This window comes from Myxocyprinus asiaticus, chromosome 7 (assembly GCF_019703515.2).
Source record: "Myxocyprinus asiaticus isolate MX2 ecotype Aquarium Trade chromosome 7, UBuf_Myxa_2, whole genome shotgun sequence".
NCBI classification, from domain to species: domain Eukaryota; kingdom Metazoa; phylum Chordata; class Actinopteri; order Cypriniformes; family Catostomidae; genus Myxocyprinus; species Myxocyprinus asiaticus.
Genome location: NC_059350.1, coordinates 52,691,395 through 52,835,573, shown reverse-complemented (window position 1 = coordinate 52,835,573; position 144,179 = coordinate 52,691,395). Strand labels below are relative to the sequence as shown.

Here is a 144,179-nt window from a genome sequence, read left to right as displayed (position 1 = left end):
TTGAGTAACATCAATTATGTGTTATATAAATATATACTGTATTTTCTCAAGTTAAATAATATAACTTTTAATAATAGGTTCTGTTATAATAAAAACTGTTCTACATTGTTTTTTTTAACAGTATGTTATAGTTCTTTAGATTATAAGCCTATTTTCATTTTTTTTCTTAATCCAGAAATTTGATATACACTATATTGCCAAAAGTATTCGCTCACCCATCCAAATAATTGAATTCAGGTGTTCCAATCACTTCCATGGCCACAGGTGTATAAAATGAAGCACCTAGGCATGCAGACTGCTTCTACAAACATTTGTGAAAGAATGGGCCGCTCTCAGGAGCTCAGTGAATTCCAGTGTGGTACTGTGATAGGATGCCACCTGTACAACAAGTCCAGTCGTGAAATTTCCTCGCTACTAAATATTCCAAAGTCAACTGTCAGTGGTATTATAACAAAGTGGAAGCGATTGGGAATGACAGCAACTCGCCACGTAAAATGACAGAGTGGGGTCAGTGGATGCTGAGGCGCATAGTGCGCTGAGGTCGCCAACTTTCTGCAGAGTCAATCGCTACAGACCTCCAAAGTTCATGTGGCCTTCAGATTAGCTCAAGAACAGTGCGTAGAGAGCTTCATGGAATGGGTTTCCATGGCCGAGCAGCTGCATCCAAGCCATACATCACCAAGTGCAATGCAAAGCGTCGGATGCAGTGGTGTAAAGCACGCCGCCACTGGACTCTAGAGCAGTGGAGACGCGTTCTCTGGAGTGACGAATCACGCTTCTCCATCTGGCAATCTGATGGACGAGTCTGGGTTTGGCGGTTGCCAGGAGAACGGTACTTGTCTGACTGCATTGTGCCAACTGTGAAGTTTGGTGGAGGGGGGATTATGGTGTGGGGTTGTTTTTCAGGAGCTGGGCTTGGCCCCTTAGTTCCAGTGAAAGGAACTCTGAATGCTTCAGCATACCAAGAGATTTTGGACAATTCCATGCTCCCAACTTTGTGGGAACAGTTTGGGGATGGCCCCTTCCTGTTCCAACATGACTGCGCACCAGTGCACAAAGCAAGGTCCATAAAGACATGGATGAGCTAGACTGGCCTGCACAGAGTCCTGACCTCAACCCGATAGAGCACTTTTGGGATGAATTAGAGCGAAGACTGCGAGCCAGGCCTTCTCGTCCAACATCAGTGTCTGACCTCACAAATGCGCTTCTGGACGAATGGTCAAAAATTCCCATAAACACACTCCTAAACCTTGTGGAAAGCCTTCCCAGAAGTGTTGAAGCTGTTATAGCTGCAAAGGGTGGGCCGACGTCATATTAAACCCTATGGATTAAGAATGGGATGTCACTTAAGTTCATATGCGTCTAAAGACAGATGAGCGAATACTTTTGGCAGTATAGTGTATATCATTTATATGTCTTGTACTTGCAGAGAAATTCATTCATCATCATGATGCTCCTCTTTCCTGTGCTGGTGCTTCGGCAAGAGTTGTGCGAGACTTTCAGAACACTTGTGATATTTTTTTTGCAGGCAAACAACCACCAACAGTATTTTCTGGAGATCAGTACAAAAAGATCTGCCAAACTCTAAATGGCGATGTTCATTACGCTACACTTTATGACACTGAAAACAAGATTCCAGTGTCCTCGGCTTATACATTTGAGGGGAAAAAGAACTGCAAAAGAAAAAAATGGTACATTGAACCTCATGCAAGTCCAATAGAACTCTGTTCAAATAAATGTACGTTTTAATAGAAACACTTTATTTTATTTTTGGATAACAGTTAAAGGTTTTATTTTGTGGAAAGAAAAACCAAAATAATAAAAGGACCACAAAGACGACTAGTCAGTGTAACATTTTAATTTAAAGGGAAAACTGAAAAATCTTAGGATTCTGCTAAAAGTTCTCAAAGATATTAAGTTAAATAATTGAAGTTGAATTCAAACTCAGAACGTCGTCTTCATGTGGCTGCATGATTACTGGAGTTTAGAGTTCTTATGGCAGTGGAGTTCTTGAGAGAAATGGTTAAGACATTTTTAAAAGGGAAACATAGAAATAAAACCCTTATGCAACGTGTGAGAGGGGTCTGCAGTTAGTTTTGTTGTACAATCGGATGCATGGCTTGGTAATGTTCAGGGCTCCTGTAACAGGATCACTCTATTATGCCATCAATTGTGCTGTTTTTCAGTTGTCTATAAAAAACCTTCCCAAATATATTAACTATTACTCAATTATAACGTAACTATAACCAGGGTTGTGTTAAAGTATTCCGCTACAGATGACAGAATACATGATATAAAATGTGATTTGTAATGTATTACGTTGGATTACTCAAGGTCAGTAATGTAATCTAAATACTTTGGATTACTTTGTCAGCACTGGCAGATGTTTGACTATAAACAAGTAAATAAAGAAATACACTTCAATGTAAAAATACATTCTCTGAAAAAAGTCTAAATATCTTATGCAGTTTTACTACTCAAGTAAACGTGTCTTGTTTTAAGGATTTTTAGATATTTTTACAGGATAACAACATTTAAATTCTCATTACGAATAAATGTTTTGCAGTAAATCTTTGCCCTAAAATCAAAGATCTTACTAGAGAAAAAATTATGCTCCAATGTGCATTTTCGTCATAGAATTCATTATAAAATATAATCGCGTCTGATAACAGATGCATGTAAAGGCAAGAAATAGCATTTTAGCTTAGCATAAAGCTAAATGTTCACATGACAATTTACAGAAGGCTTACTATTTTTGCTTCTCCAAGCGTCAAAACCCCACAGAGTGAACACAAAGACATCCTTTTATGATCGTATGTGGATTCTGTTTATAGAATAAGGCAGAAAATATGTTATTTGTAGCTTTCTTTATAATGTTAAAGGCTACATTGGTTAGCATTTCTTGTAAAAATACCCTAAATCCATACAAAACATTGACAAGGCATGTAAACGTGTGTTTATTGGATTTATGTTTCATCTGTCAAAGCGTTTCTAACTGGATTTTGTTAAGCTGTAGAAACAAGATACTGTATAGTTACTCTATTAAGCTTGTATGAATGAAACAAATCATAAGATGGTGTTTCACCACTGTTCAAAAGCTGCTCCTATATGAATAAATGTTTTCCATCTGAAAGGACTAAATATTAAATGAAACAAATGACAATAAAATGCAAAGTAATCTCTTCAGTAATCAAAATACTTTTTGAATGTAACTGTATTCTAATTACCAATGATTTAAACTGTAACTGTAGTGGAATACAGTTACTTATATTTTGTATTTTAAATACGTAATCCTGTTACATGTATTCCGTTACTCCCCAACCCTGAATATAACTATTGTATATTATTAGCATGCATTTATTTATCTGATAATGCAAACTGTTATCAAACTCTTCTTTTTCATTTTGCAGCTTGATGATGAACATGCTGGACCAGACATGAAAAGGGACAAAACTTGTACATTTTCTGAAAATCAAGCTGTAAATGATGACTATGACATCGCTGTGAAAATTGGCTTCCACAGGGGTCACTTGGCACCAGTCTCCCAGGCAAACAAACTCACAGTCCTGTGTCTTTGCCACCTTCACTCTCACTAATGCTGCACCACCATACAGATCTTTTAACCAAGGTAAATGGAGGGTAGTAGAAAACAATATGGTGTCCGCTCTGGAAAACCATTGTCTAAGAAATACTGCTTACATTGTGACAATAGAGTAAATGTGCCTAGTCATTTTTGGACTACATACTGTTGTAAAAGCAAAAATAATGATTTAATCTCAGGAGGAGTTATTGGAGAAAATGTGAACAGTAGTCCTACTCCTCTGAAAATGTCTGTGAAAGGTTTAGAGATACGTTTGGCAGAACTTTATAAAAAAGGCTTCAGTTTGTTTAGTGCAAATTGCAGAGAAGCTCACTATGTCCCAGTGACTCGCTATAATTCAGCTGGAAAAAGAGAGCGGGGGGAAATAATAAGGTCCCTGTTTTTGTTCAGAAAAAGAAACATTTCAAATTAAACCTTTATTGAGGTATTGTATTTAGAAATTTGATTGGAATCTTAATCGTATTATTGTCTTCATTATTGTTGTTTAGAGTATTGCCGAAATGATTAGAATGACAGTCCCATGCAATCATTAAAAAAGTCCAGCATGAGACTTTTTGTTCCTTATTTTTTTAAACTGGAAACCTTTGTTCACATATGTAAATGAATCCATGTCTTTCTTTTTTCCTCTGACTGTTGTACATTCAATTAAAAATTATTTGAACTTATTTAAAATGTACAGTCCTTTATTTATACACAAGCTGACGCAGTAGTTGTGAAACAGACAGATATACAAATATTTTCCCATGTTAGTCGGATCACTACAACACTATATCTGATGTCATCTTTTGTGTTTTGTAATCTTTGTAATTATTATTTTTGAGCATTTCATATTCTGTCATTCAGAACATGTTGAAACTGTCTACAGCTTCTAGTTTAGGACATTCATCATTTCATAACTTTCTGTCAGAAGATCCTTTGTCTAGTTTTTACGTTAAGTATAAATTGCGTGTAATGTCAGTTCATTCTCTTCTCTCGTTTTCTTTTCTTCATTATTTAACAACAGATAAGTCTAGAAGAACCAATCACTTTTCGCCGTTCTGGAACTTCCACCAGACTACACTCAAAAAAATTATTTTTGCTGCTTGTTCAATTAACTTAATAATAAAAACAAAAAAGCCACACAATTCTAGAATATGTCACAACTTGATTTCATTGCATTCTATCGATTTACATTTGTAAAATGGATATACTTGTTAGTGTTTAATGTTTTGTTATGTTGAGATTTAGAAGAGTTTCTGTTATGTTGGAGTTTGCCAGGGATTACCAATTAGCTAACGATGAGGACAGGTAGATATCGCACATTAAATTAATCAGTGTTGTGGAGTAGCTAACTACATGTAGCGACGCTACTAATTTAACTACATTTTTCAGTAGCTTTACAGTAGCTCAGCTGCTTTTAAAACAGAGTAGCTTAACAGTAGCAAACTACTTTTTCCAGCAAGTAGCGGTGTAGCGTGACCAAACGCTACATCATGTTGGTCAGATTATAACTAATAGCCTTCCTTATTGCGTAGAAGCCAAACTGGCAAAACGTCCGACGATCTGGCAGCATATTTCTGTCTGCTGATCAGAATCAGGCGGCGTCGTCTTCTTTTGTAATGGCAGATCACAAACAAAAATAGTGAATTACCATCATCTACTGAGAGCTTATTACAGCTCACTTGGATCAGAAGAGATTGTTTGATGGTTATGTAAAGTGAGCAACCACAGTTTGTTTACCTTTACAAGACGTACAGGGGCAGGTCAGTCTGAAAATGATGAAAGAACACCATTTTATTCTTCTATGAAACAAAGAATATTTCAGACACTTTGTTCTTAATAGATCACACAACAGCATAATTACCTTTACTATATTAAATAATAATAAATAATTCAAAAAGTTATAATTGCCTTTTGAGGGATTTTGTTTCTGTTGTAAATATGTTTATTTCGCTTATCATCTGTGCGTTATTGGGAGCAGCGAGTGAATTATTATTATAATATTTATAAATATACAGTATATATTATTATAATAATTACTATCATGCAGAACTATTTGATTTCTCCAATTCTTAGCATTTAATTAACTATTATTTTCATGTAAAATAAATAAAACGATTGGTAAAAGAAATCATTTATGGCATGAATTATTATGCAACAATCTAGGATGACCATCCGTCCACTTTTTTTGGACCTGAACAAAGTGAACAAATATTTGTAGAGCAACCTCTGTATGTGACCTGTAAAGCTGGCACTTGCATGTCAATGGCAAAAAAGTCAGAAAATACAATGAGCATGAACCCAGGCGAGGGGAGAAACAAGCCTCGAGTCTTTATTCACATATTATCCACAATAAATATTATGTGGCAAGAACAAAAAATGCCAGCTCAAGGAGAGTTTGTCATAAAAATGTGATCTTTAGGGAAGCAGGCTACACCTGGCCACAGCAGGACGGAAAAGTGTGAAGTATAGTAAAAAAAAAGATTTTTTAATGGCGTCTGATCTTTTTTATTTTTATTTTATACTGTTGTATTTTATTTTATGGCCATTAATAACTGTATTAATGTTACTATTCATTAAATGTATTAAATACATTTAATATATTTAATTAAACACATTAAATGTATTTAATTAATACATTAATTAATAAATGTCATTAGTGTAAAATATTATTGGTTTGATAGTAACATAAAAAAAAATATTGCCTCATTAAGTAGCTTCAATGCAGCTAGCTACTTTTTGATAGTAACTTGTAGTGTAGCTAACTACTTTTTCAAAAGAGTAGCTTGACTGTAGCTTAACTACTTAAAATTATGAGTAACTTATAGCTTGTCAAACAACAGTCAAAGTAGCTTCCCCAACACTGAAATTAATTGCTCACTTTGTTGAGCAAATGCTGTGCTAACCATAGCATAGTTACTAAACTACACTCTGTAGTGCTTCCAACTTGTATGCATTTACTGTAGCATGCTAAAATTCACTTACACTAGTTAGTGCATAAAGAAAAAAAATAGATTTAATTGAGTTACACTGACACATCTCATTTTGTTGGGTTTACCCAATTCAACTAGTTCTTTCTACACAAAGAGTTTGTGTTGAAATTACATAGTAATTTAAAGTTAATAAAACTAATTTTAAAACAATAAATCAAGTGTAACTGTAAATTAGCACCCCCTCTATCCAAAACCGCACACTCCAAAGACACGCGCACAAACACAAAAACACTAGAGGCTATTTTGTTGGAGCAAATGGAGGGGGGAGAGTCTCCCTGAGCATTGCTCTATCAGGCCCTGAGTGTTTCGCAGGAGCTGGACACTGTACCTTTACATATACAAGCATATGTGAATGTGAATGTACACAATGATTGACAGGAAGAAAGTCTTCTGATTGGCTAAACAAACAATCTGACCGTGGCGCATGGACATCTTACTTACTTATGCATTAGACATCCGGGAATTTGCACGTGATGAACTCGTATGAGTTTATGCGAACAACATCGTGCGAGATCATACGAAATAGCCAACTCGTAAATTATGTATGACTTTTCATTAGATCGGGTTGGTAATTTTGAGATTGCCCAGCTCCTATCTACTTGCTCCCTGCTGAGTTAATGGCTATGAGAACTGGAAAAGCAGATCAAACATGACAGAAAAATCGTTTTGTCGCAGGGCCGGACTCTCGCGGTCTCAAGAAGTGACCAGTGAGCTTCTTTTACTGAAAAACTGACAAGACGTCATGCTGTTTTAATCAGCGATTGCACTCACAGCCTCATATCTTCACAAACACCGACTGTAATAGTTATTCTGGCTCTAAGCGTTTATCTGGAGTTCTACTACACTATAAGTACTAATAAAATCAGAATGCGGAGGCAGAATTGTCTGTTTTTATGGAAAATAAATCCTTTACTCAAGCGTTCTAGGGCAAGCCTCGAGGGGATAAATGCACAATCACATATATTCACAAGATAAAGCAACTCCATGAATCGCATCCTAAATCACCCTGTTACAGTTGTTATGTTCACACGGTACTCCTGTTTTTATTTCGGCGGGCTCCACGTGACTGAATCAGAGAAAAAGAGTCGTAATGTCTGTCACCCCTCCACCATTCTGAATCAGCAAGTGTCATACCTCCGACGGAAGAGTGCAAAATCCCCGCAAAACAGTTGGTTAGTGTGAAACCCTCGACCAAAAGACTAGTATGACTAGTGACTAGTGTGATGCCAACTTTATGCACCCCCAGTGCTCGAAGAGTGCCAGTGTTTCTGACTCCCTAGTATGGTTATGTTTTGAGGTATGTGAAGGGGTGGCCTTTAGGGATAGGGACCAATCAGATAGCGGGGAGTAAGAATCTGGCAGGATTCAGATTTCAGCAGAGTACTATCACCCGGACAGAGAAATGCTCAATAAGGATCCAAATGAAGCCAAGAAATGTCGGTATAAAGGAAATTTAAGCTTATATGACATGACAGGATTTATAACATACATTTTCTTTTCTTTAAGAACACATTTTTAATAAATGAGGAAGTTACACTTTCAAGATTACAGTCTTTGGGAAGTGAAACAAACGTCTAGGAAAGTTTTATATATATATATATGGAAGACCGGGGCAAGTTATCACACAGAAAAGTTGTCACAAGGGCTGTATCTCAGGAATGACCAGACTTGGAGTCAAAATTCCAGATGTCCAAATGTGAAGTTTTGTTTTAGCAAAAGGTTTAAATGTGTTTTTAGGACGTATGTATTTTTCATGAAAGTGGGCCATGGTTTCACGTGTTTTAAATAAATCTATACAACTGAGTATGTCTTTTAAAGGAATGTTTCAGGTTTAATACAAGTTGAGCTTAATTGACAGCATCTGTGGCATAATTTTGATTATCACAGAAAGTGTTTTCAACTTATCCCTCATTTATTTAAAAACTGCAGTTACAGTAAGTCACTTACAATAAAAGTGAATAGGGCCAGTTCATAAACGTTAATATACACACTGTTACAAAAGTATTGCCACAGGATGTAAACATTATATGTGTTACCATGACTCCAGTGTGATAAAATCTCTGTTCTACATGATTTTAGTGTGATAAAATCAGGGGTGCAAAGTAACTGAGTAAAAATACTTAAGTATTATTTTTTGGGATTTGTACTTGACTCGAGTGCACTTAAAACGGAGTACTTTTACTTAATTACATTTACAAAGAAAAAATAGAACTTTATAGCCTACTCCTTACAATTTTATTTAAACTTGAAAAGTACTCACTATATTTTTGCAGATCATTTTATTTCACCTCACTGGACTGAAGCCACCTTTTCACTGCATCTGACAAACGACCAGTCATCTCACGTGGATTGTCGCACAGTGGCTGAGTGGTTTCAGCTTCGGATACGTTGAAATATTAGTGCATCTAGACCGTATGTGACTGCCCGAATGAATGTGATGTATTTATTTTAAAACTATGAGCATGAAGTGAGAAACACCGATGATTTTTGTTTTAAACGCCTGCTACATCTAAAGATTGGACAGTTATGTAGTCAGAAAATCTTTCTCTATGTCTCAAGGGGCTGGGTGCTCTGACATCGCAATTCAAGTGAATTTGTTAAAGGAAAATTGTGATGATAATTTTATTTATAATTTACATTTTTAAATGGTTGATATATAATTTATTTCAATTCTGATGAGTTTTACACACATTGAGCATGATGTAGGACTTTTGGGTGACTGTGTAAAAAGCTGTATAACAGATACATGAGCAATTTCCATGTTTGGTGGTAAAATATGAAATGTCTCAACAACTCTACCCACACAAACACATACATGTACACACATACACATACATAAGTACAGTGGACTAGGTTTTACTCTATGTAGCCTAGCTATATTTGTTGTTCGAAATGAGGCATACTGAAAAAAAAGAAAAGTTGCAGGTTCAAACACACTAAAAGTGGTCCTAAAAGTAATACTTGTGTTAAATGCATAAAAAGCCATAGTAAAAACATATGGGTCACAGAGGTCCCACATTGCATTGTAGTGATACTATATATATATATATATATATATAAATCAGTTCACATGGTCAAAGACACCGTGACTGAGGAACACCTGAAATGGCAGATCAAAAGCAAAATATCTTAAGTTAATTTTGCATTATAGGCAAGGGTTTCTTTCCTGTTGTTTAAACATTTATTCTCTTTCATTTCTGGATACAAACTTCCATCAACATTAATCCCTTTCAGTTTCAGAATTTGTTATCTGACATACTGTATATAAAATATGATACACACTGTAAATTAAAATGGCCATAGATCATCATTACAGAGTTTTTATGCATCTAGTTTGTATTTTCAAGAGTCCTGCTGAAGTACCATGTCTTTGTAGTTAAGTTAGAGCAGCACCAATACATTTTTTAAGAAAATTGAATGATAAAACATAGGGACACTAAACAGTTTTTAGTTGCTCTATGTAATTAAAATTTTAGTCACTAAAATGAAGTATTTGATAAAGCACATTTCACTAAATGACAAGTATACTGTTTATATTTATGTAAGTAAGGGAGGGCTTAATAGGTCAAATCAAATCAAATCAAATCACTTTATTGTCACACAGCCATATACACAAGTGCAATGGTGTGTGAAATTCTTGGGTGCAGTTCCGATCAACATAGCAGTCGTGACAGTGATGAGACATAAACCAATTTACAATAACATCAAATTAACACAACACAATTTAAACGTCTGATATACACATAATTACACTCAACAATATACAAATAATAACATACACTGTACAGTATACAATACGCACTATATAGATACACATTATTCAATAAAAAAAAAAAAAAAAATATATAAAAAAAGTATATATAGTATATATATATAATGTACAGTATTGTACTGTATTGACATTCAGGCTGTCGGTTGATAGTCAGCTGTTAAGAGAGAATATAATATAATAATAATATAATTTATGACAGTCCGGTGTGAGATATAAGAGTAAGAGTAATAAAGTGCAGTGCTGATGTATTTTGATCGTGGGAGATCAAAAGTTCAAAAGTCTGATTGCTTGGGGGAAGAAGCTATCATGGAGTCGGCTGGTGCGGGTCCTGATGCTGCGATACCGCCTGCCTGATGGTAGCAGTGAGAACAGCCCATGGCTCGGGTGGCTGGAGTCTCTGATGATCCTCCAAGCTTTTTTCACACACCGCCTGGTATATATGTCCTGGAGGGAGGGAAGCTCACCTCCGATGATGTGTCTGGCAGTTCGCACCACCCTTTGCAGTGCTTTGCGGTTGTGGGCGGTGCTATTGCCGTACCAGGCGGAGATGCAGCCAGTCAGGATGCTCTCTACAGTGCAGGTGTAGAACCATGTGAGGATGTGGCGGTTCATTCCAAACTTCCTCAGCCGTCTCAGGAAGAAGAGGCACTGATGAGCCTTCTTCACAACGACTTCAGTGTGGATGGACCATGTGAGTTCCTCAGTGATGTGGACACCCAGGAACTTGAAGCTGCTGACTCTCTCCACTGGTGCTCCATTGATGGTGATGGGACTGTGTTCTCAGTGGAAAGGACTAGGTGAGCACAAGCTGCTGGTAAACAGTTCTCAGCCTACAGGTTTAAAGGGAAAATGGACTGTACAAGACTAAACCAATGGAACAATGAACCTCAGGTAAAATAAGTACTTTCAGTATATATTCCAAATGTACTTGATTTAAAGTTTAATATATTTTAATTTTAGTTAATTTTTTGTTTTTTTAAGGGATGAATTTTTTTTTATGAATTTAGAGAAAGAGTTGAAAAAACATTACGGTAATGGGGTTAGGACAAAGTTGTTTCGTACAAAGTGCAGAAATGCTCGCCATGTCCCAGTGACTTCCATAGCTAAAGAATGAACACTGGTCCACAGGCTGGATTGTTAAATAATAATAATAATAATAATAATAATAATAATAATAATAATAATAATAATAAAACATTAAATATTGTACAACTGTTGAGAAATTGCAAACATTTCATAGGGAATCTTTATCAAATTATTTTCTTTATTTTTATTAATATTTTCTAAATTATTAGAATGTCAATTGCCTGCAATCAGTCTGTCTGATTTCAGTCTGATTTTAAAAAAAAAATGGTAACCTTTAATACTTAAAAAGTGGAAACCTTTGATGTATAATTATGAATGTATAAATATATCTATGAATAAATATTTTTTGCTCTGATTGCACATTCAATAAAATAAAATTCAAACGAATCTAAAGTTTGTGATCTTATATTTATACTCAAAAATGCCTATAACATTTTAAAGAGAATTTGTGTAGTAGTTAGGAAACCTCAAAGTGGGATGCAAACTGCTGGACATTTCAGAAGATAGATATATAATATTCTCCCATGTTAGTCAGATCACTACAACACCATATACATCTGTCTTTTTTTAGCATTTAGTAGCTTTGTATGCATTATATTTGAGCATTTCATATTTTGTCTTAATGCATTTTGAAACTGTCTATAGCTCTCTATTCAAGCCTTGAATCATTTTAAAGATTTTTGCTATCCTTTTCCCCACCACCAGAGGTCCCTCCTTGCTTGAGTATTAGGATTGATACTCATGGTTCTCCTTTGAAGAATTTTTAATTCAACCCTGCTGAAAAAACCAGAATGGATGATGATCACCAACTTAAGTTGTGTTCTGGGTGCTGGTCCCCCAGTATGGGATGCTGGTGTCCTGGTGTCCCCAACAGGCATTAAGACTGGCTTAACCAGCTTCATCAAAAAGACCATGTAGTCAACCATCTTCACCAGCTAGGTTTTGCTGGTGAAAAGCATGTCTATGCTGCTTCACCATCTAGAAACCAGCCTAGACCAGCATTGGAATTGCATGCTGGTTAAGCTGGTCTTTTTAGTAGAGAAGTGGTCTTTCTTTGGTGTTACTTAGTAAAACTATGGTTGGCGTGTAAGATGTAAGAGGTAAGGTTAAATCTCTGTGTAGCATTCTTTAACTGCACTCACTAGCGTCATTTATTTGCCCGAGCTCTGTGCCTTGTTTTAGCGTTCTTTTACTAAAAGGAATTAAGCGAATGAGCTAATGGCGAAAAGACGGCAACATTTTTCAGCTTTTGGACACAGCCCATGTAGTTCTTGCTGCAAGAGTGGTTGTCAGCGTCTTCTACAGCCCCCATCTTTGGTTGCTCCTTAATGGTGACAAGAAGGCATCATGTTTTTACGATTAAAAAACGGATACACAAGATTAATTAATAAGCATGGGTCGTTGTTTTGCAAGTTTGAGTCAAGTCTCAAATCCGGTCTGTATAGTCGGGATGGAAAAGATTTGAGAGTCAAGTCAGCACGTGCCATGGGCTTTGAGACTGGGCAAGCATCAAAGATTTTTATTGCACATTATTAAAAACTGTGCCCAAAACACACCATACAGGTGAACTTAATGTCTCGGAAATGTTGTAGATGTAAATTGTTGTCACGGAAACAAGGAAGGAGCTTCTGATTGGTTTACTCATTTTGGCAAGCATGCTTACCTTGGCCATTTGTAGTAGTGGGCATGTTTCAATTAAAAGGTGCACTCAGTAACTTTTGTTTGTGTCATCTTGGACTTACAGTGACACCTAGTGGTGTGGATGCAGCATCATTCAAAATCAATAGTTTTCAGTTGCAGATGCTATTATAGAAATTCACTATTCACAGTCATCAGCCATGATTAATTTAATCCAAGAGTGAAAGTGTCCAATAACAAGAAGTTTCCTGAGATTAAGTGAGTAGTATTCAGCTGGTCATGTGATTTTAAAATGGCAGCCCCCATGAGGGTGCCCCTCCCCCATGTAGAATTAAACAGCTTTTATAAGGTTACTGATACGTCTAGAGTCCTCATCCCATGTGAGTGCTCCTGATTTTATACATATGTTTCAAAATGACAGTTTATTTCTTTAGGAGTAAAACTTTTTTAATGGGGAAAAAATTACTGCGTGCTTCTTTAAATGAACGTACAGTGTTGAATGAAAGGGCAGAAAACAATGGAATCAGCGAAAGCATAACTTAAAGTGCTTATACTTGAGGGTGGCGTCAAAGCGAATAAATGAATTACTGTCTATGCTGCTAAACTGAGATGAAAGATGACAAATTTGAATGAAAACAGTAGTTTATATTAACAATTTTATTTAAATATTTCATAGTGTCATTTTTCTTTTCACCCTTCTGTTAGGTAAGCACTGCTTACCTTGCTTATATGGACGGCCCGTCCCTGGTTTGTGGTGTGTGTTATATTTATAGTATATTGTCTACTGAATGCTAGACAGGGATGTAATTAATTCCTCACCATTATACTTACTTTGTTTATATTTATGTGGACGTTCATGTTTTTATTTTTATTTTATAAAACTACAGTGTATCTCAATAAATGCATCTGCATTAGAGACCAACAAGCTGTCAACAAATGGCTACCAGGCTACTCTGGTTACCACAAAAGTCAACAGTTTAGCATGCAAATGTACAAAGATTTGCTGATGCCACCTTCACTTTCACCAATGCTGCTTCTCAAGCTATACTGCTGTTTCTTAAAACACACTTTACAAATACTAAAAGGATAGTTCACCCAAAAATGAAAATGATTTCATAATTTACTCATCCTCGTGCATGCCATCCCATATGTATATAAATGGTGGCCAGAACTTCAAAGGTCCAAAAAGCACAAAAAGGCAGCCTTTATGTGCTTTTTGGACCTTCAAAGTTCTGGACATCATTCACTTGTATTGTATGGACCTGCAGAGCTGAGATATTCTTCTAAAAATCTTTGCTTGTGTTCAGCAGAAGATAGAAAGTCATACACATCTGGGATGGCATGAGGGTGAGTAAATTATGAGAGAATTTTCATCATAGCAGACTAGTGCTATTCGGTAAAGTACTGATTCAAATACTTGTCTCGCATAGCCAGACCTTCGACCTTTGACTAAATGGCAAAAGGTCTTGTTCAGCAGATAGCACCAAAAGCCTCAGCAGAGAAAACTAGACAGCTTCCCAAACTTCCTGTGCTATTTGTGAACTATGTGGTCAGCTTTTTGCAGACCTTGACAAATTTTCAAGACAGCGAATTTCTGTAAAGTCTATGAGAAAAATGAGAAAATTATAGATGAGAAGGACTAAGTGAAAATTAGCTGCTGGTGAAGATTGGCTCATACAGTATCTCAGTAAAGCTCAGAGTCATAGGTAACATGGAAATTTGGTTTTGTTCACAGTAGAACTTGACTACATGCATATTTATTTTCACATGTTGGTATTGTTTGTTTTATGATGGAACCTACACTCCATGATAATGTTATTTAAGTTTAAAATAATTTGGCTAGCCCTGTGTTATATCTTCAAGTTTGAAATATTTGCTTTTGTTCATCCAGTAACATGCTGTAGATGTACAGTATCTTTACTAAATTACAATTTCATGTTATTTATACTTACTCTTATACTTGCAGAGAACTCCTTAATCATGAAGATCCTACTTTCTGTACTGATACTGTTGGTCTTCTCTGGTGGTTCAACTAAAGTTGTGTATAAAAGATATTGTTTAATATTGTTTCCTGTGTGTTTGATTTGTTTAACATTTGTTGGTCATTATGTAATGTCCATCCTTTCATTTGTGTAATTCCATATGACTTTACTGTTATTTTAAAATCCGATAGTAATAATAAAGAATTAGTACGTGATATGGTAGAATTAGTAGGATACGTTTGACTAGTAGTGTAGTTTAAAATTCTATATTATTATTATTATTAATAATAATAACCTATTTTAATTAGGGCTATTTATGAAATATTTCTTACACATACATGTATTTTTATATTTGTATTTAATATTATTGTTATTAAATATTTTATTAATCATTCAAATATTTTTCATCTTTATGATTATAATAATGTGTTTATTTTTGTATGTGTGTGTATATATACACTATATTGCCAAAAGTATTCGCTCACCCATCCAAATAATTGAATTCAGGTGTTCCAATCACTTCCATGGCCACAGGTGTATAAAATGAAGCACCTAGGCATGCAGACTGCTTCTACAAACATTTGTGAAAGAATGGGCCGCTCTCAGGAGCTCAGTGAATTCCAGCGTGGTACTGTGATAGGATGCCACCTGTGCAACAAGTCCAGTCGTGAAATTTACTCTCTACTAAATATTCCACAGTCAACTGTCAGTGGTATTATAACAAAGTGGAAGTGATTGGGAATGACAGCAACTCAGCCACGAAGTGGTAGGCCACGTAAAATGACAGAGCGGGGTCAGCGGATGCTGAGGCGCACAGTGCGCAGAGGTCGCCAACTTTCTGCAGAGTCAATCGCTACAGACCTCCAAAGTTCATGTGGCCTTCAGATTAGCTCAAGAACAGTGCGTAGAGAGCTTCATGGAATGGGTTTCCATGGCCGAGCAGCTGCATCCAAGCCATACATCACCAAGTGCAATGCAAAGCGTCGGATGCAGTGGTGTAAAGCACGCCGCCACTGGACTCTAGAGCAGTGGAGACACGTTCTCTGGAGTGACGAATCACGCTTCTCCATCTGGCAATCTGATGGACGAGTCTGGGTTTGGCGGTTGCCAGGAGAACGGTACTTGTCTGACTGCATTGTGCCAACTGTGAAGTTTGGTGGAGGGGGGATTATGGTGTGGGGTTGTTTTTCAGGAGCTGGGCTTGGCCCCTTAGTTCCAGTGAAAGGAACTCTGAATGCTTCAGCATACCAAGAGATTTTGGACAATTCCATGCTCCCAACTTTGTGGGAACAGTTTGGGGATGGCCCCTTCCTGTTCCAACATGACTGCGCACCAGTGCACAAAGCAAGGTCCATAAAGACATGGATGAGCTAGACTGGCCTGCACAGAGTCCTGACCTCAACCCGATAGAGCACTTTTGGGATGAATTAGAGCGAAGACTGCGAGCCAGGCCTTCTCGTCCAACATCAGTGTCTGACCTCACAAATGCGCTTCTGGACGAATGGTCAAAAATTCCCATAAACACACTCCTAAACCTTGTGGAAAGCCTTCCCAGAATAGTTGAAGCTGTTATAGCTGCAAAGGGTGGGCCGACGTCATATTAAACCCTATGGATTAAGAATGGGATGTCACTTAAATTCATATGCGTCTAAAGGCAGATGAGCGAATACTTTTGGCAATATAGTGTATGTGTATATATATATATATATATATATATATATATATATATATATATATAGTTATTTCTGCTATCATGCTGTACTCAAGCTCACTTTTGTATTTAATATTGCGGCATGATGATAAGAATGCAGTACCAGGCATGGGTAATGATACTAATCATCTTTCAAACCACCAAGCTGTCAACAGACACTACCAGGACTCTGGCTACAACAAAGGTCACTTGGCACCTGTCTAACATGCAAAATCACAGAGATGTACTAAATCCACCTTCACTTTCACCAATGCTGCACCTCAATATGGATCTTTTAACAGTGGTCAATGGAGGAAAGTAAAAAGGATGGTGGCAGGCAATCTGACCAGGGATTGTCCAAATCACCCAAAACAGGTTTATGTTGTGACAGGAGTGGAACCAAGTGATAACCCAGCTAAACAAATTACGTGGCCATTACGTAACTGCAATGTCATTTGATGACAAAACTTTCCTTGTGACAACCGGAAAAGTGAAATTCCTATATTCGTAGCCACAACGTATCTTTGGATGGTGCCAGTCCGTCATGATGACATTGTGGCAACATCGAGGTTCAGTAGTTGTTTGTTGGTTACCAGTTGGTAATTTCTGATTTTAATGATTATTCTATGGGTGGACATGCAGTAATCTAACCTAATTTATGTCCCCATTTCCCCAACATTAATTTAAAGGCTATTTAAACAGTTGTGTGTGTGAATAACGAATGCAGGCTCAAAGTTAATATACTTCATTTATTTTGACAGAGAATAGAGAAAAAAATGCAACAATACAAGAAACTGATTGCCAGAGAATTGCAACAAAATTTACATACATAAAAGCATATACTTCCGTTATAAACATTTGGCATATCGTTAGCGGACATTTCAGGCGATTAAAGCTGCCAAATAATCACAGATGCAAAAATATGATCAGAACTTTAACTAGAAGGTAATGATGTTACTTAACCAATCTGATGTGGTTGTTGAACTTTGACCCGGAGGTGCCGCTGCTGTCTTCTGCTATTTGGGTTTGGTCCGGTTGCCGTGGCAACTCCATTGCTAACAGTATTATATGATGGTAAAAAAAAAAAAGGAACCTTTACACACACAATATTTTTAATAAAAGTTGTTTATCGTGCTGAGTGACTCCAGCCAGGTCTCCTAAGCAACCAAATTGGCCCGGTTGCTAGGGAAGGTGGAGTCACATGGGATAACCTCCTAGTGATGCTATAATGTGGTTTGTTCTCGGTGGGGCGCGTGGTGAATTGAGCGTGGTTGCCGCGGTGGATGGCGTGAAGCCTCCACACCGCTATGTCTCCGTGGTAACGCGCTCAGCAAGCCACTGATAGGATGCGCGAGTTGACGATCTCAGACGCGGAGGCAACTGAGATAATACAGAAATAAACGTCCTCCGCCACCCGGACTACGCGACCACGAGGACTTAAAAGCACACTGGGAATTGGGCATTCCAAATTGGGAGAAAAAAAAAAAAAAGTTTTTATTTGTTGTGAAGTAATAAGTGTTTTACCTCAGAAAACCGAACTCTCCTGACAGACGAGGCAGAAGTAAAAAAGGACCACAGAAATACGCGTTGTCCTGTTTATCTGCTGTCAGACGAGATTATGCCAGGCTTTGTGTAAATATAGAAATATTCTAGTGTTATTTTCATTACTTATAATAAAAAGTGTCTTACCTCATAAAAACAGACGGTCCTGTCAGGCACATTTCTGTTGTGCGCGTGCTCAGTTCAGATGATGTGCGTGCATGAGTTCAGGTGGAGGCGTGTGCTGTTATATTACAGTATGTATTATGTCTTTACCATCCATCACCAGGATTGTGAGTGTTACTTTTGAAATGTATTCCACTACAGATTACAGAATACATGCTGTAAAATGTAATTTGTAATGTATTCTGTTAGATTACTCAAGGTCAGTAACGTATTCTAAATACTTTGGATTACTTCTTCAGCACTGGTAGATTTTTTCACTTGTTTTAACTATAAAAACTCTGCCAGTACAGTAAGACAAAATACACATGTTAAAAATACATTCTCTGAAAAACCGAAATATCTTATGCAGAGTTGTTTCTAAAACAAGATAAATCAAACTGATCTTATTTTAAGGATTTTTAGATATTTTTACAGGAAAACAATACAAAAATTATCAAGAATATGATTTTTGCCCTAATATCAAAGGTCTTACTAGAAAAAAGAAATTATGATCCAACGTGAATTTTCATGATATAAAAATATGATCGTGCTGGTAACATGTGCATGTAAAATGGCTAGAAATAGCATTTTAGCTTAGCGTAAAGCTGACAATTTACACAAGGTTTATTTCTATTTCTTCTGCTCCAAACTTACTTCAAACTTACTTCTCTGTCTGCTCGTATGAATGTAACACATCATAAGAAAGTGTTTCACCGCTGTTCAAATGCACTTTGGATCGCATCATTTATATGTATAAATGTTTTCCATCTGAAAGGACGAAATATTAAATGAAACAAATGACAATAAAATGCAAAGTAATCTCTTCAGTAATCTAAATACTTTTTGAATGTAACTGTATTCTAATTACCAATGATTTAAATTGTAACTGTAGTGGAATACAGTTACTTATATTTTGTATTTTAAATACGTAATCCTGTTACATGTATTCCGTTACTCCCCAACACTGTCCATCACTATATTAAAAGATACATTTTTTATGCGTATCATGTTAAATATGTTTTAACTTTGCGAAAAGCAACAACTTTTATCTTCAAAGAGATTTTCTTTTTCTATGTTGCAACTGGAGGCGTTTTATATATTTAAATAGCAAACTCTAGTCATCATACACATTGTACAATTGGTTTCAGTTTGTTATTGTGTAATATTTAAGCACTTGATTTATGCTCATTTTGTGGATGTCTCCCAACAGATCTTCAAATCACAGTTTGTTCTTTACTTGAATTTGACATGCAGGCCCTTATATTGCGCAGAGGATTCAGAATATTTAATGTACAAACAGATACAAAAGCAAATGATGCATGAAATCCTAATTACTATGTAAACATTTTGTTTTGTAATGAAACATTTTCTAAGATTTCATGTCCACTCAATCATCCAAATAAATTGTACACAACTCGAATGATAGCAATTATTAAACTGCTACAACACAAATCTGTCATAGAAATGCAATTTTCCTGAGTTGGGGACTCGTTTGCTTGTTTGTTTGTTTGTTTATTTTTGTCAAATATGAGAATGTAAAAAAGTGGAATTGGAATTGGAAGGTGAAGTGGTAGCTAATTATATTACAGACCTATGACGTTGCAGTTACGTTGCCAATAAATCACAGAATTGCCCAAATATTACGAATACATTACGTAACTGGGGCATGAGTAGGACGTAAGGACGTTGTGAATTAGTAATATAATGGTTTTGAAATTATGGGCCCATGACGTTGCAGTTAAGTCAGTAAATTACCAGAATATTACGTATATATTACGTAACTGGATAATTCTGGGTAAGATTATGTAACACTCCTGCTCTACCCAGGACTCGAACCGACATCTCCGGCATGGGAGGCGGGTGCGCTAATAAGCAGGCGCAAGGCTCTAGCGTCAGTCTCTCGTGCGCCTCTTGAGGTCAGGAGGTTTACACACATTGCACAGCTATCTATCAGCTGGCCACCGCTACACTTGCAACATTAGGAGGATGTTAAGACGACGTTGCAGTTACATTGCCTTATAGTAAATCATGAAATGACCTAAAAGGTCATTACTAATTAATAAATTACGTAACGGTTACGTCCTGTGTTAGCAGGGAAGTAAATAAAGAACAGAGTGAATGTGCCTAGTCATTTGTTTGGGACTGCATACTGTTGTTTAGACAACAATAACAAATGTTCAATCTCAAGAGGATTTCTGGGAGAAAATAATTTTGCAAATGAAATTAATGTGACTACTCAGAACATGCAGTTGGGAAAACCAAAAGTTAAATCATTTCAAATTGTTTGGATGAAAGTACATAGATTTGAAAGAAAAACAACAACAACAACTTCAGCTGTCATTGCTTAAGCTTTTAAAACTTTGCAGGAATGTAGATTGACGAAAATGGCTTTATAAAACATCATATAGGATACTTTTTCATATATGAGTAGACTATATATAAACTATTCAAATTACAATTCTCTTCTGGGTGATAATGAAAATCCATGAAGAACTCCAATCTAATCATTAAAAATGTCATTAGCCTCTAATATGTTCATTATTGCTTTGCTACGGCAAACCTGTAATTATCTAACACGCTACTCAATACGCGGCCATCGAGCGATCTTTTGCGGCCCTCGTTATGATACAGTGGTGTGAAAAAGTGTTTGCCCCCTTCCTGATTTCTTATTTTTTTGCATGTTTGTCACACTTAAATGTTTCAGATCATCAAACAAGTTTAAATATTAGTCAAAGATAACACAAGTAAACACAAAATGCAGTTTTTAAATGAAGGTTGTTATTATTAAGGGAAAACAAAATCCAAACCTACATAGCCCTGTGTGAAAAAGTGTTTGCCCCACCTGTTAAAACATAACTGTGGCTTATCACACCTGAGTTCAATTTCTCTAGCCACACCCAGGCCTGATTACTGCCACACCTGTTCTCAATTAAGAAATCACTTAAATAGGACCTGCCTGACAAAGTGAAGTAGACCAAAAGATCTTCAAAAGCTAGACATCATGCCGAGATCCAAAGAAATTCAGGAACAAATGAGAAAGAAAGTAATTGAGATCTATCAGTCTGGAAAAGGTTATAAAGCCATTTCTAAAGCTTTGGGACTCCAGAGAACCACAGTGAGAGCCATTATCCACAAATGGCGAAAACACGGAACAGTGGTGAACCTTCCCAGGAGTGGCCGGCCGACCAAAATTACCCCAAGAGCGCAGCGACGACTCATCCAAGAGGTCACAAAAGACCCCACAACAACATCCAAAGAACTGCAGGCCTCACTTGCCTCAGTTAAGGTCAGTGTTCATGACTCCACCATAAGAAAGAGACTGGGTAAAAATGGCCCGCATGGCAGAGTTCCAAGATGAAAACCACTGCTGAGCAAAAAGAACATTAAGGCTCGTCTCATTTTTGCCAGAAAACATCTTGATGATCCCCAAGACTTTTGGGAAAATACTCTGTGGACTGACGAGACAAAAGTTGAACTTTTTGGAAGGTGTGTGTCCCATTACATCTGGCGTAAAAGTAACACAGCATTTCAGAAAAAGAACATCATACCAACAGTAAAATATGGTGGTGGTAGTGTGATGGTCTGGGGCTGTTTTGCTGCTTCAGGACCTGGAAGACTTGCTGTGATAAATGGAATCATGAATTCTGCTGTCTACCAAAAAATCCTGAAGGAGAATGTCCGGCCATCTGTTCGTGACCTCAAGCTGAAGCGAACTTGGGTTCTGCAGCAGGACAATGATCCAAAACACACCAGCAAGTCCACCTCTGAATGGCTGAAGAAAAACAAAATGAAGACTTTGGAGTGGCCTAGTCAAAGTCCTGACCTGAATCCTATTGAGATGCTGTGGCATGACCTTAAAAAGGCAGTTCATGCTCGAAAACCCTCCAATGTGGCTGAATTACAACAATTCTGCAAAGATGAGTGGGCCAGAATTCCTCCACAGCGCTGTAAAAGACTCATTGCAAGTTATCGCAAATGCTTGATTGCAGTTGTTGCTGCTAAGGGTGGCCCAACCAGTTATTAGGTTTAGGGGGCAATCACTTTTTCACACAGGGCCATGTAGGTTTGGATTTTGTTTTCCCTTAATAATAACAACCTTCATTTAAAAACTGCATTTTGTGTTTACTTGTGTTATCTTTGACTAATATTTAAACTTGTTTGATGATCTGAAACATTTAAGTGTGACAAACATGCAAAAAAATAAGAAATCAGGAAGGGGGCAAACACTTTTTCACACCACTGTATCTGTATCCAGACTGGCCATCGGGAGAACCGGGACTTTTCAGGGTGGGCCGGCCGCGAAACGGGGCCAAACGAGCGGTGATAAGCTGAAACAGGCCGCCGCGTTATGCCGAACGTGCCGCGATATCCAGAAAAGGACAGCGACATAAAAAGCTGTGAATTTAGTGCCCATTTTCCATGGTTGATTATTACATTACTGTACTACTTATTTGTAGGCTACTACTTGCTGTTCCCCGTGTTAGGTCTGAGCAGGGTAAAAAAGGCTTTAAGTTAAATGCTCCAAAATGTTATGTTATCTGTCATTTGTGTCAGTGCTGCCTTCTTGACCAGGTCACTCTTGTAAAAGAGATTTTATCTCAATGAGTTTTTATCCTAGTTAAATAAAGGTTACTACTTCTTCTACTACATCTCTGGTGTATGTGATGTTGAACACTCATGGTGTTTGTTTGTTGACAATCACAGTAACAACAGAACTTAAATTGATCTGTTACACCCCATATGTTTAAAATAATTACTAAAAGGAATAGTTCACCCAAAAATGAAATTTCTCTCATCATTTCCTTGCCCTCATGCCATCCCAGATGTGTATGACTTTCTTTCTTCTGCTCAACACAAATGAAGATTTTTACAAGAATATTTCAGCTCTGTAGGTCCATACAATGCAAGTGAATGGTGACCAGAACTTTGAAGCTCCAGAAAGTACATAAAGGCAGCATAAAAGTAATCCATACAACTCCAGTGGTTAAATCCATGTCTTCAGAAGCAATTTGATAGGTGTTGGTAAGACGCATATCTCCACTTTCACTTTCCTAAGAGTTCTACTTCTTTTGTTTTTTTCTTTTTTTCCTTTTTTTTCTTTTCTTTTTTTAAATTCGCATTCTTGTGCATATCACCACCTTCTGGGCAAAGTGGGAAATGTATAGTAAAAAGGACTTAAATATTGATCTGTTTCTCACCCACATCTATCACATCACTTCTGAAGATATAGATTTAGCCACTGGAGTCTTATGGATTATTTTTAGCTGCCTTTATGTGCTTTTGTTTAATGTGTCAGATATTATTATAACTGTCTGCAAGAGACAGTTGCAGCACCTGCAGCTGCTCCTCCCCGCCACCAGAGGTCAACCTCACGTGAACATTAAGAGTAGTTTTCATTCACGGAACATACCTGTTCTCTTTTAATTATATATTTTTACAATTAAAGTTTAAAATCTTCTACGGACAGTTACTGATAAAGTGTTCACTATTCAAAATCTAACTTTCAGTGATGATGACATAATATTCTCTTATGACATAGTATTTGCATATTGAATTGTGACTGATATTTCCCTTTTTATACGTATCATTAATCTCTATGGCTTCTTCTGTCATTTCAAAATGTGCAACATGTCTAGGAAGCTTTGCTATGTTATTTCAGACTTTTATGTTAATAATACAGAACAGAGCATTTTATGTATCCTACTGTTTTGCATTTCCTGGAGTAATATACTTTCAATTTGTGAGATAGATTCAGCAAAGCTGGCAAGGTTCTATAGATTTTGTATTAGATATTTTAGTCAGATATTTGTTTCCCCTTATGAGACCTTTGTCCTTCTACATTACTGTGCTTTATCCTCAGGATAGCCTACTTTGTTAGGAAATGTCTGGATGAAGGGGTGATTTTTGAGTATCGCTACTTTGTACTCTAGAACTTCTAGGTTAAGTATATAGAAACTCAAACTGAATTGAGAGGAATTTCTAAAGTGCCACATGTTTACAGTTTTTGAAGAAAATGTGCATATTTATGGCTTACTAGTAATTTGCTCTGGACATTAAGCTGGGATAACAAGTTACACACTTCAGCTTTAATGCAGAGTTTGCTACACTGCTTTAATGAAAATGTAATATATATATATATATATATATATATATATATATATATATATATATATATATATATATATATATATATACTGTATATGTAGGCCTATATAAAATATTTTTATATGGTGTATTTTTTTAATACACATAATGTTACTGAACAGTTAAAACTGCCCCATTTAGCAACAATTATGTCCAATTCATGGCTTAGTCTATTTATATTCATCCACCATACCCTACCTCTTCTGCCATACATTCCCTTGCATCTGTATATAACAGATTTGTATTTGTCTATATATATATATATATATATATATATGTTGGATTGTGATGTCAGACCCCAAAATTTGTTATCACTGAAAAGCCTAGGGTGTTCATATACCTGTAACACTTTACAATAAGTTTCTATTTGTTATCATTAGTAAATGCATTAATTATCATGAACTAACATTGAACAATACATTTTCATAATATTTTTTAATCATTGTTAATGTTATGTTAACATTAACGGAATTAAAAAAAAATTTATTAGTATATCTTGTAATTGACATTAATCAATATTAGTAAGTGCTGTAAAAGTATTGTTCATTTTTGGTTCATGATACCTAACGCATTTACTAATGATACCAAATGGAAAAAATGAGGAGGATATTCAAATCTGGCACTTCTGATAAATGCACAAATTTATATGGAAGCACCCTTGTATGTGACCAGTATTATTTCATTTTTACTATTTTTATTTTTTAAATATGTCAGTAATGTAGAATAAATATTCTATTTAAAATTATGCATTTGTATGATTTAAACTGTTTGATTTCAGACAAATCAAACAATAGATTCCAAGTAAAAAAGATACATCAGTATTCCAGTATTTGGAATAAAAACGCTCATTTAGCCTATAGTTTATGAATAATGAAGATGTTGGAAATGTACGTCAAATTCATGGAATTATTATTTAATATTTTCCACTTCAAAACGTTTTTCTTCAAAACAAATACAATAGTTTTTACCCCAAAATTCGAAATGAATTATGTGTCCACAAATCCCCCATTAACATACAGACACAAAACCTTTTAATATCTAACATAATATAAATTCACAGATCACTACACTTGTTTCCTCATGGATCTATTTATCTGACACATAAATTGTTGATGTAAATTATTTATTTATATAATAAATAAAACCAGTTCATTAAAATGTTGCCACATAAAGCTCTTTTTTTTTTAAAGTTACCAGACATTTTTACAGTGTATTTACCAATGACAAATTACTTAAAAAAAGGAAGATAGAACCGACTTATGTGATGCATTTTTTACAGTATTATTGCTCAACGACTTATTGCAAAATGGATTTGCTTGAAAGTAGTTCATATAAAGAGGGGATCTGAGTAAGTGGACCATGGTGAAGAAGGACAGAGTGACCACTAAAAGACACAAACACAGTGTGATTGTTGCAGGTAAGATGCATATTTTATACTGCCATACAACAACACTTGCTTATTATTACCTGTATGAATAAAGTATGGAATGAGAATTATATACGTTGCAACTAAGTAGGATATTTGTATATATTCTGTCATGTCTCATACTTTCACACCTTTTCATACTGTGCGGCCCATTACACTGTATGAAACTTTTAAAATATAAATGTGAGCATGTATGAATTATATCTATGTATTATAGAAACAATGTACTGTAGGTAAAAAATGTGTAAAGTATTAAGTAATATTTTGCCTTCTGTGTATGTTTATAGTTATTTAAACACATTTTTGTTTGGTTACTGTTTGACAAATCATAAAAAAACTGTTTTCATATTAATATTTGAGACTTTTGAAATATTCAGAGAAATATTGAGCCCGAGTCTCCATTATACTGTATTTTGTTCATGTGGATAATAATAGCTGTTTTGCAATTATATAGTCATTTTAATTTCTTGTGCATGTTTTAAATAATTTCAAATGTTAAATAATTTTTTATCTGACTTATATGTGCAATATCTTTTTATTACACACTTGTTACCAAGAATGAATCTTAATTGGAATCGGTTCTTGTACTTGCAGTAAATTCATCATCTCACAATCCACTTCATCATGATGCTGCTTCACCCTGTGCTGATACTGTCGTTTATCTCGGGTGGCTTGACTAAAGTTGTGACTGATTTTCAGAAGGCATGTGGTCAATTTTTTGCTAATGGAAATTCACCAACAATACTTTTTGGACCACAGTACAAACAGATCTGCCAATCTTTCAAAGGTCAATTTCACTATGCCACACTTTATGACACTGAGAACAAGATTCCTGTGTACTCAGCCTACAAGTTTGAAAGGAACAGGTGCCCTAGAAAAGAAAAGAAATGGTGCATTGAACCTCAAGTAAGAATATAACTCTCTATTTGTCTGAATTGCTTGTTAAATAGTTCTCAAACATATTGTAAATATTAACTGAATCATTTGTGTATTATAAATAATGTTTAAAAGAATAGTACAATGTTTTGCTGTGAAATTCTGTGAAACTCTTGTTGTGAAATTTTCTTGAGATATTTATTTAAATTTCTCATTTTCTCACTAATATTGCAGCTTGATGATGAAACAAAAGGACAAAACATGGCATTGGAGAGTGAGGGACAATATGGATGCAACCAAGCTCTCAAAAGCGATTACAAGAACTCTGGCTACCATAGAGGACACCTGGCACCAGTCTGTCATGCAAATTCAGAGGAATTTGTTGCTGCCACCTTCACCCTTACCAATGCTGCCCCACAACAGTGCTCTTTTAACCAGGGTCAGTGGAGGAAAACAGAAAAGAAGGTGGCAGAAATTTTGACTTCAGAGTGTCCAGCACCATACAAAGCCTATATCGTTACAGGGGCGGTGCCAGGGGATAGAAAAATAAATGGTAGAGTGACTGTGCCAAGGGTATTTTGGACTGCTTACTGTTGCATTGACAAATCTGGCCAATGTAAAAGCTGGAGAGGATTTATTGGGGACAATTGTAATTTTCCTTTAGTGAATATGACACTAGGTCAAATCGAGGAGGAGTTGACTCATCAATATCGTATGCCTTTCAAGTTGTTTAACAAGCATTAGGATCATTTTCCTTACACCATACAAAAAATGTCAAAGTCTAAGCAGAAAAAAAGAGGCTTATTGAGTGTAAAAGAAGCTAATTGAGTTTTCACAGATGACCTTGAATATTTAGTTATATTAGTTAAGTATCTGGTCTTAAAGCTTATGTGTGTCCTGTGTTTTTTATTTTATGATGTGTGTAATACATATATACAGTATGTACAGTACTGTGCAAAAGTTGTAGGCGCTTGTGAAAAATGTTGCATAGTGATATATGTCTTCAAAAATAATGACATAAATAGTTTTCATTTATCAATTAACATCATACAAAGTCCAGTAAACATAAAAAAGCTAAATTAATATTCGGTGTGACCACCTTTGCCTTTAAAACAGCACCAATTCTCCTAGATACACCTGGACACAGTTTTTCTTGGTTGTTGGCAGATAGGATGTTCCAAACTTACTGGAGAATTCGCCACAGTTCTTCTATCTATTTCGGCTGTCTCAGACTGACTAGATGTTCAGTGGGGGGCTTTCTGGGGGCCATGGTCTGTTGCAGGGCTCCCTGTTCTTCTATTCTAATCTTTTCTATTTGCAAAAGTAATGTTTGTGAGTATAAAATGTATTTTTCCTATTGACACACTAAAGCTGAAGATATAAATAACCATCTTAATACAAATGTTTTTGTGAAACATCTTAAGTGCCTAAAACGTTTGCAAACTGTATATATTTTCCTATCCCAGCTTAATATGAAGAGACGACTATAAGTATACTATTCATTGAATGATTTACATGAAAAGTGTAAACACTGTGGCTCTGTGGTGCTGCCAAAACAGATGGAAAAGAGATGGAAAATGCAACCTCTGAATCACGCTCATCATTGATTATGTGAACGTGATTAATTCCTGTGGGATGAGAACCCATATACTGCGTATATCATGGAAAATGTTTCTGAATTATTTTCTGTGGTAATTGACAGCATGCAACAGTTTTATCGAATATTACTCCAGTGAAATGTGTCTTTGGAAGAGCTCCATTTTTTTTAGAGAGGTTCTGAATGTTTTCTAGTTTTTAGCTTGTCATGTACAGTATTAGAAGAAATAAATAAAGCTGCTTATAATGGTTGTAATTGTGAGTTTCTTTGTTCTGAGTTAGTACAATCCTTGAACTGATTGGGTAGCACTTTATAGTAGGGTTCAATTTGTGAACATTAGTTATCAACATTAGTTAACATTAACTAACAATGAACAATACTTTTACAGCATTTACTAATCTTGGTTAATGTTAATTACAACATAAATACATTTTTAAAATCAAATGTTGTATTTATTAATATTAGTTAATGCCCTATGAATGAACATAAACTAACAACAAACAATTGTATTTTTATTAACTATCATAAACAAAGATTAATTAATGCTGTAAAAATATATTGTTCATAGTTAGTTCATGATACCTAATGCATTAACTGAATTGGGATTGTGGGTAAAACTAATTCTCTTGTAAATGTATGGATTGTATTTTATTGGATTGAACTGGTCTCTTAAACTGCAACCACATATGTCAGGTATGTGTAAACTCAATAAGAGTCTCAAAAAATGTCAGAAAATGGCAACTTAATATTTAAATGGCAAGTGCAGTTTTTATTTGTTATTTTTTGTTGTTGTTGTTGTTGTTGTTGCCACTTTTATTAACAGAGGCAGTACAGAAGATATGAAATGATGGGCAGAGGAGGGGGAGAGGATCGGAAATGACACGAGTTGGACTTTAATGTACATCTCACACACAAGCGCCAAAGCACAAGTGTTGTGCGCATGATTGCAAGTTTCATGTGAACGGCGTTTTCTTGCGTTGTCAGAGTTTTTCGAATATACTTATTTTTGAATAAGCTAATACGTTTATTGGTGTGCCTGTAAACATGCTCAATGAGAACTTCTGAGGAACTTCTGAAGAACTGCATTTTAAAGTATTTAGCACAGTTTAAGAGTTTTGTGGCATCAAATATTAAAAGTAGAGCTGTCGCATTTATCGTTTATAGAGCTTGGGAAACTACGCCCCTACGCATTGCATTCTGGGTAGTTGCCGCCATGTTTTAGGACACGCTGATCAGTTATAAGATATTAGTACACAGCGATAATAAACAGAAAAACCAAAAAACAATAATGGACCGAACGAAGATCAATCGCACTCCATTTGAAATACGGTTTCCATGGCGGTCGTGAGTGCGATTATGGCAGTTAATTACACAACAAGCATTCACCATTGTTAGGTATTTTTATCTGTACAATACAAACTATACCGTCTATTTCCAATACAACACAGTATCCACCATAGCTTCCGTGTCCTAAAGTCCCAACATGCATTGCGTTGCTGACGTCACGTTCCCAGAAGCTATACAGCATAAACACTGGTGTGAAGGGCGGAAGCTTTGTAATGTGTCCGCCCGGAGTCATTACACTGATGCACACGCCACAGCACCAGAGCCCTTCTACCAAATTAGCATACAAGCGTAACATACGCGGCGGCCTCATAGACATTATATGGACAGAACTGTCTTAACACGCTAGAGTTGACCGTTACGCCCTCTACTTTGATAGAGCCAGTTAGGTTAAATAAAATAATCTCTGACAGGACTTCCCTGTCAGTGATAAAATGTTAAAAGGAGCTCTTAGCGCTATTTGATGTACAAAACAAGACCAGATGGGACTTATGACAGAAATCAAGTATTTTTCAGCATTATTAAGGCTCAAAGTGAGTTCAAAGTGGCGCTTGATGCTGGTGTTGCAGCCCTGACAGTGGATGTTGAGAGTTTAAGAGATTTAATGTCCATTGCAATGAAAATGTAACCTATGTGGGGACTAGATCTTTCAATTAGTCAAACTCCCACTTAGACTTCGGGAAACGTTTAATGTTACTTGAATTGGTGCTATTGTAGTACGTTTCTATGTTTATATTGTGGAAGGCTTTGTTTGTAAAATGTTAATAAAGCGATAAATTGATACATATTGTTTTGTTTTCTTCCTAAGATGGAAATAAATACATTTTGACAAGAAAAGAGGTGTATAGTCAAATTTAAGCACTTTTGAAAAAATGCGATTAATCGCGAATAGCTGCAAAAATTATGCGATTAATCGCTATTAAAATTTGTAATCGACTGACAGCACAGTTTAAAAGATATTCAGAGTTTTGTTAGTAGCAAGTAAGCAAGATAACCTTGAGCACACCTGTAATATCCAAGAAGGTATAGCTGCAGGCTAAAGATGTCCAAATTGGGGCGGAATCTCCAAAAGTGGGTGGGGTTACTCCAGAGGTGGCGGGGTTAGTCCAAAAGGGGGCGTCACCTCCACACATGGTTAGGGAAAGGGATAAGTTAGGGGCTCCCTATATCTTTGCTGGCCGTTTTTTTCTCTTTTTTTTTGTCTTTTTGGAGCTCTGCCTGCAGCTATATCCTTCTCGTAATATCTGCTTTGCTCTCAGGGTTACACTTTAAGATTTACCTGTCCCTAAATATCACATAAAACAATGAATATCAGTGAAGTGTCTAAGTGGTTGGTTCTTAGCCACAGTAAGCTTTGAAGTGGAGTAGACTTCTGCCAATAGTGAAACTATCCCTTAACCAACCTTTGTTGAAATATGCAAAGTGGGGGTCGTAAATTAAAACACAGTCACTGCAACTCACAGTCTTGTTTTCCATCGTGCTGGTATGCACACTTCACGACTGATCGCAGACTGGGTGTATCAACTACACAACCATTCATCCCTGACTGGCCATGTGTACATTGATATTAAGATGAGTTTTGGGTGATCCGATTACAAGTCTACAAGCAAAACACATCACCGTTAAATCTGGTCTCTTTTGACCACTTGTGTTCGGATTTCGAGGGGAGAGTCTCTGATTTCATGAGGACATACGTCAATCATTACGTCTATGTATTATTGAATGATAATAATGCATAAAAACTTAAAAGCAGAAAAAGAAAGCACTAAAAACCGACGCACAGGTTGTCTTAATTATTAGCAAATATGACATTTAGAGAAGAATTCTTTGAGTTATTGTAGTGCAGTACCCGTAACTGACCTTCTAATATGCATGCTTCTCATATCTGTGACCCTGCATGTTGATATCAGACACACTGAAACATTTCATGAATTTCTTGTGCATGTACATGTATACGGTATTCCAATCGAATGTTTATTTCACTTTAAATCCGCACGTAAATGGCAAAGATTAAACTATTGTTTTATTAGGTGGTGCTCCGCTGTGGCACTATGAGCCCAATGTCTAAATGTGTTTAAAGTCAACAAATCTCAACAGTTTGGACCTGTTGCAGCAGACTGATCTCACAGTGAAATCAGAAACAGTAGGTTGACTTTTCTTTAGCTGAAATTGGTTTGGTCTGAAATGTGAAACACTACCCCCAGTGGCCAAAGCGGTAAGCGTAGTGCTCCATTTTCCAGGTGAAATGTCCATGGAGAGGCACCAAAAGCGGGTTGTTTTCAGCTGTGCAGACGAAGACGAATGCATGTCTTATAAACTGTACACTCCGGTTGTGCCACAGGGGAAGGTAAACATTCTGGAGCTGACGCAAAAATGACTGATAGGAGATGATGCTTGTCGGTGAGTCGGCATAATGCAGCTGATCCTAAGATACTGGAACTCTCGGAAACAACATGCCGACTTCCGTGCGATCATGTTGGTTACAGCTTTCTTTAGCGTTGTCCTTTTTCAAACGAATCGCACAAAACTCATCTTAAAATTACAATAATGAAATTCATTCACAAACTCGCGCACAGTTTACTGATGATCACGTCAACAAACATGAAAAAAAGGCTTTCGCCTATTTTTGCACTGATTTGCATGAAAGAAAAACAAAAACAGCTGAAAATAAAAAAAGAGTGGCTATGGAGACATGGGTGATGTTTTATTTTATTTTCTGATAATTTCTCCTGCTTCCCTATACATTGCTTTTTTCTTGCGTTCTCTCTATATTTAATTGACTGTGGCTCATTGTCGGTCTCTCGCTCGTACACACACCTGACGACAAGACATCTAGATATCAAGCTGGTTTGAAATCTGTTATACCGTCTGCGACTAGTCGAGCCGTGTCGCAGATGCGTGCACACCAGGGTCCGAAATTAACAAGGGCTTAGGGCAAAAATTATAAAAATGCCCTCAAAATTAAAAATGTATCTGCAACATCTGATATATTTCTTAATATTCTACTTTAGGCCTAGGTATACATATTATAGCAAGACATATTTACTTAAATAGAGAGTTTATGTTAATAAATAGATTAAATTGATGAGTTTGACATTTTTTGTATAATTAGAAAAGTCATGCCTAAAGGTAAAAAATGCCCCTGAAAATTAAATTAAGAGGGAAAATATTGTCCCTTAATGGAAAAAATTAATTTCTGACACTGACGCACACTTCACGACTGTTGGTCGTGAGATCTCAGACTTCTCGTCGCAGACCAGTCGACAACTCAAAACATCAATGGAGACGAGCTTGTGTCATGTAGTGTGCACTAGGCTTAAGGCTCATAGCTCACTGAGCACTTTATTCCCTGCTATTTTGAGTAGTTTTTGATGTACACTATATTGCCAAAAGTATTCGCTCACCCATCCAAATAATTGAATTCAGGTGTTCCACTTCCATGGCCACAGGTGTATAAAATGAAGCACCTAGGCATGCAGACTGCTTCTACAAACATTTGTGAAAGAATGGGCCGCTCTCAGGAGCTCAGTGAATTCCAGCGTGGTACTGTGATAGGATGCCACCTGTGCAACAAGTCCAGTCGTGAAATTTCCTCGCTACTAAATATTCCACAGTCAACTGTCAGTGGTATTATAACAAAGTGGAAGCGATTGGGAATGACAGCAACTCGGCCACGAAGTGGTAGGCCACGTAAAATGACAGAGCGGGGTCAGCGTATGCTGAGGCGCATAGTGCACAGAGGTCGCCAACTTTCTGCAGAGTCAATCGCTACAGACCTCCAAAGTTCATGTGGCCTTCAGATTAGCTCAAGAACAGTGCGTAGAGAGCTTCATGGAATGGGTTTCCATGGCCGAGCAGCTGCATCCAAGCCATACATCACCAAGTGCAATGCAAAGCGTGGGATGCAGTGGTGTAAAGCACGCCGCCACTGGACTCTAGAGCAGTGGAGACGCGTTCTCTGGAGTGACGAATCACGCTTCTCCATCTGGCAATCTGATGGACGAGTCTGGGTTTGGCGGTTGCCAGGAGAACAGTACTTGTCTGACTGCATTGTGCCAACTGTGAAGTTTGGTGGAGGGGGATTATGGTGTGGGGTTGTTTTTCAGGAGCTGGGCTTGGCCCCTTAGTTCCAGTGAAAGGAACTCTGAATGCTTCAGCATACCAAGAGATTTTGGACAATTCCATGCTCCCAACTTTGTGGGAACAGTTTGGGGATGGCCCCTTCCTGTTCCAACATGACTGCACACCAGTGCACAAAGCAAGGTCCATAAAGACATGGATGAGCGAGTTTGGTGTGGAAGAACTTGACTGGCCTGCACAGAGTCCTGACCTCAACCCGATAGAGCACCTTTGGGATGAATTAGCGTGAAGACTGCGAGCCAGGCCTTCTCGTCCAACATCAGTGTCTGACCTCACAAATGCGCTTCTGGACGAATGGTCAAAAATTCCCATAAACACACTCCTAAACCTTGTGGAAAGCCTTCCCAGAAGAGTTGAAGCTGTTATAGCTGCAAAGGGTGGGCCGACGTCATATTAAACCCTATGGATTAAGAATGGGATGTCACTTAAGTTCATATGCGTCTAAAGGCAGATGAGCGAATACTTTTGGCAATATAGTGTATATCCATTGCAATAAACATTATTTATTACCAACTCAAAACGAATAACCAAATAACTGTTCATGAACACTTGCAGCTGACCAAATATTACATATGGTCACCATGCTCATCCCTAGAAAAGAAAAGTCAAAACAGGAAAGAAAACTGTGACAGAGGTTTCATGGGATCTTTAAACAGCAAGAAAGACCATGCTGATAAACCAGCAAGACAAGCACCAAACTAGCATAAACCAGCCTGGACCAGCATGGAAATTCTGGTCTGCTGGTATTTTTCCGAACATAATTGTCAACTAAATATTTGTGCAAGAGTGTATGAGAGAACACTCAGTGTCCAGGCATATAGCTCTGTAATGTGAGTGTGCTGTTGAGTTTGAGAGTGTGAGTAGAGTGTGCCTGTGAGGTCAGACTATACGTTGAGTAGGACACTGCAGACCCGAGCATCAGTCCAGCCATGTAAGATACAGTCATGGTGTTCCCTGTAAAAAACAGAGAACTGTTTGCCCATGGGAAAGAAAAATCACAAACCAGATATCTTTAATATCTCAGTTGTTTCTCATAGACAGCGTTGAGGATAAATGTAAAATTTAGACTTTTTCTTAAAGGGACACTTCTCCCAAAAATGAATATTCTCTCATCATTTATCAACCTCATACCAACCCAGATGTGTATGACTTTCTTTCTTCTGCTGAACACAAAGATTTCTAGAAAAATATCAGCTCTTTAGCTCAATACATTGCAAGTGAATGGTGGCCAGAACTTTGAAGGTCCAAAAATTACATAAAGGCAGCATAAAAGTAAACCCATGTCTTCAGAAGTGATAGGTGAGTGGGTGTAGGTGAGAGACAGATCAACATTTAAGTCCTTTTTTACTATAAATCTCCACTTTCACATTCTTTTTCTTTTGTTTTTGGCACATTTTTTGTGCATATCACCACCTACTGAGCTGCAAGGAGAATTTATAGTTAAAAAGGACTTAAATATTAATCTGTTTCTCACCCACACCTATCATATTGCTTCTGAAGTTATGAATTTACCACTGTTTTATTGTAGTAACATTTCGGGAGAAGCGATCTATCTACTGGAGCCTGCAGTTGCGTGTAAGTGTGTGTTTATTTCATTGTTTCACTTTGTTTTAGAGTAGTATTCATCGCTAAACTTGTGCTGTTTGTTTACTGTGTTGTACTGTGTTGAACTCGCATCGCTTAAGCGTGTGTGTGTGTGTGTGTGTGTGTGTGCGCTACATTGTTTTGACTTGTCCTAGGGTATTCACTGCTAGGTTTAGAGTTGTTTTTTTTACTGTGTGTTAAGCATTGTTTTTAGTGTGTCTCTTAACAGTGCTTCACTTGTTTTAGAGTATTATTTATTGATAAGTTTAGTGTTATTTGTTTACGGTGTACTGAAGTTGGGTTTGTTCCTGCATTTGTCATCTTGCGTGATCCTTAGTTTCGGTTACCCACGTGACTAACTTTGTTGTGCTAAGCAGCATTAAGGCGTGTACAGCTTTTTCTCACTTAACGATGTGATAGCAGCATGTATATATTTGACGTGAATGCTGATGTGGAAGCGGCAGCAGAAGTGGCAGCCCTCGTGAGAAGCCCTACTTGTGTAAAACCAGCAAGTCTACCTGTGCAGGTCCACCGAGCAAGAACACTGACAAGGTGCCTCCCACCTTAATACTTAAGGATCTTTTTAAAATGTTTGACTATTTTCCTTATACATTCCCATATGTCTACACCACGCATAACATATGCCCTCAAGCACATCCCTGTTATCTGTTGCAGACAGTTTACATGATTCAGACATAGGACACATAACCTACGGCAACTTTGCACATCATTTTCGGTCGGACTCTGGAACTGCCAGTAAGCTGTGAGCAAAGCTGACTTCATTCCAGCCTTCACCACACAGTCCGCCCTCAGCATCCTCACACTGACAGAAACATGGATATGTCCAGAGTATACAGCAACACCCTCTGCTCTCTCAAACAACTCTCTCACGCCCCTCGACATACTGGTAGGGGTGGGGGAACAGGTTTGCTCATTCCAAACAACTTTATATTTTCACCACACTCACTCCTCAATAACAATACTTCTTTGAATTCCATACTCTTACTACAATGCAACCCACAAAAATCCATGTTGTTGTCATCTATCACCCTCCAGGTCAGCTGGTAAACTTTACTGAGGAGCTGAATGTCCTACTATCCTCCTTCCCTGAAGATGGCAGGCCACTTGTGGTTCCTGGAGATTTTAACATACACCAAGACAAGTCCCAGGCCATTAAACTTCATACTCTTCTGGCCTCGTTTGACTTGGAAAAACTAAGCGCTACAGCAACTCACAGATCGGGCAACCAGCTGGACCTCTTTTTTACATGTAACTGTACCACCACTAATATTCTTGTTACTCAAGATCATGTCTCTGATCACAACTTTGTTCAATTCAACATGACTCTCTATATTAAAACAGACTCCACCTTTGGTTTCCTTTCGCCGTAACCTCCATTCAATTTCACCCACCTGCCTTTCCACTGCTGTCTCTACATCTCTTCCCTCTCAAAACGTATTTTCCACCCTGGATATAAACACTGCCACAGACACACTAAGCTCTACTTTAACAACCTGTCTAGACAGCATCTGTCCTCTCTCTTCTAGACCAGCACGTATGACACCGCCCAGCCCCTGGCTCTCTGACATTCTTCTTGAACATCGGCCTGACCTCAGGGCGCCTGAAAGGAGATGGCGGTGCTAAAGATCCAGCAGATCTGAGTAAGTATCAGCCTCTGCTTGCATCTTTTTCAGATAACGTTAAATCTGCAAAAACTTCCTATTATCAGAACAAGATCAACACCACCACAAACAGCTTGTTTAGAACATTCAACACACTCCTCTGTCCTCCCCCTCCACTACCTGACACCTCACTGACAGCAGACGTCTTCGCCACATTTTTTACCAATAAGGTTACAGTTAATAATAAATTCTCAGCACCACACCCTCTCAAACACCCACCTCCTGTATGCAGCTCTTCTATCTCTGTGCTCTCTCTTCTGACTGACACTGACGTCTCTAAACTCCTCCTCTCCAACCACCCCACCACCTGTCCCCTTGACCCCATTCCTTCCCACCTTCTCCAAGCCATCTCTCCATCCATCCTGCCTGCACTCACACACATAATTAACACATCTCTACTTACAGGTATTTTTCCCATTACATTTAAGCAGGCTCAAGTAACCCAGCTGCTTAAAAAACCTGCACTTAACCCCAAACAAGTAGAACTCTACAGACCAGTCTCTCTCATCCCATTAATTGCGAAAACACTTGAAAGGGCAGTTTTCAATCAGAGCTCTGCCTATCTCTCGCAGAACAAGCTGCTGGATGACGATCAGTCAGGCTTCAAAGTTGGACACTCCACTGAGACTGCCCTGCTGTCTGTCACTGAGTCGCTGACACAGGCGAGAACTCGATCCAGATCATCCGTCCTGATACTGCTGGACCTTTCTGCAGCCTTTGACACAGTCAACCATCAGATTTTACTGTCCACCTTCTCTAATCGGGGCATCAAAGGAACTGTGCTTGGATGTTTTTTTTTTTTATGATTAACATTTTTATTGATTCCTACATCGAACACAGAAAAGCAAAACATAAATACACAGAATCAACATTTAATTCCCACTACCACCCCTCCCCATCCCCAACCCCACCCTCAACAAACACCCCTGTGGTCACACATGAGCACATACACACAAAGAAAAATAAATAAATAAATAATATAATATAATATAATAATCACATACTGTATATACGTATATATATATAAAATTAATCCACAGTATATGTGAATGGTGCTTTTAAAATTGAGTGTGAAAAATTGCAGACGGCAGCCCAAAAATGAGTTTAAGGGGTTAAAATTATATGTATATCTCTTTCATGATCTAATTGAAAAGTGTTCAGAATTGTCAGTTTTCATAAACAAATAGGAGAAATATAAAAAAATGTATACAATACAAATAGATGTATTTTACTACTGGGCAGAACAATAAACCTTCAGGCAATGGTTGTCCATGTTGAAAACCTTTTTTTTGAATAAACCAACATATCAACTTGAAGAACCAGCATTGCAGAACTTTTTAACTGTGAAGAACCATACAGAAAACAGAGGAACCCTATACAGTGACAAATTTAATGTCATAAGAAGAGGGGTTGTGCTGCAAAGAACCATTGAAGAACCTATGGTTGAACATACGGTTTTAGGTCACTGTGATATACAGGATGAACAGCTATTTTCTCCCTGAAGTTCCCCTGCTTTGTCCTCTGAGGTGTCGTCTTTAGAACGTACACTATCAGGGAAAAAAACGTTGGTTCATTAAACCAATACTTCCCCAGATGTTTCAGAGAAATCTGGCTTTAAATTGTTGCACTCAGATTTCTCAATCAAGCCAATGTAAGAGTATTTTCTGCATTTGTTGGCAACATTTTCGACAACAGTCATCAACTAACTGGTAGGAAATGCATGGGTAACTTCTCAAACTCTGAAGTGTCTGTATTTATTTTTTGACCTTGTCTCACATTGAATTTGTTAATCATTTGTCAAAATGGTAAAATATGTATGAGTTAGCTTGTTTAAATCATTTTAAATTGGCATCTCTTCAAGTTTCTGCAATGTACTGTATTGTTTTACATACGCCTTACTCTCAACCCTAATTCCAACCCTAAACTTAACACAAATCTTAAACCTATCAGGATTTGAATTTTGGATCTGTCGAAATACTAATTTAAACCTCAGAAGCATTTTCTGGTGACTGTTATCTGAACAAGCTCATGTATGTAATATGTTCGTATGTAAACAGTAAACAAAATAGGTCTAGCGTGATATGGCTCTACTGGGATAGTTCACCTAAAAAGACAAAATATCATATATTCCATTCTTGAATATATACATCTAAAGATGCCTATTTTTTTTTTAATTGAAGGAATGTCATAATAGCAATAGACTATGAATTCATATTGAAAAATTACATTCATTTAGTTGGTTATGAAAAGATGTTTGAAATATAAATCGAATGCATGGATTAAAAAAAAAAGCTTTTTATTTATTTTTTACCACACAAATCCAAATGAATTATGTGTCCTTCATTAACATATACTGTAGAAACAAAACCTTTAATAAATAATCTTCCCCCATCCTCCCCTACCACATATCATATTTTCAAAACAGAGCTTTCCAAAAATGTCTTTAGTTATGGGGCTTGCAAAGGCACGATAACATTGATTTCTATGTCTTATGGTCAGTTTGTTGACTGTAATTTGACGACGGTTCAACAAAGTTGGTCACGTTCTGTGGAACAGCTGAGACATACATTCCTTAGAAAAAAGGAAGATAGAACCAACAAATGTGATGCATGTTTTTCTGTATTATTGCTCAATTAGTTCGAGTTACTGAAAAAGCATTATGCTTGAACGTACACTGTAAAAAAAATTTTTAATGGTAAAAAGACTAGCAGCAATGTTTCCAGACAGATACCGTCAAATTACAGTAAATAACAGTATCACAAAATTACATGCAGTAGACTGTAATAATACAGAGCAGATTTTACAGTCAAAATTAATTAAATTACAGCATATTATTGTTGATAAATGTTCATTAATTAGTGAAAAATCAGATTATGTCAAAATACATTAAGAACCACTACCTTTCAGGTTAAACTCTGTAAATTTAGGACTTTTATTAATTACTTTAAGAAACTACCCAGTCTATCTACAGTAATTTCCTATTAAAATATAGTTGTTTTTTTTTAATGTATAATAACTAAGAAATAATGTATAAAAATGCAGTAAGTACATAAAACCAAAGACAAATGTCTGCACATTTACAGTATTAATCAGTCATTTTACAGAACAATTATATTTTAAAAAGTTGATTGGACAGTGGAAAAACAAGCATACATCAAAAATAGCTACATTTAAGGCCAATCTCTAAATTTAGGGTATTTAGTAGTTACTTTATGCAACTGCCCTGTCTACCTACAGTTATGTCCTGTAAGATTTTCTGTTTCTCCAAGTAAAAAACGACAACACAATGTATAAACAGAATATGTACTTGTAATTTATGGCATTAAACAGTCATTTTAGTGAATTGCGAACAAATTTATTGTTAAAAATGTTCATTTGACAGTGGAAAAACAAGCTTAGTATGTCAGAACACATGAAAATATCTACATTAAAAGGCAGTCTCTGGGTATTCAGTAATTATTTTATACAGCTGTCTGATAAAGTGTTTTACCGCCAAAATATAGTTTTTTTATGTGAAAAAAACAACAACAACAACAACAAAAAACTAGGAAATAAGTAGAAATACTTAAAGGAATAGTTCAATAGTTTGAACCCTCTTTCTCTACTGCATGCATATGCTACAGTCTTTTTGAAAACGAAATGCTTTTCGAAATATGACACTTACAGTATAATCATACTGGTGTCAGTACATTATTTGTTATTTGTGCTATTTGGATAGGAACTATTTTTTCTCAGCCGGTGTAAGCTCCAGGAGAGCCAGAAGAATCCCAAAATAACTGCTGACAGAAAGCTTTTTTTCTTCTTCTTTCTTCAAGATAACATACTGACACTAGTATGATTACACTGCGAGTGTCCTGTCTTGCAAAACAAGGTTTATCATTGTTTTCAAAGAAGCATATGCCCAAGCAGGAGGGGTACGGATGGAGAACGGAGCTAGCGAAGTTCTGGTTTTTACTAATAGCGATCATGACCGAAAACATGTCATTTGGGCCCAGAGTTCAAAATACCAAACTATTCCTTTCATAAGAAGCTCCATTCAAAGAGACATTTCTGTATATATACACAATCAGACATTTTAAGGATTTAACCAGTTTTTACACATTCGTTGTTTAAATATAGGTTTAAATATGTACAAATGTCAATAATTATTGCAAAATACATCCCCACGTAATTCATACTGACTGCAATTCTCTATTTACACTATTCAGCTTTCATTTTGAAAATGTCAAAATGCTCAAGAACTCAAAGTACATCACAAGTTGTTTTTGAAAGCAAATCTCTTCACATTTACAGTGTTCAGCTAACATTTAAGGGGTTTACATCAGCAATCCACAGTCTTTTCACATTAAAATGCAAGTATACAAGTTTTACAAGTGTATAAAAAAATCTATATTAAAATTATAGTGCAGTTGACTACTTCAAAGAATAATTTTCTGTATTATTTTAGTACATGCTTAACCACACTTCACATATGTCGGGGGGGGGGTGTTATTTTAATTTATTTCATGGCATTGCGGTGAGGTACTTTAAAAGGATAAGGCCAGTGTACAAACTCCATTTCCAGAAAAGTTGGGATATTTTGTCAAATGCAATAAAAACAAGAATCTGTGATTTTTTTTAATTCTCTTGAGCCTTTATTTAACTGATAAAAGTACAAAGAAATGACTTTTTAAGTTTTGGCTGACCAACTTGATTATTTTGTAAATATAAGCAAATTTTGAATTTGATGCCTGCAACACACTCAAAAAAAAAACTTGGGACAGGGGCAAAATAAGAGTGAAAAGTTTATAGAATATTCAAGTTACACCATTTCGAAACATTCCACAATAAGCAGGTGAATTGGTAACAGGTGAGGGTATCATGATCGGGTATAAAAGGAGCATCCACCTTTGCAAGCAAAGATGGGTCATGGCTCACCACTTTGTGCCAAACTTCGTGAGAGAATTGTCAAACAGTTCAAAAATAAAATTTCTCAATGCAAGATTACAAAGAATTTAGGTCTTTCACCATCTACATAATATTGTGAAAAGATTCAAGGAATCCAGAGAAATCTCAGTCCGTGTAGGGCAAGGCCGGAAACCACAGTTGAATGTGTGTGACCTTCGAGCCCTCAGACGGCATTGCATGATGTCATGCTACTGTGTTAAATATAGCCACATGGACTCGGGAGTACTTCAGAAAACTCTATTACTTAAGGAGAAAGCCATAAATCAATTCTCTGCCAAAATGCCACTGAGTTCTCTGGGCCCAAGCTCATCTCAGGTGGTCCGAAAGACAGTGGAAATGTGTGCTGTGGTCAGATGAGTCCAGGTTTCAGCTTGTTTTTGGGGAAAATGGACGTCAAGATCTCAGTGCCAAAGACGAAAGGTCTGAATCTGTCTCCTATTGAAAATGTATGGCGCATCATGAAGAGGAGAATCAGACAACGATGACCACGGACTGTTGAGCAGCTGAAGTCTCGTATCAAGCAAGAATGGACCAAAATTCCACTTGCAAATCTTCAACGATTTGTATCCTTAGCTCCCAAACGATTAAACAGTGTAATTAAAAGGAAAGGTGATGTAACACAGTGGTAAACATGCCTCTGTCCCAACATTTTTTGCGTGTGTTGCAGGCATCAAATACATTTTTTTTAAAAATGTATATTTACAAAATACAATTAAGCTGTTCAGTGAAAAGAAATCTTTTCTTTGTACTTTTGTCAGTTAAATAAAGGTTCAAGAGAATGATCAAATCACAGATTCTTGTTTTTATTGCATTTATTACATTAGTTAATGCAGCATGAACTAACATGAACTAACAATTAACAATTGTATTTTTATTAACTAACATTAGCAAAGATTAATAAATTGTGTAACAAATATATTGTTAATTGTTAGTTCATGATACCTAATGCATTAACTAATGTTAACGAATGGAACCTTATTGTAAAGTGTTACCGTTTATACTTATTGTCACCATGGCCTATGAAAAGAGCAAAACCTACAGTGCATTTCAACTATGGCACATATAGCCACCAACAGAAACGCCTTATACTATGTAACTAATTGAACACCATTGTATTCCAAAAACCTGTGAAAAAAAGTCACAGACCTATATTTTTTCTTTGATCAGCTTAATTAATCATTACACTTTTCGGGGAAACAACTTCATTAAGTGTCATCGTAACGATAAATTATGCAGACCAAAGCAAAATTACAAGTTTGTGACTTGTTTTAATTTTAGAATACCATGGAGTTCAGCTAGTTACATGATATGAAGTATTTCTGGCGGTGGCAAGATGGACCATAGTTGTTATTAATAGAAAAGCAATGCAGTTTTTGCTCTTTTCACAGGCCATGTTTACAATAAGTAAAATACAAAATTACATTGGCTTTATCCTTTAAAGTGATATTGAATCTTTGTGGAACTTTGTGTTGTACTGTCCATGCTGTAAGTCCAACAAATGTATCTTCTCCAGCAGCTGCTCTTGTGCTCCACAAGTAGGTAGCGTTGAATAGTCCTCCATACACATTCATTGCGTGCAGGATTGTGAGTGTTACTTTTGAAATGTATTCCACTGCAGATTACAGAATACATGCTGTAAAATGTAATTTGTAACATATTCTATTAGATTACTCAAGGTCAGTAACGTATTCTAAATACTTTGGATTACTTCTTCAGCACTGGTAGATTTTTTTCACTTGTTTTGACTATAAAAACTCTGCCAGTACAGTAAGACAAAATACACATGTTAAAAATACATTCTCTGAATGTATATTCAACCCTGAATATGGGCATGTACACTATATTGCCAAAAGTATTCGCTCATCTGCCTTTAGACGCATATGAACTTAAATGACATCCCATTCTTAATCCATAGGGTTTAATATGACGTCGGCCCACCCTTTGCAGCTATAACAGCTTCAACTCTTCTAGGAAGGCTTTCCACAAGGTTTAGGAGTGTGTTTATGGGAATTTTTGACCATTCTTCCAGAAGCGCATTTGTGAGGTCAGACACTGATGTTGGACGAGAAGGCCTGGCTCGCAGTCTTCGCTCTAATTCATCCCAAAGGTGCTCTATCGGGTTGAGGTCAGGACTCTGTGCAGGCCAGTCAAGTTCTTCCACACCAAACTCGCTCATCCATGTCTTTATGGACCTTGCTTTGTGCACTGGTGTGCAGTCATGTTGGAACAGGAAGGGGCCATCCCCAAACTGTTCCCACAAAGTTGGGAGCATGGAATTGTCCAAAATCTCTTGGTATGCTGAAGCATTCAGAGTTCCTTTCACTGGAACTAAGGGGCCAAGCCCAGCTCCTGAAAAACAACCTCACACCATAATCCCCCCCTCCACCAAACTTCACAGTTGGCACAATGCAGTCAGACAAGTACCGTTCTCCTGGCAACCACCAAACCCAGACTCATCCATCAGATTGCCAGATGGAGAAGCGTGATTCGTCACTCCAGAGAACGCGTCTCCACTGCTCTAGAGTCCAGTGGCGGCGTGCTTTACACCACTGCATCCGACGCTTTGCATTGCACTTGGTGATGTATGGCTTGGATGCAGCTGCTCGGCCATGGAAACCCATTCCATGAAGCTCTCTACGCACTGTTCTTGAGCTAATCTGAAGGCCACATGAACTTTGGAGGTCTGTAGCGATTGACTCTGCAGAAAGTTGGCGACCTCTGCGCACTATGCGCCTCAGCATCCGCTGACCCCACTCTGTCATTTTACGTGGCCTACCACTTCGTGGCTGAGTTGCTGTCATTCCCAATCGCTTCCACTTTGTTATAATACCACTGACAGTTGACTGTGGAATATTTAGTAGCGAGGAAATTTCACGACTGGACTTGTTGCACAGGTGGCATCCTATCACAGTACCACACTGGAATTCACTGAGCTCCTGAGAGCGGCCCATTCTTTCACAAATGTTTGTAGAAGCAGTCTGCATGCCTAGGTTCTTCATTTTATACACCTGTGGCCATGGAAGTGATTGGAACACCTGAATTCAATTATTTGGATGGGTGAGCGAATACTTTTGGCAATATAGTGTATGTATTATATCTATTATATCTATGTATTATAGAAAAACTGTATGTAAAAATGTGTAAAGTATTAAGTAACATTTTGCTTTCTGTGTTTATAGCAGAAAAAAAACATTTATACAACATTTTTGTTTGGTTACTGGTTGGCAGAACATCCAAAACCTATATGTTTTCATATTAATCTTTTAGACTTTTGAAATATTCAGAGAAATATTGAGTCAGAGTCTCCACTATATTGTATACATGTTGTAAATTAATTTAAATGTTAAATACTTTTGTTGATTGATTTATATATGCAATTTCTTGTTATTACATACTTGTTACTAAGAATGGTTCTTGTACTTGCAGTAAATTCATCATCTCACAATCCACTTCATCATGATGCTGCTTCACCCTGTGCTGATACTGTCGTTTATCTCGGGTGGCTTGACTAAAGTTGTGACTGATTTTCAGAAGGCATGTGGTCAATTTTTTGCTAATGGAAATTCACCAACAATACTTTTTGGACCACAGTACAAACAGATCTGCCAATCTTTCAAAGGTCAATTTCACTATGCCACACTTTATGACACTGAGAACAAGATTCCTGTGTACTCAGCCTACAAGTTTGAAAGGAACAGGTGCCCTAGAAAAGTGCATTGAACCTCAAGTAAGAATATAACTCTCTATTATTGTTTATTTAGTTCAAGCATATTGTAATAAGCCTAAAAAAAAAAGAAGAATATATATATATATTAACTGAATAATTTGTGTATTGTAAATAATAATTTAAAAGAATGGTACTATCATGACTTACTGTGAAATTCTGTGAAACCTGCATTATACATTTTTTTTTTTTTTTCACTCAATAAAATATTGCAGCTTGATGATAAAAAAAGAAGACAGGGCATTGGAGAGTGAGGGACAATATGGATGCAACCAAGCTCTCAACAGCAATTACAAGAACTCTGGCTACCATAGAGGACACCTGGCACCAGTCTGTCATGCAAATTCAGAGGAATTTGTTGCTGCCACCTTCACCCTTACCAATGCTGCCCCACAACAGTGCTCTTTTAACCAGGGTCAGTGGAGGAAAACAGAAAAGAAGGTGGCAGAAATTTTGACTTCAGAGTGTCCAGCACCATACAAAGCCTATATCGTTACAGGGGCGGTGCCAGGGGATAGAAAAATAAATGGTAGAGTGACTGTGCCAAGGGTATTTTGGACTGCTTACTGTTGCATTGACAAATCTGGCCAATGTAAAAGCTCGAGAGGATTTATTGGGGACAACTGTAATTTTCCTTTAGTGAATATGACACTAGGTCAAATCGAGGAGGAGTTGACTCATCAATATCGTATACCTTTCAAGTTGTTTAACAAGCATTAGGATCATTTTCCTTACACCATACAAAAAATGTCAAAGTCTAAGCAGAAAAAAAGAGGCTTATTGAGTGTAAAAGAAGCTAATTGAGTTTTCACAGATAACCTTGAATATTTAGTTATATTAGTTAAGAATCTGGTCTTAAAGCTTGTGTCATTTTGTTATTTTATGATGTGTGTATTATATACAGTATACAGTATATATATTCTATCCCAGCTTTTATGAAGAGACTATAAGCAAACCATTCATAGAATGATTTACCTGAAAATAAGTCAAAAGGAAATTGGTCTGTGCTTACTGAAATGTGAATTACTGCCCCCAGTGGTCGAAGCTGGAAGTGTTGTTGAACGTATGAGCACGCGAGTGTGAAATGTCCACATAGAGCCGCCAAAAGTGAGCTCTAATTAGGGTTACCAACTTTCTTCCAGCCAAATACGGGACATTCCAGCTTTAAATACGGAACACTTTTTCTTTTTTTCCAGTGGGGCTCCAGCATGAGACGCTGTGCAAACGTTAAAGAGGTCCACCTAAAGCTTGTTTACATAGAAAACAATTTAAAAACAGGGTGGGCGGACACAAAAACGCATTCGTGTGAACAACCCCTAATACGCTTAAAATGCAAACCGCTTTAATACAACGTCCAGGAAAAAACACATTTCTGTCAAACTTTACTTTTTATAAGCACAACTTTTTGCCAAAAGAATGAAGCTGCAGTCAATAAAGAAAGACAATATTATTCTGTCAAGCATTTTCTTCCCCATAATTAACTTAATCCTTTTCCATATGACTAATGTGGCAAAAACAGTATTTTTTTATCACTAAAAAATATTTTGTCTCAATACAATTCTTAGTAGTAACCATGCATTATAATGGATTTTTATGGGAGAGAAAATGCTTAATATGAAATAGTTTATTTCTCCTTGAATTACAGTGTCATTGTTTTGGCAGTAAATAGTGTTTATCACAAGGGAAATGTAAAAAAAAAGAATCTATCTTCCAGAACAAGCACTGAAATATGCAATGTAATGTAATGTCATGAATTACTGGTGTTATCATGCACTCGAATGCTATATGTTTGACCAAATTCTCCTGCTTCTGACTGAAAACACGACAGAAGACATGTGCTGATTTTCATTGATCTTTTCCACAGCTGCTTCTGTCAAGTGTGGGATCCGTGTAACGTTTAACAGCCTTCAGGTCCATTTCCCTGATTTGTGAAACATTCTCGGCAGTTTGGGTGTGAGACACTAAAATACGAGACAAACGGATGGATTTCATACGGAACGCATCTTTGTTCCCTCAAATAAGAGACGATTCCATATTATATGGGACGGTTGGCAACCCTAGTTCAAATGCAAGTTGTAATACAGTCAACAGGAATTCATATTTTATTAACTCTACCCCCTAACCAAGTGGTTCCCAACCCTGTTCCTGGAAGCCCCCCAATCCTGCACATTTTGTATATACAGTTGTGCTCAAAACTTTGAAATTGTGAAATTTTGGCACTGGTTTTGAAAATATGACTAATCATGCAAAAAAAAAAAAAAAATTATTTAAGGATAGTGATCATATGAAGCCATTTATTATCACATAGTTGTTTGGCTCCTTTTTAAATCATAATGGTAACAGAAATCACCCAAATGGCCCTGATCAAAAGTTTACATACCCTTGAATGTTTGGTCTTGTTACAGACACACAAGGTGACACACACAGGTTTAAATGGCAATTAAAGGTTAATTTCCAACACCTGTGGCTTTTTAAATTGCAATTAGTGCCTGTGTATAAATAGTCAATGAGTTTGTTAGCTCTCACATGGATGCACTGAGCAGGCTAGATACTGAGCCTTGGGGAGCAGAAAAGAACTGTCAAAAGACCTGCGTAACAAGGTAATGGGCCTTTATAAAGATGGAAAAGGATATAAAAAGATATCCAAAGCCTTGAAAATGCCAGTCAGTACTGTTCAATCACTTATTAAGAAGTGGAAAATTCAGGGATCTCTTGATACCAAGCCAAGGTCAGGTAGACCAAGAAAGATTTCAGCCACAACTGCCAGAAGAATTGTTCAGGATACAAAGAAAAACCCACAGGTAACCTCAGGAGAAATACAGGCTGCTCTGGAAAAAGACGGTGTGGTTGTTTCAAGGAGCACAAAACTTGCTGACCCCTCTCCAAACATAGCACTTATGGTTGTGACCATAAAACTCTATTTTGGTCTCGTCACTCCAAATTACTGTGTGCCAGAAGCTTTGAGGCGTGTCAAGGTGTTGTCGGGCATATTGTAACCGGGCTTTTTTGTGGCATTGGCGCAGTAAAGGCTTCTTTCTGGCAACTCGACCATGCAGCTCATTTTTGTTCAAGTATCGTCGTGTTGTGGATCACAAAGTAACTTTTAAAATGTTACTATTTCTTTCAAATGCATCATATGGTGTAGTTTATACATCATGAGCCAATATAAAGTCAACCACTAAATTGACTATTTTCTTCATACATCACAGTACAATAAATTGTGTTCTTAAAAACAATTGCACTAACTGGGAGAAATGTAATTAGAAATAAATAATAAGATAAGGTCCCATCCAAAGGGAACACTAAACACCATAATGGTGACTTCAAACAAAACACAATTTTCCCATAATGCAGTGCGATATTCAAATTGATTTTTTCACAGTAATTTGTTGTGTTGGAAAGAAAATGACATAGCCTGCATTGATTTTACAGTAAAATATTGAAAACAGTATTTTATTGTAAGAAATTACAGTGTGTGAAATTAAAAAAAAATTTACAGTGTGGAAATAGTGAAACTACCCCTTTCCAAACCTTTTTTTTTTTTTAAATACTTCTAGGAAATTAAAACAGATGGAAGTGGTGACTAAATTAAAACACAACACCAACACGACAACATCACCCAATTGTAAATTAGAGTCATGACAGGGACTATGGTATGTGTCATACTATCTTAAATCACACATGACAGGTGGCTGTAAATTTAAAGGAATATTCCGGTTTCAATGCAAGTTAAGCTCAACAGCATCAACAGCATTTGTGACATAATATTGATTACAAAAAAAATAATAATTTTGACTCGTCCCTCCTTTGCTTAAAAAAAAAATGCAAAAATCGAGGTAACCTTTTCTGTGTAAAGTTATAGCCAATTTTACAACTTCGTTGCCGTGACGATGTAATGTCAACAAAACCTAAAACGACTGTATAAATGACGATCTAAACAACTTTACAGCTCAAATAATACATGAGTTTTAGCAGAAGAATTAATGTTAGTCCTTTTATAAAATTATAAGCTTCACATTTCTGCCTTTAAACCCTCCAAAAATTGGCCCCGTACACTTCCATTGTAAGTGCCTCACTGGAACCTCCATTTTTGCTCTTTTTAAAGAAAAGGAGGGATGAGTGCCACAAATACTGCTGATTGACCTTAACTTGTATTGAACCCAGAATATTACTTTAAATTTGACAGGCACAGTCATAAATCAATTTGACTGATGGTTCAATGGTTTTCCAGATAGTCATATGCTACTCAAATTAATTATTTGAGCCAACATCCCTTCTGAAGAAATCAGCTGGTCACCATCATATGTTGTGAATGTAGAAAATCATGGTTCACAGCTGTGTCATAAAGGCTTTTGGATATGTTCCGCCCAAACTTTCTGTTTCAATAGGAAAAAGTAGCAATGTGCACGGATAGTCGTTACTTGGTTAACCATTCGACATGCCTCTGTTCGAAATACTAAAATCACAATTTGGTTATTCTATACGTGTAACAGAGTTCTGCAACCCGGATTTCGGTTGGGTTCGGTAAGTATAGGACGAGTTAGGGGCTGTTCACACGTGTTTATGCGTCTGTGCTGTTTTTCAATTGTTTTTCTATGTAAACAAGCGTATGATTGATGTCTTTGACCATTGCGCCACATCTTGCTGTTTTTTTTTTCAGCATCTCATGCAGGACCGGCAAATTTTTTAGACAGTGTTTAAGTTAAAAAGAACTTAATATAAACACATTTATAATCCTTATAAAACACATCTTGAGACACCTGCATTCTGTTTCACTGTTTCACATGTTTTTCACTGTGTCTTGTAGCTAGCACAGGTTTCACAAAGACTCAACGTTCTGAAGAAGTTCAAACTTCAAGAGGACTTCGTGTGACTGTTACACTGTTCACACATGATTCACCCGGCAATGTTTCAGCGCTTGATAAATGGTAAACCAGTGCAGTGTTTCCCCAAGGATTTTTTTCAGCAGCGGTGCTGTTGTGCGCACGTTCACAAGCCCACAATACCGGACCCATATTAATGCGTGTTGGTCAAAGAATAGATTAAAACAGGGGTGTCAAACTCAATTTCAGCCAGGGCCACATCAAGGTTTATATGTGCCCTCAAAGGGCCCTTTGAAAATGTGGTACCAGCACCTGCTTTGGTAGCACCCACACAAATAATATTATATGTTATGTGCATTGAAATGCACATTTGACAGTTCAGCATTGATTTTGAGGTTGGGATGCAGATGAAAATTATTATATTAACAACAGAAACATCTGTGGAGAAAAATTAACACCTAATTTTTATATGGCTAAATTGAAATATTCTGACAGTGTGACCAAGTTGAGTCTTCTTTACAGATTCCTTTCATCAGGGTCCTACTAACTAAACTACAGTCACATCTTTGAATTTAAGAAGGCAAACAAAACAACTTACATTTTCCTATAATCAGAGAGCATTACAAGAAAACAGATGGAAAACTGATAGCTTGGTCCATAATTATGACAATGCACCATAGTTCTTTCATAGTATCCATAGTTTAAGAATGATATTTGTAATAGTTCATGGCATAGGTAAAACCACACATGGCTCCACACTACTGTGATTAGTAACTATGGTTTCTATATGAAGAACTATGGCATTTTTGTAATGAAAAAACAGCAGTCTAAATACATTTAGAAAAGTTTTCAGGGGAAGGCTCATTAATATTCATGAGGAAAGCGCTAATTGATTGTTCAGTGAAATGTTGCGATCCCCTGTCATCCTACGTTTCAGAAATGAGCTTATGGGCCACATGAAATGAAGAGAGTTTGACATGTGTTGTTATGCGGTGACGTCACTGTGAGTAAGTGCGTGTATTTGTGTGTGTGGTGGGGTCCCTTTCGAAGTGTAGAAAGCACACAGCTGACTGGGGCTGGCACGCGTTATGTTGCATCAAGAATATTAAATGAACCATGTGAAATCCCAACAGTGGCGCTCATAATTCAGCAGAGGTGCAGTGCCGCTGCAAAATGCATAAAGGGGAAACACTGCAGTGTTTTTTCTCCTTTGTTCTGGCATGCATACTTACAATAATTCAACAAGTGTAATGCTAAACCATTTAAATATGAAAGCATACCGAAGAGACTTCTAAATTGCAGCAGTATAACTCTACTCTCATGACAATACTAGCGTTCGCTGTCTCACAGAAATGTGACCCTGTAAACCACATATTAGGTTTGGCGCATAAAATACGTATTTTCCATTGGTTAAGAATATTATGTTACAGTCACTGATAGTTACATTTTGTTTTACTTTAATTTGATCATTTAAAGATCTTTGTATTGTGTTATTTAAACTTATAGCTCACTGTGAGTATTTTTTGACACATAGCCTATCTATTGCAATCAATATTCTTTATTTCGGACACACAACAAATGAATGAATAACCGTTTATGAACCCTTGCAGTTATCAAAATACTACAAATGGTAATCATGCACATCCCTGGGAAATATGTCAAAACAGGAAAGAAGATTTCATGGGGACTTTAAACAGCAATACTTCCTTGTCAACCAGTTACACCAGAAAGACCATGCTGGTCCACGAGCAAGATGAGCACCAAACTAGCATAAACCAGCCTGGACCAGCATGGAAATTCTGGTCTGCTGGTATTTTTCCGAACATAATTGTCAACTAAATATTTGTGCAAGAGTGTATGAGAGAACACTCAGTGTCCAGGCATATAGCTCTGTAATGTGAGTGTGCTGTTGAGTTTGAGAGTGTGAGTAGAGTGTGCCTGTGAGGTCAGACTATACGTTGAGTAGGACACTGCAGACCCGAGCATCAGTCCAGCCATGTAAGATACAGTCATGGTGTTCCCTGTAAAAAACAGAGAACTGTTTGCCCATGGGAAAGAAAAATCACAAACCAGTTATCTTTAATATCTCAGTTGTTTCTCACTAGACAGCATTGAGGATAAATGTAAAGTTGAGACTTTTGCTTAAAGGGATACTTCTCCCAAAAATGAACATTCTCTTTGATTTACTCACCCTCATCTCAACCCAGATGTGTATGACTTTCTTTTTTCTGCTGAACACAAATAAAGGTTTTTAGAAGAAAATCTCAGCGCTATAGGTCCATACAATGCAAGCGAATGGTGGCCATAATTTTGAAGGATCAAAAAACACATAAAGACATAAAAGTAATCCATAAAACGTCTCTGTTTACGTATGTAACCTCGGAACAAGACATTGCTATGGGGAAAGGTACTTTCCTCCAGCACCTGGTTGAAACCCTTGTAGAATAATGCCAATTTTTGATTGGCAATGTTGCTTGAGCCCCCCCCATTCAGGTGCAAACTTGGCATATATAAGCGGGCGCTCAATCACCATTACTTCAGATTTTGCTGACTGAGGGACAGAGGGCATTCCTCTTACCTCGTGAGAGGTAAAAACACTTAATCATAGATATGTATAAAGAGTCATGACCTGCAGGCCGATGACTTGAATAACATATTTTAAGTGTGTATATATATATATATATCTATATATATATACATACATATATGTAGGCTATATTTATGTATATATGAATAAATTGTCACAGTTCTGGTAAGCCCAAAGGTTTGTTTTGTTTGATTTGTCATTTTCTCTCCCTCATGTTTCGCAGGTGCACTCGACTGGCATGATCGGCGTTTCCATGGGAACGTTCATTGTTCTCAGGGCGGCCCCGATCATGCCACTGATTGGGCTTGTCGAGCAACACCTGTTCCAACCTGATTGCACTCCCTACATATGCCCTCATGTTTCTCTGTTTCTTTGCCAGATTATTTTGCTAAATTGAATACTAACCTCGCTCTCCTTGTCTAGCTGGTCCTGTCTTGTCACTCTGTTGGTTTGCCCGCATTGTTTGGGTTGTGGTTTGCCTTCCAATCTTCGCTGAGTTCAGCCTGGCAATCCACAAAGGAATTCCACTCTATGCCCGCATGTCAGGGTGTGGCGGAATGATCCGCCCCTCCGGCTCGTCATTGTCCCCCCACCTCTTAGGGCCGCCCTTCAGCCAGGCTCATGACAGGAGTTGGGCAGGAGAACGAGAAGAGTTGCATAATTAATAAGCCTCGTTCTGACAGCGGAGAATGAAGCACACCTAATGTGAATAATGCTTCATCACCGCTGTCTTTAAAGCGCAGAGCACACCTCTTCTCGGAGTGCCGGGTTCAAATCTTCATGTGTGCATACACTGGCATCCTCGCATGCCCAGGACCAGAGCTGGGAGGGTTCGGACGAGTTGATGCTCCGCCGGACCCGCTCCTCGGACCCCCGGACAGATAAAATGAGTCACTGGGGGAGAACTGCACATGTCGCGGCACAAGGGCTAGAGGCCGGGCCGCCTTCCCAACTCACCTGCCGCGGGCCTGGGAAGACAGGCCGCCAAGGACGCCGCCGCCCCTCGCGGCCGACAGACCCAGCTCATGCCTGGGCCATTCCATGGACACTACCCTGCCCTTCATGGATCCCCGTCTCACCGCGAGGATGCCAGATTCCCCCTTTATGATGAACACTATTCCCCTTGGATACTTTATTATCCCCCTTTATGGACTTATTATTTTTATTATTATTTCCAATAAATGCCTCTCCGAGGCTTGACGCCAAACCCACTGTGTCTGTCTCTTGCTCACCCTGCCACATGGGGATCTACACTTCTGCTGTTGCTCGCACTGTCCACTGGACATCTCTCTCATCACCAAGCTTCTACGGAGGATTCTGCCAAGCTCCTCCTGACTTCCAAAACACACACACTCCACTGACGAACACAGTACTCTCTACTCTGCATGGTGGTGCATTACGAACTTTATTCATAAATATTTTTGGGACTGTTACCTCTGCTCCTGGGTCATTCTGTCCAGCACCAACACATTACAGAATAATATGGCCACAACATGGACCTAGTGGAGGATTCCACTCTTCACTCCGCCCTTTCTCAGCAGGGGGTTCTGCTGGGACATCAGCAATACCAGATCGCTGCCGCTAACCAGGCTTTGGAGGTGATGGCCTCACGTCTCGCCAATCTCACCTCCTATGTGCAACAGCTCCACCCATCTCTGACTCCTGAATCTCCGTGGGAGATTTCCTCACCAGCCCCCAAGACGCCTGTGTATTCTGGATGTTTTGAAGCCCACATTCTGTATTCTACCCTGTATTCAGGTGAGGCTGAATCCTGCAGTGCATTTATCACACAGCGTTCCCTGTTCTTTACGTTGCAACCCTCTTCGTTTGCCTCGGACACCATGAAGGTGGCTTGTGTCATTACAATCCTCACTGGTAGGGCTGGTGAATGGGGCACTGCTATGTGGGACAACCGACATCCCTGCTGCACTTCATTTCAGACATTTATTTTGGAGCTCCGCCGAGTGTTTGATCGCTTGGCTCAAGGTCAGTAGGTGGCGAGGATTTTGTCTGGACTCTCCCAAGGAGATCGATGGGTTGCGGATTATGCAATCGAGTTTCGCACTCTTGCTGCTTCTTGTGAATGGAATGATCATGCTATGAACGATCACTTTCTGCACGGGCTTTCTGATGACATTTTGGATGAGATTTATTCATTGATTTTACCTCCATGCTTCGACGATTTGGTGGATTTGGCTATTCGAGTCAATCAACGCCTCGCTCTATGTCACCATCACCGTCGACGCTGCTTTCCACCTGCTATGATGGTAGATCATCCTGCCGCTCTGCCTCGCCAGCCTACTCGCCTGAACCTCGACCTGATCATGAAACCAAGCAAATCACCAGGACTCAAGTCTCCCATAGGGAGAAACAGCGGCGCCTCATTAATGGTGTCTGTATTGTGCTACACGGGGTCACCTTGCTGCCGCCTGTCCATCAAAATATGAAAGACAGAGCAAGAGCGGGCCGGATGAGAGGTGGTGCTGCTTCTTTTTGGCAAAAAATGTCTCATAGCCTAAGACTGCTTCTGAACAGCTAAGAATCGCTCTGAAAAGCCCTCCACGACATTGCTGAAGAGACCCTCAGTTGATACTGGAGTGTCAAGGAGAGCGGCTTTTTTGCGTCACGCATATCCATGAGTGTGAGCCATATATGGCGATCCAGGACCACCAAATTACACATTGCCTTCCCGATGACGTGTGTGGTAGCCTTCGTAGCTCACAGCGCCAAGTCTGTCACGGTGCAAAGCTCCTTTAATGCTACTGGATCAGGACCTTGCACATCTAAATCCTTGAGGAGCTTGGCTTGGAAGACTTGGAGCACCACCATGCTATGGAGCGCAAATTCAGCTTGGCCCACCTCTATAAATGCCTTTCCAGCCAGTGCGGACGTCAGTCAACATGGTTAGGATGGATGTGTGGGGTGGGATTTACATCTCATGGCAGAGTTCAGGCAAAGATGGGCCACGACCACCTGTTCCACAGGGGGATGCTTGGAATACCCTTTTCCATCCACGTAATCCACAGAGGTGAGGACGGCCGTCACTCCAACCTGGGTGCGTGAAGAGTAGGGTGCATGCCAGGTCTTTGTGAGCTCTTTATGGAGCTCCGGAAAGAATGGAGCATGTCTTCGGCTGCAGTCTGCTGACGGTAGCCGGACTGCAAGAACCATTCGTCCAAGCAGGATTTCTCCGGCTCTTTGGAAGGAGACCACTCTAATCCGAGCTCTTCGGCCACCTTCGCGAGGATGCGAAGAAGCTCCTTATCGGTGACTTGCACGAGGTATTCCTCTAAATCACCTCATCTCCACCTCATGGCCCCGCCGTACCTCCTCATGTGGTCCCTTGGGACTTAATACAGAAGAGGTGGGTGGGAGGGCACATGAGGCTGAATCGTTCCTCAGAACGAGGGCGATCCTGGAGCACAGCGTCTTGAGACTCATGCCCTCACAGTGAAGGCAGTCTGTCTCAATGTCAGCAGCCTCAGTGTGGGCATGGCCCAGGCAGCAAACGCAGCTCTCATGTTGGTCTGACGGTGGGATGTGCCGCTCACACAGAGAACACTTGCGGAACGACATCTTGAAAAAGACGTGAACACGCAAGCAGCTCTTTTATGAGGTATAATACAGTTATAATATAGCAATAAAGCAATAAAGAATACAGTAAACTCCTGCCGGAGCACTGGGAAGCGGGTAGGTGTCACACTGAAGCGGCACGATGTTCAATGGCGAACCTCTGAAGCATAGTAACCCGTCAATGGCTAAGTAGAGAAAATTTCACTGGAACACACAGGGGATCAAGAATCTCCTCACTGCAGGTGTTAAAGCACAGGTGACAAGTCGTCCTGACGGCATCCCGCAGAGAAGAGTAGTCCGCTGAATCTGTACCTTCGACGGCGACGGTTTCCTAAATTAAGTCGAATAGTCTTGTCGTGAAGGAAGAAAAATCTGAAGTAATGGTGATTGAGCGCCCGCTTATATAAGCCAAGTTTGCGCCTGATGGGGCGGGGCTGAAACACCATTGCCAATCGGAAGAGGGTTTCAACCAGGTCCTGGAGGAAAGTACCTTTCCCCATAGCAATGTCGAAGTGAACTCCAGTGGTTAAATCCAGTGGATTAATCTGTTTCTCACCCACACCTATCTTATTGCTTCTGAAGTTATGGATTTAACCACTGGATTACTTTTATGTGACCTTTATATGCTTTTTGGACCTTCAAAGTTCTGGCCACCATTCACTTGCATTGTATGGACCTACAGAGCTGAAATATTCTTCTAAAAATCTCCATTTGTGTTCTGCAGAAGAAAGAAAGTTTTACACATCTGGGATGGCATGAGGGTGAGTAAATGATACGAAAATTTTTGGTTAACTATTTCTAGCTTATTAAATACTTAACAGCTGAGCGTAACTAGGAATATTTACAAAATACAGTAAACTATAAATATATACTATTCAATCAAAGAAATGTTTGTGACTTCTTAAGGTTTACTTTTTAAGGCATTTTAATATGAATTTCCCAGGTATGGAAATGAACATTTTGAAATCCCTTAATATTTCCAGGTTTTCCATGATCACAGGACCCCTATTAATTTGTGTTTGATTGCCATACTCACCCGCTACTTCTCGCTGTTGCAGTTGCACTTTGCCAGCTGCCTGTATCATTGGCACTGAGCCCAGGTATCCATTACTGACGCCCAGCAGCAAAGACAGGCAGCAGGGCCAGATGGGGTGAATCAGCAGGGGGTGTTGCACAGGTGACACACACATCACAAACAAGGGCAGGAAGAGAACACGCAAACAGGAGCACACCAGCAGTTGCACACCACCACACTCATAAGGACAAGCTGCCAAGATCTATAGATAGAGAGAGAAAGAGCTTTGATACAATTAGACTATTATTATTTTTGTAATAATTTTACAGATCATTTAAAATAAAAAGAGGGGATGGGAAGGTCACAATTTTTCTATTTATCTGACCAATTGCAATTTGTTTTCTGTCTGTGAAATAATCTGAAAAATATCATTTTTGGATGGACACAAATTTTGATCACTAAGTTAACAGATATTATCTTCTGTTTTCTTCACAACTGTTATTTTGAAATTGTTTTTCACTTTAATATTGTGGTATCATCCATTTCAGATTTACCTACCCTTAAATGGCACATTAAAAACAAAATTCATTGTGCTTGGTCACTTTACATAGAGATTAAAAAATATTTTTATTTCACCTTGCCCACAAAGTCTGCTATGTTGAACAGAGCCATGGTGAGAATAGGCAGCCACTCGCCCAGTGTATCGTTATGTAACTCTGACTCCAAACCAGGAAACAGGCACATTGTAACAAAATATGTAATTGAGATTGACAGCATATAGGGCCAGATCAATCTGGCAACAGCACACCTCCGACCCAGCAGCTCTGGAAAACATACCTTATCTTAGAAAACGTCAGTATTTAACAGATGTTAAAGTAGAGAAGTATGAAATCAATAAAACAACTAAGGAAAGCTGAAATCAATTAAGTGTAAAATTTTACATCTAATCTTGGAGCTAAAAATACACAAGTCTCAGGATAACAACAATTAATTGATGTAGGATTTCAATGTTAAAAAGATAAGAGGATTTTGTAATTTGTATATACAACAGAAATAGGTCTCAAGTTTTTAGCAGTTCCAATTAAAAAGTATAACTCACCCTTGACACTGATCCATGTCCTTCTGGTGTCTGGTTTAGGGACATCAAATCTGACATATATTCCATCTCCACTGGAACTGGTACTCAGATTAACTGCATCAGCCTCATCAACTGCGCTTAATGCCATTCCATCCTAATTTGTAGAATTGAGTCAAAGACAATTTCATCGTTGAGCATATCATCCTTAAACAATGATTGTGTTTCAAAACCTAATGAGCTATCTTCCTGACTACTGCTCGCATGGGCACTTTGTCTAACACAGTCTTTTTTGTTTGACACTATTATGGGTTTTTCTTCTTCATTATGGGTCTGTGTGATGCTTTGGCCAAAATGAGCACAATTTCAATCATTTCTAATTGGAAAATTGGGATGACACGTCAATGTCTATGGTGGTTAAGGCCCTGTCTGTGATACCCCAAAAGATTAAGTAGAGTGCTCACTAGGTTTTGAGACAAAGCTTATTTTATTACATATTTTAATAACAAAATTACAGATAAAGTGTATCCATAGACACATATAACCTATCGATAACTATCAAAAGGCAGTAAGTGCTTTCCTCAGAATCCGAAATGAAACTTTTTGCGCAACACAACTCACAAAATGCCCTCGAAAAGTCCCCCAAATTAAAATATTAATCAACATTTCTATATTTCTTTGACTTTTTACCTCTTCTTCTGCACTGCTGTCATAATATATCTGATAGTCGCTGTGCTTTTGGGTTGAAACATGATTAATCTGTCCTTTGAACCAGGTGTGGCGAGCTCGGTCGGTGTGATAACGGACAAAGTGGGTTCGCCGCACCACCACATGTAACAGAAAACAGAGCGTCTCTATTGAGATAGAGAACAGGAAGAAGATGATGGTGTTGCTCTTCTCGTTCTCCACCAACAGCTTTGTAAAAATACGACTCAGAGAGACGATAACTCCTGCAGTGCCTGAAACAACCACAATCAAAAACAATATCAAATGCAATACAAACAAACATGAACATAATATGATTAGAAAATGGGTGAATCTGACTAAACTTATCAAGTGCATGACTGGGTCATATCTCACCCCAAATAAAATACATATATATATATTAGAAATGGTTGAAGAAATGTGCTTATTCATCATAAAAATAATTATAATTGTCCTAAAAAAGGCTTTATTTCCTTTATACAATAATAAATATTATTGTAAATAATAAATACATTTCTTCAACCATTTCTAATTATAGTAATGTAAAATAATATTATTTGCATTATTATAATGCAAAAAGATATATTATTTATATTATTTTTTTGGAGGATGATTACCAGACATGTTTTAATGAGAGACACCCATTTATTGTGAAAAAATAAGCAAAATGGGAGGAGTTTTATAATATATTATAATATAATATAATATAATATAATATAATTATTATTGCTTTGATGGTGCGGATTAAGGTTTGGCTCACTCTCTCCAGTCATCATGCCCTGTGTGTACTTCTTGGGCAGCATCCCTGTGTAACCATAGAAACTGGACTGCTGCACTGCACAGGTCAAAAGGAAAATCAGCACAGTTTCGATCGCTAAAACTCAATGTGTCAGAATAGAGGCATGTATGTTTGTTTGTACAGTATATATATACCTGTGCATCCAAATGCAACAATGGCAACTGCGACCAGAGTAAGAGCATAGGACTGCTGAGTGTCAAACAGCTCCAACCAAATGTCACAAACGCTCACAAACACCAGAGGTCCCAATGCGAAGAGATATCCTACATACAGTACAGTACACATCAAACAGAGCACCCAATGTAAAAATAACTTACAAACAAACATCCACATTCACACACAAGTGTACTCAACTTTAAAAGACAACTATAAAGATTTTACATTGTTTGGTTTTCAAATGTTTTTGTGCAGTCTCACCTACACAGATGCGAGTGTGTAAGCTCACTCTCTCTACTAGTATGTTGTTCACAATGACAGCACCAAGAGCCACCAATATATATGTCAAACTCATGTCGAACACAATGGAGGTGCCTGAAAATAGAAGAGAGGCGTATTAAAAACAATACCTTTTGAGAAGTATGCCTAGATCTCAAACACCATGTGCACAAATTGATTATGTTGTTTCTGTGATAATGATGTGCATAAGGTTGTCTGCATCACACCTGTGAATTTGCGGTGGAGGTAGTCCACATCTGTGATAAAGCTATTGTATGGCAGTAGGAAGCCGACACCAGCCAATAACATGGCAAAGTAGATGCCATGATGCCGGTCATCAGGAACAGATTCCTCAGAGCCTGAAATTAAGACAAGAACTGAATTACTGTAATACCACTGTGGGTCTCTGAAATAGAATAGCAGAGCAGCTTGAGATACACAAGCTTCTAACTCTAATTTATAAGACTCACTGAGGTCTATAATTGTGTTCATCAATCAGGTATGGGTCTGAATGATAAAGTTTATGGTGGTTATGGCCCTGATTAACACATGAAATCTGTGCTGTGAGTATTTCTAACTCACCATGAGCACGGTGAGGTTTTGTTGTCTCTGTCCTCTCTTCCTCTGACTGCTGGCTGAAGCTGAAATTGGTGATCACAGCCCTCTCTCTCCCCTGCCGATTCCTGCTCCACTCCTCGGAGTACATGCTTGGATGGGGAAACATCAGAATTCACACTAGGTTACATGAGAAATTCAAACTGTCATAAGGCAGACAAGGGCATTACTTTTTCTTTCTTTTTTGTTTTCCAAAAAAGATGGGACCACACCTTCACTTTTGGGAACTGACTTGACTTTTACAGTCGTTTTTGTGATTCCATTTATCCAAATGGTCCCAAGGTTAGTGGATATATGAAGTCAGTTACACTTACTATAACAACCAAAAAGTGTCCTAAACAGTTTTTATTTTAAAGTTTTATATTAGGTATAATAGGTATAATTGATAGGATAGGATAGGACATAGATTAAGATACAGTGCCTTATTGATCCCCTAGGGCAGATTGAGGCATTAGTAAACATAAATCACAGTTAAAGAAAAAATATAGGTCCTAGTGGAAATCAATAGGAAATAAAACACAATGCAATTAAAAATATAGTGCGATAAATTACTCAGATAAATGCTTGTAGGCTAGTTGTGCATTAATATCATATGCTTGAGATTGTACCTATTGTTTGATCACAAAACACACTGCAATTTTTCTATAAAATAAATGCCTCTTTTAGGACTATTTTGTTATTTTTATTACGGATAAGCACATTTTCTCCACCATTTCTCATTATTGTAATGTAAAAAAAAATAATTAAATTTTTAAAAAAAAAATTTATTCATATTATTTTGATGCAAAAGATATATTATTTATATTGTTAAGTATTTATATGGTAATTTATACATTATTATTTTTAAAAAGTAATAGCATAAATGTACTTTTTTACTAAAATACAGTAAAACCTCTATAGTACATTGAGAATCTAATGAGAATCACCATTGAGAATAATTTACAAAAAAACTAAACAAAACAAAAAAAAAAAAAAACATGAAAACGTAAAATGTGATGCATTTCAGTAATAAGAATACATTTAAATTAATCTCTTGAAAATGAATGCCACCATGCAAATGCAAAAATCTTAATGGTCCAAAAACAGGATCTAATCACTTTATGCAAAATAACTGATTTTGGGGAGAATGATTACCAGAGACGTTTTAATGAGGTTCACCCATTTATTGTGATAATAAGCTAAATGGGAGGGGTTTTCAGTTGAACCAGTGATAACAAAGGTCCCAAGGTTATTTTAGTTGATGTATGGATTCAGTTCCCCTCAAATTCACACAGGTGTCCCAGCAAAGTAACCACAGTTGTAGTTCATCACATTACCTATGACATGTTCCACTAACTATAATAACCAAAGTGTGTCCAAATAGTTTTTTTTTTTTTTTTACTTAAGTTTTATATTTTGAACAGTATACAGGATAAGATAGGACAGGATATAGTAGGGTACAACGGAGGTAACGGCACCTAAACCGCAACAAAAACTATCACAGTACTTTCCTTAACACTTGTTCATGAGATTATTGAGTGAAATGTCTAAAGTTTGATTGTGAGGTCATTTGATCTAATATTTAATAATTTTTTAAATGATACAAATTGATCTAGCTAATGAGAATCCCTGAAATTATCACATTTATTTTAGACAAAATACTTATTTGTCATTTTCAGTTTTGTTCAAGGTGATTAAATCAAAAGTTTTGTAATAACTGTCCTATAAGTGATAGTATTTGGCTTTAAAAGCTCCCCCTGTTGAAGGGGCAAAAGGCCCCCATAAAATGTACTGTTTTACTTAAGTGGGGGCAAATTAATTTGTTATGAAGAATGTTCAAAGTGTGCTCACGTTGACGGATCCAATCACAGTGAAGATTAATTTGTTTATAAAATACTTAATAAGTTATAAAATGCTATATATGATTGAAATTAACAGAAAATGGTTAACCCTTTTCTGAAGTGGTTATTTTTAAAAAGTATTACCCTAATTTGTTTTCAAAAAAAGCAACTTAATGTCTCAAAAGTATTTGCCTAAGTTGAACAATTTTGCCCTATAACTATTGTCCCAATATTTACACAATACCTCCCTGGGGGCCTTTTACACTGTGTGTGTGGCACTTTTTCTTTCAAATGAATTTTATTCAAAACAACCAGTTTTTATGGATTTCTTTTCACCCAAATGATGTTGCTCCATAAATATTGAATATAAAGACATTTGTTTTTTTCAATCTTGATACACTTTATGACCAGAAAAAAAGCACATTTTGCCTTTGGCACTGTTCTACCCTACTTTATTGTTCTCCTGGGGCAAATTGAGGCATTAGTACACATAAATCACAGCTAACAAAAAAGTATAGGTCCTAGGAGAATCAATAGAAAATAAAACACAAGGTAATAACAAAATATAGTGAGGGAAATCCCATGCAATAATTTACTCAGATAAATGCTCCTAGACTAGTTAACATATGCTTGAGATTGTATCTATTGTTTTATTGCAATACACTCTGCTATTTTTCTATTGTTATCTAATGCAATGACATTCATACATTTTCAAGAGCCAGAATACATTTTGGGATCACTGTATGTTTATGTCTGCAGTTAGAAGGGAGAAAAAAAATCAATCAAGATGTTATATGCAACCAAGCATTGCAGTGGCTCCATTTACAACAGCACTCTGAGCAAGAGCGCGTTTTTCTCGTCTCTCGTGTACCAGTTGCATTATTACAACCTCGTCTGTTTTGAGTTTGAAAGCAAGATATGAAACACACTGATGCTTTTCCAATTTGATGGCGCGCGACCACCAGCGAAAAACGCGAGGTTCCACATATGCACAGGGTCACCTGAAAGATCCACCGAGCTATTTTTAGGACTATCGAGCCGTGCGATTATTAACCACGAAGACGACAAATACTGATGAAATATTGTAGGCATTTAGAAAGGATGCAATTACTTGCCTTGATATTTCTCTATGGAGTCCTAAAAGCTGTCACGCTCTCAAAATTGCGTACGGCTTTAATTGACATCTGTGAGTGTTGCGCATGCATAACAGGTCTCTTGCCTACCTTACCTCGTGACGTGCTAATGTCATTCACTGGAATAGTCTTTAACAACGATCCATTGTCTTGGTCTCGTTTCAGTGTTATCTGAGGATGCTCAATATCCGCTTCTTCACTCTCCCGGCTCCCGCCCTCATGCGCAAGTCACCGTAATTGATAAAGGCAGACCGGGGCTACTTGTCACACTTTTTACTCTAGTGAATATTTCTCAGGGTAGGTTTGTTTTTTGAAGGTCCATTTCTGCATAGACAAATACATTAAAGTCTTGACTACAAAAAGCTATTGAACATTTACACCATTATTGCCCTGGGGAAAAAAAAAAGATAGCAAACGTTAAAAGCAAAGCATGTTGCACACACCGTGTGGGGCACGTTGTCACAACAGGAACCTGGAAACATGACATACCTAAAAAAAAAATAAAAAAAATACATCTGTTCCTAAAATGAACTACAGGTTATTTCACGAGTTCACGAGTGTGGTGTAATATTGATTCCCACAAAAATGTATTTTGACTTGCCCCTGCTTTTCTTTAAAAATAAGACAATAAGTTACAATAAGTCAGTTCCAATGGAAGTGAATAGGGCCAATTTTTAAACGTTAAAGTACTCACTGTTTCAAAAGTATAGCCACAAAAATACAACTATCTTTTACGTTACAAGACGTAAACAATATGCGTGTTAACATGATTTTAATGTTAAAATTTACTAACCTTTTCTGTGTAAAGTTCTAGCCAATTTAACAACTTTGTTGCCATGACGTTGTAATGCTGTAAACCCTAAATCGACCGTACACATGGTGATTTAAACAACTTTACAGCTCAAATAATATAAGTAATATACGTTTTAACAGAAGAATTAATGTAAGTGCTTTTATAAATTTATAAGCATCACATTTCTGCCTCAGTTAAACCTTCCAAAACCTGGCCCCATGGACCCTTTTCACACATTCATAAAGCAGACATGGTCATAGTTGGGTAAAAGCAATATGGCTGCTGACAATGTATGCATTTTCACAGTCCTTAAAAGTTTTGACTGCATTTACGTTTGCAGACATTAACCGCATCGTCCATCAATTTATCCGTCGCCATAAATTGCAATAATTCAAAAAAGAGAGCACAGTTAACAAATCTGTGAGTTGTACTTGGTGAAACTAATACCTGATAAGGGGCGACGCAGGATGTGAAGGAGTGGAGAGACCCATGTCCCACTCCATCCAGCTTCTAACCCTGTCAAACACACACTCTCGTGTCGGTTGTGATGTGTAATCGTTCCAATGAAACCGTGACGGTACAGCTCAGATTACAAAGCGTTTGACAATTTTGACATCTTGAAAATACTGTCCACACACGAAAGTACTTCCTCGTTTAAGTTATTGTCTTCGCATTTAATTGCCTGAACCCACCGAACCCGTACAAAGTTCAGCATCTTTTGGAAATTCACGGAAACACATTTAGAATTTGTGCAAATAGGAACACTGTAGTGGCACTGGCTATTGCTATTCTTCCCGATTGCTGACATAGTTTACCCAACTATGACGACTTTCGCTTCGGGAACGCGGAAGTGTGAAAGATGTCCATTGACTTTCATTGTAAGTGCCTCACTATAACTTCGATTTTTGCTACTTTTTTTGTAAAGAAAAGGAGGGACGAGTCTAAATTATTTTATGTGGTAATCAACATTATGCCACAAATGCTGTCGATTGAGCTTAACTTCTGTTGAACTTCTATTTCTTTAGGGTAAGTGGATTTAGCGTGCTGTCCCTAATGGAGGGGCTTGAGCACAGGATTGGGCTTGAGCTCTGAGATCACCCGCATCCGGACTATTTGACTAAAGGAAGAACTAGAAATTCAATTTTAATAATAATTGGTATAGGCAGGGCCGTAGTTAATGCGTGAAAGGCGATAACGTTTCTAGAGGCCCACAGGTCCATGGCGGGCCAAAACCTATTTTAAACCGTATTTTTTAATATGAAAATGGCCTAGACCAATATACAGTCAGGGGGCCCTGAATTCCTTGCTACAGCCCTGGGTATAGGTGTTATAAAAAATAAAGGTGGAGGGATTCCAGAAGAATTTTCACCGGTGTGAGGGAAGCAGCATGCCTAGGTGAACAAGCTACTCCCGAACTTCATGTAATATCTTTTCAGCACAATGTAAAAATAATAATAATAAATTCATGAGACAGCAAAATGCAAAGGTAACTTGCAATATCATCAAATCGTTATATTAGCTGACATTAATTTGAATAATAAAAACATATACACAAAATTGCTTCATAATCTAGTTGACTCTTAATGTAACCTAGTGTGGTTTTATTTTGTTTCACTACAGCTTTTACAAAAATATGATGACATTGCATTTTTCATTTGGAGCACAGAATTACCCCTATTATGTAGGAAGTCATGACCACTCACATTAAATTGAAAACTCCAGTCATATCAGTAACCTTATAAAAGCTATTTTATTCTACAAGGAGAGGGTCCGCACATGGGGGCAGCCATGTTAGAATCACAAGACCAGCCAAATACTCGCTTAATCTCAGTAACCGTCCTGTTATTTGACACTTTCACTCATTGATTAAAGTAATCATGGCTGACTGTGAATACTACATTTCTACAATGGCATCTGAAACTGAAACTATTGATTTTAATGATGCTGCATCCAAACCACTAGGTGTCAGTGTAAATCCAAGATGACACAAAGACAAAAATTACTAAGTGCACCTTTAAGACCGTTTTGGACTATTTGTTTGACACAAATGCACAAAACCCCTGCTAGAGATTTTTTATTTTTTTATTTTTTATAATTGGACTTTTGATTTCAAACCTTATGCATCAGTTATCGGAATAAAATCTTTGTAACAGCTTCCTAATGTGACAATTAGCCTCAATTAAAATTCACAGATAATTAATCCAATGAGAGGTTTGATTTTAGGTGATACAAACTGTGCTCATCAAGAATAGAAATAAACTATACTGATAAGAGCATGGACTCGAATTTATTTCATTGAACACCAAAGCTATGCATCAGTTAGCAATGGATAATATGGTTTGTAGTGCATTGATGGATCTATAATCAATATATTAATGATAAATGTTTCTGTATGTGTGTGTGTGCCTGAAGATATGTGGAATGTGGAAAACTTGTTTTTGCTAGATAGGGGAGTGCGACAACCTTCACAGAACAGAGTGTTCTGTGTGTGTGTGTGTGTGTGTGTGTGTGTGTGTGTGTGTGTGTGTGTGTGTGCGTCCAAGCAGATATATCTCATGACTTGGGTGTGTGCGTCCAAGCAGTTTGTGTGACCACGGCCATGACCTAGTTAGGGGAGTATAAGTACAGCTGTTATTTTGCAGCTCTTTTCTTCTTCTTTTTCTTCTTCATTTTTGTATACCAGTTTGATGCTTGAGCTCTAATAAAAGCAACTCCTTTGGAGCCCTTTCATCCTCAGCCTCCTGTTGTCTTATTTTTGGCTTAAGAGAGAAACATCACTCTGCTCCAACAGCATCTAAAAATCAGGAGTGATCACTTAGATATAAAATTGGATAAAAAAAAAAAAAAAGATCTATGCTTTTCAATTACATAACAAAATTCCATCAAAATGAATTGTGTAATTTTTAAAGAAATTACATTATTAAAACTTAAAATATTTAGTTATTTTATTTGGTTAAAGATTACTCAGTTTAATTTGATGGAATTTTGTCATGAAATTGAAATGCCTAAATCCTAAAATTGAGTGTTCCTACCACACAAAATAGTTATCTTCTATTTTTAACGTTTTTCTTTTGTTATTTGAAGTTCAGATAACAGTTTTCAAATACAGATGGTTTGCTTCCAGGAAGAAAGACCTGAGGAGATTTTGGAAGAGCTGAAATACTGAACCCTTAAATGATCTATTACTCTCAATTAGGTTATACGATAAAACTGCATGTTCAGCAGTTTTCTATAGAGTTCAAAAGTAATGTTCAAAAGAGGCGGAATAAAACCCAAAATTAACCCTTGTGCATCAATAAAAAAAAAAGTTACTCAGAGGTCCTTTAGGACAAAAATATACACATCAAAAAACTGCTATAATAATATTATATATTATTATTATTTTCCGCTTTCAATTAGTTAATTGTTTTAACCAACATCAGTCCTGATCATAACTACCAAATATTCATAAATTTTCACGGTTTTAACCCTTTAAATACCAGTTTGTTTATATAATGCCACTGTTGTTTTTTCTTTAAAACAAAACAAAACAAAAAAAAAAAACACAAAAAATGAATTATTTTCCACTAAATGCTAAGGGGAATTTTATTTATTTATTTATTTATTTATTTATTTATTTTAGGGGGGAGGGATTATCACAGTCTGGAATATGTCAATGATTAGTAACAACTTTGATTTTGATGCATTATTATTTTTTGTGCAGTGTCAGATTAAAAAAAAAAAAAAAAAACACACTCAGGACCTTAGAGGACAAAAATGTCTGCATCAAAAAAACTGCCATAAAAATAATATATATTAATACTATTTTCCACTTTCACTGACTTTTTAACCAACATCAGTCCTGATCATAACTACCAAATATTCATTCATTTACAGGATTTTAACCCTTTAAATGCCAGTTTAAACACATGATGCCACTGCTGTTTTTTACACACACACATACACACACACACACACACACACACGCATTTCTCAATACACACATACAAAACACACTCTGACATCCATACCAAAACACCCACACAATTTTAGCTGCACCATTTATTCAGTTGTCCTGCAGTGCTCTATAATACAGCAAACAGAAAATAGGAAAAAAGCATGTATTTGCTCCATAGGCTAAACATGAGAATAATGGCACAATCTGATTGAAAATATATTTTTAAAAAAAAATGTTAAAGCCAGGGCTCCGGAATGAAAGCATAATATCATAGAATTCATGATTTTATGCTTTAAAGGCACTGGAATCAAATATTGCAGTTTTAATGGGTTTCAGTGGGGATATTCTTGTTCTGAAGGTCCTGAGTGTAACTAAAAAAAAATAAACATCCCTTTTTCAGGACACTGTATTTTAAAGATAATTTTGTAAAAATCCAAATATCTTTATTGTAAAGGGTTTAATGGAATGTTGTCCATGCTTGTTTTCCATGCTTGTTCAATGAACTATAAACAATTAATGAACATGCACCTGTGGAACGGTCGTTAAGACACTAACAGCTTCCAGACGGTAGGCAATTATGGTCACAGTTATAAAAACATAGGACACTAAAGAGACCTTTCTACTGACTCTGAAAAACACCAAAAGAAAGATGCCCAGTGTCCCTGCTCATCTGCGTGAACGTGTCTTAGGCATGCTGCATGGAGGCATGAGGACTGCAGATGTGGCCAGGGCAATAAATTGCAATATCCGTACTGTGAGACACCAAAGACAGCGCTACAGGGAGACAGGAAGGACAGCTGATCATCCTCGCAGTGGCAGACCATGTGTAACAGCACCTGCACAGGATCGGTACATCCGAATATCACACCTGCGGGACAGGTACAGTATGGCAACAACAACTGCCCGAGTTACACCAGGAACAATCCCTCCATCAGTGCTCAGACTGTCCGCAATAGGCTGAGAGAGGCTGGACTGAGGGCTTGTAGGCCTGTTGTAAGGCAGGTCCTTACCAGACATCACCGGCAACAACGTCGCCTATGGGCACAAACCCACCTTCACTGGACCAGACAGGACTGGCAAAAAGTGCTCTTCACTGATGAGTCGCGGTTTTGTCTCACCAGGGGTGATGGTCGGACTCGCGTTTTTCATTGAAGGAATGAGCGTTACATGAGGCCTGTACTCTGGAGCGGGATCGATTTGGAGGTGGAGGGTCCATCATGGTCTGGGGCGGTGTGTCACAGCATCGTCGGACTGAGCTTGTTGTCATTACGGGCAATCTTAATTCTGTGCGTTACAGGGAAGACATCAGCCATACTGCTCGTTCTATGTGTGATATCCTGCAAGACAGGAATGTCAGTGTTCTGCCATGGCCAGCGAAGAGCCCGGATCTCAAACCCATTGAGCACGTCTGGGACCTGTTGGATCAGAGGGTGAGGGCTAGGGCCATTCCCCCCAGAAATATCCGGGAACTTGCAAGTGCCTTGGTGGAAGAGTGGGGTAACATCTCACAGCAAGAACTGGCAAATCTGGTGCAGTCCATGAGGAGGAGATGCACTGCAGTACTTAATGCAGCTGGTGGTCACAACAGTTACTGACTGTTACTTTTGATTTTGACCCCCTCTTTGTTCAGGGACACATTACTCCATTTCTGTTAGTCACATGTCTGTGAAACTTGTTCAGTTTATGTCTTAGTTGTTGAATCGTTTTATGTTCATACAATTATTTACACATGTTAAGTTTGCTGAAAATAAAAGCAGTTGAAAGTGAGAGGACGTTTCTTTTTTTGCTGAGTTTATTTTGTGTACACGGTGTATAATAGGAACTGAGGTTGAATTATCAAAATTCCCCCAAAAATACACACCTTTGCAAAAGTTATGCCATTGGCATTAACACAGCCAAAATGATCGAAAAAATGAAAAAGACAAAAATGTCCTGAAGGTCGCACAAGGGTTAAAACATAAAATTGCAAAGACATTATCTTTACTGCATAAAAAAAAAAAATGTGTGTTGTGCATGTTTTCTCTGAAATTCTCTGTCTTACTCCTACATGTTTTGTGAAAATGCAAAAGACACAGTTTAGGCATATATACACAGAGAGAGATTACAAAAGAGTCTCCATGGAAACATTGCATAGGATATCTAGATGCTGAGGAAAGAAAAACCTTAATCCTTGTTCTTCTCTGCAGTGTATGTGGGTGGGTGCACTCAGCAGTCTCAGGGGCAACACATACATTCCTGCAATGCAGTCTATCATGGGAGATGAAGACAGAAATATATTCTGACACACACACAAGTCGCTACATCTAAACAGCTCAGTTGCTATTACTTTAATCACATTATGAAATACACTTACATAAGAGGCAGGACCAGGCACAGAAGTGAAATGAAATGTCATGAATAACCATTCAACACGCTGCAGCAAAGTAGGTCCGTGTGTGTATGTTTACACATGCGTACCTTCCTCCTTCTGGTTTAAAGGCAGAAATATAAAGCTTATAGTTTTAAATATGTATATCTTTATCAAACATATACTGTAACTCTAACAAACTTCAGCGGCGAACAGATCAGCCGAATGTAAATAAGTTAAGTTAAACTGAGGTAAGATACAAGCAGACATTTTCAGCGATATTTATTACAACACTGAAGTGTTCGTTCACAGTTACTTTCACATATGGTAGTGTTTTCATTAAAAAAGCACTTTTTTTTAAAAGGTCACTTTCCTGAGAGCACGCATTCTCTGTCTCTCCCTCTCTCTATCACACACACGCAGCGGGCACGCAGAAAATGAGGGAGACAAGCAAATATTAATTAAACTGATATGGTAAGTTTAAATGGCAAATGCACTCAGAATGTATGACGTGTATCTATGTGTGACTACAGAGAGTACTTCAATAGGAACACAGGCAAATCCCAAGCATTTTATGCGACTTAGAATTACCGGTCTGACTTTTTTAAGAAACTCTAAAACAAGCAGATATTACAGATTTTCCTACTTACATTACAACTTGTGGAGAGTTTTGCCACATCCCTTGATGATCGTTGTGCTGCACACCGAGACAAGTGAATGCTCTGACATCGCGATCACTTATATCATCTCCTTCATAACAAATGTAATCCATAACAAGCAAATTAAACATTAATCATGATTTCACTAGAGGCTGAAATGCGACTGCCCTATCCAGAGGTCGGAGGAGGTGAAACAGCGGCTTTATCAGCTGTCAGTCATGACAGTTTGGGCACACCAAGATGGCCGCTCCAACACTTCCGGTGGCTTTACCTCCTGCTGGCAGTTTACCATTGCTTCAGCGATCCAGTTCTATATACTGTATATAGCTGCATGCACGCCATGTCGTAATTATCGTAATTATGAGTTGGCAACTCAGAAATTCTATTCGGGGCTGTTCACGCCCTGGGAACTCTGAATTATGCGTTTCTATGGCAATACAACAAGTAATAGTCGTTATACAAATGCCTTATTAATAAACTTTTTAATAAAGTTTATTTAGCAGAACATTAGGCATTAGATGTTTATCCAACTCTGTCCTAGCGGTCAGGTGGTACAAGTCAGAGCTCTCAGAAAATTCAGAGTTTACAAGTAGTAATTATGAGTTCTACAAGGATGTGACCGTTTTTTACAAGTCGGAATCTTGTAATTACGGTAATTACAACATGGAGTGAAAGCAGCATAAATCAGTGCTTTTGAAACACTTTTGGTTTTTTTCTCCCCAATTTGGAATGCCCAATTCCCAATGCGCTCTAAGTCCTCGCGGTGGCGTAGTGACTCGCCTCAATCCGGGTGGCGGAGTACGAATCTCAGTTGCCTCCGTGTCTGAGACCGGCAAACCTGCGCATCTTATCACGTGGCTTGTTGAGTGCGTTACCACGGAGACATAGCACGTGTGGAGGCTTCATGCTATTCCCCACAGCATCCATGCACAACTCACCACGCGCCCCACCAAGAGCGAACCACATTATAGCTACCACGAGGAGGTTACCCCATGTGACTCTACCCTCCCTAGCAACTGGGCCAATTTGGTTGCTTAGGAGACCTAACTGGAGTCACTCAGCACACCCTGGATTCAAACTCATGACTCCAGGGGTGGTAGTCAGCATCTTTACTTGCTGAGCTACCCAGGCCCCGAAACAGTTTTGTTTACTGATTGACCCCATTCACTTCCATTATATGTGCCTTACAGTAACCACAATTAATGTTTTTTTTTTTTTTAAATAATGGGCATTTCAAAATTATTTTGTGTGGTAAATATTCAACATTATGTCACAAATGCACAAATTAAATGAGCTTAACTTGTATTGAACCCAGAATATTCCTTTAATATTTGTTTTCTGAACAGGCCTCACAAAGTTCTTTATGTCAGAAACAAAACTAAGCAGCAGCAAGAACAATTATTGGACTAAAAGTGTGTGTGTGTGTGTGTGTGTGTGTGTGTGTGTGTGTGTGTGTGTGTGTGTGTGTGTGTGTGTGTATACATATATATATATATATATATATATATATATATATATATATATATATTATATTTTTATTTTTTTTTATGTGTATATAACTAAATATATGTAAAACAGAATTAAAAGAATGAAGGGGGGGGGGGAGGGTACAAAGGAATAGTGCATTTTTGTTTAGAATATGTTTTAGCGATTTATAAAACACCACCAATTCCTCTTGGAATGACAAGTAGGAAAAAATTAAAATAATCTAAATTTATATATCGAATATTATCCTAAACCTCTGACATTCTCAACAAAAATTTCAATAGTGATCACTTGATGGCAGTAACATATTGGTGACATGTCTGCAGCCTTAGCAGAGGAAGAACACACAGAAGTCTTACTAATCGACCCCGTGCATAATAATAATTTATTTTCTTGGATCAAATTGAGAGTTGCTTAAATACGAGTTACGTTGACATTCTAACTAAGTTTAATTATCAAATGTTCACAACAATACTACACGGAACACAATAAATAAAGTGTTCGATTATCTCCATCTCTATTAATAATGTCTAGTTAAATTTCCGGTATTTACATCATGGCGACTCCCTGTACGCATGTGAGGAAATGAGAGGAGGATTGTGTAGCAGATTTTTTTTTTTTATGTTTAGAAAGTGTGATTAATGTGCAAAGTGGATTTTAATTAAAGGTCGATGTTCAAAATGTTGCGTCATGCTCTTCTGAAGGGTTTTTTGGCACGAAACGTCAGTGTCATTGTTGTGAAATGCGTCGCAGCTTCATCAAATGTGCGCAAGCCAGCTGCTGTCTGTCCTACAGAACGAGTATATGAAGGACCTATGAGATTCTTCTGTGATTCGGTGCCTTTGAGACCACAGAAATGGGCTGAGAGCAATAATGCCAGTACAAACCCCTCTGATAATGTGCCTGGAGAAGAAGTCAGTGATGTTTTTGGCGATTATTCCCGAAATTATTCATCCAGACGAACCTTCCGCAAAACATCCCCGGAGCAGATGGATCTGAAATACACCGATGCGGATGAGAATGACGCTGTTGTGGAGAAATTCAAGTCCAAAACGGGTCGAAGAAATACATCATATTGGTATTTCCTCCAGTGCAAAAAGCTAATTAAATCGGGTAAAGTAAGTTGACTTAAAGCAGTCTTTCAAGTAACACAGAGTCTATGCAAAAAATAAAAAATTAAATAAAAAGGTCTGTGGCGGTATACAGTGATTGTATTATTAGATGGTAATGCTTTTATACATATCAATGTTCAAATAACCTTGTATTTACTCGGTATTCTTAGAAACTAAGGTACAAAGGTATATATATATATATATATATACACTATATTGCCAAAAGTATTCGCTCACCCATCCAAATAATTGAATTCAGGTGTTCCAATCACTTCCATGGCCACAGGTGTATAAAATGAAGCACCTAGGCAAGCAGACTGCTTCTACAAACATTTGTGAAAGAATGGGCCGCTCTCAGGAGCTCAGTGAACTCCAGCGTGGTACTGTGATAGGATGCCACCTGTGCAACAAGTCCAGTCGTGAAATTTCCTCGCTACTAAATATTCCACAGTCAACTGTCAGTGGTATTATAACAAAGTGGAAGCGATTGGGAATGACAGCAACTCAGCCACGAAGTGGTAGGCCACGTAAAATGACAGAGCGGGGTCAGCGGATGCTGAGGCGCATAGTGCGCAGAGGTCGCCAACTTTCTGCAGAGTCAGTCGCTACAGACCTCCAAAGTTCATGTGGCCTTCAGATTAGCTCAAGAACAGTGCGTAGAGAGCTTCATGGAATGGGTTTCCATGGCCGAGCAGCTGCATCCAAGCCATACATCACCAAGTGCAATGCAAAGCGTCGGATGCAGTGGTGTAAAGCACGCCACCACTGGACTCTAGAGCAGTGGAGACGTGTTCTCTGGAGTGATGAATCACGCTTCTCCATCTGGCAATCTGATGGACGAGTCTGGGTTTGGTGGTTGCCAGGAGAACGGTACTTGTCTGACTGCATTGTGCCAACTGTGAAGTTTGGTGGAGGGGGGATTATGGTGTGGGGTTGTTTTTCAGGAGCTGGGCTTGGCCCCTTGGTTCCAGTGAAAGGAACTCTGAATGCTTCAGCATACCAAGAGATTTTGGACAATTCTATGCTCCCAACTTTGTGGGAACAGTTTGGGGATGGCCCCTTCCTGTTCCAACATGACTGCGCACCAGTGCACAAAGCAAGGTCCATAAAGACATGGATGAGCGAGTTTGGTGTGGAAGAACTTGACTGGCCTGCACAGAGTCCTGACCTCAACCCGATAGAGCACCTTTGGGATGAATTAGAGCGAAGACTGCGAGCCAGGCCTTCTCGTCCAACATCAGTGTCTGACCTCACAAATGCGCTTCTGGAAGAATGGTCAAAAATTCCCATAAACACACTCCTAAACCTTGTGGAAAGCCTTCCCAGAAGAGTTGAAGCTGTTATAGCTGCAAAGGGTGGGCCGACGTCATATTAAACCCTATGGATTAAGAATGGGATGTCACGTAAGTTCATATGCGTCTAAAGGCAGATGAGCGAATACTTTTGCCAATATAGTGTATGTCCCAAAAGCCAAAGTATTTCTATCTTACATGCCCAAAAACAGTGTATTAACATGGTACCAACAAAAGCATGGAAGTACAGTGGACTTTTTGGTTATTTTTTGTCACTGAAAAGCTATTCCATGTTTTGGGGGACACTACTGTTGTTTGAGTCCCTTACAGTACCTTTTAATACCTTGATATACGAGTATGGTAATCAAACATTGGCATGGTATTACCATCTGAGACCATGGTCCCGCCACAGTACGTATTTGTAAGAGTAAGGAGAACGTTTGGACCAATTACAGGCTGAATTTCTCTGTTTGTCTTTATTACATATAAACCCACCCAGACTTCTGTGGTTATTTCTCATTTTTTTCTTTTTAGCTCGCTGAGGCATTAGCTCTGTTTGAACGTGGTATGCTTAAAGGAGAACGGTTACAGCCTGAGGAGTTTAATTACACCGTGCTCATCGGTGGATGTGGACGCGTAGGATACCTTAAGAAAGCCTTCCAGCTGTACAATAATGTAAGATGGCAATACCTCAAATTATGATGCTTTTTGATTAAAACCTTAAAGTTTAGTGCATTTTAATTGTTCGTATAGTTAATGCTAATTGGCCTTGTTTTAATGTTGTAACCAGATGAAGAAGCGAGGGATAGAGCCATCTGATGCTACATACACCGCACTGTTCAATGCTTGTGCAGAGTCGCCGTGGAAACAAGCAGGGCTGGAACAGGCATTGAAACTCAAGCAAGAGATGCTCAAGAAGAACATCCCTGTCAGTGCCATTACCCAGCATGCCTTGCTCAAAACAATCGCACATGCTGGAGAACTGAAGTCCTGCTTTCAAATTCTGCGGGTATGAATTAATATCCATAAACCCAGTGCTGTTATCCATACAAGCCACTGATGCAATGTATTTTTAGTATTTAATCACTAACACCACTGTAATTTCATTTGGATTGTGTATTTGAATAGGACATGCTTCAAAGTGGACAACCCATCACACAAGAGACATTTCAGTATCTGCTGATTAGCTGTGTGAAAGACAAGCTGCAGGGCTTCAGACTGGCTTTACAGGTATGTACACGCAGCCACTGATTTACATTAGATACATGTACAAATTGTTCTGGTTCACTTCCATTGTTTCAATGATTGAACAACTCACTCATAACATAAGAGCTCATTTGTTTCCACCTACTGGAGTAAATATGCATTGTCCAGAAATGGTCACTGAATGAATCAGGGAAAGAAATCAAAATGAACAATGAATTCAAACCCCTACATCTGTTTAAAAATCCACAAACACAGAGAAGCAAAGAGATACAAATAGTGAAGCGTATTATTAATGTTATTATATTAGTACCGTAGTACAATATATTAACAAACAGATATATATGGAAACAAACAGTACAAACCACAAACACATTTTCAGTTCTTAAGTTATTCGTTTTCATTTGTTCTTCAGGTGTGGCATCAGATGCTTAGAATTGGAATAAAACCTGACACCCAGAATTACAATATACTCCTGCGTGCAGCACGAGATTGTGGGATAGGTGATCCTGAGCTGGCGTCTGCATTACTCCTGAGGGGTACGGAAGAGGAGACCCCAAAACTCAAGAGTGGAAGGATAAGCCGCAGGATGAAAGTCAAAGCGGAGAGCTCAAATCTTCAGCCCTTAGATATGGATGCATTTGAGAAAGAGCTATTTGTAGACACCCATACTCGTAAAGCTCGCATCCTAAACACGCACACAATGAGCAATGGACATGCCGAAGAAAGTGATTTGATTACTCAGAAGGAAAAAGATCAAAGCAGAATACACACATCTCAAGATGCAACCCAAATTCTGTCTGTATCATCGAGTTCAAAACAGAAGGATATAAGTGGCTCTCTGACCTTTCAATCACAGATGTCAACACAAAGTAGCAGTCTCCCAAACCTTCTGGACCCTTCGACTTGCCACTCAGGTGTGGTTGCCTTGGCCCCTGTGAATAGTGCCTCTGATAGACTTGCGTTAATTGGAAACCTTGAAGGCTTTTTGGAGAAGATGGCCAGTGATGGATTGGAGCCCACCATTAAAACTATCACGCTGTTGGCTGATGTCATGGAACCTGGAAGCCAGTCAGTGCAGAGTTTGATTAGTGTGGCCAAAAAGAGTGGCGTCAAGTTGGATGTGACTTTTTTTAACATCCTAATCAGAAGGATAGCCAAAATTGGGGACTTGGATGGTGCTAAGGTTAGAAAAGCATCTAATCAGCTGTTCAGAAAGTACTACTAACACTAAAGTAATTAACTAATTGACCCTTTGGTAAACTCTAGTGATAGACCAATATATCAGCCAGGCTGATTAATCGGCCGATATTTGGCCATTTTACAGTTTATTGGCATCAGCCGATAATCGTGTTTGCTTGGCCGATTTAAGAGATAGCTCACCCGAAAATGAAAATCCTCTCTTGATTTACTTACCCTCATGCCATCCCAGATGTGTATGACTTTCTTTCTTCTGTAGAATACAAATGAAGTTTTTTTTTTTTTTTTTTTTTTTTTTTTGAATATCTCAGTGCTGTAAGTCCATACAAAGTGAATAGTGACCAAACTTTGAAGTTCCAAAAAGCACATTATGGCATCATAAAAGTAATCCATAAGACACCAGTGGTTTAATCAATGTGTTCTGAAGCGATCCAGTTGGTTTTTGGTGAGAACAGACCAAAATGTAACTCAATTTTCACTGTAAATTTTGACATCAGCAGTCTCCTTGGCAATCAAGATTTCAAGCTCAATTACACTTCTTAGCACCAGCTATCGCTCTGTGCATTTGTCAAGCGCTAGCAAGTGTAATAAAGCTTGAAATCATGATCGTGCCTGGATTAGTTTATGCTGCCTTCATGTGCTTTTTGGAGCTTCAGAGTTTTAAACCCCATTATGGACTTGCATTGTATGGACCTACAGAGCTGAGATTTTCTTCTGAAAAATCTTTGTTTTTGTTCTGCAGAAGAAAGAAAGTCATACACATCTGAGATGGCATGAGAATCAGTAAATGTTGACAAAAATTGACATTTTTGGGTGAACTATTCCTTCAATATACCAAGAAGACAATGTTGGTGTCCTTACTGATGTTATACATGTTCATTTGGGAATATGAGGGCTGACAAAATGTAATCCACAGTGTGCGATACTTAAGATTTATTTAAAGATTTGGAAATGGGAACATTGTTTTTTTTTTACAGTATTGTATGATACTATATAGTAAAATTCTGTTTAAAACTATCCAAACACCTTCGACTTTCATAGACTGACTTTACAGAAGAACAAAAGCTTGTATGATAGATAATATGGCCGACAATAACAGGTGAAGTTTTTAAGGCGGGGCTTAGCAAAGGGTCAGTTAGCAAACATTACATCAATATTGAAATTTTTCAGAGTATATAATTCAATATTGAGCCATTTGTGCAATAATAGTGTATTTCCTTCAAAAATGACTATATTGCTTTGAAAAAAAATAAAAATTTTCTCACTCTTTAGGCTGTAAAAGCCCTGATTGTCAGTAGAGGCTTGGTTGCAAATACACAGACATTCTGTAGCGTTGCACTGGCTTGCCGCAAACAGAAAGATGGACTACAACTGCTTTCTGACATGGAGGTCTGAAAATAACTTTCATTCTTTATCCATACTTTCTAATGGTGTTTTCAATAGCACAAATGGTGTGGGAACCCTTAGTACAAGCAATAGTAAAATGCATGCTAAAAAGGTTGAAGAACTCCATTACAACTTTATATCATTTTCCCTCTTTAAATGTCTTTTGTTGTTTGAATGTGCTGTTTTATATAATACACACTTATTTGTATTGATTTTGTGCAGTCATGTGGCCTTGTACCGAACGCTCATGTGTACAGTGCCCTGATCAGTCAGGCAGTGAAGCGTTTGGACTATGCTTATCTGCATGAGCTTCTCCGTCACATGCACAAACTGCAGGTGCCACCCAATGATGTCATCATCAGACAGCTGGAGTTTGCAGCTCAGTACCCAACCTCCTATGACAAGGTTAGAAGCTGAGTGGGACCGCGTCTAATGCATGTCTACGTTTTAATTATAAAAAATGTACAAAAACAATTTGGAAACATTTTTAAACCAAAGTCATGCGAGCCTGTGCATTACTGTGATTTTGCCCAGCTGTCAGTAATGAATTATAGAGCCTAAACCACCTCAACCACCATGGTACTATCGCTGTAATGCAAATATAAAATGGTGGCAACAGCAATTTGATAAAAGACACTATTGTTCAATAAATATTTACATTTGCCAAGTAATATGGTTCATTAGCCAAACTGTAGGATGTTTATGGTTGCCACATTAATATGCAATTCAATTGATGTGCATAAAACACACCTATTATGCAACGCCTTTGAACATGGCTTTGATGCTGTCCATTTTATAGTAATCATTCATGAGCTATCATTTATCATATTAATAAAGCAAACTTAAGCTATAAATGTAGCCAGCTCAGCGCTCATGAATATGCATTATATCTTTCTCTCTCCAGTTAAAGTCACAGAACACATACCTGGAGAAGATTGATGGTTTCCGTGGTTTTTACAAACAATGGCTGGAGTTCATGCCTGGTCAAGAAACACCACATCCCTGGGACAAATATCAGCCCTCAGATCCGCAAACTGAAGAAGATGAGATCTCACAAAATCAAGTTTCTGAATAAATCCAATTCCAGAAATGTGTTTTACTAATAAATGAGTGTCTCTAAGTTTCCTGAACTTAAGTTGAAATGAATAAGGCTAATCTGAGGCTGGTTGTGCATACGTCAAGTAAGAACTGTACAAATGATTTCTATATATTTTGTGTGTGTGTGTGTGTGTGTGTGTTGATTGAATTGTTTTTAAAGAAAAAGTACAAAATCAGTAATCTGTCACATACACTGCCATTTGCACTTGGCCATACAATGGTTCAAAGTTCTATTCGGGATGGTTTCCCCAACCTTGAGAGGCAAATAACTTTAACTTGACCCTTAATCACTGTTCGGGTCATTTTTGACCCGAATCATTTTTGTTTTTGTAATAAAAATGCTTTCCCTCATCTGAGTGTTACAAGGCTTGGGGACTTTTCCTGCAATTGCCATATGAAACTCCCAAAGAAAAAAAAGAATTTGGACTTGATTCGATGAGTCTAAGTGGTTGTAAAAAGAAGCGCAACACTCGTCGAGTTTGGGTCAAATTTTACCTGCCAGAGGAAATGAATGGGTGAGACTATAACACAGAGCAATTATTTTTTATTTGTCAAATAAAATCAATAAATCTGCCACACAAGTTTGTTTGACTATATTATTGAGGACATCTCATAGACATCCATTAATTTCATATCAGGCTAATAATATTTTCTATTTCCTAACGCAACCCCTAAACTTAACCATCACACAAACCTGTGCACATCGCTAGATTTGAAGATCAACATTATCTGACCTATTTAGGAGCCCATTTTTATTTTTTACTAGGGGATGGCCCTCACAAGTGTAGACAAATCTGTCCACACATACCAAAACTGCCACACAGGTCTGGGGGGGGGTGGGGTTAATGTATATAATTGATTCCGTATTTATGTTGTGATTGTCTGTCTTGTGGATGGAATCAATAAAAACTCATCAAAAACAAAACAAAAATCTGATACTTCAACACAAGTGGTTTAAAAAAAAAATCTAAAATTTGACAAATAATTGTTTTTTTAAATGTCTAAATATAAATACAATGCATAATTTGTGATAATATCAGAAATTAAGTTTGATGAATGAAGCGCTGAGGCCATCTTTTGGTTATAATTGCAATTTCATGTAATTTTTATTTTATTCCAGCAGATGGCCCAATGTTTAAGATACAGTATTTTGTCTGTTTTTTTATTTTCTCAACTTAATTTTTTTTTATTTCTTTTATATATATATATATATATATATATATATATATATATATATATATATATATATATATATATATGAATAAGTGAAGATAACATAAAATGTGCTTATTTTATATGATAATGGAGAGAATGGAGTAAGTTAGTAATTTAGAGGTAAATAAGTAAAAAAAAAAAAAAATAAATAAAATAAAAAAAACCACAAAATTCCATAAAATAAAATTGTACTTTAATGAAGTTAGAATTATTACATTTCTCCTAAAAAAATAAAATAAAAAATAAATAAAAAGAAAGAAAAAGAAAAACGAAAGGTGATTTGATATTCAGTATTTGATTTTTATATTTTGGGTATATCTCTAATTACCAGCTCACCATTTCCAGTCTTTTCATGTCACTGATAATGTTTTGTCTTCTGTAAGAGGAGAAAAGATGATGCTATAATGAGAAATATTTAAGTAAGCTAATGATTAAATTAAGTAATCAGTTACAGTAAAGTATCTACTCAGACATCTTAATAGATTTGATGTTATAGGAAATAAATATTCCAGTTACACAATAGGTCTACGAGTCTTTCTGAATCAATTCAAGGATGTGGAAAATTTGCTGTTAATTTGATTAATACAAATGTATAAAAGTATAAAAGGAGTGCACAGTACAACTGACTTGAAAAGTAAAAGGTGACAGAACCTCACTGCAGATACTTTCTATGATACCATACACATTATTTCTTAAACATTAAATTAAAGACAAGATATATATATATATATATATATATATATATATATATATATATATATATATATATATATATATGTATTAAATCAAACTAATGGTAGACGTTTACAGAGAAAAATTATTTTTATTTTATTTTATTTTATTTTTGATAAATAAATAAATGACAATTTTTTTTTTTTTTTTTATTCAAACAAATGGTAGACATTTGCTTCATATTATTTTAATTATTTACGTGTTTTAGTCTAAATGACGAGGCGGTGATTTCTGATTTTGTCAGAGTCACGTGATCCAAACGAAGGCGCCAATCTTGAACGCGCGCAGCCACTATCTGACGGAAGCGTTTCGAAAAAACATGCAAGTTTAGACTTATAAACAAATAGACAATATTACATTTTTAAGCTTGTACGACACGGACACACATGTTACATGGTTTAGTCTTTTATTGAAGGTTGTTTCTTCTGTGATGTTTTGTAGGATGGATCAAAATATACCGATAATTGTTTTGAGTGATGAAGATGAGGATGATGAAAACTTGACGCACAACGATTCTTCTGTGCTAATTGTTGAAAATGAGAAAAACAGAACAGGTAACCTGTTTTACATCACAAATACTTTAATGTGACACTAGCAATACAGTGAAATAACATTGACAAAAAGTACCATGGTAATACCATGTTTTTTGGGCATGTATCGTGGTTACACCACTTTTTGTTTTGGACATGCACTAAGGTAATACCATGTTTCTGGACATGCACTAAGGTAATACCATGTTTCTGGACATGCAGTATGGTGATACCATGTTTTTGGACATGCAGTATGGTGATACCATGTTTTTGGACATGCACTACAGTAATACCAGGTTTTTGGACATGCACTACAGTAATACCATGTTTTTGGACATGCACTACAGTAATACCATGTTTTTGGACATGCACTACAGTAATACCATGTTTTTGGACATGCACTAAGGTAATACCATGTTTTTGGACATGCAGTATGGTGATACCGTGTTTTTGGTCATGCAGTATGGTGATACCATGTTTTTGGACATGCACTAAGGTAATACCATGTTTTTGGACATGTAGTATGGTGATACCGTGTTTTTGGTCATGCAGTATGGTGATCCCATGTTTTTTGACATGTACTATGGTAATACCATGTTTTTTGGCATGTGCTATGATAATACCACGTTTTTTGGGCATATATCGTGGTTACACCACTTTTTGTTTTGGACATGCAGTATGGTGATACCATGTTTTTGGACATGCACTAAGGTGATACCATGTTTTTGGACATGCACTAAGGTGATACCATGTTTTTTTGACATGTACTATAGTAATACCATGTTTTTTGGTATGTGCTATGATAATACAATGTTTTTGGACATGTACTATAGTAATACCATGTTTTTTGGTATGTGCTATGATAATACCATGTTTTTGGACATGCACTATGGTGATACCATGTTTTTTGTCATGTACTATGGTAATATTATAGTTTTTGGACATGTACTATAGTAATACCATGTTTTTTGGGCATATATCGTGGTTACACCACTTTTTATTTTGGACATGCACTAAGGTAATACCATGTTTTTTGGCATATACTATGGTAATACCATCGTTTTTGGCATGTACTATGGTGATACCATGTTCTTTGGCATGTACTATGGTAATACCATCGTTTTTGGCATGTACTATGGTGATACCATGTTTTTTGGCATGTACTATGGTAATACCATGTTCTTTGGGCATGCATCGTGGTTACACCACATTTTTTTTTTTTCATTGTCACGTACTATAGTTTTTGGACATGCACTATGGAAATGTCATGTTTTTTGGCATGCACTATGGTGATACCTTGTTTTTTGGCATGCACTATGGTAATGTCATGTTTTTTGGCATGTACTATGGTAATACCATGTTCTTTGGGCATGCATCGTGGTTACACCACGTTTTTTTTTTTTTTTTTTTTTCATTGTCACGTACTATAGTTTTTGGACATGCACTATGGTAATGTCATGTTTTTTGGCATGCACTATGGTGATATCTTGTTTTTTGGCATGCACTATGGTGATACCATGGTTTTTGCACATGCAACATGGTGATACCATATTGTTGTTATTATTTTAAGTACCTTGGAGTACCATGTAAATACCATGATAAATGCAGATGGTAATCATTCTGTGACACAGTATATAAGCACTATTGAATTACCACGCAATATTATCATTCTACCATGGTACCACCAGAATACGTTTTGTAAGGAAATAATACAATAAAATATTTACGAGACATAATAATTTGTATGTGACACTATTAAACGAAAAGGTAGCTGTATAATAAATAAGAAGAATTAAGTTGTCATTGGTCTGTTTCTCTTTTGTTTCTGTTCATCTCAGAAATATCGAAGCATATTGAGGAACTGGATGAGGACCTGGCTATAACATACTCCCAAAATGCAACAGTGCTTCCACATGCGAGATATGACTGCTCACTGCCATTCAGGTCAGTAAAACAATGATGACATCATGTGTAGGACTTGTGCTGGGGTTGTCAGTACTTCCCAGATAGCAAAATAGCTTTTGGCTGAATTTGGCAAAAAATTTAGTCAGTCATCTCTCTCTCTCTCTCTCTCTCTCTCTCTCTCTCTCTCTCTGTATGTGCGTTGCTCGTTCCAGCCGTGTAGAACAAGACGTCTCGGGACCCTTACAAGAGAATGCAGTGCACTGTGATCAATGTTTTTGCTATATCTGTGACAAACTGGCCTCCATGGTGAGTTAACACTAACTTTGAACACAAATCAAGTTTATATCACATTGAGATCTAGGTTGCATGTTGAGTGGTTGCATCTCTCAAAGAAAAATGTTTTGCGTGAAAAAATGCGAAAGCTTTTTTTTGGGGTCAGTTATTTTTTTTTTTCTTCCCATGACATTATTTTCATTGGATTTGTTTGTGTTTGTGTTAAAAAGTGTGAGTTCTGGACCATCCCTGGTATTTGCCACTGTAATGCCCACAAGCACAGTGTCTACTGGAAGGCTCTTCGTGATAAAAGCCTCATGGGATATCTGCATGAGCTTAACTTCACCTTCGACCCACTGGATATGGATTCGGACCTAAGACGTGCCGGTGTGTTCTCTCTCGCTTGATTTAATTCTGGGTTTTATTTTATTCTCAGCACATGTAAGAGCACCTGTGCCAGCCTAAATCTTCCAAATGTGTGTGTGGTGTGATAGAGACTTCTCTGCAGAAATTTGCTGGTAGTCTGGCAATAAAGTATGCATCGTTTTTGATGGGGTTTGAGAATCCATTCCATACTACGAGCTGTCAGTGCAGCTGCCATTGTACCAATAACAGCACTTCACAGAGACACAACACAGGATGTAAAGGATGCCATAAACATCACATGAAGATGCTGGAATATGAGTGAGTGGACCCTTTATATTATTTAAAAAACGTATGTTTTATATTTTACATAAAGTCTGATTTGATTACAATTCTTTACTGAATAATACGATGCATCTTGAAATCTTGATAACTGAGGTAAAGTTCATAACAGTGATTGAAAATTGTTCAAGAATTTTATTTTTGTTAGAAAATGAACACAAAATGCATGTAAAAAAGGCTTACTGGAGCCCATCTTTAGAAAGCGCCATTAGTTATAAGCAGTAGTTAAATTCTGCAATCGATGCATTGAATTTTTAAATGCACAATGCTAAAATTGTTTCTTTTTCTTTTTTTTGTAGTTACACTGCTGTGAGTAACCATATTGAAATGTTTTTGCATGAAGCAATGAAGGAGAATCCAAAGGCCTGTATCGTTATGCTATTAGGGGCCATCAAGCTTTTCATCACTCACACTGCTCCTGGGTAATATACGCATATACACTATTACACATATCCTTGTCATCTAGCAGTATTTTAATTTATACGAATGCCAGTGAAATCACAATTGTCTATCAAATTAAAAACAAATATGCCATTGAATGTATTCCTTTAATTAAAGTGGGGATGCACCCATATAAAAACTAGGGATGCACCGATCCGATACTGAAGCTTTTAGACGGATCGAGTATCAGTTGACAAGCCCGATCCAAATCCAATACTGTGTGTTAGTCATGTTTGTTACTGTCAAGCTCAAATATGACATAAAAGAACCATAAAAACACCATTAAAGCAGTTCATATGACTCGTGCATTTTATTCAAAGCCACTTGAAGACGTGCAATTAGCTCTGTGATTCACAAAAGGCTGTGTTTAATAAGTAAATATATAGTATGCGCAGCGCCAGCGCGTTAGTGAATGGTGCAGCTCTGTTGACACAAACTCACGCACAGGCTGGTGATGCACTCGCGGCTATTTTTAGCCTTCACAGTGGTGTGCAATATTTGAGCGCTACCCAAGGACAACATCTCAGATGTAGATGCTCAATAGTTCGGTTCACTTATAATATGCATTTAGAACGGCACCGGAGCTGCATTTTACCAGAATTTGAATAAGAAGTGAATTAAACTACTGTGCACTTGTCTACAAACACACATACAGGACTTCCTGGAGAGTTCAGAATGTCAAAATAAAAGCGTGAGGGTGTAAAAAGTGTACGATTTAAATATATTACTGTTGTATTTAAAATTAAAAGTCAATAATATTAATAACAATTTATTATTATTGTCATCATTAGTATTTGTTTACAATATTTAAGTTGAATGGGTTTTCTACTGAAGACTTGAAGACTGGAATTACTTTTAATTTTGCTGCTACATTATCCAGTATACTAGTTAATAATAAAGTGTTTCTTAATAAGCGATACATTTATATTGAAATAATGTGCAGTTAGAGGTTTGTGTTTCTTTACATATTAAAGAGTAGTTCCACACAATAATGTAAAGATATTCTAAACCGATTATGCAAAAAAAACAACACTGGTATCGGCTTGGGATCGGTATCGGCCGATACTGAGATTTCTGATATCGGAATCAGATCGGAAGAGAAAAAGTGGTATCAGTGCATCCCTAACAAAAACGTCTTCTGTTTATTTTTCGTGAAGTTATAAGCATACCAACATAAATGTCAAAGACATATACTTAGCTATTGTTCGCTATATTTTTGTTTGTGAGTAATACAAATAGGCTGGTTGTATTTTACTCTTTGAGAGCTTTCACACAACACATGACACATGGCTATATGATGAGTTTGATGTTTTTACTGATTGCAATAATATGTACATTGCAATTATTATTTTTATAAATTATAAAAACGGAATACTTCTGTTTTGTCTGCACATTTCAAAGCACTTGTTCAGTTTTAGTCACAATGCCTACATGCATTGTAAAGTAGAGCTTCTAAGCTTTCAAATGATGCATATTTTGTGTTGGTCAAGACTGTAGTTATACATTTTGACAACAACAAAAAATCCTCATAGGCCCATCCAATCTTAAATGGTTGACTCAATAATTAACATACTTAACGCGCATAAACTGAATTCTGAATAGCCTCCTGTAAGGTTCACGATAAACTGGTAATATTAAAAAATATATATATAATCCTCTTATAAATTATAATGAAGCCTGTTCCATTTTCTTTCACACACAGCACAAGTTGTAGGCTAATTGTCTATATTTTTCTGCCCGCTTTTGACAGATAATAATCAACCCTGATTATCGGCTTGTTTTAAAACAATCAGCCGATGTCAGATAATTGCTTTTATTAGCTGGTGCATCTTTAATTTAAAGTTAAATATGACTATAGTGATGTATTATTATAACAAAATGCTATAGAATTAAAATATTATTCAGTAAGTTTTTCAAGTTATTCAAGTTAACAGTTTGTGAACAAATTGTTGTTTAATATAAACGACATAGACAGCTGAAGGTCTTTTATGCTGCATTTACACTGCAAAGCCTGTGCGTTGATCCGATGTTTTGACACAAAAATGATTTCTGTCTGGCCTCTTTGCATTCTCTTAAGACATAATGGACTGTTTAGATTCAATTAGAATTAGTTTTTTGGCCAAATTCAAATCTGACCATTCATGCTTGCAGCCACTTAATACCACAAAGGTTTGAAAGCTGCTGCCTGTCAGACCAACAGTGCGAGGGTACCGAATTAAGTCTACTCGGTACTACTGTTACTGTAGAAAGACAGTAATATAAATAGAATATTAATATATATAGTATCAACTTGGTACAGAGTACCAGTACTTTTCACATCACTAATAAATGGTGTCAAATCTCCTTTGCAGAAATGCCCATGCTGCTGTAGCTGTATCTAGTTCTGTGACATTGCTCCTTTGGAGGTAATTTAAATTGATATATATTGATTTTTGGAGTGTGACTTGTATTTTGTTGTTTTCTTATAAACCATGTGTTTGTATGTTTATCTTCCAGAGTTATGACAAAGGTTTGGACGCTTTTAGTTGACTTTGATTTTTCCACCTCTTTCACAAAGCAGCTACAGTCTTTCTTTCAGCGGCTACCTTTGCCTTCCAACTGCACATTTTCAAAGAGGTAACAACACGCACATACACGTACTTTCACTTATGGTTGGAAAAGAAGTCTTATTTACCTCTGTCTGCTTTTTAAAAATTGCTAGACTAGTACATTAACTGGCACTTTAAAGGAATAGTTAGGGTGAGTAAATGATGACAAAAATTTCCTTTTTGGAAATCAGGCTTGCATGCTTGTTGGTTTATCATTGAGTGTTTGGTATTATTTTTTTTTAAACGGGCATCACGTGTACTTGTTGGCCTAGTACTCTAATTGTAAATTGTCAGTGATATTAAATTAGTGGTGTTTTTTCAGCAGTCTGAACGTTCTGCGTTGGGATGATCCCTTGCTCTCTGCAGTGATAAAAGGTCAGAATGTCAGTGGAGAAAGGCATGTCAGAGGTCGAAGGCTTGAAATCTTGCACGAATCTCTGAAAGTGATTCAAGCGCGAGTGTGTAAACTTCAAAAACAAAACAAGTAAGCCCTCTTTCTTAATGTAATTCAAATTTGTAATGTTACATTTGCTGCTATTTATCAAGAATTGTCTACATTTACTTGTATTTACATTGGTATGTTTTGTAAATATAGGTCATATACGTAGGCCTGCATGGAATCTGCATTTGCACAAATTCACAGCAAAATAAAAATGGTCATTTACTGAATTATGTTGTTCCAAGTTGTTTTCTCTATGGGGAAGACATTTCTGAAGAATCGTTACGCTCTTGCCTTACAGTGACAGATCATAGTGCGAGAGGCTGTCGAGCTAAATAAAATAAAAATAAATGAATAAAAAGTAGTCCGTATGACTAGTGTGCTATATTTCAGGGCCCGTATTCACAAAAAGTCTTAAGGCTAAAAGTAGCTCCTAATGTGGAAATTTAGGAGCAACTCTTAAAAATTAGGGGTGCTTCACTCCCAATTTTAGGACTCGTAAATTATTCATCTAAGAGTAATTCATGAAGCATTTTCACGCTCAAAGTAGCTCCTAAACCCACGACAGCTTAGAAGTCCTCCTGAGGTCTTCTAACTCCCTAAGAGTGACTCACAAATGATCCGAAGCATGACTGCTGTCATCAATCCACATACAAAACAATATATTAGAATATTATTATGACATTGACCGTTTAAAAAGGTATTGCCTGAATCACAATTGAGTCTATGTATTTTAATAATATAATATTATAATGTTGATATTGACCTTTAAAAAAGGTATTGCCTGAATCACGATGGTGTTTTTATTATTGTGAACTTAGAGATGCAGTTACTTCTCCCAAAAACTGAAACAACCCAATTACACCAGAGATAAAGGTTTTGACAACTCTGCGCTCCCTGCCCACAGGCAAATTGAAACCAGGTGGTGCGAATAAATTGGGAATTTCTGTCATTCGTCAGCAGAATAATCTATGCCCTCTCCAGACTGCATATCATCTGACAGTTCATAGCATATTTTTTCCTGTGGATGCACACTCGCTGCACTCGAAAATAAAGGGGGTATTCACGGGGAATCACGTCAATCGCGGGGTTACCCGGTGTTTTGATGCTGTTGACGTGATGCACGCTCGTTTCATTACATCAACACAGGATGAAGAAATGTTCATCAACCCAAAAAATATCTATCTGTGTGTGTGTGTGTGTGTGTGTGTGTGTGTGTGTGTGTGTGTGTGTGTGTATATATATATATATATATATATATATATATATATATATATACACACACACACACATTACTGTGCAAAAGTTTTAGGCACATAAGATGTTTCACAAAAGCATTTGTCTTAAGATGGTTATTTATATCTTCAGCTTTAGTGTGTCTATAGGAAATATAAATGTTAGACTCCCAAACATTTCTTTTGCAAATAGAAAAGATTAGAATAGAAGAACAGGGAACCCTGCTACAGATGTCATGACCCCCAGAAAGCCCCCCACTGAACATCGTGTCAGTCTGAGATTACATAAAGAGACAGAAGCAATTGAGACAGACTAAATAGATCGAAGAACTGTGGTGAATTCTCCAAGAAGCTTGAAACATCCTATCTGCCAACAACCAAGAAAAACTGTGTCCAGGTGTACCTAGGAGAATTGGTGCTGTATTAAAGGCAAAGGTGCTCACACTGAATATTGATTTTACCTTTATGTTTACTGGACTTTGTATGACATTAAGTGATAAATGAAAACTATTTATGCCATTATTTTTGAAGACATCCTCACTCTAGGTCCTCGTGGTGGCGTAGTGACTCGCCTCAATCCGGGTGGTGGAGGAAGAATCTCAGTTGCCTCCGCGTCTGAGACCGTCAATCCGCACATCACGTGGCTTGTTGAGCACGTTACCGCGGAGACATAGCGCGTGTGCGGCATCCACGCACAACTCATCACACGTCCCACCGAGAGCAATAACCACATTATAGCAACCACGAGGAGGTTACCCCCATGTGACTCTACCCTCCCTAGCAACCAGGCCAATTTGGTTGCTTAGGAGACCTGGCTGGAGTCACTCAGCACACCCTGTATTCGAACTCGTGACTCCAGGGGTGGTAGTCAGCGTCAATACTCGCTGGGCTACCCAGACCCCCACGCCTTACTCTTATTTTAAGATTTTCTCACTAAAAGTTGCTCTTAGCATTTTTGTGAATAGGTTTTAAGCAACAACTCTTAGCTAGGAACTCTTTGGAGAACTCCTAGTGGTAAGATAAAAATCTTTGTGAATACGGGTCCAGGTTTTCTGAAGAACAGACATTTTTTAATCTGGATGCTAGAAACAAGCTTTGTGGGATGGCAAAATTAAATGTATTAAATGTATTTATTGTTTTCACACAGAAACCAATTGTATGACTATCAGAAGACTTAGGAATATGGTGCACAATTCGACTTCTTTTCTGATACTTTTATTGTGCTTTAAAACTTGATGAACTCTAAACTTTTATGAGCTGCATAAAGATTCTTTAAAATCCTCTTTTTGTGTTCTATGTATGGATTTGTGACACAAGGGTGAGTAATTGATGACAGAATATTTTGTGTTTATTAGGTACCGTGAGATGGCTCGCTATCTCAAAGTTGTTAAAAGCACCAACAATCCCACGTGAGTGTCAGCTGCTTATGAACAGGCATTTATGTGTTCTGTAAATAGAGATTGACTGGTATTGTGTCCTTTTTTTTTTTCTGACGTTACAGATTATTTTTAAGTGTCCGATTGCCAATATGCGTAACATTTCTTTTTTCTTTTTGACTCAATAAATAATCTTTACATAGACTACAACGATAAAAACAGAATATGCATTATGAATATTTTAATAATAATAATAATAACGATAAAAAAATACCAATATTGTTGTTGACAAATGAAATAAATTACGACAAAGTGGAATGTTTCCAAATAGATTTGAAACAATTTTTGTTTATCTAGAGACCTTAGTTTAACCAGAAACCAGTTAAGTTTATGAATATTGTTAAAACCTATTGGTTTTTATCTGTCTTATGTAACATTAGTGATAGAAAGACCCAATATTAATGGACTAAAAACCAGTTAAGTAGAAAAGTGTGACTGTGACTAATGCATATTGGTCAAACCATGGATTATCAGTTTATCTCTACATATACACACTGCATATTGTTATTCCTTTTTATGGTATAATCTGTCAAATCATTTTTGTGTGGAATTTAGGATTCAGAGAATGAGAGACTTGGTTCCCCTTTATCTGTGCAAGGTACAATGGAATAAAGCCATTCATTTATCATATATTCTGATTTTCAGACATTTTGTTTGAAATGATTGTGACTGTGTAAATGCCCTTTCTTAAATACATTTTTGATGTGTTTGTGTGTAGGTTGGAGAATACAGTGGTGCAGTTCACACCATGTTATCCCCAATGCATGGTGCATCTTGCCCCGCCTCCAGACTGACGCCTCAACAGTTCAGAGCTTACCTCAGAATACTCGCATCAGGCCACGCCCCTGACATTCAACATCAAGAATCTGATTCAGGAATTGGCCAAATGATTGCGTCTGATCCTTTACTGTCCACTGTGTGGACACCCAGTGAAGGTAGAGAACTGACTGATGCAATTTTATTTCCACTTTAAAATATCATCATTGTGCCCTTGAGCAAAGGCACCTACAGGAGTAGCTTACTCGGCCTCATGTTGTTCCAAAACCCTATTAATCTCTGTGGAACACAAATTAAGATATTTTGAAGAATCTCCAAGATGCTATTTCACATACAGTGACTAGGGGCTATCAAGCTCCAAAAAAAGGACTAAAGTGCACCATAAAAGTAGACCACTATGATTCATATGCTATATTCTTAGTCTTTTGGAGCCATACAAGGTTTGTGTGAGGAACAGAATGAAATTTCAATATAGCATACAAGTCACTTTTTATTGTGTTTGGAGTTTGAAAGCCCCTGATCCAGCCCTCTACTTTGCTAGTAAATCACTCATATATGCGACTGAGCACTGAGATCCTTTCACTGCATGCTGGGTCTCATGAGCGCACACTCTTAAGGAAATGTAACTTATTTGGCTGCAGTGTGTCCCGAGTTGTCGTGGATCACGGTATCACCATCGCTTTAGTAGAGCCATGATATGCCATACTTTCTGTATATTAACATTGAAACTCTGATTTTCCTTAAACTTTTCCACTAACTGTTTACGCAACATTCACGTTTTCCAGCATCTGTTGGAAGGTAAGAAAGTGTTGTAAAACTCGAAAGCTTGTAGGTTTGAATTTGAGAACTTGTACAATAAATATTTTTACATGCAAGTCAATACACATTATGCGCGTAAAGTTTGCTTTGACTCGTTCCGAGTAATGGTCCTTATTCAGGAAACTTTCGTGTGCGATTATTGAGCATTCAAAATCCAATCACATTTTAATGCCCAAAATAAGGACATTTTTAGTGAATATACTGTATAAATGCCATGAATGGAGCGTTTGTGTGTCGTTATTCAGGAAACTTTTGTAAATATGTGAGTAAATTCAGTAAAGGAATTTGCGCTGAAAATGGACCTTCCTGAAAACTTTCCGCTAGGGCTTGACGATTAATAAAATTTTATTTTCAATTACGATTTTGGCTTCCAACGATTATGAAAACAAGATAATCAAGATAAAATGATTATTGTACCACATTCCATTTCTCAATGAAACACCCCGGCGTTATATCTTTTTTTTTTTTTTTTTCTCTCAATTTGGAATGCCCAATTCCCAATGCGCTCTAAGTCCTGGTGGTCGCATGGTGATTCGCCTCAGTCCGTGTGGCGGAGGACGAATCCCAGTTGCCTCCACGTCTGAGACAGTCAACCCGCGCATCTTATCACGTGGCTTGTTGAGCGCGTTGCCATGGAGACATAGCGTGTGTGGAGGCTTCACGCCATCCACCGCGGCATCCGCGCTCAGCTCACCATGCGCCCCACCGAGAACAAACCACATTATAGCGACCACGAGGTGGTTACCCCATGTGACTCTACCCTCCCTAGCAACCGGGCCAATTTGGTTGCTTAGGAGACCTGGCTGGAGTCACTCAGCACGCCCTGGGATTTGAACTAGCGAACTCCAGGGGTGGTAGCCAGCGTATTTTACCACTGAGCTACCCAGGTCCCCCGGCGTTATATCTTTAAATCATCCTTTATAAAAGTTCAAATATTAAGGAAGCAGGTGAAAATAAACTCCAAAACAGGCATTTCTCTGTGCGGTCAGTACCGCGTCTATGAGTTGTGTGAAGTGACCGGGGAAGAGATTGAGGGCGTTTTCACACCTAGTTCGTTTGAGCACTCCAAGCGCTCTCAGAGCGGTATAACGTGTATATGTGAGCAACCCAAGTGGTCTCGGACCATCCTAAAAGGACCCAAAAGCGAATTGTACTTAGACCACCTCAGGAGGTGGTCTGAGTACGATTCATTTGTGGGTCCTTTTGGGGTTCGATTGATTTGTGCGATGTGAAAGCGAAGAGGTACCAGTCCTCTTTGCATTTTATGATATAAGTTGTCATGCATGCATAGCTGCATTACATACTTAATATTCCAGTCACAATTTACTGTCCACATATGGGAATTTTAAGTGAATATTGATATACCATGATTACATAACGTGTTTTTGTGTCTCATATTCTGTTCTTGTTGTATTATTTGAGCACCTAAAATGAATGGACCGGCCGCATTCAAAGCAGAGCAGCGCGTTAAAATGAACCGCTTTAAAGTGCTCTGATGGGCATACCATCTACGGAGGTTCGCGCCAAACTCCCACAAAAATACAAGCGAGGATTTTTATAGTTTTACTTTAATTTTATTTGCGCAATGCCAAATGTTCTTGGCTCATACATGTAAATGACACGCAGGAGACGCTTGCTTGCTCCATTACTCTCGAGATGATAGATAAAGAAACATATTTTCAAATGCACATAGAATTTCAAATGTTTTACTTCATTCGAAATTAAGGCTTGTAGGATTTATCGGAGAGCCTTCACATAATGTAAGAGAGTGAAGAATTTAGGACAGAAATACAGTATACATTATTACTATTGCATAATGTAATATAATTGCCGGTGTTGTCTGGGTTTCATAAATGATCTAACATATAAAATATACATTTTTATGTGATTCTATCTCTGTGCAATAATTTTTAATGATAAATAAAATATTTTTAAATTTATATATCCCCATTTTATTATATGATTTCAAGTTAATCAATAAATTACTACTTAAGGTGTAGACCTATCTGTCATAAGCAGACGTACACCTTAAGAAGTATGACAATTGCTTATCATAATAATCGCAGTTATTAAATAAATTCAGTGCACACAGACTGAAGTAGTTTAAGTCTTTGGTTCTTTTAATTGTGATGATTTTGGCTCACATTTAACAAAAACCCACCAATTCACTATCTCAAAAAATTAGAATATGGTGACATGCCAATCAGCTAATCAACTCAAAACACCTGCAAAGGTTTCCTGAGCCTTCAAAATGGTCTCTCAGTTTGGTTCACTAGGCTACACAATCATGGGGAAGACTGCTGATCTGACAGTTGTCCAGAAGACAATCATTGACACCCTTCACAAGGAGGGTAAGCCACAAACATTCATTGCCAAAGAAGCTGGTTGTTCACAGAGTGCTGTATCCAAGCATGTTAACAGAAAGTTGAGTGGAAGGAAAAAATGTGGAAGAAAAAGATGCCCAACCAACCGAGAGAACCGCAGCCTTATGAGAATTGTCAAGCAAAATCGATTCAAGAATTTGGGTGAACTTCACAAGGAATGGACTGAGGCTGGGGTCAAGGCATCAAGAGCCACCACACACAGACATGTCAAGGAATTTGGCTACAGTTGTCGTATTCCTCTTGTTAAGCCACTCCTGAACCACAGACAACGTCAGAGGCGTCTTACCTGGGCTAAGGAGAAGAAGAACTGGACTGTTGCCCAGTGGTCCAAAGTCCTCTTTTCAGATGAGAGCAAGTTTTGTATTTCATTTGGAAACCAAGGTCCTAGAGTCTGGAGGAAGGGTGGAGAAGCTCATAGCCCAAGTTGCTTGAAATCCAGTGTTAAGTTTCCACAGTCTGTGATGATTTGGGGTGCAATGTCATCTGCTGGTGTTGGTCCATTGTGTTTTTTGAAAACCAAAGTCACTTACACACGATTTACACTTGGTCAGTAGCAGGTGTAAAAAAAATTTCAAACGGAGTGTTTGTAGAGGGTTGTGATCACTATATGCTTTTATGGTATTTCATGCGCAGTGGCGGGTACCTTTGCTCATGTACCCGCCACTGTGGCGGCCGACCTGTAGATGTCTCGGAGTGACATATGACAAGAAATGCTGTTAGACACAAAGACACACCTTTAAAGAAACACACTTGATTATGTTTTGAAGAACAGATGAAAGAAAAGCCGATGATGCGTGTCTGATTCGCTGTTTGTTCAGAAGTTCAGTGGCTGCAAATGAGCGCAGCGCAAGCGCTTCTCACGGAACACACGTATGCATAGAGTTCTTTCTGTGTTTCAGTCGTCTGAAACAGTTTGCAAGAATATTGTTGTCTATTAAAACACTGCAAATGATCTCAGACCATCTCAGAAGGTGCTCTGAGTTTAGTTCGTTTAATTTCCACGGAGCAGTTCGTGTTTTACATGCATTGTGAACGCAGCTCTTCAGGTTTACTTTATTTTGACATTGCTTGATTCCAAATATTTGTGGCCCTATATGTTACCATACATAGCAAATTACATACTTCCGAAATGGTGCTTGAAAAGAAGTTTCTCGTCTGTGCTTGTCAACTCTTTAGTCTCCATTTGTGTGTTGCAAAATTATATATACAGTATATTTGTGTGTGTGTCTGAAAAATCAAAGTGGCTGGTAAAATTGGGCATTCACCAACCACTGTAGGCAAAAAAAAAAAAAAAAAGTTAATTTCATACCCTGCTGGTTTGGAACAACATGAGTGTGAGTAAAAGAAGACATAATTTAAAATTAAGGAACTATTCTATTAACCCCAATGTTTAATGTTAAGTATTGATTTTGTGCCTTCACAAAAGGTCCATTTTTGCTCAAGATGCTGGAGGTACTGAAGTTTGCACTGAGGGTTCTGGACTGTAACAGCATTGTTTTTGCAGATGTAAGTACAATCAGTAGTACATTACTATTTTATTGAACTTAATATTGCATGCTTAAATGCTGAGTTGACCACCAATGTCAGTTTGTCTTGCTTAAAACAGACTTATACTCCAAAATGTTCTTCTTTTTTTGTGCCACACCTGCTAGTGGTGGCTTACTTGAGTGAATTTACTGTCCATAAATACAAATCCATATTTCATGTTCATTTTTCTACTTATTTTGTAAGAAAATGACCAATTCAGGGAATAGCCCTTACTTCTTTGACTGCAGTAAGTATTCACAAAGTTTCCAAAATAGATTAGCAAGGTGAAGCCAAAGTCCCTTCAAGGCAAAGTCAGTTCATTTTAACACTGAAATTAAGAAAAATAGCTTTGGGGGGGGCCTGGGTAGCTCAGTAAGTAAAGACGCTGATTACCACAAGTTCAAATCCAGGGTGTGCTGAGTGACTCCAGTCAGGCTTCCTAAGCAACCAATTGGCCTGGTTGCTAGGGTGGTAGTCACGTGGGGTTAACCTCCTCGTGGTCGCTATAATGTGGTTCTCGCTCTCGGTGGGGCGCGTGGTGAGTTGTGTGTGGATGCCGCGGAGAATAGCGTGAAGCCTCCACACACGCTAGGTCTCCGCGGTAACGCCCTCAACAAGCCACATGATAGGATGCGCGGATTGACAGTCTCTGACGTGGAGGCAACTTAGATTCATCCTCCGCCACCTGGATTTAGGTGAGCCACTACGCCACCACGAGGACATAGAGCACATTAGGAATTTGGCATTCCAAATTGGGGAGGAAAAAAAGGAAAAATAGCTTTAGTTGTTATAGTGTGGAATTTGTAGTTTTCTGCAGTTTTCACTGCTATGTGCTGTGACACATGGGTTTAACTTAACTATGCTCAGATTCAAAGTTGTAGAGACCAGATTTGGGTCATTGGGGCAGTATAGCTGTAAACTACTTCAACGGGGAAGACCACAAATCTCCAAAATTGTCAAGAATACGTTTCAATAATGTGTCATAACTACAAATTCTGACAACGTTTTCTGCACCAATAAGGTATAAATTTGGCTGCTTGGCTCAAAAAAATTTCTCAGGAAATCAAAAAGATTAAGAAACTGATACTGTTGCTCTTTGCCTACATTTTCATGTTTTTATTTTTTTATTTCTTTATTTCTCTGAGTGCGTTAACATTCCTAGAATATTCACTTCAGGTTTGGTGTGTTTGTATGTGTTTGTTGTAGTCGGAGAGCTGGGTGTATCTGCTCCGTGTTATCAGCTGCAGTTATGTTGCTCCAGATGGGCTCATTGTTGGTGCATTCTATACTGAGCCTAATGTCAACTTTCAAACGGTGAGGTGCATGTGCGTGTCTGTCTGTCTGTCTGTTTGGAGAGCGTTTGAAAACTTGATGGTTGTGTGTTTATGTCCAGGTGACCAGAGTTGTTGCCAATTCAATTCTTGATGAGCTGAAAACTTCCAGCCATTTACACATCCCCAGAACATTTGAGAATGTGAGTTTCAATAAATTAACTCTTTGCAAAGTATTTGGCCATTTTGGAATTTTTTTAAAGTTATAATTCAGATCTTGGGCCATGTCCACACTACCACTTTTCTTTTAAAATGCATTGATTTTGCTACGTTTATGCCTCTCATCCACACTAGAATGTTGTTTTCCTTCACCAAAAACAGGAGCATTTTGAAATGCTCTCCATTATCGCATAACTTAGAAAATGATAACTTTAGGAAACATTAAACTGAGTTACAGATTAGTGTGGATGTGGCCTTAGATTAGTGGTTGATCAACATCTGTATTTAAAGACTGATGCCAATATAGAGCAGGGTGACAGATGGCTAATTTAATGTCTGTATAATTCTAAAATATTATCAGTTGAGAGGTACTTGCATTTAATAATTTATTTTTACACAATTTACTCAATTTCAGATCAAGTATTTGAAAACAGCCTTCTGAATAGGGCTGAGCAACATGGCCAAAAAAAAAAGCAACTTTTTTTCAACCTTTTGAAATTATTCGATATATATTGTATATCTTTTTTTTTTTTTTCTCCCCAATTTGGAATTCCCAATGTGCTCGAAGTCCTCATGGTGGCATAATAACTTGCCTCAATTTGGATGGTGGAGGATGAACCTCAGTTGCCTCCGTGTCAGAGACCGTCATTCCGCACATCTTATCACGTGGCTTGTTGAGCGTGTTACCACGGAGACGTAGCACGTGTGGAGGCTTCACGCTATTCTCCGTGGCATCCACGCACAACTCACCACACGCCCCACCGAGAGCGAGAACCACATTATAGCGACCACGAGGAGGTTACCTCATGTGACTCCACCCTCCCTAGCAACCAGGCCAATTTGGTTGCTTAGGAGACCTGGCTGGAGTCACTCAGCACACCCTGGATTCGAACTCACGACTCCAGGGGTGGTAGTCTGCATCAATACTTGCTGAGCTACCCAGGCCCTCTATATACTATATATATTAAGTATTCATTAAGAAATGGCTTAAAAGGGTGTGTCCCCTTGGTGTGCATTCAGTCCCCTTGCCCTAACTTTGAACTCCAACTCCTATTTTGAATCAAGTAAATGATAGCTTGTATGAACTGGCACAAGGGGGAGCTACAGTAGCACTTATTAATGGCCTATGGGTGTGGATATCGGCTGAAAATCTATTCTGTAAATGGCCAATTATTGGCAGAATAATTAGACTGGCTGACAAATATGTTTTTCCATTTTATTAGAAGCTACAAGTTACCCTTTATACTAAGTACTTAAATATTATATATAGTTTTTGCTTATTGGTGCAGAATGTAATGTTTTATTTCCTTCCTATTAGGACTATCCAGACCAGGCTAGGCTGCTACTAGTCACTCAAGCTTTGGTACTGCGCATTTTCAAATCACAGCTCAGCCCCATCTTGAAAGTCATCATTTCTTTCAGGGTACTGTCTTGTTCTGTGTTTCCATACCTCTTTAGTTTTACTGTATGATATATGTGTGCATATTTATTTATGTGTAATACTGTGTTAAACTCTGTTTGAGAGACCTAACGCAATCAGTAGTCCTCATTTTGACTAACAAATGTAAAAATTCATATATTCGCATGAATATGTCGAATAGTGCAAATTTCTTGGCATAATCACGTGCTCTTTTGCTTTCAGTCCAACCCCTGGGCTCTTCGTTGGTTTTTCTACAGTCTGCTGGTGAGGCCAGAGGTGCTACACTGTCTCTTGTGCAATGTTCTGGAGGAACTGTGTCATGAGCAATATCAACCCCTACAGAGGTACCTACACACAAACTTATCAAAACAGAACAAAAACCTTCAGGGTTAAAGAAGAAGTGTGTCAATTCTGTTCCACAAATACCACAACTTGCAAAAATGGCTTTACAAACAGTTTCCTCAAACAAACAGAATATTGTTTCGATAGTGAAATCAACCTGCGAATGCCTTACTTACATATGCCTCTGTATGATAAGCTATTTATTTACATAAATAAAAAATCACTTTTAAGCATGCAAATATGTGCATATACAGCACATGCACAACTTGATTCTAAATCTGTTTATCACCTCAGAAAATGGAGTGAAACGGATCATTCCCTGATCGCATACTTCATCTGCCTGATCTTCCTGGAGAACAGTGTAGTGCTAGACCTCGGCACCTATCCCACAAATATCTTGCTTGCTACTTGGAATGAGTAAGAAGCAGCAATCAAATTACTATAATATATTTTGTCATGCCATGTCAGACATGTTATTTATTACCTAAATCTGTTGATATCTTTCACTTGTTAATGTTTTGAAGCACTGATGGTTGTTTATTATTACAATGTAGATGCATGAAAATGATAATAGATTTGATTTGACATTTTAGATATTCCTTGTAAACCTTGTCCAGGAAAATATAAAGGAAAGGATGATTGGGTGATGGAAACCTGATGGCCTTTATAGCATGAACAAAAGCGACTGAATTTAAGTACATATTGTATGAACATACCATTTGAATTTGTCATCAATTTGCAAATGCACTGTTTTTATGTCCATGATTTCAGATTGCACTTCCCTTGGCAACTTAGCTTGAGACTGCATCTTGAATACAACGTAAGAATCTCTTTCCTTAATTCAAAATGTATAAGAGGTATTGCCACATAGATGGCAGAACAGTGTTTCCTACAAAATGTAGCTCTTGCAGTGGGGGTATTTATTTGTAACATTTTTATGTTTACATTTATTTAATAACATAAAATCTATTGAAAAGGTTTATCTGTAGCTAGCTACACGTTTTCATATGAGCATTGAACAACACTAATTCAGTGAGTTCATTCAGTCAAAGATTCACCAAACTTTGTGATGGGCCCCACATTTCCCTCATTATTTTTTGGAACCAAGTCAACTTGAATATTATATCATTGTAATGTAATAACCTCCTGAGACCTGAGCGTGACTGCTGTGTGTATTTTCCATTTTTTGATTTGTAACTAGTAGCACCTGATAAATATGCACAAAAAAAAAAAACATTCGAGAGCAAATAGTGTTTTCTATGTTGATGGCAACATACTGTATGTGGACAGTGGGACTAAGTTGTAAAAATTTATGGAAAGTCAGATTTATTTAGTCAAATTGGTTATGTTTCCAGGAGTGTTGGTTATTCATGTTTTTGAGACATTACATCAGAACTTATTCTGATTTAAAGTAATGGCCAGCATCATCCAATCACTGCCAGCCATGTTAAAATAAAACTATACATTATAAATTCTGAATCTACAGTTGAAGTCAGAAGTTTACATACACTTAGGTTGAAGTCATTAAAACTCTTTTTTTATTTTTATTTTTTTTTATTTATTTTTAGTTTAACTCTTTATTGATGCTTTTCAACAAGAGATAAAAAAAGGGAAAAAGACAATAAATCAACATGTTTCGACATGTTAACGGAGATATCAAGATGAGATCAGACAAAGGTATTTCTTACTCTCTGAATCAGTCACAAAATAGAATTATGTATGCTCGCCCCAAGATAAACAATAATAATAATATATATATATATATATACACTATATTGCCAAAAGTATTCGCTCACCCATCCAAATAATTGAATTCAGGTGTTCCAATCACTTCCATGGCCACAGGTGTATAAAATGAAGCACCTAGGCATGCAGACTGCTTCTACAAACATTTGTGAAAGAATGGGACGCTCTCAGGAGCTCAGTGAATTCCAGCGTGGTACTGTGATAGGATGCCACCTGTGCAACAAGTCCAGTCGTGAAATTTACTCTCTACTAAATATTCCACAGTCAACTGTCAGTGGTATTATAACAAAGTGGAAGTGATTGGGAATGACAGCAACTCAGCCACGAAGGGGAAGGCCACGTAAAATGACAGCGGGGTCAGCGGATGCTGAGGCGCATAGTGCGCAGAGGTCGCCAACTTTCTGCAGAGTCAATCGCTACAGACCTCCAAAGTTCATGTGGCCTTCAGATTAGCTCAAGAACAGTGCGTAGAGAGCTTCATGGAATGGGTTTCCATGGCCGAGCAGCTGCATCCAAGCCATACATCACCAAGTGCAATGCAAAGCGTCGGATGCAGTGGTGTAAAGCACGCCGCCACTGGACTCTAGAGCAGTGGAGATGCGTTCTCTGGAGTGACGAATCACGCTTCTCCATCTGGCAATCTGATGGACGAGTCTGGGTTTGGCGGTTGCCAGGAGAACGGTACTTGTCTGACTGCATTGTGCCAACTGTGAAGTTTGGTGGAGGGGGATTATGGTGTGGGGTTGTTTTTCAAGAGCTGGGCTTGGCCCCTTAGTTCCAGTGAAAGGAACTCTGAATGCTTCAGCATACCAAGAGATTTTGGACAATTCCATGCTCCCAACTTTGTGGGAACAGTTTGGGGATGGCCCCTTCCTGTTCCAATATGACTGCGCACCAGTGCACAAAGCAAGGTCCATAAAGACATGGATGAGCGAGTTTGGTGTGGAAGAACTTGACTGGCCTGCACAGAGTCCTGACCTCAACCCGATAGAGCACCTTTGGGATGAATTAGAGCGAAGACTGCGAGCCAGGCCTTCTCGTCCAACATCAGTGTCTGACCTCACAAATGCGCTTCTGGACGAATGGTCAAAAATTCCCATAAACACACTCCTAAACCTTGTGGAAAGCCTTCCCAGAAGAGTTGAAGCTGTTATAGCTGCAAAGGGTGGGCCGACGTCATATTAAACCCTATGGATTAAGAATGGGATGTCACTTAAGTTCATATGCGTCTAAAGACAGATGAGCGAATACTTTTGGCAATATAATGTATAAAATATAGCAATAATTGAAACAATACTGAGAAAAGGAGCGGAGAGAAGAAAGAAAAAAAAAACTTTGCACTTACGTATAGAATCACGACCAAAAGAAAATGGCAGGAAAAGAAAATACAGTTTTTCTTGTGCTCTGTTTATTAGTAAATCAGGGGCAAGGGAAAGGAGCAGCAAGAACCAAATGCTCAAAGTGTTACATGTAGAAAAAAAGTGTTTTTTTTTAAGTATGATAGAAAGGATTGCCAAATACTAAAATTTTCTGCTTTGCCAAGCATCGTGAATCTAATTTTTTCTAACTGAATAAACTGCAACAGGTCATGCATCCAATGAGAGTAGTTGGGTGGGGAAGGCTTTTTCCATTTTTTTTTTAGTATAAGCCTTCTAGCAATTATCAAGCAGAAGGCTAGAGCACTTGATTGGTGCAGTGGTGGCTCAGCGGTTAAGGCTTTGGGTTACTGATCAGAAGGTCAGGGGTTCAAGCCCCAGCATCACCAAGATGTCACTGTTGGGCCCTTGAGCAAGGCCCTTGACCCTATCTGCTCCAGGGGCGCTGTATCATGGCTGACCCTGCACTCTGACCCCAGCTTAGCTGGGATATGTGAAAAAGAAGAATTTCACTGTATATGTGCAAATGTGTGATAATATAATTAATTTAAATTAATTGTAAAAGGACAGAGATACATTTTTGGGATTAAGTCCAAATAATGCCACTAGAGGGCATGGTTCCATATCTAAGAGACAAATATCAGAAACTTGACTTGAAAATTTACATCTAGAAAGAGGTCAATGCTGGGCAAAGCCAAGAAGTATGACAAAGAGTTGCTGGAGCTTGTCGACATCTATCACAAGAAGGATCAAGATCCAGGCTGATTTTAATCAATTTAGTCTTTGTCCAATAAATTCTGTGTAATAACTTAAACTGCATTAGTGAGTGAGTGGGCACAAATAGAGGAGGTATGTATACAACAAAGGCCCCTTGACCATTCCTTGTCTGTAAAAACATGGTTAAGATCTGATTCCCAATTCTGCTTTAATTTAGAAAGAGGTGCAAAGTCTGATAGCGCAATAAATGAAAAGATTGTTTTGTAAATATTGGAGGCAGCACCTTTAATAGATACTTTTGTTTCCAAAACTTGATCAATCTCTTGCTTAGAAGATGCCTGAAGAAAGTGAGGAAATGTATTTCTTATAAATTCACAAGCCTGGAGATATCGAAAAAAGTGAGTCTTAGGACAGCAACATTTTTCTGATAGATATGAAAAAGTTACAAATGTGTTATGATAAAAAATCATTAATATTTACAATGCACTTCTAAACCATAATGCAAAAGCTCCATCTGAAATGGAGGGCAAGAAGGAGGGATTTTTATATATAGGAGACAGGCCCGACATTCCCTGAAAAACAAAATGTTTTCCGAATTGTATCCAAATTTTTAGGCTACGTAATACTAGAGGGTTGGAAGAATAATAAGACAGTTTCAATGGTAACAAAGAGCATAACAAAGCATGCAAGGAGACTCGGCTACAAGAATTACACTCCATTTCAACCCATGCTGTAACCCATTGACAAACAAAGAAATTTGGAAGTGCAAAACCGCCTAATCTTTTGGGATGCTGTTGAAATACTTTCTGAATTCTTACTGGGCCTCTGTTCCAAATAAAATCAGAAATCACTTGATCTAAAGTCTTAAAGAATGCTTTTGGTATAAATACTGGAGTATTTTGAAATAGAAAAATAAATTTAGGAAGAATGTTAATTTGTATGGCATTAATTCTGCAAGCAAGTGAAAGTGGGAGAGTTGTCCACCTAGCAAGGTTCTGTTTTGTTTTCTCCAAAAGTGGAATAAAATTATGCTTGAAGAGATCAACATGCTTCCGTGTTACAGTAACTCCTAGGAAACAAAAACTATTTGAGGCTAGTTTATTGGGAGGGCTCTTGCGGCAGAGTTAATTGGAAAAAACTCACTCTTGTGCAAGTTTAATTTGTAGCCTGAGAAACCACTGAACTGTCCTAAAATATTTAAAACATTGGTAAGACAGACTTCTGGATCTGTGACAAATAACACAACATCATCAGCATAAAGGGAACTTTTCTGTTCTCTTCCTGCTCTAAAAATACCAGTTATACTGTGATTAGTGCGAAAAGAGATTGCAAGAGGCTCCATAGCTATGGCAAACAAAAGGGGAGATGGGGGGCATCCCTGTCTAGTGCCGCGGTAAAGAGGAAAACAGTTAGAGCTAATTCCGTTTGTTTTTACAAATGCCAAGGGAGAAGAATATAAGAGTTTGACCCAGGACACAAATTTATCACCAAACCCAAAAATGTTTAATGTGTAGAATAAATAATCCCATTCAATGCGGTCAAAAGCCTTCTCTGCATCAAGGAAGACCAGGGCCTCTGGCACAGATGAGTCAGACGAGGTGTAAATTATGTTCATCAGCCTTCTAAGGTTGAAAAAACCCATTCTATTTTTTATGAAGCCAGTTTGGTCTGGATGAATGATGTCTTGTATAACAGTTTCTAATCTTATAGAAAGAACTTTAGCCAGGATTTTCACATCTACATTAAGGAGGGAAATCGGACGGTAAGATCCACAGTCTAAGGGATTTTTATCGTTTTTTAAAAGAAGAGAGATAGACGCCTGACACAAAGAATGTGGGAGACCACCATTATTTAGGGATTCTTCAAAAACTGAAAGATGCTGTAAACTTTTTTTTTTTTTTTAAACTCCACAGGAAACACATCTGGACCCTGGGATTTTCTGCTCTGCATCTGTGTAATAGCTTGCAAATTTTCAGTTAGACAAATAAGATCATCCAATTTGGCTTTTGATTCGCTATTGATTTGAGGGATGTAAAGATTTTCCAAAAAACTGTCGACAAGATTAGAATATTTAAGGGAATCAGACTGATACAATGAAGAGTAAAAAAGTTTAAATTGATTATTAATTTCTTGGGGGTCTGATAAAATATTTCCTTCTGGGTGATAACGTTTTTTGCAGTTTGAAGCCTAAGTTGCAGTGCAAGTGCTTTACCTGGTTTATCACCAAACTCATAGAAATGGTGTCGTGATTTAAGCAGAAGCTGCTTGGCATTGCTAGTGGAAAGAAGGTTATATTCTGATTGCAAAAATTATATAATTATGTAATGATGGAGTCGGATGTTGTGCGTAGTTCTGGTCCAATTTACCAATCTGTTCAGAGAGTTCACAAAGCTTTTTATAATGCAACTTCTTGATATAGGCTGAACGAGAAATTATTTCTCCGCACAAATAAAACTGATAAAAGTAACGCGTCCATTCTCCAAGCACGAGAAGACATACAACAACCAAGGAGGGCCAATTCCAGAATTACCGCGGCATGATCTGAAACGATTATACTATCATAAGAGGAAGACTGTACTAAGGGAGTAAGTTGGCTGTCGATAAAAAAAAATAATCGATACGTGAATAAGTATGATGGATTGCAGAAAAAAAAAATGCTTTAGAAGTCGGATTCAAAAGACGCCATATATCAGTCACTCCGTACAACTCCAAAAAGAAATTAATTGCTTTAGAGGACTGATTGATTTGGGAGATGACCTATCCATAGCCGTGTTCAAAACACAATTAAAGTCTCCTCCCATTATCAGTTGGTACGATTAAGGTCTGCGAGCCAAGAGAAAAGTTTCTTTAAAAAGCCTGGATTATCCCGGTTAAAATAGATGCTTGCCAAAGTGATTTGATTATCATAGAGGGTGCCTAAGACTATCACATACCTACCATTAGGGTCTGAAATAACATTGGACGAATTGAACGGAGTGTTCTTGTTTATTAAAATGGCTGTGCCTCTAGCTTTATAATTAAATCCCGAATGGAAAACCTGCCCCACCCATGACCTCGACAAACTTTTATGACTTGAGATTTTAAGATGAGTTTCCTGAAAAAAACATATATTGGCCTTAAATTTGTTTAAATGGGAAAAACCTTTAAAAAACCTTTTCACTCGATTGTTTATGCCTTTGTTATTCCAACGAATTAGTTTAACCCTGCCCCCACTCCCCTGATGCATATTAAGCGTTGCCAGCTAATATGAGCTTAATAATGTTAAGAAAGAAATCAGGAGGTTTTAAGATGAGAACACAATAAAAGAAAATCAAGGTGCACCAAATAAACAAAAACATAGATAACCCACATTCCCCGCGTATGTCCAGAACGGACACAGGATCTTACATCCATAACACTAACAAAACTAACTGCAAAGAACATTACAGTCAGGTACTGAAGAAGCAAGCTAACTAGCTCTTGCAACATTGACTGCCCTTTCAGCAGCGCTCCGTGAACAGGAATACGATACAGAGTTTATCCTATCAGCAGTATACGATGCATGACATCAAACTTAAAGACTCACTTGACTGTTATGAAACAGGAACAAGTATTACAAACTTCAAAAGTGTTCAGTATTGAATGCGGGCTGCCTCCTTATTCATGATACTTTCTTTAAGTGCGCTTAACTTAAGAGGGGTGGCAGGCACATTCCAAATCTATTCTAGATTTAGTTCATGTATATCCATCAAACATTGCTCGTTGCAGACTTAATGGCGGTAGTAAAATAAAAATTCATTGCTGCCTGCTGAGTTTGGAAAATATGACATTGCCCCTGGAAATCGATGCAGAGTCTGCAGGAGGTTACATTCCGTAGATGATGCCTGCGTTACGGAGTGAAGCTTTCATGACCTTGAACTCGGCACAGCACTTGCCACCTCAGCAGACATGTCTGGGAAAATGCGGACAATCACGCCTCTGAACTCCAAAGAGCCCTGCTCGCAACTAAGTTTCAGTATAAGTTCCTTGGTTTGGTAATGGTTTAGTCAGACCAGCATATGTCTAGGATAAGCATTTGGTTGAGGTTTTTGACCGACACGATGAGCCCAATCAATCTACAGAGGTCTCTTAAAGGTGCTGTCCCCAAACAATTCAGTAAAGAATGAGGTAATGAAAGCAACCAAAGAGCCCTGCTCGCCCCGATTGCAACTAAGTTTCAGTATAAGTTCCTTGGTTTGGTAATGGTGTAGTCGGACCAGCATATGTCTATGATAAGCGTTTGGTTAAGGTTTTTGACTGACACGATGAGCCCAATCAATCTCCAGAGAAAGAGATTAAGTCCTTCAAAGAAGCTGGCATTAACTCATCCTCCACCTGGACTGGAGTATTAGCATTAGCTGTGTGCGCTTTCCCTTTGTCAGTCAGCATTGCCACAATGTTTCGCCCCGATTTTGCTGGTTCTGGCATTTTCCCTTGTAGATGCACGATAAAGTCAATTACTTGATGTATATATAACCGAAATAGTTAAAACTGCTGAAAATAGAGATAGATGTTCACGGAGCAGCTTCCACCTACATCTAATCACCACGAGGCATACAGGAAGTCCCCTTAAAACTCATTTTTTAACCACTCCACAGATTTCATATTAGCAAACTATAGTTTTGGCAAGTTGTTTAGGACATCTACTTTGTGCATGACAGGAGTAATTTCCGAACATTTGTTTACAGACAGACTGTTTCATTTTTAATTGGCTTTATCACAATTCCTGTGGGTCAGAACTTTACATACACTAAAGCCTCTTTTCCACCATCGGGCTGAACTGTTCTTGTTTTGAAACCGTTCTATTCTGTGCCGATCCGGGCCAGCCGGCACTGTTTCGGATTTTTTATCACTGTGGTGCTGAAAACAGACTTCGAATGTAGTGAAGTGTGTTTACTTTGGCCAGCTACAGAGAAAAAACGAGTAACCTTGGCAACTGACAAGTGACTAATCGTGAGTCGTGACGTCACTACAGGCATTCCACCAGCACAGTTGAGCAGGGTTGTCTAACCGTGCTGAGAATTCCAGGACGAGAACTGTTTCTAATTGTGCCATGCCGAATCGTGCCCAGGCGGAAAAGCTACTGTAACCTTCCTCAGTGTGCTCGGAACCGTTTGGCCTGATGGTGGAAAAGAGACTTAAGTTAACTGTGCCTTTAAGCAGCTTGGAAAATTCCAGAAAATTATGTCAAGCCTTTAGGCAATTATCTTCTGATATGAGGTGTACTGAATTGGAGGTGTACCTGTGGATGTATTTTAAGGCCTACCTTCAAACTCTGTGCCTCTTTGCTTGACATCATGGGAAAATCAAAAGAAATCAGCCAAGGTACCACGTTCATCTGTACAAATAATAGTACGCAAGTATAAACACCATGGGTCCACACAGCCATCATACCGCTCAGGAAGGAGACTCATTCTGTCTCCTAGAGATGAGCGTAGTTTGGTGTGAAAAGTGAAAACCAATCCCAGAACAACAGCAAAGGACCTTGTGAAGATGCTGGAGTAAACAGATAGACAAATATCTATATCAACAATAAAATGAGTCCTATATCGATAACCTGATAGGCTGCTCAGCGAGAAAGAAACCACTGCTCCAAAACTGCCATATAAAAGCCAGACTACAGTTTGCAAGTGCACACAGGGACAAAGATCTTACTTTTTGGAGAAATGTCCTCTGGTCTGATGAAACAAATATGTAATTGGCCAATATGACCACCATTATATTTGGAGGAAAAATAATGAGGCTTGCAAACCAAAGAACACCATCCCAACTGTGAAGCATGGGGGTGGCAGCATCATGTTGTGGGGGTGCTTTGCTGCAAGGGGACTGGTGCACTTCACAAAATAGATGGAATCATGAGGAAGGAAAATCATGTGGATATATTGAAGCAACATCTCAAGACATCAGCCAGGAAGTTAAAGCTCGGTCGCAAATGGGTCTTCCTAATGGACAATGACCCCAAGCATAATTCCAAATTTGTGGCAAAATGGCTTAAGGACAACAAAGTCAAGGTATTGGAGTGGCCATCACAAAGCCCTGACCTCAATCCGATAGAAAATTTGTGGGCAGAACTGAAAAAACCATGTGCAAGCAAGGAGGCCTACAAACCTGACTGAGTTACACCAGTTCTGTCTGGAGGAATGGGACAAAATTCCAGCAACTTACTGTAAGAAGCTTGTGGAAGGCTACCCAAAACATTTGATCCAAGTTAAACAGTTTAAAGGCAATGCTACCAAATACTAACAAAGTGTATGCAAACTTCTGACCCACTGGGAATGTGATGAAAGAAATAAAAGCTGAAATAAATCATTCTCTCTACTATTATTCTGACATTTTCACATTCTTAAAATAGTGATCCTAACTGACCTAACACAGGTAATGTTTTCTACGATTAAATGTCAGGAATTGTGAAAAACGGAGTTTAAATGTATTTGGCTAGGGTGTATGTAAACTTCTGACTAAAACGGTAATCAGTACATATAATTGTTCCATGTCTGCCAAACATTTTGAGTGGTCCAAACATCATATGCAGCCCAAAACGGAACTTTTGATAGGAAATTTGGCTATAGAATGCTCCCTATTTAGTGAATGACTTAACCTCCAGTGTGCTGTCTGTCTGCACTGGTCTCAGAACAGTTCAAATGCACCTTATTGTCATCCTATCTCCATATAAAGCCCCTAAAAGCAAATTATTCTAAAGTACACATTAGTAAACATTGTGTTTTGCGATAAATCACTCAAATTTTAAAAACTGCATATTGGATAAACCTAGAGAATGTAATCTTTTGCCTCAAACCAGATTCAATGTAAAAACTTAATTAGGTTTCTAACCAGATGTAGTTTTTTTTTTTCCCCCAAAGACAAACTCCGCTGTGGTTGGCACCAGGTTACATGCATTTTGAGAGTTTAACCCTTAACTGAAAGCACTCCTGACAGAGTCTCTTGAACTGAGATCAGTTGGTTTAAATAAATAAAAAATTACGTGTTACGTATAGCGAAGCCAAAATACAACGTCAATGCATGTATACGTGGGGTCGCACTAGGTTAATAATCATTTTGCAGCATGCACTCTCATCATGTTCAATTCCGACTGCAAGCTCACAACTTTGGTATCATTCCTTTGCTGTGGTGCTGGAGATTCAGTAGTGGTGGAGTGCTACTGTTGAAAAGGTTTTACAGGGAACACTGTGGTAGAATCTGTCTTTGAGCTTTTTTGGTTGCTCAGGAGACCTGGCTGGAGTCACTCAGCACACCCTGGATTCGAACTCACGACTCCAGGGGTGGTAGTCAGTGTCTTTACTCGCTTAGCTACCCAGGCCCCGTCTTTGAGCTTATTAATATACAGAAGTTTATAAATTCAAACCATGTATACTAGGGGTGTGCAAGAGTACTCTGAAGAGACAACAATGATCCATCATGACAATGCAATAATTGCATGACTTTTAACAAGTTTTTCAACTTATAAAATATGCTTTTTGTAATTTTGAGTTTGACCCGAATGTTTTTGTTATATTTAACTAATCCGTGTCAGTATTGCACTATATGTTGGAGCAATATCCACAAGGCTACGGTTCCAATGAGGTGTGTTTTTAAAAGATTAACCATTTTTAATTTGACACTTATCCGCTCTCATGGCGCAGAATGGTAAAATTAAATGGCGAGAGACAATCCAACGGCAAGAAATGTTCCTTTGACAAACATGCACATTGATTAACCATTTAAAAAAACATATGTTTCTCAAGTACTTGAGCAGTCAAATTGACCAAAATGCCCATCTCTAGTGTTTTTCAGATGAGCTTTCAACAAATGAGATTTGTTTGTTTGAGTGCATCATACCACTTCATTATTAACAGCGAACAGATTGATTTAACATTGCGTTTGTAATTTAGTTTAAGTACTACAATCTGTTAAAATGTCATTTTCAATCAATAAGGATAACAACATTCTCTTCCTCCTGCAGGTGGCCAGTCTTACTAAAGAAAAACTACAAATCCTGCATGAAATTCAATGCATAAGCCTTGTACCCACTTTCTGAACAAGGGAATGTTCGCTGCATTTCATTTCATGGATTAAGTTTGGACCAAGTGAATGTTTTGTCCATCGTTATCTGCTGGGGGAATTTTTGGTAAAAAATAAAAAAAATAAATGTTTATGGCACCCTAAGATAACCACAAGACATGATCCTAAAGTAACTGTGTTAGAATTTTAAAGTTGTAAGAATAAAGAACTCTTTATTGTACATTTTAACATTTGACTTTTTGGAAGAAGAAGGAAAAAAAATGCTTTCAAATGTTCTTACAAAGTTCACAAGCCTTTAGTTTAAGCAGTGGTTTGAAATGTTTTCCAGGCTTTTGTCTTCACCTTGGAATTGACCAATACTTTAGAAACATTACCTGTAATTATAGTGCCATGATTAATGTGTCGAACATGTTAAAAATAATCACATTCAGCAACAGGGCAATATACAAATCTCTGAGCATCAAAATGTATTTAAATAAACACGAATTAAAACAAAATGACTCCCAAAAGTTCACACTGCTATGAAGCCATTCAATATTGATTTGTTATAGATCCTTTAAGATTGTGTTATGAACTGTGATAATATGGTTCTGCAAATGAGATCGGGCCACAGTATTACTGTACATATTCTGTTTATCGCTGGCTTTTTAAATACAAGAAATCAAAGCATGCATACAATGCATACATTATATTGTTATAGAATGCAAAAACAACTTTTAAAAGCAATCAAAGCTTAATAGAACTACACAGTGCAAAAGAGTCAACACCAATCATTGACACTCATTTTCAGTGCAACTGAGTGCTTCAGAGCTTGAAAAGTGAGTTTTTGGTGTAGCTGAATCTGAGGACATTGGGTGGAACTTCCATGTAATACAGTTTGATGAGCTCTGATAAATAGATGACAATTTTCTTATCATCTCTGTGCAGTATAGAATGAAAATGCTCTGTTCGTATGGTTTCATGAGGGTTTCTGGGAGAATGGAGACTGTGTGAAAATGTCAGGAGGAATGCTCTGGTGACAAGCTTGCTTAGCACTTGCTGAACAAACAGGAAGTAGGTGTTGCCACGTATAATGTGGCTTCTTGGATCCACCAGCTGACTGATAAGAGTACCACTATAGGTTGGGCAGCGCAGTGTCTTTTGATCCAGATCTAGAACACTGATGTATCGGCTGTAATGGCCCAAACAGTGGGGCAAGCTGTGAGTAAGGGAGCACATCCTAAAAGAGGAAATGTAAAAGAAGAACAGTGTCAAATCAAATGGCTTTAACAATTTGTAAATTTGTTAAAAGTGTTCTTGGGTCATTCTCAATAAACACTGACTTTCTGACTTATGCAACTTTGAAACTTAAGAAAAATTTTGCCCTTAAAAGTTGTGTAAACATTTAACATCTTGCCGTTATGTTTATTCATCAAGGACAACTTGACTGTTGCTCTTTATTATTTTTTATTTTATTTTTGTTTCACAAATGAAGCAAGGGTTGTGACACCAGTGATAAATTCTCCTAAAAGAGGACATTTCTAAGATGGTGTTATGTAAATTGCATTGAATTGAAAGAAATTAGTTCTGCTTGTTTCATGAATGAGGTCCAATGAAAGTATGGGTTACTATAATTCTGGTTTTTAGTAAGGGTGACAAAACATCCTGTTTTCCTGGGTTGTCATGTGTCCTTACTAGGGCTGTACAATTTGGACAAAAAGTCATATTGTGATTATTTTTTTAAATATTGCATTTGTGATTTGAACTATGATATGATAAATCAAAAAATAGTAAATGATTCCTTTTGACCAAAATTTGGAAATGCTTTACCCATGTTCTTCAGCCACAAACGTACTAATAAATAAAACTGAACTGTTTTCGTGCACGTGGCATTGCTATGTTAAGTAATGGTTCATTTAAACCAATGAGTTCTAAACCATCAAGTTTTTACTTTGGTGACATAAAGAGTTTGTGTGTAGCTGAGTTCACATTTACAGCAGCAGTACAATGTGATTCTCAGTTTAACAACTCTGTCAACAAATACCCGGTGCCATGGGGTCTATTACTTGTATATTAACTTGTAGTGGCCAGACTTATTTGGAATTTAGCAAAAGTGAATTTAAAGTGAATCCAGCCCCTGGAGCACTTTAAATATAACCATAATAAAATAATTATATATAAATATAAGCAAACCGAACTGAACTCGGAGCACATTTGTTACTCTGAGCACGAGATGGAGTCTTGGAGCACAGAATCGCTCTGAAAACATTGTAATAATGCACTTACGCAATACAGACAGCCAGGACAGGACAGCACACAAACTTTGAAGCGAGCAAATAAATTATTTATTTAATGAAATTTCAGCCCTTTGCGGTGTAATATTGCACAAGGTCATATAGAGATTTCGATTTTATTTCAATTAATTGTGCAGCAAAATTAATTTATATTGTATACCAGAGGCACTCACCCTGCTCCTAGAGTTTACCCCTAATCAAACATACTTGACCCAGCAAGTCAAGATCTATGGGGGATAAGTCTGGAATGGTAAAACGTATTCAGCGAAACTCACAAGATTCACATTTGCTGCTACCAAAGTTAGGGTTGCTGTGTAATTCAGGGTTCCCACAATCATGGATAACCTGGATATATCAGGGAATTTTATACATGTGACACTTTATGAAATAGGGATTTCTAGGCCTGGAAAAGTCATGGAAATCAATTCAATTTTGAAAAGTAATGGAAATTTATATTGTGAATATACATTTTCTAGTTATGCTTTGCTCAAAAATATTTCATTGGCAAGAAATTGCTCTTCGCGAGTGTGATCTCTATAAAATAATTTTCGTAAATCCTTATCCGGTAATCAGAAAGACTGGAAAAGTAGTGGAAAATAATTAAGTCAAAATGTGTGGGAACCCTGGGGATTTTAATTAACTTTTTGAAAAACAAGGTTACCTTCTAGACATTCATTTGAAAATTACAGACATTTATATTCAAGCATAGTCGTCAAAATTAAGCTGCATGGAAAAATGTTACTCCTGGGAATAGTTACCTATTGAAGCCTATAAGTTTCCAGTTTAGCAGGTCTGTAAGTTGCAGTGGCATTGAAGTCCAAGGTTGAATGGTTTCTCTGAATCTGCCCACATGTGGCGTGTAGATAGATAGTGCTTTAACCAGTTTTCTCACCGTAGCCTCCTCACTCCCAAGCACCACCAAAGTTTGGCCACTCAGAAGACTAAACGCTGCGTGCACTGCAAACGGAAACTGTTGGAGGAACTTCAAGGCTGCCCGTCCTACTTGGCCACGCCTCCGTCTGGTCAAACCTTCTCTTTTATCCCCATGATGATACACAAAGAAAGTGCAATCTGAGGGTGTGGAGGCAGTGGTGCTGCGAAAGCTGAAACAGTCTGATAAATCATCACGTACTGTCCGACAAGGCTCCTCCAACAAGGGGAAAGGGATTAATTCTAATGCACTACACACATCTTGGGAGTTTGACCCAGCTGGGGTCAAAGTCATAGGACAGTCCGGTGGGGTAAGGGTGAAAGCAGGATAAAAACCCTCTGTAAAAACACCTCTTTTCTCTCCAGAAGCTGCAATTCCCACACCAAAAGGACACTCCTTAACTTGTTCACTCTCCTGGTTTTGAGATCTGTCCTTTTCATCTGTCTCCTGCTCTGGGGATTCCTCATCAATAGCGCAAGGATATAAGGCACGCAGGTCTTCTGGTAGGATTGAGTCCGTCATACTAAGCACCTCAATGCTGTCCCCACTGTAAGTCCGTCTGGTAGGTACCCTCCCTTGCCTTAGACCCTCCAGTCCTGCTGTGGTGGTCAAAGGTGGAGGTCTTTGTGGTGCTGTATACATGGGTATACTTGACCCCTGAGTTCTGAAGGACTTTTCTGTCCCCAAGACCTCAATACTGTCCCCACTGCTTATGCTGGTCTTCATAGCTGAAACATTTTCCTCATCGTGACCATTACAATCATAATCCAGTGCCGAAACTACCCCCTCATCTGCAATGTCAGTTTCTACTGGGGATGATTTAGGTGTTGGGGGTAGGCTTTCCTTGGAAGGGACAGTTACCGCACTGGCTACAGCTGCAGAATGGCTAGACCCACCCAACTCTAGTTTGATTGGCACCATTTCAACACAGGAGGTGTAGGACTCAAGACTGACAGGTTCACTTAGAATGCTGGGTGCAGTAAGAAAGGAGGGTTGATGGACTACATGATGGCCAGCCATTCCAGGCTGAAATTCTGCACCCTCTTCCAAGTCATATGGATCCTCGAACAAGAAATTGGTGGATTTGAGATTGCGAAGCAGATTTTGGCAGAGTTGGTTTGCGTAGATATGGCTGCCATCTCCTCTGAATGTCCTTTCAATGGAGTGCAGCTGCTGTAGCGCCTGTTGGTGGAAGTACTTATCACACAATTCCTCAAGAGTTTTCAGACGCCTGTCAAATCGCCGAGCTGGAGTACAGTTTATCAGCTCCGGAGAATGTAAGGGTGTGTTTGTGAAGGAGAAAACATTGCATTCTAGCATTGGCCCAGCAAGCTGACTGTGCAGTCTTAAATCATCAAGGTCAAGCTCCAAAGAATGAGGAAGGTCATCTGGTTCAAAAGAAGAGATCTCAGACTCTCTGAGCTTCCTGGTTGGGTAGGAGGTCACCTGTTTTAGAAGACTTTTATGTTCCTGAATAGATTTGTGTACACTGGCCAATTCCTCAGCTTTGTTAGTCAATGGCATTGACCAATATCCTTTCTCTTTATCCTTTCTTTTTTTAAGTTTTTCAAACTGTTTATCTTGCTCATATTTGTTCATTGTCCCTTCTACTTCACAATTGATAAGCAATAACCTGTTATTGGAGACAGTCTCACTCAATGTACAATTTTTTGTCTCTACCTTCTCTCTCGAAAGTTCACATCCGTCTTTCTCTTGTAATTTCACTTCATCTTTGAATAATAATGATTTATCTTTCAGTTTCAAATCTTCTGCATCACCCTTTAATATAGGTCTACTATTCAGAGTCTGTTCCCTTTCATTTGTGTACTTAAATGAGTCATTTAAATTCTCTCTTTCTATCTCCCCAAGTAACACAACTCTTGTGTACTCCAAATCTCTTAGTTTTTTCTCCAGTTCATTTGCAAAGTTCTTCCTGTTCCCTGTTTTCAGGCATTCAGAAACTTTTGAGAACTCTGTCGAAAGCTGTTGGAATTGCTGTATGATTTTATTCTCATCGGATGACACGTAGGCAAGACAGAGAGGTCGCACAAACCCTCGAGCCTCCAAATCATAGAGTGTGAGGTGGTGCACATATGCAAACGCACCTTCTCCAGAATCCCCTAAAACTACTTTTGAGTCTTCCACAAAGTTCAGTTTAGGAGAGCTACATCCTCCTGAGCCTGTGAGGCAGGTCTGATAGTCCACTGACATGATCCGTAGGGAGAAGTGGTTCAAATCAAACGTCCCACAAGCTTTGGTTTCAGGAGGAACTGTGAGTAAAGGTTGGGGCCCGACTTGCTCAGAGAACTCGGATATAAGGATAAAATCCTTTTTAAATTTAGCACTGGATATCTTGGACCATGGTGTGTTGTTTCCAGAGTAGGTATACATGGGCACAGACAGTTCCTCTGGAAGTGCTGATGGTTCTGTGGGTATTTCCCTGAAGTCAGTCTCTTTAGTGAAAGCAAACAAGTCTGGAGAACCAATCATGGTGGTACAAATCTGTTTAAAACAAACCGCCCAGGGGTGTAAAAAGTACAGCGAAATTATACTTAAATATGGATACAGTCATAAATGTACTCAAAAGTTAAAGCATCTAACTGAAAACATGTCGAGTATTAAAAAATAAATGTTTTCTTAGCTTTAGAAATAAACTGATGAAAACAAACTTTGTGAAGCAACCTGTTTGATCAAAATGTACTCAATGTCCTGACTATGTAAGGCTCTAGAACAGCAGATGTTGAACTGAAAACTACCCTAAACCTGTTTACAGAAATTGCTTCAGTTGCATCATATTTCAAGTTTATTATTAAATAATAAATGATGTATGATTAATAATTAACACATTGCTTTAGATTAAAGATTCTAAGTTGTGATGACTGTTGAGATGGCTCTACATAAAGACAAATAACCATGTTTGTGGCCAAATTTGTTTTACATTGAAATGGATTTCATTAGCGGGTTTATTAATTAAATTAGCAGGAGCCTGGTTTAATTGGCTTGGTGTATATATATATATATATAAGAATGATTTCTTTATAAGAAAAAAAAAATGCAAAAAGTATGCATTCCACAGAATGATAATTAAGAAAGATTTAATTCAATGCAACGTCTGAAATGTGTATTTGGCCTAAATGAAATTGAAAGGAGTAAATGTTTGATTTTGAATTTTTTTTTTTTTTTTTTTTTTTTACTTTGAAATGTAATTAAAAGTATGTATTACGTTTCAGTAGCACTTTAGTATAAATCCCACAAAATAATACTTAAGTATAGAAACCCTTGACTTTTTAAACCCCTGAAAACGGCACCTTCACTTTGTCAAGTTCACTCCCGGTCCAGTTTTAACAGATCCAGATGACTCAGCCAGTGCGCAGTAATGTGAACAGTAAACGGAAACCTGTCGCCGTACCAAAAGAGAATTATATCCAGTTTGAAAGCCAGAACAAGCATAAATGATCAGTTTCACATCGATTACAGGCATAAGACCGATCAAGTCAGTGTAGGAAAAAAGCAAATGTCATTAACTATAGTCAATTTAGAATAATATACACAAATATAAATGAACTTGCCGGCGTTCGTTGACACAAGCGCGAGCACAGAAGATCACGTGAAACGCATTTCGCTCGTTTTAATAAGTCGTTGTTTAGAAGTAAACAAACACTGAAGCGCTTGCCGGAGAGCTGTAATCAAAGCTGCCTTTGCCATAGTTGGCCATGTGACACTGCTGGTTGGGGGGAGTGATCATAACCAGCTCAATTTCACCTCAATGTTTCCGCCTTTACCCTCACTGATTAGATTTACAGCCACTCAAAAAATAACCGCGCTTTTTATAGGTCACGCCATAATAAACTCGCCGCGAACTAATATGTTAATCAATTACAATGGTAAAGAAAGTCCTCAAAAATGTTTCATGGTAAACATTCAACATTTTGTTATTACTACAAAAATACCGTGATCGCCGAAGGACATTAACCACTTCTCATCGACACTGAAAGTGACAGAAAACTCTAAAGGAGATCATATTTATTTATGGTTTTACAGTTGTAGCAATAACTAGGCTGTAACTTTTAATGGCGGAAGCTATGATTAGCAAGGTACGTGTTTTTTAAGGGCAAAACCTTTGACAAACCCTAATTTCATCTGACAAGAGTAATGATGGAAATCTTCGTTTAAATCCCATATTAAAGGGATAGTTCACCCCAAAATGAAAATTCATAATTTCCTCACCCTCATGCCATCTCAGATGTGTATGACATTCTTTCTTCTGCAAACACAAAGATTTTTAGATGCCGTTGGTCCATACAATGTAAGTGAATGGTGACTAGAACTTTGAAGCTCCAAAAATCACATTAAGTCATCATAAAAGTAATCCATTCGACTCCAGTGGTTTAATATATGTCTTCCAAAGCGAAACAGATCAATATTTAAGTCATTTGTTTTTTTTTTTACTATTTATCTCCACTTTCACACTCAGAATTCACCCATACCTATCATATCTCTTCTGAAGACATGGATTTAACCACTGGATTTATATGGATTACTTTTATGTGGACTTTATGTGCTTTTTGGAGCTTCAAAGGTCTGCCCACCATTTCACTTGCATTGGATGGACCAACAGCGCTGAGATATTCCTCTAAAAATCTCTGTATTCTGCAGAAGAAAGAGTCATACACATCTGGGATGGCATGAGGGTGAATAAATGATGAGAGAATGTAAATGTTTGGGTGAACTATCCCTTTAACTTATGGTTTTACATTATACAATAAAATAAATAAAACTTCTATATTATCCAGAAACTAGGGTTACATTGTAAGGTATAATTAAAAATAACTATCAGTGCCATGCAGTTGCCATACTAAATAAATACCTATTTGTTCAAACACTAAGTTTGGCGTATTATTATATCATTTAAAAGTTAGGCCTATTTGTCATCATTTCAAAAGAAAAGACCTCACACATATTTACCATGGAAACCATCGTTACTAGTGTGATTGTTTCTACAATGAAGCCATACTATGGCAGAAACTGTGGTTAGCATGATAAACATCTGTAAGGGAAGTGATCTTTTCAAAATAAACCGAATTGTGTTGCTATAATGAGAAAATACAACGAACAATAAAAAGATCAGATGTTTCCTAGTGTACAGAATTGCTCAATAATAAATTATCAGGTGATCAATGCTAATGGATACAAACACAAATAACACCATAAACAACTTTAACATTTTGACAAATCTCTTTATTTAGACACATACCATTTGCAAAGATGAATTTGTATTAAGTAAGTTTTCATTAACCCTCAGTGGTATAAGTGTGCTATGAAAATTGGTAGGGGCAATTTACTGTTGTGGTGGTTTATTTTTTTTAACAATTTGTTTGGCACATTATTATAAGCTGTAGACAGGGCGACCCACTACATATATTTATTTCTGTCTATTTTTGTTATTCAGCCATTTATGCTTACTATGATGGGAGGGGTAGAATTTGGGCAGGTAGAAAAATGCCACCACCATTATTGGTAGAGGAAAGTCCATTTGCCATTCACCAAACTGTACACCTATAAACTTTATTAAGCTTTACATAACCCTCTAATGCACTTAAATGTACATGTTTCAAAATCAAACACACCAGACAGTTTTGTCATTTTGTAATAGAGAATAACTGAACTTCATGTAAGAAAACACTTAAAAGACTAAATTAAACAACTGTCATGCTCAGCAAAAGCACTTTATTACCATTTTATTGACTTAATATTGCCCATTTGCCTATTCAAATTCAACATAGCTTCACATTATCTATGCATAATGGCATTTCTGCCAAATACAATATACTAGAACATAATCTCATGGTCAAAACAGACCAAACACGCTGTTCATAAAAGAAAATACACGTAAAGTGATGGATAAATGGTCTAAATACTCTTAGGGCACTCAGAAATATTATATTTAAATCTACATCCAAGAAAAGTATCTCTCTAGGAAAGTGCTGCATAGTTAAAGTAATAGATGCCTATGTCACTCATTGTATGCCAATGAGGTATGGTGTGACACCTTAAGGCAATTACTTGTCATAAAGATGATAAGCAAATATTTGTTTAAAGGGCTAGTTGGTTGGTCTAAACATAATTAATTCACCCACATGTCGTTCCAAAGCCATATGACTTTATTCTGTGGAACACTAAAGGAGGTGTTTGTAACAATGTTCAGCTGCTCTTTTACATACAAAAAAACAACAACATACAATTCACAGTTTATAGGGGCGGTCACACAAAAAAGCACCAGAAATTACCATTATATTCCAAGTCTTCTGAAGCCATACAGTAGCTCTGCGAGAAACAGATCAAAGTCATTATATCCGACAAAGTCTCATTCGTGTTTGTGCATATTAAAACTTGGCACATGAAGACGGAAATTTGACATCAAGTATACCAGATGCCATTGGCTTGCTTGTTCGTCTTGTAACCAATCATGATTTGCCAAGTTTGAATATGCTGAAGCACGATTTGAGATGTGTTATTTAAGAATATTGACATTTGAGAATATTTTTAGTGAATTTTAAAGACTTTTATTCAATCAGTTCCTCAATCAGATTTGGACTACATTTATAATACCTTTTTGGAGCACTTTCAATGTGCGGTAAAGAGCAGCTTGGCCATTCTGTGAGATATCTTCCTTTGTGTTCATTTGAAGAAATTAAGTCATATTGGTTTGGAATGGCATGAGGGTGAGTAAAGGATCCCAGAATTTTCATTTTTGGGTGAACTATTCCTTTAAAGGTGCATAAATGCCTGTTGCCATGGAGACAGCTACTCTGTGCTTGCACATCTATTAGAGATATTCAAATCAGTAGTATCAAATCAGTAATATCTCAGGTTCAGTTACAGCACAGTAGAGCATAAAACCCATTTCATCAATATCGTCCTCACTAAAACCCTGAAATAGATTCACATCAGGTTTGAAATAACTGGGTAAGATTCCAGTCTCCAGGTATCCAATCAGCTCAGTGATCGCCTGTTGGAACCTATCAGCGAAGGCCGATTCCAACCAATCAGTTTCCTTCTCACTCATGTGCAGAATGACATTGCTAAGATGGCTGCCGGTGAGCTTACGTAGAGCAGGGCAGTTGCGGCACACTGCCTTCAATGTTTTCAGGCACTTCCTTCGGACCTCTGACCCCGAGTCCACTGTGTCAAGTGTCGCCAATTTAGACGTTTCGCTGGTGTACAAACTCTGGTACCAAACGTAGTCAAATGACCCTGTGATCTCCCGTTGTGCCGTAAGCGTCATCTGACCAAGCCGAACTGTCGGCAATATGGTAATATAGAAGCGTTCTCCACTGTTGTAACCGCTTCGACTTAACCCTTGAATCTCTAGTTTAAGTTCAGGAGATCCAAGCACCGGTCGGACCTCACACTCAAGGGTTCCGGTCAGCGACGGCCAGTTCATAGATTCCATCACCGCCTTGCTGAGCTGCTCAGAAACAAGTCGTGATGACAAGTACCCGCCCAGCAAGTGTCGATCCCAGTAGCTCCGACCTCGTGGGAAGTACTCAAGGTTTTCGCGCCGCACCATGCAATACTGAGGGTGACCCAAAAATGTGTCCTCTCCTGCAATGGCCGTCCACAGACTAGACTCCAACTATAAAAACACACATATAAAACAAAGTTTGAGCATACTACCTTAAGTTAATACTCTAGAATGGCAACTACTGAAAACTTAAATAGGGCTGTCGATTTAACACAATAATTTAGTGTGATTAATTTTATGAAAATGCAATTAATAATATGTAATTATGAATGTTCCTACCACTGGAGTAATTCAAGCTTGATATACCACCTTGATGTTTTTGCAAGTCATTGGCAGGGATCTCGAGATGCATTTTTTCAAAGTTTTAAACTCTGCTTAACTTGACACAGCTCCATAAAAACACAACGCCTATGACAAGATGCTGAAAACTAGTGAGACGCTCCAAAAGCGTTAGTCTGACGTACGAGTACTTAGACCAACTATTAAAAGTAGTGTAGATGGAATTAGGCCAATAACATGATTACATTATGATTTGATCGACAGCCCTACTTAAAGCTGAATTATGTAACTTCTTAAGCTTAATATGCAAAGACAACTAAGCCATTCATAGGTCAATTTTCTCGAAAACTGTTAACACTGTGTCGCTATAAAAATTCCTGTGTACTAGCCAGGTCTCCTAAGCAACCAAATTGGCCCGGTTGCTAGGGAGGGTAGAGTCACATGGGGTAACCTCCTCGTGGTCGCTATAATGTGGTTTGTTCTCGGTGGGGCGCATGGTGACTTGAGCGTGGTTGCCGCGGTGGATGGCGTGAAGCCTCCACATGCGCTATGTCTCCGTGGCAACGCGCTCAACAAGTCTCAGTTGACTGTCTCAGACGCGGAGGCAACTGGGATTCGTCTCCGCCACCCGGACTGGAGGCGAATCACTATGCCACCACGAGGACTTAGAGCGCATTGGGAATTGGGCATTCCAAATTGGGAGAAAAAGGGGAAAAATCCAAAAAAAACAAAAATAATAAATATGTTCTGCCCCAACAATGTTACTCAACCAATGGCGTGAGCTGGGGGCGGGACTATCTGACTGTTTGAACAACATCAGACCAGTGGCATATGCTAGCGTCGCAGAAATGACATACTTCAGCTTTATAAAGCATTTTGGACAAGCAAATACACGATTACACAACAAGACACATGCTCAAAAAACCCCATCATACCTGTAGGGGCACGATCAGGCAGGCATGGTCAGCATTAACCACTTGCAGGTCATCGAGCAGTGACCCCCCTAATGTCATGTCGCCCAACGGCATCTCTGGGTGTTTAGAACGCAGGAAGGCCTGGATCTCCGTGGCGATGTCTAACGCTCGCTGTTGTGCTACAGAAACCTCCTCATCCGACAGACACACTCGCGTTCTGTAATACTGCTGCAGACGATCAGCAAACGTCAGCACACAGAGATCCATTCGTTTCCGTCGTTGAGGTGGGTCAGGGTCACACCGCTGGGGCTCAGGTGAAGGCAGGGGGATTGGCTGGGACAGCTCTGCTAAAATATACACACAAAACAGGTAAGTCCAGCTAAACAAGTTCTTGAGCAATCAGAACAAGAACTTCTAATATTTAAAGCCAAAGTGTGTGATTTCTGTCACCAAATGGAATTGGGAAACGATTGTTTTCAAACAGGTTTTCCAAACACACCCCCCTGTCTACAACTGGGCAGGTCAAACAGATAGGCCTGATGGTGTAAAATAATAATTTAGCACTAGAGAAATTTCTGTATCACTTGCAACAACAAACAATTGTAATCTGTCTGAGCAGCCTGATTGGGCCTGCCATAACAACATTGGCTCAACCAATAGAGTGAGTTTGGGACAGGACTATTTGTTTGTCCAAACACAGGAAGACAGGGTAAGGGTTTGAAACTTATTTAGCCATTATTTCTGCAATTCTTTTCGGTGCTGCTAGTGGCGCAAAAGTATGCATTAGGGCTGGTTAAAAATGCATCGATTTTTAAGTCTATGTGGGAACCCTCTAAATGTCTGTGATTAGCCACTGGCTGGTAAATTTTCAGATCACAGAGGTCCTTTCACTGCGTGCTAAGAGAACAAATTTGGTTTGAATCGTTCCATGTAATGTGTCCAAAGACGAGATCCATGCAATCCATTTATCATTGAATAATATCTTTTTTTAAATCCTTTGTTCTTTACAGTTAGTTGTTGATCAAATAAATAAATAAGTTCCATTTTAGCATGTGTTCTACAGATCCATGTAAATACTTGTAATATAGTACAAATTATACATGTAAACAATAGACATGTAACAATACACATATATGTAATATAATATGCCATTTCAAGACATCCTCTTCAACTGGGGCATTTTTGTGTTGCCGCCTGCAATTTTCACACTCAAATTTAAAAGCTCACCATTTACACATTCTATGAACTAACTGACAACAACTGGTCTATTTATTTATTTTTTTATAAACCACCCAAAATAAAATATAAAATAAAAAAACTCCAATTATTCATGAATAATATTGTATGTTTACAATCTTATGATGAACAGAATTTAAAAAAATTAGAATAATAATTTCTTTGGTTGTTGTCCTAACTTTGTAATCATGTAATTCTGGTTCTGTTCACATCATCTCCCTCCAAAAAGTCTTATTTTATTCCACCAGATGGCAAGTACTAGACTTTTTTTTCCCTCTATCACCTTTCATCACAAAATGCCGATCTGAAATGTAGGTGGCACTCTAATGCATTTTAGCCCGCACGGATGTGCTCGTCCATAGACATTCAGTCTAATGTTAAGTTCATGTACCACCCCCATTGTTTCATCGAATATCTCGGCATCTGAGTTGATTAGAAGCTCAATCTAGGAAAGCGGAGATCCTCCCCTTTGCAATAAAGTATAACATTTTATCATCAGTAGTCGATAGCATATATTTCCGATGATTTGTTTAGCATGCATTTCCTGCTGGACTGCATATTTTGTTCTGGATATCCAAAATATAACATTAGATTATTCACACAAGCAGGCTCACAGACAAGCGAAAACTGATATAAAGTTTTTAGCTATTTTGGGCTTACAGCAGCATTGATCAAAGCATAAGAGACATTTGTATTTGATTTCTTACAAATATCATATTTAACTTTTCATTAAGAAATGTTTTCAAAATGTGGTATTAGGCCAACAAAATAAACTGTGCAGTCGCATTTCTGAGAATGAGAGCTTTTATTTTGAAATATTATTTGTCTATTTAAGTGCTATTTGAATGACTTTTATATTCATATTAATATTTCTACCACATGACCTCTAGGTGGCACTAATTTGTGACGCAAATGTTTTCAGGTCTTATTTTGTTATTTTAATGAACAGAAATGCAGAAGTGAAAAGGCCAGATTCTAAGCTTTCAAACGATACGCCTGACTCACGTATTCAGAGACTTGAAGCGTAAACTTTTTTCGCAACAATAGCGCCCGTTTTTGGACCAGCCGGTGGGTCCGCAGAGTTAAAGTGGTTAATCATGGAATATATGGATTTGAACATTGTTCAAAAGCAAAAATGTGACCAAAATGATGAAAAACGAATGTAAAAAATAATAATTTTAAATTAATATTTTCATAATGTACCTAGTTAGTAGGTCCCTTATATAATTAACAGCATTAGATGGGGGAGAATTTATTTTATAGTTGAGCAAATTGAAGATTAAAACTGAAATATGCCCATATGAATCGGAATCGAAATTGAATCAGAAAATCTGTATCAATACTCAGCCCTGGTATGCACCTTTAAAAGTCCAACAAGACTATTCTTTTAAAAACTCAACAGTCAGCAATGACTTTTCACACTGTATTCGAGTGCGTACCTTTCTTGGTTGCAGCGGCAATCTGTTTCACGACCACTCCTTCAATTCCCCTGTGCAGCAGTTTGGGGGAAGAGCTAACCAAGCTTAACTCCTCCCAGCTGTCCGTCATCTTATTCTCCGGCTTTTCATCAGGAGGCCTTCCTGCACGCTCTATCAGCTATGACATCACAGGGAGAGGAAAATGACATTATGGAACAAAAATTGGATCCAAAACACTATTGTCTAAGAGCACTTTGCACAACCAATACATGCTTTTACAACCAAACACCATTGGTGGGGGCCAAATGTTTTAAATGGCTTTCACACAATGACATGCAAGATGGCGTCACTTTTTAATGTCACTTTAAAAACGAATATCTAAAAATGAAGTCAAATCTCAATGGATGAGCATTAGATTTGAAGCTAGTAATTGAAGCTTTATCAACTACAAAAGTAAAAAAGGAAATTCTATGTGAAAAGGGGGAAGAATTTTAATAATAATGCTTTGAAAAGACAGCTGGTTATCAGATCAGGACAGAAACCACATGCTAAAATAATGAAATCACCCGTTTCACAGCTAATGTTGCAATGCCCAGCACTGCGGCTCCACCCACTCCAAGCACCAGCCGGGCATTGGACAACAGGAAGTCAATGACAGCAGCGATTCCATCTTCACCTCGCTTTTTACTAGAATAATACATCACTTCCTCTGCAAGAGTGCCTGAAAATATCAAGAGAATAACATGACCATTTGATTTTAATTGCACTTAAAGTCCAAAGCTCGTTTGCTTTTGGTTTTAACAAAAGCCATTTCACCAAAGCGAATCTTCATAACATCATCTCTGCAGTTGTAGATAACTGAGACACTCTACATCAGAATAGTTTTTTTTCCATTTGTTGCAATATTTCTTCAGCTCCAAATGAGAGAAGTATGGAGCCCCTTAGAGGACAAGGAGGGAAATGTATTTTCTGAAATAGCTTTGTGTTCCCTCACAATAGTTTCTGTTATTTAAAAATACGTTTTGCATTCCCTCGCAACAGCTTTATCCATGACTTGGTTTTACTACAGTAACCATACAGTGCATTCAGAAAGTATTCAGACCTCTTCATTTTTTGAAGAGGTCTCCACCTGTGGCAAATTAAATTGATTGGACATGATTTGGAAAGGCACACACCTGTCTATATAATGTCTAGGGTTGCAACGGTATGAGATTTTCACGGTACGATAACAGTCTCCGAAAATATCACTGTTTCATGGTATCACGGTATACGGTATTACACAATTATTATTATTATCAGCTACAATGACCCTCAAAGGAATGAAAACAGAAGGGGTTTTTGGTTGAACGAACACTTTATTATAACAAACTTGAAACCATTTTTGTTTAATGGATGTATAAAAAAGTGTCCCTTTTGAAAATATATCAAATTAATAAGAAAGCTATACATCTCCCGTTTGAACAAAAGAAATTAGGAGGAAAAAAGACCTTTAAATAAGGTACTCTCTCTTCAGAAATCAATCAATCAAACTGTACTTCCTTTTGAACAACATAAATGGGAGAGAAAAAATTAGTCTGACAAGCAGTCAAGGAGGAAAGATGGGCAAGTGCAAGTGAGATTCTCCTTCTGGTTGCATTTTTTTTCAATACCGTGGATAAGCAAATGTACATGGTGCGATTACCGTCAATTTTCATACCATGGTATACTGTAAAACTGGTATGCCACTGCGATCCTAATAACGTCTCACAGCTGAAAATGCATATCAGAGCAAAAACCAAGCCATGAGGTCAAAGGAGCTACCTGCAGATCTCAGAGACAGGATTGTGTCAAGGCACAGATCTGGGGAAGGCTAAAAAATCTTTTGGCTCCAATGAAGGTTCCCAAGAGCACAGTGGCCTCCGTAATTCTTAAATGGAAGAAGTCTGGAACAACCGGGGGCCGGATTCACAAAACATTCTTAAGAAGAAATGTCTTCTTAACAACCATTTTCTTCTTAATTTGTAACTTAAGAAAAAAACTAAGAATATTTTGTATTCCCGAATAAACTTCTTAAGAAAAAACGTAACTTTCAAATTTCAATTTTTTCTTAACTATTGTCGTAAATAACATCTTAAAGTTAGGATAACCTTACAGTTGTCTTAAATTCTAAAAGGTAAGATGTTTAATGAATTTACTGTGGTTTTCATGTTGAGACTTTACATAGAAATTTTAGACCGAAAAAAACGGAGAACTTATTCCTTGCAGTAATTTCCTCAGCTCTTGTCTACTTAAGTTGTTGTTTCTTTTCTTTTCCTCCATGTCAAATTAAATCAAATGGTTAGCAGCAAGTAAATTCACCTTTGACGGTTAATGTCATTAAACTAACACATCTCACGCACTTTATATTCAAAAAAATGATCGCGAGGTGCTTGCTACTTAAAAAAAAGTTTAATAGATACATTTATCGTTACAGATTTACCTGTGTTGAAGTACTGAATATGCTGTAGGCTATTAGACAAGGCAACTCCATGAGCAGGCTGATCAGACAATGTCAAAGTCTGTCTTTTTATTCCTAAGAAAGAAATTAAGATGTTCTTAAGAAAATATTTGAGAACTTAAGAATTTTTCAAGAATTGCACTTAGGAATATTCTTACAAACTTCTTATAATTTATCCTAAGAACTTTCTTTTAAGAACATTTTCGTGAATCCGACCCCAGGACTCTTCCTAGAGCTGTCCGCCTGGCCAAACTGAGCAATCGGGGGAGAAGGGCCTTGGTAAGAGAGGTGACCAAGAACCCGATGGTCACTCTGGTTGAGCTCCAGAGATCATGTGTGGAGATGCGAGAAACTTGCAGAAGGACAACCTTCACTGCAACACTCCACCAGTCTGAGCTTTATGGCAGAGTGGGCAGACCGAAGCCTCTCCTCAGTAAAATACACTTAAAAAAAAACACCTAAAGGACACTAGGACTGTGAGAAACAAGATTCTCTGGTCTGATGAAATGAAGATTGAACTGTTTGGCCACAATTCCAAGCATCATGTTTGGAGGAAACCAGGCACCGCTCATCACCTGCGCAATACCATCCCAACGGTGAAGCATGGTGGTGGTAGCATCATGCTGTGGGGTGTTTTTCAGCGGCAGGGACTGGGGGACTGGTCAGAGTTGAAGGAAAGCTGAATGCAGCAAAATACAGAGATATCCTTAATGAAAACTTGGTCCAGAGCAGTCAGGACCTCAAACTGGGCCGAAGGTTCACATTCCAACAGGACAAACAGCCTAAGCACACAGCCAAGACAACGCAAGAGTGGCTTAGAGACAACTCTGTGAATGTCCTTGAATGGCCCATCCAGAGCCCGGACTTGAACCCATCTGAGGCCCATCTGGCACCAACAAACATGCCATGGTCCAAATCATTGAGATCAAATTTTTCCCCATTCTGATGGTTGATGTGAACATTAACTAAAGCTCCTGACCCGTATTTGTATGATTTATTTATTTATTTCATTTTTTTTTATTTTTTATGCCATACCAGCTTCTATGACTATATTCATGGCGGGAGCCAGGTTTAGTTATTTAAAATAGAGTTAAATGAGGTGGTTAAGATTCATTTTTCCTAAAAACCTTAAAACTAAATTTGGATTCACTTGGTTAAAAACCTTTTCAAAAGTACCAACTGAATAATATAGGTTCCTCAGATGTGTAGAAGTATGACAGTCCAGTAAAATATGTTTAAAGGATAGTGGGTTCTGACAAGATGAGCACTTTGGCGAATTTCCTCCTGATAGTAAAAACTGGTGTGTAAGTCTTGTATGTCCTATCTGGCATCGTGTGTAAATGACTTGATCCCAGCGATTATTAAAAGGGAACACGTATCTTGTTCCAACAACAAGATATATTTCACGTAATTTGTTGATTAAACACTGATCCCACTCCGACTGCCATTTGTTTTTGATGTACACATTCAGAGTTTGTTTCAGATCTGTGGAAGGTATAGGGCATTTTACTGGGTCAGTTGATAGTGCTTCTCTGGCAGCTCTGTCTGCTTGTTCATTACCGGTGATTCCTGAGTGTCCAGGTACCCAGCAGAACATAATATTAAAACTCCTTGCTTCAAGAGATGACAGTTTGATTAAAATCTTCATGATTGTTGGGTGATCAGTTTTAGTAGCTTCAAAAGGTTTTTGTGGAGCAGTCTCAAACTTCAGTGCCAGTAGTAGAGTGTTTGCCTCTGCAGCGAAGACTGAACTTTGATCAGGGATGCGGATACCCTGACACAGTTGGTTTGTTGCAAAAGCTGCTGCCACTTAATTTCCAGATTTAGATCCATCTGTGTATATTGGGATATGTTGTGGGTTATGTCCCAGTATATATACTGCTCTTATGTCCAGAAATAGTTGATGGAAATCATTTGAATGCATTTTGGATTTTTGGTTCCTTGTTAAATCCAGATGGATTTTAGGCTTTTTGAGATCCCATGGAGGAATTTTGCAGAAATGTGTCTGTTTCAAACTGATTAGATCCACTTTCAGATTCTCCAGATGGGTTTTTATACGTAGGCAAAATGGACGAATGAAACTTGGTTTTTTTTTCATATATTGTTGAGTTCTGAAGTGGGAAAACTGCTGAATAGGCTGGGTTTTCGTTATTTGTTTTAAGTTTGGTTGCATATTGTAAGGCCAACTTTAGGCATCTGATTTCCAAGGAAGGTTCATTGGCTTCCGCATAGAGAATTTGGATTGGTGATGTTCTGTAGGCTCCCAAAGCTAGTCGTATGCCTTGGTGGTGTACAGTGACCAAAAGTCGTATATATATATATGACTTCCTAGCTGATCCATAAATGAAACTTCCATAGTCCAGCTTTGAGCGTACCATGGTTCTGTACAAGTTCATGAGAGTTGAGCTGTCTGCTCCCCATTTGGTTTTGGATAAAACCTTTAAAACATTCATAGCTTTAAAACATTTCTTTTTCAGTGATTTAATGTGAGGAATAAAAGACAGTTTGTTGTCAAAAGTGATGCCAAGAAACCCGTTCTCTTTAACAACTTTAATGGGGACTCCATCCATAAACAGCTCTGGTTCATTGTGTAGCGAACGAAGCTGACAGAAATTCATACAGATGATTGTTTGTGAGAACTTGAAACATTTCTGTGTTGACCAGGAGTGCAATTTGTTTATCTACAATTGGACTTTTCGCTCGATAGTATTCATGTACTTGCTCTTGTAGCAAATGCGGATATCATCTACATATAAGCTACAGAGGATATCAGAACCAATGACTTTTGCAATGCTATTTATTTTAATACTGAAAAGGGTTACTGATAGGATACTTCCTTGAGGTACTCCAAGTACTTGTTTACGTAGGTTAGACAAGGTGTTTGCTCTAAAAAGTCTGTTCGATAAAAATCTTTCAATGAAGACTAGCAGTCGACCTCTGAAATTCATTTGGTACAGATCCTTTACAATGCCATGTTTCCATGTCGTGTCATAGGCTTTCTCCAAATCGAAGAAGACAGCTAAAACGTGTTCTTTTCTAATAAAGGTATCACGAATATAGCTTTCAAGACAAATAAGGTGATCTGTAGTGTTTCGACCTTTCCTGAAACCACACTGGGCGTTACTTATGTGGTGTTTAGAGTATCCAGACCAGGTGATCATTGACCATCCTCTCCATTGTTTTGCATAAACAACTAGTTAAAGCTATAGGGCGGTAGTTTATGGGGTCGTTATGGTCTTTTCCTGGCTTTGGAATGGGTATTATTTCTGCTTCATGCCAGGCGGATGGGATTTTTCCAGATATCCAGATGGAGTTAAAAATTCTAAGGAGCGTTTTCAAGGAAAGGTGGGGTAGATTCTTTAAAAATTGATAGTGTATTTTATCCGGTCCAACAGCTGTGTCGTGGGATTTTTTTAATGGCTCTCTATAGTTCTACCATAGAAAAAGGTTGGTTGTATGGCTCTGTGTTACTGGAGCCAAAGTTAATCTTTTCTTTTTCTTGTTGAGCAAGAAACGTTCGAAAAGCAGGAGGGCTGTTCTCAATAGATGAATTGTTTTCGAAAGTTTTTGCTAGAATGTTTGCCGTGCTGTTTGATGTGTTGTATTTGAGGACCGTTGTTTTTTCCCTTCATTTTCCGTATCAGGTTCCATATTTTGTATGATGGAGTACTTGTTGTCATGCTGGAAACTAATCTTCCCAGCTTTCCTTTTTCACTTCATTTATAATTCTTCTTGCTTGTGATCTACTCATCTAGAGTTTGATAAGATTTTCAGTTGATGGATGTCTGATGAACAGTCTTTTAATTTTTTTCCTCTCTTTTATAGATTCCTTACATGTATCAAACCATGGAAGTCATCTATGTTTTATATTTAAAGATGTTCTTGGGACTGTATCATTAGTTATAGATATGAGCGTTTCAGTGAAATTCTGCATAGCATCTGGGCTGTCTTCTGGAAACCGTGTCAGTCTCTCATGACAGAGTGTTTGAAATTGATACCAATTTGCTTTTTTAATTTGCCGTCTTTGTACATTTGTTTCTTCCTCTCTGCCTTTGATGGTTACAGTGATTGGGAAATGGTCACTTCCAAAGAGGTCATGCCAAACTTTCCATGATATAGGTCTAAAAATAATTCAGGCTGACAAATTGTTAGGTCGACTGCAGAATACGTTCCATGTCCTGGATGTAAATAGGTATTCGATCCATTATTTAAAAGACATAAGGTGTGGTTATCTATAAAATCTTCAATCTTCTTTCCTTTTGTGTTACAGTGATTACTGCCCCACAAAATGTTATGACTATTCAAATCTCCGATGAGAATAAAAGGAGCGCTGAGCAATAAGGTGATCTAGGTCCATCTGTGTCAAGTTTAAATTTGGAAGAATGTAGATAGAGACGACTGTGATGGTTTTCTGCAAAGTCAGGCATATTGCTGTCGCCTGTAGGTTGCTTTTATTATTTATATGACTATGGATCACACCTTTTCTTATTAAAATGGTTGTACCGCCGGAAGCCCGCTTGTCATTGGGCTGCATGATTTTATGCACTGCACTGGTGCCACACGATTGGCTGATTAGATAATCGCATGGATGGTTGTTGGTGCCAGATGGGTTGGTTTGAGTATTTCTGTAACTGTTGATCTCCTGGGATTTTCACACACAGCAGTCTCTAGAATTTACTCAGAATGGTGCCAAAAACAAAAAACATCCAGTGAGCGGCAGTTCTGTGGATGGAAATGTCTTGTTGATGAGAGAGGTCAACAGAGAATGGCCAAACTGGTTTGAACTGACGAAGTCTACGGTAACTCAGATAACCGCTCTGTACAATTGTGGTGAGAAGAATAGCATTTCAGAATGCTATTCTGAGATGTGTTGGGGCTGTTTTGGCGGCACAAGGGGGACCTACACAATATTAGGCAGGTGGTTTTAATGTTGTGGCTGATCGGTTTATACACACTGGTCAGATTGTGCCCCCTTTACTGAGTTGCCGGAGCCCCCTTTACATGGTTTTTGCACCTCTGGTGTAGTATAGTGGTGGAGTTTTTAGCAGCGAGATCCTTTCACTTTATGTTGACAGTAAAAGTTGTTCCAAAGATGAGATCCACTCAACCGATATGCAATTAAATGTCTCTTTTAAGTTCTGTTCTTTAGTCAGTTTTTGATCAAAACAACAAAAAATAAACATTTAATTCTAATCATGCATGGCACAGATGAGATAAAGCCATTCGAGTTGTCTCTCGTTAACATGCGCTCATCTACAGATGCTCTTTACAGAAATGCCGGTTTTGCTAAAGAGTAAATACTTGTAAATATGACCAATTATGCAATTAAACAATAAAGATGTAACAAAAATAATGTATGAAATATAAAATCTTATTTATTGATTGAATACATGGATTTGTCCATTTTTTAAGAAGTCAAAAGTGACCAAAATGATGAAAATCTAATAAAATATCATTAGTAAAATTAATATTTTCATAATGTACCTAGTTAGAAGGTCCCCTGTATAATTAACAGCATTAGTTGGGAGAGAATTTCTTATTTAAGCAAAAGGGACATTATAACTGATATATACCCATATGAATCAATATCAAGTAGAATCGAAAGCTTGTGAATCGGAATCAAATCGGTAAATCTGTATCAATACCCAGTCCTACTGCCGATGCCCAGCCCTAGAAATAACCACAGTCAGTTTTCTTAAGGGATATTGCAAGATATTGCGATTGAAACCAAACACTTTGTGTAAGAAAATACAAAATTATTTGAGAAAATAAACTCCCTCCCTATGCTTCAAGGCAAGGGTTTTCAAACTGGGGGTCTGCAAGGGTGTGCTAGGGGGTCCACAGAACATTTTAGAGTAAAAAAGCGTAAAGAATTGTAAAAAAAAAAAAAAAAAAGGAACGAGTAAACATTACACATCATGTCAGTTTCATTCTGCTTTTAAATACTACAAATAAATGTGCATTTTTTTTTTCTCTGAGTTTATTCATGTAACATTACTCTGATAGAAGGTAGAAAAACTTAATACAAACTTACGATTTTCCAGATAAATTTGTAATCATTTCTTTTAAGTTTAGTATGAAAATATAAAAGCCAACCATTTTATTTTTGGAAACATTATGTTGTCTTTTTAATATCACATTCACTATTTTTTCTCACAGTGTATAAATGGGACTTTATTTATACATGAAAATATGATGCACACAGCTGATGTCTGCTACGTGACAGCCCAAGGTGGTCTGAAACACCATTGAGGCTACACTCATACAATGTCTAAATTTAGACCCATGTGGCCTAGTAACTCTCTACTTATTCATATGATAATTTTGTGATCTTCTTTTAGGGCTCAGTTTCCTGTGATCCAAAAATTGCACTGAAACCTGGTCTAAAACACTAGTGCATGGGTGATTCATAATATGACACTGATAGCTTTAAATATGAAGGGTTTTGCTTGACAAGAACTTCTTTGCCCTGAACAACCATCAAATGAAAACGAAGTAGACTTATACAATAATACATCCATTGTTAGTGGGTAAAAAACAAATGCCAACGCAGTTAGTGCACAATAATGATGTAAGGTCTTCAAAAAGATAAGATAACATTCTTAACTAATTCAGATAAGACAGCTACTATATAACCATACATGCAGTGCCAGCAGTACCAGTGTACAGACGAGCTGTTTGGCACGTACATTCACATCTAATAATAATGTCAGGTTTTACATTGATCTATATTTTATTAAATTACATGAAACTGTCGAATAATTGAGAAATAAGCTTTGCAGCTTGTTTAGAAAGGGCTTTACTTAAAACCACTGTAATATAGAACAACAGTGTTTTGCTCTGTTAGCGTTTGCTGTCTTCACCTTCTGTCGATTGCGGAAAACGAACAAGTTTGGTGATATAATAAACAGACAAATGTAGCGTCAGTACCAATTTAAACAGGCTACTTACCTTTATAAGGTAGTATCAGTTATTTAAAGCCATTGGAGTGTAGTATCAAATTCAGCACTTTTGTCTAGTACGCACTTGCCCTCTCCCCTAAAACAAACACATCCTACGTCACTCGACCCTCTGATTGACGTGCATCTTGACCAATGAAATGACAGTAAACTATGGCCACGACCTCAAAGAGGAACGACCGTTGATGAAATCGGTTGAAATTAAATAAAAATGCAATAATTAAATTATTAAATTAGATATTTCAATACTTAAATGTAGAATTTTTTTATATATATATATATTTTCCAAAAAAACAAACAAAAAATATTTTAAACTTTCATACTATATTTTGTTTAATGTTACATTAAGTTGGTTTATATATTTGTTAATTAATTATTGGTTATATTATTTATTTATATTACATTTGTATGTTTATTTAATTATTTCACTTTGAGTCAAAAAGTAGCGACTTCAACATATTTAGCGCTGTTTCTGTTTTTGTTGACTAATGCACGCTAAGTGAATCATCCCTAATTGAATCGAAAACAATAAGCTTGATCGAGATGCCAAACGCCTCGCCTTGAAAGTAGACGAGAGTAAGCGGCTGCAGTCAGGGGAGGAGTGAAATAAAGGGCCAAACATATGGCGGGAACTCCGTGCCAAAACCAAGCGTCCGACGGAACGCCTAACCGAACGTGTAACGTCATGTGCTTTGAGCGTCTTACACGGCGGGTGATCCACGTGACGACCTGACGTGACGTCAACGTCTTTAAATTAGCTTGTTTTTAACTAGCTAAGGGTCCAAGCTGTTGTTTAAAGACTATAAATGGACAATACAGGCACTAGATGTAGATATTTTATCCCTAAAACAATATTCAACCATTTTTCCTGCATCCTGCTGTACTTCCCTCAATAAGCGTTCAGAGAAAGGTGTTGTAGGCTATTCTAAGTCATTCTGAGTGATGAACTGATAGCTATAAAAAAAAAAAAGTTACCACATGTCTATCATGACTGATCATTTTGAAAGAAACTTACATACCACATTCCATGACAGAAGTTCTAAAGTTCTGTTTTCATTTTTCGAAGGCAATGTGTGTTTGTGAGTTACTTAAAGAGAGCAAACATACTGTACATACATACAGTGCATCTGGAAAGTATTCACAGTGCTTCACTTTTTCCACATTTTATGTTATAGCCTTATTCCAAAATGGATTAAATTCATTATTTTCCTCAAAATTCTACAAACAATACCCCATAATGACAACGTGAAAGAAGTTTGTTTGAAATCTTTGCAAATTCATAAAAAAAATATAAAAAAAACACACATGTACATAAGTATTCACAGCCTTTGCTCAATACTTTGTTGAAGCACCTTTGGCACCAATTACAGCCTCAAGTCTTTTTGAGTATGATGCTACAAGCTTGGCACACCTATTTTTGGGCAGTTTCTCCCATTCTTCTTTGCAGGACCTCTCAAGCTCCATCAGGTTGGATGGGGAGCGTCGGTGCACAGCCATTTTCAGATCTCTCCAGAGATGTTCAATCGGGTTCAAGTCTGGGCTCTGGCTGGGCCACTCAAGGACATTCACAGAGTTGTCCCGTGAGCCACTCCTTTGTTATGTTGGCTGTGTGCATGGGGTCGTTGTCCTGTTGGAAGATGAACCTTCGCCCCATGTCTCTGTACATTGCTGCATTCATCTTTCCCTCGATCCTGACTAGTCTCCCAGTTCCTGCCGCTGAAAAACATCCCCACAGCATGATGCTGCCACCACCATGTTTCACTGTAGGGATGGTATTGGCCAGGTGATGAGCGGTGCCTGGTTTCCTCCAGACATGACGCTTGCCATTCAGGCCAAAGAGTTCAATCTTTGTTTCTCATGGTCTGAGAGTCCTTCAGGTGCCTTTTGGCAAACTCCAGGTGGGCTGTCATGTGCCTTTTACTGAGGAGTGGCTTCCGTCTGGCCACTCTACCATACAGGCCTGATTGGTGGAGTGCTGCAGAGATGGTTGTTCTTCTGGAAGGTTCTCCTCTCTCCACAGAGAAATGCTGGAGCTCTGTCAGAGTGACCATCGGGTTCTTGGTCACCTCCCTGACTAAGGCCCTTCTCCCCCAATCGCTCAGTTTGGCCAGGCGGCCAGCTCTAGGAAGAGTCCTGGTGGTTCCAAACTTCTTCCATTTATGAATGATGGAGGCCACTGTGCTCATTGGGACCTTCAATGCTGCAGAAATTTTTCTGTACCCTTCCCCAGATCTGTGCCTTGATGCAATCCTGTCTCGGAGGTCTACAGACAATTCCTTGGACTTCATGGCTCGGTTTGTGCTCTGACATGCACTGTTAACTGTGGGACCTTATATAGACAGGTGTGTGCCTTTCCAAATCATGTCCAATCAACTGAATTTACCACAGGTGGACTCCAATCAAGTTGTAGAAACATCTCAAGGATGATCAGTGGAAACGGGATGCACCTGAGCTCAATTTTGAATGTCATGGCAAAGGCTGTGAATACTTATGTACATATTTTGTTATTTTTAATAAATTTGCAAAGATTTCAAACAAACTTCTTTCACGTTGTCATTATGGGGTATTGTTTGTAGAATTTTGAGGAAAATAATGAATTTAATCCATTTTGGAATAAGGCTGTAACATAACAAAATGTGGAAAAAGTGAAGCGCTGTGAATACTTTCCGGATGCACTGTACATACTAAGTCTTAATTAATTTCTTTCAATTTTTTCTATAATTTTATTATTCATACATATATAATTTTTATATAATCATTTTTTACTCATTTTTCATATTGTTATTTGTCAAATTCCTTAATTTTATGTTGTGTGCTATATTTTCAATTTCAAGGTCTTCAATGTCATGGGACGATGTTGCGAAGAAGTAATTGTCTATTGACTTTGCATGGTATAGTAACAATTGTTGAATTAGTGCTGGTCAGACAAAGTCAGACTGAGCATTGAGAAAGATAATGAGCAAAGTTTACTGAATAATCTTAACTGTCACTTCGTCTCATGCCTTCTTCTGTATTCCCCCTGCTGACTCTTGGGCTGGTAGGAGAGTAAGTTAACATAACAAGCTGTTGATGTTGACTGGTTTTGGATATCAGACAGAACTCTGATATATGGATATCTTCTGACGGAGAGAGAGGTCTTGTGTACACTGGATCTAACATGCATTTTCAGTGCCTCATGTTTCCATATTCTAAGCATACCATTGAATACTGTACATGGCATCACATCTCTGTCTATAGGCTATATACATAAGCAGTGGGTGAATTAATTGCAGGATAAGGAAACATCAATAAAATTAAGTATAGAAATAAATAGATAACATTTAAAATGCAAATAAAATGTTCCCATCTGAATCCATACATTAATTAATTTCAAGATTTTCAAATTGCAGGTTCTGTCTACTGTACAATGTGAACTCCATACAAAACACTCCAAATGAATACATTTTTGATTATTGTTATTTGCACAGACATATTCATATTGATAATTATACATCTCAAACTGATGCCTATCAATCCATCATTCTTTATATAGTCAGTCTCTGTATCCCTCTTTCCAGGAAATCTAGAGAATCTTCAGATGATGTCATGTGCAGCTTTTTAAGAGAGCCTTTAGAGCCTTCTTTTACAGTTTATTGGCCAAACAACCTTTCCTTCTCCTGGATCTCTTCTGAGCTTCCGAAGTTTTGTCTGTGAAACATATTCATGTATACCCCCATTTTCTGATGAATATTTCTGTTTTCTTCCCAATAATAAACATGTCTCTGTCATTGTTTACATTTACAGTACTGTGCAAAAGACTCAGGCACATTTGATGGTTCACAAAATCATTTGTCATAAGATGGTTATTTTCTATCTTTTGCTTTAGTGTGTCAGTAGGAGATATCAATTTTAGATTATAACATCTTTAACACATAGAATTGAATAGAAGAAGAACAATAAACCATACTATAAATCTGGGATTGTATGAAGAGAATGAAGCAATCAAGGCAACCAAAATCCATAGAAGAACTGTGTCAATTTGTTCATTAATCTTGGAACAGACTGCTTGCCAACACTGTTGAAAAACTTTGTGCAAGTGTACCTAGGAGAATTTATGTGGTTTTAAAAGCAAAGGATGGTCACACCAAATATTGATTTAGCTTTTTATGTTTACTGCACTTTGATAAATAACCACACTTTACAGCATTTTCCAGAAATGCCTAAAACTTTTACACAGTACTGTATATTAAACTTTTCATAAACAGTTTAAAGCAGTTCAGAAACTTTTCAGGATTAATATCAAAGCTAATACATTGACACCATCTTCTGGACAATAAAGGCTCTACATTATACAATTGTACAATAAGTGTAACTGCAATGTCATAGGTCCCTAATATAATTACCACTTCACCTTCCAATTCAAATTCCACTTTTTTACATTCTCCAATGTGATCCAAAATAAATAAATAAATAAATAAATCAGTCCAGTGGCAACACAGGAAAATTGTATTTCTATGACAGATTTGTGTTGTAGCAGTTTCATAATTGCTACAGTATCATTCAAAGTTCAACAACCACATCAGATTGGTTAAGTAAAATAATTACCTTCTAGCTGAAGTTTTGTTAATATTTTTGCATATGTGATTATTTGGCACTAACATTATACCAAATATTTATAACGGAAGTGTCCAGGATAATGCTATTTGTTTTTTTGTTTTTAATTTTTATCCCCTTTTCTCTCCAATTTGGAATGGCCAATTCCCACTACTTAGTAGGTCCTCGTGGTGGCGCGGTCACTCACCTCAATCCGGGTGGCGGAGGACGTCTCAGTTGCCTCCGCTTCTGAGAGTGTCAATCCACGCATCTTATCACGTGGCACGTTGTGCATGAAACCGCGGAGACTCCCAGCATGTGGAGGCTCATGCTACTCTCCGCGATCCATGCACAACTTACCACACGCCCCATTGAGAGCGAGAACCACTAATCGCGACCACGAGGAGGTTACCCCATGTGACTCTACCCTCCCTAGCAACCGGGCCAATTTGGTTGCTTAGAAGATCTGGCTGGAGTCAACTTATACACATTTCTAACCGGCATGCACCTCGCGGGGATCACCGGTGATCGGTGCTGCGCAGATTTTGAACGAGCCTAATAATACGTCTCCTAAAGGGATTTTATGTAAGAAAATTATATTAACAAGGCAACTAAAGATATAGGGCCTGTTCCAAAACCTAATGAGCTTCCTCCGGAGGCAGCATTTTAAGACATCATAGGCACGCTTCCGACACGAAGGCTGTTCCAAAATGTTGGTATCTTAATTATGCTGCCTCATAAGATACCTAGTTTTGGACAAATTTTAAGGTAGCATCGTATGTATCCTTCCCCGGGTAGGTGATCCCAGAATGCACAGTGATGAGCTCAACGGAAAAATAAATCCAAGATGGCGGACGAAGCAAGATAAATTTGGATTATAAAAAACTTCTGATACATTCAATACTGAAAAGTATCGCTAAAAAATTATTTAATGTCATAGAAGACTGACTATTTGACCCCAAATGTGTGTGTACTATGCGTATTTATGCTCATTAGTATATTGCGTTGTTCCTCTTGCATCACCTCTGTTGAAATCAGTGCACGAGCGCTATTTGAATGATGCGTGGAGCTGCCATCTTTTATATAGTTTTCTCAGAAAAAGTTACAGTGGACAGTTACACTCACTTGGAACTTTATTAGGAACACTTTGGTCCTAATAAAGTGCCTGACGTGGTCCTCTGCTGTTGTAGCCCTTCTGTCTTAAGGTTCGACATGTTGTGCATTCTAAGATGCTATTCTGCTCACAATTGTACAGAGTGGTTATCTGAGTTACCGTAGCATTTCTGTCAGCTCAAACCAGTCTGGCCATTCTCTGTTGATGTCTCTCACCAACAAGGTGTTTCCGTCCGCAGAACTGCCATGACTGGAAGTTTTTTGTTTTTGGCACCATTCTGAGTAAACTCTAAAAAGATTGTTGTGCATGAAAATCCAAGATCAGCAGTTACAGAAATACTCAAACCAGCCCATCTGGCACCAACAATCATGCCACGGTCCAAATCACTGAGATAATTTTTTCCCCATTCTGATGGTTGATGTGAACATTAACTGAAGCTCCTGACCTGTATCTGAATGATTTTATGCACTGCACTGCTGCCAAACGACTGGCTGATTAGATATTTGCATGAATAAGTAGGTGTACAGGTGTTCCTAATAAAGTGCTCAATGGGTGTAAAATCCATTCTGCCACGTGACACTTGTAGAAATAACCTGTCACATTCACTGGGTGAATGCCACCATTTACACTTATTTAATTCCTCTCTAACGGCTGTTATGGATGGTAATAAAGTTGCCAGATATGCATTTTGCTTGCTGAATGATTCTACAGAAGATTTACATTATAGTAAAAGGCAAAATAAAAGTCATTTTATATTAAGACAACATTTCACATATAATTAAGCTGACACGTTCTATTCAAAGTACAAAAAAACAAAAAAACAAAACAAAAGAGGTTACAGCGAGGCACTTACAATTGAAGTCAATGGGGCCAATTTTTGGAAGGTTAAAAGGCAGAAATGTGAAGCTTTTTATTTGATAAAAACACTTGCCTATTTTATTTAGCCGTAAAGTTTTTAAATCGTCATGTGTATGTGTCGAAATGGCAACGAAGTTGGAAAATTGGATATACAATTGAAGTCAAAAGTTTACATACACTTAGGTTGAAGTCATTAAACCAAATTATTTTAACCACTCCACAGATTTCATATTGGCAAACCATAGTTTTGGTAAGTCGTTTTGTGCATGACACAAGAAATTTTTTCTACAATTGTTTACAGACAGATTGTTTCACTTTTAATTGACTTTATCACAATTCAAGTGGGTCAGAAGTTTACATACACTAAGTTAACTGTGCCTTTAAGCAGCTTGGAAAATTCTAGAAAATTATGTCAAGCCTTTAGGCAATTATCTTCTGATAGGAGGTGTACTAAATTGGAGGTGTACCGGTGGAAGTATTTTAAGGCCT

General features: G+C 37.8%; 6 protein-coding genes across 11 annotated transcripts in view; 3 read left to right on the top strand and 3 right to left on the bottom strand.

Moving 5' to 3' along the window:
• The window catches only part of fbxl18 (F-box and leucine-rich repeat protein 18), a 32,336-nt gene extending 28,172 nt beyond the window's left edge, over positions 1–4,164 (top strand). Inside the window, exon 4 of the mRNA XM_051702798.1 lies at positions 3,411–4,164. Within this exon, the coding sequence (XP_051558758.1) occupies positions 3,411–3,441 (31 nt within the window). The 3' untranslated portion in view covers positions 3,442–4,164. The remainder of the gene's footprint in view (positions 1–3,410) is intronic.
• A 30,552-nt stretch (positions 4,165–34,716) lies between these two features.
• On the bottom strand, positions 34,717–64,696 carry slc29a4b (asolute carrier family 29 member 4b). Of its 2 annotated transcripts, none has more exons than XM_051702802.1 (11): positions 64,585–64,696; positions 61,504–61,628; positions 61,149–61,280; positions 60,904–61,017; positions 60,621–60,749; positions 60,448–60,522; positions 59,673–59,941; positions 59,007–59,139; positions 58,544–58,731; positions 57,929–58,169; positions 34,717–34,926 (listed from the first exon to the last, which is right to left on the bottom strand). In XM_051702802.1, the coding sequence occupies exons 2-11, from the start codon at positions 61,625–61,627 to the stop codon at positions 34,775–34,777; spliced, it is 1,557 nt and encodes a 518-aa protein (XP_051558762.1). In that variant the 5' UTR covers position 61,628; positions 64,585–64,696; the 3' UTR covers positions 34,717–34,774. The 2 variants fall into 2 exon arrangements, with proteins under 2 accessions (XP_051558762.1, XP_051558761.1); XM_051702801.1 differs by lacking the exon at positions 34,717–34,926 and adding an exon at positions 49,391–52,753.
• A 9,570-nt stretch (positions 64,697–74,266) lies between these two features.
• Positions 74,267–81,247, top strand: ptcd1 (pentatricopeptide repeat domain 1). The gene is made up of 8 exons (XM_051702799.1): positions 74,267–74,828; positions 76,649–76,789; positions 76,905–77,123; positions 77,243–77,344; positions 77,733–78,503; positions 79,790–79,906; positions 80,126–80,308; positions 80,808–81,247. The coding sequence occupies exons 1-8, from the start codon at positions 74,382–74,384 to the stop codon at positions 80,976–80,978; spliced, it is 2,151 nt and encodes a 716-aa protein (XP_051558759.1). The 5' UTR covers positions 74,267–74,381; the 3' UTR covers positions 80,979–81,247.
• A 2,030-nt stretch (positions 81,248–83,277) lies between these two features.
• LOC127443842 (uncharacterized) lies at positions 83,278–113,223 on the top strand. 2 transcript variants are annotated; one of them, XM_051702794.1, is made up of 20 exons: positions 83,278–83,502; positions 85,317–85,422; positions 85,596–85,689; positions 85,887–86,043; positions 86,151–86,340; positions 86,661–86,783; positions 89,154–89,207; positions 89,299–89,418; positions 89,716–89,874; positions 92,420–92,473; positions 93,056–93,098; positions 93,219–93,435; positions 97,907–97,986; positions 99,214–99,321; positions 99,401–99,481; positions 100,816–100,920; positions 101,140–101,261; positions 101,554–101,676; positions 102,031–102,079; positions 113,077–113,223. In XM_051702794.1, exons 1-20 carry the CDS (start codon positions 83,379–83,381, stop codon positions 113,149–113,151), a joined length of 2,184 nt encoding a protein of 727 aa, XP_051558754.1. In that variant the 5' UTR covers positions 83,278–83,378; the 3' UTR covers positions 113,152–113,223. The 2 variants fall into 2 exon arrangements, with proteins under 2 accessions (XP_051558754.1, XP_051558753.1); XM_051702793.1 differs by having other exon boundaries at positions 89,713–89,874.
• A 702-nt stretch (positions 113,224–113,925) lies between these two features.
• Positions 113,926–120,178, bottom strand: smcr8b (Smith-Magenis syndrome chromosome region, candidate 8b). Its single transcript, XM_051702785.1, has 4 exons — positions 119,909–120,178; positions 119,648–119,736; positions 116,167–118,841; positions 113,926–114,354 (listed from the first exon to the last, which is right to left on the bottom strand). Exons 3-4 carry the CDS (start codon positions 118,827–118,829, stop codon positions 113,940–113,942), a joined length of 3,078 nt encoding a protein of 1,025 aa, XP_051558745.1. The 5' UTR covers positions 118,830–118,841; positions 119,648–119,736; positions 119,909–120,178; the 3' UTR covers positions 113,926–113,939.
• Positions 120,179–121,555: 1,377 nt separating this feature from the next.
• Positions 121,556–137,268, bottom strand: mief2 (mitochondrial elongation factor 2). Of its 4 annotated transcripts, none has more exons than XM_051702806.1 (6): positions 137,139–137,229; positions 130,170–130,262; positions 128,278–128,432; positions 127,733–127,889; positions 125,079–125,401; positions 121,556–123,975 (listed from the first exon to the last, which is right to left on the bottom strand). In XM_051702806.1, the coding sequence occupies exons 3-6, from the start codon at positions 128,410–128,412 to the stop codon at positions 123,190–123,192; spliced, it is 1,401 nt and encodes a 466-aa protein (XP_051558766.1). In that variant the 5' UTR covers positions 128,413–128,432; positions 130,170–130,262; positions 137,139–137,229; the 3' UTR covers positions 121,556–123,189. The 4 variants fall into 4 exon arrangements, with proteins under 4 accessions (XP_051558766.1, XP_051558764.1, XP_051558765.1 ...); XM_051702804.1 differs by having other exon boundaries at positions 125,079–125,404; positions 137,139–137,217; XM_051702805.1 differs by lacking the exon at positions 130,170–130,262 and having other exon boundaries at positions 125,079–125,404; positions 137,139–137,268.
• Between the last annotated feature and the right edge of the window lie 6,911 nt (positions 137,269–144,179).

Excerpts from the sequence above, each read along its gene's own strand:
- slc29a4b (XM_051702802.1), bottom strand. The coding sequence starts at position 61,627 with ATGTACTCCGAGGAGTGGAGCAGGAATCGGCAGGGGAGAGAGAGGGCT. Across the intron at positions 60,750-60,903 it reads ACACACTCGCATCTGTGTAG|GATATCTCTTCGCATTGGGA; the intron begins GTGAGACTGCAC and ends TACTGTATGTAG. Across the intron at positions 59,942-60,447 it reads GGGCATGATGACTGGAGAGA|GCACTGCAGGAGTTATCGTC; the intron begins GTGAGCCAAACC and ends TGGTTGTTTCAG.
- ptcd1 (XM_051702799.1), top strand. The coding sequence starts at position 74,382 with ATGTTCAAAATGTTGCGTCATGCTCTTCTGAAGGGTTTTTTGGCACGA. Across the intron at positions 74,829-76,648 it reads AGCTAATTAAATCGGGTAAA|CTCGCTGAGGCATTAGCTCT; the intron begins GTAAGTTGACTT and ends TTTTCTTTTTAG. Across the intron at positions 80,309-80,807 it reads ACCCAACCTCCTATGACAAG|TTAAAGTCACAGAACACATA; the intron begins GTTAGAAGCTGA and ends TTCTCTCTCCAG.
- LOC127443842 (XM_051702793.1), top strand. The coding sequence starts at position 83,379 with ATGTTTTGTAGGATGGATCAAAATATACCGATAATTGTTTTGAGTGAT. Across the intron at positions 83,503-85,316 it reads AAATGAGAAAAACAGAACAG|AAATATCGAAGCATATTGAG; the intron begins GTAACCTGTTTT and ends TGTTCATCTCAG. Across the intron at positions 102,080-113,076 it reads GACTGCATCTTGAATACAAC|GTGGCCAGTCTTACTAAAGA; the intron begins GTAAGAATCTCT and ends TTCCTCCTGCAG.
- smcr8b (XM_051702785.1), bottom strand. The coding sequence starts at position 118,829 with ATGATTGGTTCTCCAGACTTGTTTGCTTTCACTAAAGAGACTGACTTC. Across the intron at positions 114,355-116,166 it reads AAACTTATAGGCTTCAATAG|GATGTGCTCCCTTACTCACA; the intron begins GTAACTATTCCC and ends TTCCTCTTTTAG.
- mief2 (XM_051702805.1), bottom strand. The coding sequence starts at position 128,412 with ATGTATTATTCTAGTAAAAAGCGAGGTGAAGATGGAATCGCTGCTGTC. Across the intron at positions 127,890-128,277 it reads CAACATTAGCTGTGAAACGG|CTGATAGAGCGTGCAGGAAG; the intron begins GTGATTTCATTA and ends GTGATGTCATAG. Across the intron at positions 125,405-127,732 it reads TGCCGCTGCAACCAAGAAAG|CAGAGCTGTCCCAGCCAATC; the intron begins GTACGCACTCGA and ends TGTATATTTTAG.